At 38.3% G+C, this 144,179-nt stretch overlaps 2 protein-coding genes across 12 annotated transcripts; both read right to left on the bottom strand.

The window, feature by feature from the left end:
- Positions 1–38,216: 38,216 nt before the first annotated feature.
- LOC103999711 (uncharacterized) lies at positions 38,217–87,005 on the bottom strand. The gene is made up of 7 exons (XM_009421536.3): positions 86,506–87,005; positions 80,389–80,586; positions 79,948–80,220; positions 78,148–78,250; positions 40,902–41,020; positions 39,802–39,978; positions 38,217–39,037 (listed from the first exon to the last, which is right to left on the bottom strand). The coding sequence occupies exons 1-7, from the start codon at positions 86,812–86,814 to the stop codon at positions 38,306–38,308; spliced, it is 1,911 nt and encodes a 636-aa protein (XP_009419811.2). The 5' UTR covers positions 86,815–87,005; the 3' UTR covers positions 38,217–38,305.
- A 43,455-nt stretch (positions 87,006–130,460) lies between these two features.
- On the bottom strand, positions 130,461–138,157 carry LOC135585976 (exonuclease DPD1, chloroplastic/mitochondrial-like). 11 transcript variants are annotated; one of them, XM_065130637.1, is made up of 7 exons: positions 137,811–138,157; positions 137,527–137,678; positions 135,667–135,750; positions 135,349–135,501; positions 134,595–135,137; positions 133,450–133,655; positions 130,461–130,915 (listed from the first exon to the last, which is right to left on the bottom strand). In XM_065130637.1, the coding sequence occupies exons 5-7, from the start codon at positions 135,134–135,136 to the stop codon at positions 130,707–130,709; spliced, it is 957 nt and encodes a 318-aa protein (XP_064986709.1). In that variant the 5' UTR covers position 135,137; positions 135,349–135,501; positions 135,667–135,750; positions 137,527–137,678; positions 137,811–138,157; the 3' UTR covers positions 130,461–130,706. The 11 variants fall into 11 exon arrangements, with proteins under 11 accessions (XP_064986709.1, XP_064986704.1, XP_064986703.1 ...); XM_065130632.1 differs by having other exon boundaries at positions 134,595–135,207; positions 137,538–137,678; positions 137,811–138,156; XM_065130631.1 differs by having other exon boundaries at positions 134,595–135,207; positions 137,811–138,156.
- Positions 138,158–144,179: the final 6,022 nt, after the last annotated feature.

Raw genomic sequence — 144,179 nt, forward strand, 5'->3', positions numbered from 1 at the left:
GTATCCCCTAGTCATTCTAGCGTGGAAGAGACTTTTGGATATCTCATATCATTGAATCCTTCCTTGTTCCTCAAACAATTTACAGAGATATAGGAGATTGGATTTGACATTTATCTTTTCAAGCTGTCTTTGTAACTCGAGAGTGATGGAGCCCAACTTATAACACTGAGCAAGAGTGGAGTCATTTATATACTTTACGTAGTGAGCAATCTCATCCTTGCTTGCCCCTTCCTCAGGCATAGGTATTATTGTATCAAGGACATACGTGATCTTCTTCGCCATGAGAATGATTCTCAAGTTGCGGAGCCAATTCATGTAATTTGGACCAATGAGGCAATTGACATCAAGTATGTCATATAAGGGATTTGAAAGCTACATTTTTCAAAAATAAATATATAATAGAAATAAATAACATGAATATTTTATAAAAATAAATAATTAAGTGTTAGGATCGTTTCGACACTAAGAGGGGAGGGAGAAGGGTGAATTAGCATTTAGGTAAAATTATGTCGATTCAAAAAGCTTCATCCGATAGAAACCATATCGAAAAGATATTTAACTTAAAAGCATTTGTAAGCATAGTGAATAAGTAAATCAATTTATAATAAAAATGAAAAGCATAAAGTAAATGCAAATCGATTTATAGTGGTTCGATTATCGTGACCTATGTCTACTCTCGATTCCTCTTCACTCGAGGCTACCGACTTTAACTACCAATCTTCTTTCAATAGGTGAAGATCAATTACCCTCTTACAACTCTTTCTTTTTTTCATAGGCTTAGGAGAGAACTATTACACCACTCTCTTTGACACTTAGACCATACTTCTCCTTTTAGAAGAACTTTCTAAATACTAGGAAGAAGTGACTATACTTTGAGAGAGATTACAATTCTTTTTCACAAGGATTCTTTCTCTATTTCTACTCTTTTTCTTGCTACCTCAAGTAGGAAAGAGGAAATAACAGGTATTTATAGACCCCAAATGGCTTAAAAATAGAGCCAAAAGTGTCATCCTTGGTTTTAAGTGCACTAGCGATACCATCGCCGGTACTAGGCGATACCAACGCCTGCCAGTCGAACATTGGGTGGTACTACTGCCCAATTTGGTGGTACTATCACTAAACACACTGACACTAGGTGGTACCATCGCCTAGTCTGGTGGGACCACTGCCTAACAGCCTTAGAGATTGGGTTTTTAACTTTTCTAGCTCATAGGTAGTGCCACCGTCTGACCCAACTTTTGGGTCACTGAATGGGCCTTCCTCTTGGCCCAAAAGAGTCAATTTAGGCCCAATTGGCCCATAATTGAGTTAGCATGATTACACCAAAAACTAACTCAATTAGTCCCCTAAATTACTTCGATCTAGATAAATGATTACAAGCATGACTCTTATATTATAAGATATGTTATTGGTTCATCCGATGCTTCATCCGCTCCTTCAGTACATTGTCCTCTCTTTCGGTGTATTGTCTAATCGACATCTTGACCATTCACAACATCTGATCTCCTTAGTGCAACGTCCGATCCTTTGGCCCGATGCCCGAACTCATGGTACGAAGTTCTTCTGCCAGTACGTCGAATGATCCTTCGGTACGACGTCCAATCTTCTAACATGTTCACTTCGGCCCGATGTCTGATTCTTCCTGCTTCAATTGATTTACTTTTTCTAATCGAAGATAGTCTTATGTCACTGAAATGTACATTAAAGCATAACTTCATTAATTGATTTTATTGTTAAAATATGAGATTCAACTATCTCCCACCTTTTGATGATGACAACCAATTGATGATGGAGTTTAAACTAAACTCCCCCTATCAATATGACATATTAAAAGAAATTTTGAATTCAAAAAATCATGAGTATTTTATCATTGCATGCATCATAAAATCATGAGTATTTTATGCATAATCATAATTTCAAAATATCAAAGTACACCATGCATGATTCAAATTTTAAATTACCATAACTTCTCCCCCTTTGTCATCAACAAAAAGGAGAAAAGTGCAACTATCAAGTTTTTTAAAACATACAAGTTTTACAACACTTTAGAACATGTAAGCTAGCAAGTTTTAGAGATGTGAAAGTTAGCAATTTTACTTCTCTTGAGATTTGCAAGCTAGCAATCTTTGCTTTGTTGAATCTCAGATTTTGATGATGAAATTTATTGATGAGTTTATGATCTAATCTGCATTTTGAGTGATGTAGGACAAACTTTGATCAAGAAAGATAAATCGATTAAAGCAAGATGAATCAGACGTTGGGCTAGAATGAAATATGTCAAGAGATTAGATGTCGAGCCGGAGGATCGGTCGACGTACCATCAAAAGGTCTTTGTGCCATGAGTTTGAGCATCGAGCCAAAAGATCGGACATTGCGCCAAGGAGATCGGAAGTTACTGGAGTCAACATGTCGATTGGGCAATATACCGAAGGAGAGGATGATGCATCGAAGGATCGGATGAAGCGTCGGATGAACCAATAACATATCGAACAATAAATGCCTGTAATTAATTATGTCTAAATCGAGTTAGTTTAGGTCATAATTGAGTTGGTTTCGGGTGTAACCATGATAACTCAATTAGGAGCCTATTAGGCATAAGTTGGGACTATTTTGGGCTAAGTAGAAGGCTCATTCGGTCACCCAAGATTAGATGAAACCACCTATGAGCTGAAAAAGTCAAGAGCACACTTTTCCATGTTGTCAAGTAGTGGTACCAGCAGGTCAAGCGGTGGTACCACCTAATGTTAGGCGGTGGTACCGCCCAACATAGACGGTGGTACCGCTAGGACCCAGGAAACCTAGGATGAGACTTTTTTTGGGTTCATTTTTAAAGTCATTTGGTGTTTATGAATACCCCACCCTTTCCTGCTTAGTAGAGCACAAAATTGAATAGAAAAGGGGAAACATATACTTAGAAAATAGTGTTATAATCTCTCTAAAGTTAGTGAGTCTCTTCCTCCTAGAGTTAAAATATTTCTAAGAAAGGAGTGAGGTCTAAAAAAGAGAGGTGTAAAGGTTCTCTCATAAGCCTATGAGGTCTAAAGGAGAAAGAGTTGTAAGAGTAGTTGATCTTCGCCTATTGGAAAGAAGATTGTTAGTGAACATTGATGGCCTCGACGGAAGAGGAATTGAGAGTGGTCTCGAAGTAGGTCATGGCCTCGACGGAAGAGCACACTTTTCTATGTTGTCAAGCGGTGGTACCACTAGGTCGGGCGGTGGTACCGCCCAGTGTCAAGCGGTGGTACTACTCAGCATAGGTGGTGGTACCGCTAGGACCTAGGAAACCTAAGATAAGAACTTTTTTGGCTTCATTTTCTAAGCCATTTGGTATCTATGAATACCCTACCCTTTCTTACTTAATAGAGCATGAAATTGAGTAGAAAAGGGGAAAAATATACTTGAGAAAAAAGTGTTGTAATTTCTCTAAAGTTAGTGAGTCTATTTCTTCTAGAGTTAGAAGGTTTCTAAGATAGGAGTGAAGTCTAAAAGAGAGAGGTATAAAGGTTCTCTCTTGAGCCTATGAGGTCTAAAGGAGAAAGAGTTGTAAGAGTAGTTAATCTTTGCCTGTTGGAAAGAAGATCGTTAGTGAACGTTGTGTTAGGACTCTAGCTGGGAGAGTCCTAATTGAGAGGGACATTCTGTTAGGACTCTAGCTAGGAGAGTCCTAATTGAGAGGGACATTCTGTTAGGACTCTAGCTAAGAGAATCCTAATTGAGAGGGACATTCATGTAGGAGGTTGTTTCTTAGAGAAAAATAAGGAGTTGTAAAGAAATAGGAGTCTTGAGTATGAGTCATATTAGGAGTTGGTTAGAAGTAGGAGTCTTGAGTAGGAGTCATATTAGGAGTTAGGGTTTAGAAGTCCTATAAATAGTCATGTATTCCACCTTTTTTCACAAGCAATAGATGAATCTTTTGTGCAGCCTTTGAGCAGCAACTTGGAGGGAGGAACCCCTATAGAGTTCCAAGGAGGCCGATCCCCTAAAGAGATCAACCCCAAGTTTAGAATCTGCAAGGGTTCTAACACCTCGTATCATAGTAGCATTCTTGGCATCTCGCTGCCCTTCCACAACCATCCATCAACCCTCCACAACCGCCCAAAGCTATTCCCACAATTGCTTAAAAGATCGTCACCAAATTCCACCGTCATCTCCACCACCACAGATCATCCTTTGATCTCCCCGTGAATTGCAACAGGTTCTGGTTTCCTACCTTACTACTGCTGCAATTTAGTTATCCCTATTCGAAAATCCAAAAAAAAAAAAAATTTGTTCCTATATTGCTGCAAATTTTTATCGTAAGTTGCTGAAATTTTTCGACGAGAATTCTATTATCGCAACTTACACCAATTTTCTTGCTATTACTACCGAAATTTTCTTGATTAAATTGGACATCCTTGCTGTCATATAAACTGAGATATTGCTGTCAATTCCCTCCTCAAATCTTTCAAATTTTTTGTGGAGATTTCGTCGAGAAACCGCTATTTTTTCGACGATAATTCTGCTCTTACAAGACAACACAATTATGCAGCAAACTTTCACTGATTTCTATCAAACCTATACATGCCTTTAACCCGTCAACAAAAGAGAGATCTTAACATCACAGATTTGGAGTCATATACTATGGCATCTGAGGAGGCAATCAATGCTAAATTTAAAGCCTTTGAGGCACGAATGGAGGATAAGATTCGGACTCTCCTTACCGAATTCAGTTTGGGCCGACCACCAAGCCCAAAGAAATCACATCAAGGAGAGAGCTCTAACCAATCACATCATGCCCAAAGAGATGATTTCCAAGAGAGGGGAGGCTCTATGATCGACCCCAATTATTGGCACATGAGAGTGGACTTCCCTAGATGGGAAGAAGGAGACCCAATTGGTTGGATCTCGCGTGCGGAGCGATATTTTCGATACCATAAAATTGCGGATGCATCCATAGTGGAAATTGCAGCTATACATCTTGAAGGGGATGCCATACAATGGTTTGACTGGTTTGAACATACTTATGGAGTCCTTTTATGGCAACAATTCAAAGAAGGACTACTGATCCGCTTCGGACCAACTTATTACGAGAACATTGACGGACAACTAGCAAAGATCCGACAAACCTCCACCATTCAGGAGTACCAGACCAGGTTTGAAAGGTTATCTAATCAAACTCATGATTGGTCTGAAAAATAGTTATTGGGGACCTTTATTGAGGGCTTAAAGCCGAAGATCCGGGGAGAAGTTAAGGCGCGACAACCTTACACGCTTATGGCAGCCATCTCTTTCGCACGACTTCAAGAGGAGCGATTGAACCATGAAGCCCGGAGGACTAGGATCACTCCATGACCTACAATACTAAAACCCTCAACCCTCCCTACTATCAACCGAGTCCCTGCACCGAAAAGGTTAACAAGAGAAGAACTTCGGGAGCGATATGCGAAGGGGTTATGTTGGCATTGCGACGAGCCATGGAGCCGCGAGCATCGCTGTAAAAAAGGTAGACTTCTTATGATTGAACCAGTAGAAGAAGAGGTCATTGAACATCTAGAAGAGAGTCTTGAACATGAAGAAGAAGATATGGAAGAAGAGCCACAACCGACCGACATTACGGTACACGCACTAGCCGGCTACTCAAATCCGCAAACGATGAAAGTTAGAGGCCTTCTTAAACAACAGCCGATCATTGTTCTTATCGACACGGGTAGCACTAATAACTTCCTGAATAGTAAGGTTGCTCCTCGGATGGCACTGCATATTGAAGGTTGCAGCAAGTTCGATGTAAAGGTTGCCGACGACAGAATCCTAAAGTGCGACCAAAGATGCTCGCTGGTGAAACTATTACTGCAAGACCAAGAAATTATCATCGATTTCTTCCTCCTACCAATCGATGACTATGAGGCAGTGCTTGGTATAGAATGGTTGACTACACTAGGTGATGTCTCTTGGAACTTTTCTAAATTAATTATGAAATTCTACTGTAAGGGCAAACAGATCATCCTACGTGGGAAGCGCGGAAGCAACGTTACCACTGTTTCGACCCAACGAATGGAGAAAGTTTTACACAAGGTAAATGGTGGCTTTTTGATGCACCTCCAGCAGCAACCAGAGGGGAAGAAAATAGAAATTGATGATCAAAATCTTGCCCAATTGCTTACTGAACTTGCCGACATATTTGCTGAACCGCGCGGTCTTCCTCCTTCTCGGCAACATGACCATCGAATTCCAATCCTTCCGGGTAAGCCACCAGCGAACACTCGACCGTACCGATATCCTCATCTCCAGAAAGATGAAATTGAAAAGATTGTAAAGGAGATGCTTGAAACAGGGGTGATTCGGCCAAGTTGCAGCCCCTATTCCTCACCGGTGCTACTTGTACGCAAGAAGGACAGAACTTGGCGGATGTGCATCGACTACCGAGCTTTAAATGGCATCACCGTCAAGGACAAATACCCAATACCAGTGGTGGATGAACTTCTTGATGAATTGAAAGGAGCTCGAGTCTTCACGAAGTTGGACCTCCGATCCGGTTACCACCAAATTCGGGTATGTGACAATGACATTCCAAAAACTGCATTTCGCACACATGATGGCCATTATGAATTCTTGGTAATGCCTTTTGGACTCACTAATGCTCTTTCAACCTTTCAAAGTCTCATGAATGATATATTTCGGAGCTTTCTTCGTAAATTTGTGCTGGTATTTTTCGATGATATTCTCGTTTACAGCCCTTCTCTTGAGACTCACTTTCAGCATTTACGGATTGTTTTGACGATCCTTTGGGAGAATACTCTTTTTGTTAAGCAACCAAAGTGCAACTTTCTCCAGCAAAAAGTAGAGTACCTTAGGCATATAATATCAGAAGAAGGAGTGGCGGTAGACCCAACAAAAATTGAGGCAATGCAAGGCTGGCCGAAACCTACAAACGTGAAATTACTGCGGGGTTTCCTTGGACTAACGGGCTACTACTGAAAATTTGTTAAGGACTATGGGAAGATCAGTGCACCACTCACTTCTTTACTGAAAAAAGATGCTTTCCAATGGTCGGACAAAGCCTCTGCTGCCTTCGACAAACTTAAAGCAACCATGACAACGATGCCGGTGCTTACACTACCAGATTTCAATAGACCCTTCATCATTGAGGCCGACGCATCTGGAGTCGGAATTGGATCTGTTCTCATGCAAAATAGTTGACCACTCGCATACACTAGCAAGACATTATCTCCCTCCCATCAAAACATGTCAGTATATGATAAGGAGATGCTTGCCATTGTACACGCAGTAATGAGGTGGAGACCCTACTTGATCGGCCGGCGATTTCAAATTAAAACTGACCATAAAAGCCTCAAGTACTTTTTGGAGCAAAAGATATCATCCCCTGAGCAGCAAAAATGGGTAACCAAACTTCTTGGATTTGATTATGAAATTATTTACAAAAAGGGGAAAGAAAACGTTGTTGTAGATGCACTCTCACGGCTACCTGAACAAGCTAAGGTTTCAGCCATCTCCCTTCCTACCACCGGTCTCCTCGAGGACATTAGGGAAGAATGGAAGAAGGATCCAGAGATCAGCAACATCATAAAAAAATTGGAGGAGGATCCAAGTGCAATAGCCCACTACACTTGGGATTCGAGGGATCTACGCTACAAAGGTTGCATTGTGCTTATACCTGACTCCCCTTGCATCACAATCATCTTGCATGAAATGCACTCCATACCTTCAGCAGGGCACTCTGGATTCCTAAGAACCTACAAAAGAGTGAAGCAAAATTTTTATTGGAGAGGGATGAAAAAAATTATTGCTAAATATGTGGCACAATGTGATGTATGTCAACATCACAAGGGTGAAACTGTGGCAAATCCAGGGAGGCTACAACCACTACCCATACCAGACTCAGTGTGGACTAACATCTCCATGGACTTCATTGAAGGGCTGCCATCTTCCAAAGGTAAAAGCACGATTCTCGTGGTGGTTGATCGACTTATGAAATATGCTCTTCTGTGAGAAATCCCTATACTGCTGCTAGTATTGCCCAGATTTTCATAGAAAATATTGTTAAACTGCATGGGATGCCAAGGTCCATCGTACGTGATCGTGACAGAATCTTCACTAGTAAATTTTGGACCGAGTTATTTCAGTTATAAGGCACCAAACTCAAGATGAGCACAGCGTATCATCCACAAACTGACGGCCAAACAGAGGTGGTAAATAGGTGCTTAGAGACATACCTCCGGTGTTTCGCTAGCGACCGACCAAAAGAGTGGGCAAAATGGCTTCCCTGGGCCGAATGGTGGTATAATACTACATATCATTCATCTACAAAATGTGACCCTTATGAAGCATTGTATGGTCGACCAGCCCCTGTGATTCCAAAGTATGCAATTGGCTCGACCAGGGTAGATCAGGTTGACCAAGAATTGATTGATAGGGACAAACTCTTACAACTATTAAAAGCTAATCTCTCTACCGCTCAAGCCAGAATAAAGCAGCAAGCCGACAAACGATGAAGTGAAAGAGAATTTTCAGTGGGAGATTGGGTTTATCTTCGCCTACAACCATACAAGCAACTCTCTATCAACACTCGAGCCTCCATGAAGCTATCCCCATGTTTTTATGGGCCCTATCAGATGACATAGCGTATTGGAGCCGTGGTGTACATACTTAAATTACCTGAAGATGCCAAAATTCACCCTGTCTTCCACATATCATGCCTAAAGCCCAAGTTGGGAGAACACGAGTCACCCCAGATCCAACTACCCAACACAACTGAGGATGGAGTTATTCAAGCCCAACCATAAGCCATCCTCGATTGTAGGATCGTGATGCGTCGCCGACATCCATCTACCGAAGTACTAGTGCATTGGAATAATCTACCACTTGAAGACGCCACATGGGAACCATATGAGGAGCTGAAGACCCGGTTCCCCGAGTTCATGGAATCTCAGTCTTGAGGACAAGGCTGATTTGAAGAGGGCGGGTCTGTTAGGACTCTAGCTGGGAGAGTCCTAATTGAGAGGGACATTCTGTTAGGACTCTAGCTAGGAGAATCCTAATTGAGAGGGACATTCTGTTAGGACTCTAGCTAGGAGAGTCATAATTGAGAGGGACATTCATGTAGGAGGTTGTTTCTTAGAGAAAAACAAGGAGTTGTAAAGGAATATGAATCTTGAGTATGAGTCATATTAGGAGTTGGTTAGAAGTAGGAGTCTTGAGTAGGAGTCCTATTAGGAGTTAGGGTTTAGAAGCCCTATAAATAGTCATGTATTCCACCTCTTTTCACAAGCAATAGATGAATCTTTTGTGCAGCCTTTGAGCAGCAACTTGGAGGGAGGAACCCCTATAGAGTTCCAAGGAGGCCGATCCCCTAAAGAGATCAACCCCAAGTTTAGAATCTGCAAGGGTTCTAACACGTTGATAGCCTCGACGAAAATGGTTAGAGTTCTGATTATATAAATTACTTAGCTTGTTGATTTATAAATATTGTTCATGTTTGTTAAGTTGGCTTGGGTTGCCATAAATGTGAATTATCGAGTGATATGATATATGATTATAAATTGCATAGGTTTTATAGATGTGAATTTGATAGTATATTTTTCAGTGTCCTCAAATGTTAGTTTGGATCCTGGATTGATTTGTGATGAAAATTTTAATATCATCGATATTTTTGAGGGGCGTGATAGAGGTGGTATCAGAGCATGGTTTGAGGATCACTAAAATATTTGATATGTTGACGTGCAAAATATATTAAGGTCTAGTGAACTATATTGATTGGTAGAAATTTTCTTTGATGCATTTTAGGAATCTAGGATGATGAGAACATTTGGTCCTCTTATTTCATTTGTTTCTGATTAATTAAGGGGGATGAAAGGGTTGATCGAGGATACTAAATCAGAATAGTGCAATGAAAGCATGCTGAATCTAATTTCATTGGTGGTAGGAAAATGGATAATGCAAATGGATAAGATATTTGATGTTCAAAATTGTTCCGATGATCAAACGATTTTTTTTGCCATCGTATATTGGAAGTAGAGGTTGGTCATTAATGGGAACAATGAAAAGAATTTTTGGAGATCAGTGGAAATAATGATAAGGAGAAGTTTACCAAAAAAATATGATTGAAAATGAATCAGAAAGTAATAACAAGAGGGTCAAGACCTCTGAATTTGAAAAGGGAAGTCATCACAAAAGACTCGATTATGTGTGAATTGCAAGTTAAATTATGAAACAAGTTCATGTTTTCGGGTGACTAGAGCCTATTTTGCTTATGGAAAGTTGGATTATAAAATAAAAAACTACCCTTTGAACAAGAAGAAAGAGTCATTGCCTCATGAATCATTAGCCCATGTCAGAGTATATGCTATCACTGAATATGATTTTGAAACTTCTGAATTAGTGGTCGAAGGTATTATTCATGTTTATGAAAGAATGCAAATATTTGTTTGACCATGGGTCTCATCTATGATTTGATTCAAAATATTTTGCTTACCACTTTGTTATTCATCCAAGACTAATGCATTATGTGCTATCTGTAAATACGATCATCGGAGATTCTTTGATAATGAAATTGAATCTAGTTCTCTTGTCTGATTTTTATTGGAAAACTTAAACTTTTTGCTTATTTAGTTCTCATAGAGATTTGGAGTTTTGATATTATACTTGGTATGGATTGGTTATCTCTTTATCATACCAGTATAGATTGTTATATAACAAATGATCACTTTTTGCATATTAGATCAACCCATCTTTTATTTTGAGAGTATTGGACATGATTTATCTCCTTGCCTAATGTATCCCAAGTTGATTTGCCCGGATTACCTCCAAAACGTAACTTTGCTTTTGATTTGGTCTTTGAGACAATCCCAATATCTAAGCCTCTCTACAGAATGACATCATTTGAGTAAGTGGAATTGAAAAAGCAACTACAAGGACTATTAAATAAGGATTTTATTTGGCTTAATATTTCATCATGGGGTGCTCCGGTATTAGTTAAAAAGATGGATAGAACATTGAGATTTTACATTAATTTTAGACAATTGAATCAGATGACTATAAAAAAAAAAGAGTAATCTTTAAGATTGACCTAAGGTCAGGTTACTATCAGTTAAAGATCAAGGAGGAGGATATTCCAAAAACAGCTTTTAGAACTCGATATGGTCACTATGAATTCTTGGTGATGCCTTTTGGTTTAACTAATGCTCCTGCACCTTTTATGGAACTAATGAATAGGATATTTCAACCGCTCTTGGATGACTATGTAATTGTATTCATTGATGACATATTGGTGTATTCAAGGAGTAATCAGGAGCATGAGGAACACTTAGCAATGTATTGTCTATACTCAGATAAAAGAAGTTGTATGCAAAGTTCAACAAATGTGAATTTTGGTTGAATTGAAGTGGCTTTCTTAAGCCATGTGATTTCAGGAAAGGGTATATCTATTGATCCAAAGAAAGTAGAAGCTGCACTTGAATGGGAAGTACTAATAAATGTAACATAAGTTAGAAGCTTCTTGGGCATAATAGGTTATTACAGGAGATTTATGGAGGGATTTTCTCGAATCGCTCAACCTCTCACCAAACTCACTAAAAAGAATGTGAAATTTGTATAGGGTGATGATTGTGAGCAAAGTTTTCAAGAGTTAAAAAGAAGATTGACTAGTGCCCATATTCTCACTATTCCAAGTGGTAGTGAGGGATTTGTAGTTTATACTGATGCTTCAAGAAAAGGCCTTAGATGTATTTTGATGCAGGAAGGGAGGGTGATTGCTTATGCTTCTAGACAACTAAAAGGTTATGAATTGAATTATCCAACTCATGATTTAGAATTGGTAGTAATTGTTTTTGCTCTAAAGATTCGGAGACATTATTTGTATGGTCGACAATTTAAAATCTTTACTGATCACAAGAGTTTAAAATATATTTTCACTCAGAAAGAGTTAAATATGAGACAGCGAACATGGATAGAACTTCTAAAGAATTATGATTGTGCCATCCGTTATCACCCGAGCAAAGCCAATATTGTAGCTAATGCACTTAGTAGAAAATCTACAAGTTTTATGGCTAGTCTCGTCATGAAGCAATGAAAGTTATTAGAAGAAAATTTGAATTTGAATGTTATGAGGAAAGAGCAAGACTCAATGATATTAATAGCCTCCATTCAAGTGTAATATAATCTTATTCAACAAATTAAAGAATGACAATTATGAGATCCACGTTTAATCTACTTGAGGAATGAAGTAGAAAAGAAATTGAAGCCAAAATTTCAAGTTTCAAAGGATGGCCTATTGAGATTTGGGGATAGAGTATGTGTACCAAATGAACCAGATATCAAGAACCAAATCCTAAAGAAAAGTCATACTTTAAAGTACACCATGCATCCTAGGAGCACTAAAATGTATAGAGATCTCCAAAGTCATTATTGGTGGGAAGGCATGAAGAAAGAAATTGCAAAGTATGTTTCAAAATATTTGACTTGTCAGCAAATCAAAGTAGAACACCAAAGACCTGGAGGGGTGTTGCAATATTTAGATATTCCTGAATAGAAATGGGAATGTGTTACCATGGATTTTGTTTCAAGACTACCCAGAACCTCTAGAAAGCATGATGCCATTTAGGTTATCATTGATAGGTTAACAAAATCTACACATTTCCTACCGATTAATATGACTTATTCGCTTGATAGACTTATAGATTTATATGTCAATGAAATAGTAAGACTTCATGGTATTCCAAAGGAGATCACCTCTGATAGAGACTTCAGATTTCTCTCTAGATTCTAGAGAAGATTACCGGAATCTATGGGCACTAAAGTCAAGTTTAGTACTGCATATCATCCTCAGACTGATGGTCAATCAGAAAGAACAATTCAAACATTTGAGGATTTACTTAGAGCCTATGTTATGGATTGGAAAGGTGAATGAGATAAAGATATTTCACTTATTGAGTTCACTTATAATAATAGTTATCATTCAAGTATTCAGATGGCTCCTTATAAAGCTTTATATAGGCGAAAGTGCATAACACCTATATATTGGGAGGAAGTTGGTGACAAAAAGTTATTAGCACTAGACAAAGTACAAGAAACTACTGAAAAAATTTAAATTATAAGGAAAAGGGTAAAAACTGCTCAAAATCGTCAAAAGAGTTATACTGATAATAGAAGATGAGATATTGAGTTCGAAATCAGAGATTTTATGTTCTTAAAGGTCTCTCCTTCCAAAGGCATTATAAGATTTGGGAAGAAAGGAAAGTTAAGCCCAAGATTTATTGGACCTTTTATGGTCCTTAAGAGGGTTGGTTCTGTCGCTTACATGATTGTCTTGCCACCATCGTTGTGCCATATCCATAATATATTTCATGGTTCGATGATTAGAAAGTATATACCTAATCTTTCTCATATCATTAAGTACGAGCTGATGGAGATCGATAAAGATTTATCTTATGTGGAAGAGCCCACTCAGATTGTTGATAAAAAATAAAAAATCCTAAGGAATCGGGTCATCCCTCTGGTTAAGTAATTTGGAGACATCATTCTAGAGAAGAAACAACCTGGGAGCTAGAGGAAGAAATGAAAAAAGTTTATCCTCAACTTTTCATCGATAGAGGTATGATAAATTTATAGGACTAAATTTTTCTTTAAAAGGGGGGGGGGGGAGAGTATAACATCCCTCATTTCAAAATTTTCGTATAAGTTTCTAGTTGTAATATAAGTATCTATTTTAAATTCGATAAAAGAGCTAAAGTATAAATCTAAGAACTTATTTATAAGATTTGGGGATCTATTAAAAAAAAAAAATCCTGAGGACCTATATGTAAATCCTGAGGACCTAGTCGTAAATATAATAATGCAAGGACTAATCTGCAAAATATATAAAATTACAAGACCCATCGCTTAAGCCTCTCTGCCTTAGTTCTCAAGAAACCTGAGAAGGTAGCTCTGCATGGAAGAAGAGAAGAAGAGAGAAAGAAAAAGGGGGAAGAAGAAGAAGAGAAATTTGGGGCTTTGAGGTTTCTTGCTCAAATCTTCCCATTTGGGGTCATAATTCTCAAAAATAAGTGTTCTAATCCCATCCTATAGAAATATTAGTCTCTGTTCTCATATTGATTCTGAATAATCTGAAAGATTTCTGCTTAGAACATGATCTTTCTCTTGTTAGACACAAAACCATGGATCTGAAATTTTTCGGTAAACTAACCCCTGTAGATTGTTTCAGCCATAATTTTTAGCACCAAACGTGGATTTAGGTAGGACCTTATTCGTTTGAAACTAGACTCTTATACTTTCTTTTAACACTAATATTGAAAATTTTGGACACCGAATACTTATCCAAACTTTTGTTTTAAATGAGTCTATGGATGCTACAAAATAAGGATCAAAATTTCTAACCTTTTGATACTAAAATGCCTATAAGTCCCTATTAAAAATTTTGATTTATACCATACTAACTTCATTTGAAACTAGACTTATAGACCTTTCTTTCTTTATATAGATTGAAAAATTTTGAATTCAAATGCCTATCCTGCTATCTGTTGAATCAGACCCTATAAGTTTTGCAAAATAGTGATTTTGTTTTTGACCTTTGGTTACTAAATCAATGGTAACTCCTTGTTGGAAATTCATACAATACTTATTTCATCAGAAACTAGATTGAAATATCTTTCCAATGATATTTTTTTTTAGTAAATTAGAGCATGACTGATGGTTTAAATCATTTGTTCAGTGTGCTACTCGAATTCTGTCAGAAATCGAGCTTTGGTCGATTTCGCATAATCTGTTTTCATTCGTTTGGAAATAGATTTCATTCAGTTCCCTTTACTCAATTGAGGCTTATATTAATGCTTGAATTCTGGTTTGCTCTTGTCTATAAATTATTTACATTCTTGAAATATATTATGTAACGTTTATGCTATATCACATTGACTCATATAGGCACATGCATATCCCATTGTTCCGCTTTTGCTTTCGATATATACCTATTCCAGTTTTATTCCTTTGGATATTGAATTCATCTAACCTTCTTATTTGAATTGAGCTGTATATGATTGCCTGAAATCCGTGTGTACTCTTGCTTTCATTTCTTTTCAAATCTGAATATAATTGTGAAAGATTATTGCTTACTTCATATTGACTCGTAAAGGTACATGTACGTTTTATTATTCCCCATGTGCTTCCGATATGTGCTATTTATTGTTTATGCTATCCTTTTGTACTCTAGTGTTTATAGGATATTGTGAACCTTTGTCAGAAATGGTGAAGGGAGTTATGCATAGAGCCTATGATGCTCTACCTGCCCTTATGACTTCACTCAGACATGGGTGGATGGAGCTCCCAAACGTGGGAGAGCTCCCTGACGTGAGAGACTTATATTTGGTGGTCATTCAAAAATGGATGTACCATATTATGTTATCGTCCCACTTCACCTTCTGTATGTTTAATATGATATTCAAATCTTTGGTTATATGTTTCTATACATGCTTTGGATAAGAATGATATGAATGTAATGTCAAATTCGATGTTTGAGCTTCTGTTTCGTATTCGTTCTTTGATATACTCCGAAATGGTTCATATGTCATTAATATATTTTGAAATGTTTCACATACCATTGATATATTTCGAAATGTTTCATTTGTTATTGATATGCTCTGAAACATTTCATACCCCATTGATATGCTCCGAAATGTTTCATCTATTATTGTTACGCTTCGAAATATTCCATATGTCATTGATATGCTCTAGAACGTTTCATACACTATTGATATGCTCCGAAATGTTTCATCTATTATTGAGATGCTCCGAAATATTCCATATGCCATTGATATACTTCGGAACATTTCCTACGCTATTGATATGCTCCAATTACTCTATGCTCCATTTGTTATGAACCAAATATGTTTTGAATGACATGACACATATGATTTTATATCTAATGAGATGGTATCCTTGAGAATTCTTGAATTCTGCCTTACATTATGATACCTTACTTATTTGAAATCGTTCCTTTTGTTCTGAATATGCTTTGTCACTTACTGAGCTGTTTTTAGCTCACTCCGTTGTTATATAAAATCTTTCAGATCAGCTTGTCACTCTTTGAGATGTTTGAATTGGGTTGAGGTAGTGGAGAGCTATTCAGAATTATGGGCAAGTTTTGTTGGTTATTATGTTATTGTTGTATAAGTATATTTTGTATCTAATGAAATGTTGTCGATGAACCGAAATGGATATACCTTGTAAAAGTGTTACAAGATCTCTTTTATTTGGAATTTCGGAATGTTAAGTCTAGTTTCGATGATATGAACTTCTGGTAAGTGGTTAGAGTTCTGATTGTATAAATTACTTAGCTTATTGATTTATAAATATTGTTCATGTTTGTTAAGTTGGCTTGGGTTGCCATAAATGTGAATTATCGAGTGATATGATATATGTTTATAAATTGCACAGGTTTTATAGATGTGAATTTGATAAAATATTTTTCAGTATCCTTAAATGTTAGTTTGGATCCTGGATTGGTTTGTGATGAAAATTTTTATATCATCAATATTTTTGAGGGGCGTGACAGGTTTGGGCCAGATTCAAAGCCCAAACAGGACCCAGAAATCCTAGCCGGCGGTGGCAGCGCTTGGGAGACTCGGTCTCCCAAGAATTCTAGGCGGTGGTACCACCCCTGTCAAGCGGTGGTACCGCTGACAGTTATTGTTGCCAATGGTGGTATTGCTAGAGCTCGGCCTCTTAGCTCTGTCAGGTGGTGGTACCGCCCAGTAATGGCGGTAGCACAGCCAGGACCCCGAAAATTCGGGATTAGACTTTTTTGGCTCCATTTTTGAAGTTATTGAAGCCTATAAAAACCTCACCATTTCCTACATGAAAGGGCACGAAAGCATTGAGATAATCTTGAGCTATTGGGGTGTAAAAGTGTTGTAAACAAGTGCTAGAGTTCTCCTCCTCCCTTTTTGAGTTTTGAGATCATTCAAGAGAGGAGTGAGACTTGTAAGGGTTGTCTCCTAAACCCGGCAAAAGGAGAAAAGTTGTAAAAGGTGGTTGGCCTTCACCTATTGAAGGAAGGCCTCTAGTGGATGTCGGTGACCTTGTCGGAGGAGGAATCTAAAAGTGGATGTAGGTCACGTTGACCGAACCACTCTAAAACTCGGTTTGCATTTACTTTGAGCAACTTTCTTTTATAGCAAATTGCCTCTCCTCCTTACTGTGCTTTAACTACGTTTACATATGCTTTCAAGTAAACACCTTCCGAGATCGGCTTTAATCGTACGAAGATTTTATGAAAGCTTTCAAGTTCAAATTCTTTCCGAAACGGATTGAATCGAAACCATTCTCGTCGGAATCATTTTAAATGAAACAAGTCTTTTGAAATAGTAAAAGTTTTCACTCTTGTTTGGTTTAAAACCCAAGAGAGATGACATTTGCCAAAAACCTAGAAGGTCATTCAATTACACGTCTGCCCATATTCAATGGGACGGATTATACATATTAGAAGACTAGAATGAGGATCTTCCTAATTTCAATGGATTTCGAACTATGGAATATTATAGAAAATGGATTTCAAAAGTCTTCTCTTCCGATGAATGATTGGAATGAGTTGGAGAAGAAGACTTTCGCTTTAAACGCAAAGGCTCTGAATGCCTTGTTTTGTGCATTAGATAAAAACGAGTTTAATCGAATATCGATTTGTGAAATGACTTTTGACATTTAGCACACACTTGAAGTGACTTATGAAGGCACTAGTAGAGTGAAAGAGTCAAAAATTAATCTTTTAGTGTATTCTTATGAGTTGTTTCGAATGAAACCGAGTGAAACCATTGGAGAGATGTACACCCGATTTACGAATGTCGTCAATGGTCTAAAAGGACTTGGTAAAGGTTTCTCAGATTTTGAACTCATTACTAAAGTTTTAAGATCCCTTTCAAAGAGTTGGGATCCTAATGTAACAGCCATTCAAGAGGCCAAAGATTTAAATAATTTTCCTCTTGAAGAACTAATTGGGTCACTAATGACCTATGAAATGACATATAAAGCCCATGAAGAGCTTGAGGACACCCTTCCAAACAACAGGAAGGATATAGTACTGAGAACACAAGAAGACCACTTGAAAGAAAACTCAAGTGATGAGGACTTTGATGAAGACTTGGCACTATTAACAAGAAAATTCAAAAAATTTATAAAAAAAATAAATTAAAAAATGATACTAAAAGTAAATTTGAACCAAAGAAAGAACAAGTGATATGCTATGAATGCAAGAAGTTGTGATACTTCAAGAGTGAATGTCCCCAAGCAAAGAGGAGGCAACCAAAGAAGAAGGCGCTCAAAGCTACATGTGATGACTCAAGTGCTTCCGAAGAAGAGGAGCTAACCAACACTGAGCAAGTTGCTCACTATGCAATAATGACCATTGAAGATTAGGTAACAAGTTCATTAGATGCAAATTTAACTTTCGATGAACTTTCAAGTGCTTTTCATGAATTATTTGATGAATGTAGAATTTTGAGGAAAAAGTACAATTATTTGAAAAAGGAACATGCTTCTCTTATTAGCAATTTTGATAAAATAAAAATTAAGCATGAAAATAGCTTAGCTCCCTGCACAAAATACCATGATTTAGAAATACTTCAAAAGGAAAACTTGCTACTCAAAGATACCTTGAAGAAATTTGAGGTTGGTAGCAAGTCCTTGAACATGATCCTTGCCAACAAGAGTCACGTTCATAGGAAAGTCAGAATTGGACTTGTGAGTAGCTCTCATCAAAATCCAACTACATTTATTAAAGGTCCTACCTTGCATGTATCACCTCATACCAAATGCAACTTTTATTACAAACCTGGATATGTTGCATACAAATGATGTCCATTCAAGAAATATAATCCACATAAATTGATTTGGGTTCCTAAAAGAATCCACATACAAATGAGATTCCTAAAAGAATCTCAAATGACTCGATGCAAAATGATAAACTATGTAGATCGATTTTTTATACACCCAAGGTGAAATGGGTATCTAAAAATCATTTTTTTTTTTGTAGAAAAATGTACCATCACAAGCTAGGAGCAAGAGATGATACTTTGATTTTGGATGCTTAAGGCTTATGATCAAAGATCCAAAAATAACTCGTAAAGCTCTCTAGCCAAAATAATAAAAAGGGGATCATAAGAATTAAAACTGTTAGTTACAAAATGATACTTATAAGATCATGATGTAATAATTATTTGAAACCTTGTGTGTTAAACACTTGATCTTGATCTCTCAAACATAAAAACTCTTATGCACAAGTTCCCTTTCTAACTTCTTCTAGATTCCTAAATTTCTAGGAGACATTCCCTCATAAATTCTTTTTTGGATTGAATTCTATCTAACAAGGTCAAGAATCTGTGTTCGGACCTTCTTTGGATCACTCACATGAATCATGATCTTATAGTATGCGTAATGAGCCATATACATTTTTCCATACAAGTTTTTACGATGCTTGCGTATAAATTTTATATGATGAATCATGAACTTATTATAAACATATGAGTTCTATATAATGTTTGAGTATGGTATACATTTTATATGATCAATCATGAATGTACGAATCTTCTCCTCTTATGATGCAAATTTTTACATGATGATATAAATAAGGTTGTGTGCTTCACAAACAAAAATTTCTTTCAAGTTAAAATCACCCATGACAGCCCCACAAAACTATGTGAGTAGTGCTCACTACCTGTAGGCGGTGGCACCGCTCAGCTAGCGATAGCACCACCAGATGTTATGGGTGGCAGGCAATAGCACCGCCCAGCTAGCGGTGCCACCGCCCGCAACCTGCCCCCTTATAAACTTAAGTTAGGGCCGACGGTAGAACCGACCCCAACACATTCTGCACTCCTCCAAACAGCTCCAAACCGATTGCTCTCCCTCCAACTCAAAAATCCTCATTTCCCATTAGATCAAGGATCAATCTCCGACATTCTTTAAAAGATCACTAGAAAGGAGAACTACTAAGGTAATCTCTACACCAAACTGATTCTTCTTTGTATTACTTGTTCTTGCTCCTTATTTGCCTTTATTATTATAGTCTCAATGGCTTCTAAAAGATCCTCTAGGGACAAAGGAAAGAGGAGATTAGATGAAAATTATGACTCCCTATTTTTCTATTCTAATCAACATGTCCTAGAATTTTCTTCCATAGAGTCTAGACATGTTCATAAGGGTAAATATATTGATTTAGATGAGTTAAGTGATTTGGAACCTATTCAATGGTTTGCTAATCTAGACATTCTCCCTATTCTTCAAATTAGTGAACCTATTTACCCTAGACTTGTTAGGATATTTTACAATAATTTACATGTAGATGAAGAAGAAAGGGTATCTACCTATCTATTAGGTCATCAAATACTCATTACGGATATATCAATTTGCAACATCATAGGAATTCTGGTAAAAAAAAGGGGGTATTATTTTAGAGGACAATGGGATGATGAAACAGTTGGGACTACTTACGTTGATGCCTTAGAAACAATTTTTGGTAATCCTAACTTAACGATTCTTCTAAAAAGCTGTGAAATTTTACTACCTTTAAGCACCAAAATACTTCATCACATCTTGATAAGTATCATTCTCCCAAAGCAATATCATCATGATGAAGTAAGCCAAATGGAACTAGGCACCATGTATTGGATCATGAAGGGATATAATAATTGTTTTGGTTACCTAATCCAACAAAACATGATAAAACTATCAAAAAAGGACATGATGCTTCCATATGATGGCTTAATCACAAGACTAATCCATGCCTATGATATTGCTATTCCACCCGACGAAGAAGTTATAAAACTAGACAGATTTAATATCATAAATAAAAATATATTTCGATGGATGAGATGTATATTTAGAAATGGTATATGGACTAGACTACTTGGAAGGACTAATCCCCTCCAACTCGAACCAGAACCTGAAACACCAATTTTTATGGGTAATCTATCTCCTCCAACTGGTCCCTTTGAGGAATCACCTCCAGTAGAGCAAGCACCTCTCACATCTATCGAAGACATAGGGATTCAGATGAATTGTTTTGAACAATGACAAGATTGACTTGAACAATGCCAAAATCAAATCTTAACTGAGTTATAGCAGATTCACCAACAGTTTGATACATTGTTTAGACACTTTAACTTTCCACCACCTGAATAAGCTGAGTATGTATTTGGGAAAAGTAGACACAATTCCTCTTTGTTATGTTGTAATCCTATGTTGTTTACCTTAATATTGTAAACTTAAAATGCTACTTACTTTGATGATCGCAATGTTGTGCTTTGATGCTTAAAATGCTACTTACTTTGATAGTAAAATTCTACGCTAACTAACTTGATGGTTAAATTCTAAGCTTACTTTAATGAATATATCACTCTAAGAATTAGACTTAATATATCTTTTGAATGGATAAATTACATGATATATTTAATTGTTGGTGTATTATTTGATGATCAGTTGTGGAATTAGGAATGTTAAATTTGTCCAAATGCATGAGAAATGTATATATTTTTCAGACCATCTTTACGAATTTCTTGAATGGAGCTTTCATAAGATTATGCCATATTAAATTTACTTCATACTCTTGCTCCATCATTTTTGATACACTCAATCACTTCATGGATTTTATTGACAAATGCATCTCTCGGATTTATCTCTTGTGAATTTTTATTGAGAAATGGATTTGATATGATAATCCTCTCAATATGAAGGTTTATTCATGGAATTTCTTTTATCCTTCGTATGATGATTCTTTCACATAAATTCTTTCTTAAAGAAGGAAGAATTTTTTTTTATGAGATGAACACTTGCAATAGTGAGGATTTGATTTCACATGAATATCTTGATCCTTATGAAAATTGAAGCATGATTTAATGAAACTCTTTTATCATTTTTGACTTGATTCAAATCATTTCACAAAGAAGGTTCTTAATGAATTTCCTCCTTCCTTCCTTTTTCATGCATAGTTTTAATGAAAAAAGGGGAGAAGTTGATGAAAGCTATCTCTTTTAACTATTAAATGTTGAGAACTTTTGAATGATAATATGAATGCTTGAAATATAATTGGTATGAATGTTTACAAATTGAAACGTGGCATGAATTTTTATCACACTTGTATTGTTGAATTGTTCTCCTTTTTGTTAATGATAAAGGGAGAGAAATAATATCAAAATGTGATAAATTGATGACAAATGTATGCAATATATTTCATCATATATACTTGAAATGTTTGCTTGATAAATTTTTTTCATTATGATAAGATATCTAGAGCTTAACTTGTAATTTTATAAATTGATATCTTGCCATAGAATAATGAATTGCTATCTTTGTCATCTTTCATATTTGAAATATCAGATTTGAAAATGGATGTCATGTCTTGACATTATTTTGAGAATGTTAGATCATGATAGGAATCATGATGTGCATATTGATAAGTTTAATAAATTTAACTTATCGATTTGATTCTTGAATTTAAAGGCCTTGAATTCAAGAATATCTTTTCTCAAGTATGACATATAGATAGGGGGAGTTAAGGTTAACTCCGTCATCAATTGATTGTCATCATCAAAAGGGGAGAGATTGTTGAATCTCATATTTTGATGATGAAGTCAATTATAAATTATTTTATCTAATCTATATGTTGAGAAAAATGTGCAGGATTAACTATAATAGCAGTAAGACATTAATTAGGTATTGCCGGAGTTAAGATCGAGATCTCATTGGGAGTTTGAGAGTTCGTCGGAAGTCTAGACGTTCGTCGGAAGTTCTGCCGAAACCAACCGAGAAGTCCAGAAGCTTGCCAAAGAAACTTGTCGAAGCTTGCCAAGAAGATTGTCATGAAGTCCGGGAGCTTGCCAAGGAGTTCACCGAAGTATCGCCGAGAGTTCATCGGATGTTCGCTGGAAGCTCGTCGGAAGAGCAATTGACACACCAGAACATGAAGTGCAGAAGTCATGTCTTAATTATCGTAGTTAGAGTGAAATTAAGTTAAGATTGGGAGGTAATCTCACTAACTTAATTAGGGGCCAACTGGGCCCTAAGTTGGGCTGGTTTGGGCTTGGATTTAAGGCCCAACCAAGACCCAGAAATCCTGGCCGGCGATGGCACCGCCAGGGCCAGCGGTGGCACCGCTTGGGAGACTCGGTCTCCTAGGAATTCTAGGTGGTGGTACCACCAGTAATTATTGTTGCTAGTGGTGGTACTACCCCTGTCAGGCGGTGGTACCGCCAGAGCTTGATCTTTGAGCTTTGTCAAGTGGTGATATAGCCCAGTAATGGCGGTAGTATCGCCAGGACCCCGAAAATCCGGGATTAGAATTTTTTTGGCTCATTTTTGAAGCCATTGGGGCCTATAAAAATCCCATCCTTTCCTACATGAAAGGGCATGAAAGCATTGAAATAATCTTAAGCTATTGTGGTGTAAAAGTATTGTAAATAAGTGCTAGAGTTCTCCTCCTCTCTTTCCAAGTTTTGAGATCATTCAAGAGAGGAGTGAGACTTGTAAGGTTTGTCTCTTAAACCCGGCAAAAGGAGAAAAGCTATAAAAGATGATTGGCCTTCCCCTATTGAAGGAAGGCCTCTAGTGAACCCCGGTGACCTCGTCGGAGGAGGAACCCGAAAGTGGATGTAGGTCACATTGACCGAAACACTCTAAAACTCGGTTTTCATTTACTTTGAGCAACTTTCTTTTATAGCAAACTGCCTCTCCTCCTTACTATGCTTTAACTATGTTTACATACGCTTTCAAGTAAATACCTTCCGAGATCAGCTTTAATCATACGAAGATTTTACGAAAGCATTCAAATTCAAAATTCTTTCCGAAACGGATTGAATCGAAACCATTCTCGTCGGAATCGTTTTAAGCGAAACAAGTATTTTGAAATAGTAAAAGTTTTTCGTTGCACTAATTCACCCCCCCCTTTTAGTGCCGCTCTTGATCCTAACACTCTTTTCCTTAACTGCTTTCTTTTATTGCTTACTTCACTTTGCATTTACTCTAAGTCAAACTTAAACACTTTCTGATACGGGCTTTATCGAAACAGTTTTTCTACATTGAACAAGTTTTCAAATCGACGTAATTTTTACATCAGCACTAATTCACACCCTCTTCCCACCCACCCTCTCTTAATGCCAACCTGGTCTTAACAGTTCCATCTAATCAAAGTGATCATGGCCCGAGGAAATATAGTAGTGGAAAGAGTTCCATCCGAAGATAACATCATAGATCCACTAACAAAGCCATTGTCTTATATTGTCTTTAAGCGGGTCTGATGGGGATCAAATACATAGGTGATTGGCTTGAGGTCAAGTAAGAGATTGTTGGTCATAGGTGCCCTACAAGCCAATCACCAATCACGTGAATGATAGCACATGTGACATGATATGCATTTTTTTTCTTATTATATTTTGATATTTTATCACTTTATATTACTTGTTGCATATATATATAAATATATATATATATATGATATGCATTTTTTTTCTTATTATATTTTGATATTTTATCACTTTATATTACTTGTTACATATATATATATATATATATATATATATATATATATATATATATATATATATATATATATATATATTGTGATGTCCATGGATCTATGCGATGAGAATCAGATCGTGATGAGATCACGATAATGAGACTGATTCACCTTTAAGCACAGATCCTAAACAATCCCAATCATAGGTTACTCAAGAGGAACATCGAGATAACCGGACAGATTGGTGTATTATATACCCGTACATATGATGGAGGCAATTGGTCTCATAGCTGCTCATGTAAGGATACTAGAGCTACAATGCAGGTGCTCATTGAAGAATGAGTTTACTAATTGATCAGTTCACGGAATGTTGGATGGTTAATGATACCTCATTGTAAGACAGTGATTCCATTATCCTAGTAGTGTATTTGATCCTTAAACTTGAGATACCAAGGATGTCCTGTATGAGTACTTTACTATTTGATAGTGGACTTATAGGTCAAAAAGTTCTAGATCTAGCACAATCTATGATCAGGAGTGGTAGCCAACCTTACAAGGGCTATTGACTGTCGATAGAGGATCATCCACTCTCGGTATCATGAGAGAAATATCCCATGTGTTCTTGCTCAAACAAATCCTTGGCTAGGAGAATTCTATTAGAGTGATACTTGAGGAGAAACCGTATGGGCTGTTAGGATCTGAGCGGCACTAAGAGGGGGGGTGAATTAGTGTAGCGGTAAAGTACGATAAACTTTTAATGATTTAAACACTTTCGGAAACTTCGTACGATAAAAGCAACGTTTCGTTTGAAACCGTTTCGATTGCATTTTAACTTAAAGAGATACGTAAGGAGACAAAGAAGTAGGGCATTAAAGTGCAAATAATTTGCAGTAATATAAATGACAATAAGTAAATGCAAACTAGAGATCACGCCGATTTTAAAGTGGCTCGGTCAAATGACCTACATCCACTTGCGAGGCCCCTCTTCGATGAGGCTCCCACCTTCCACTAGCAAATTTCTTGAAAGGGAAGGGTAAATACCCCTCTTACAACTTTTTACAAGCGGCTCACTCTCTTACAGATTTTCAGCAAGAAAGAAGGAGGTGAACACTAGTAAATTGAAAACAAGACTAGCTAAGACTTTTCTAAGACTTTTCTAAAACCTTTCTCTCAATCAATTGCTTCTCAAAAAGTTATAATCTCAGTTGAGATTTGAGGGGTATTGATAGGCCTCAAGAGGATTCAAATTTGGGCTCCAAAATTTGAATCCTCTTTGGTTCCCGATGCTGGTGGTGTCACCGCCTGTCAGTTTCTGATACTGACAGTGGACTGGCGGTGCCACCACCCAGCCAAGCGGTGCCACCACCCAGCTCTCGGGTGCTGGGCGGTGCCACCGCTAGACCCTTCGGTTCACTGGTTGGGCTTTAAATTTAGCCCAAACCAAGTCTAATTTTGGGCCTAGTTGGCCCCTAACCAGGATATAGGATTATCTCTTAATCCTAATCCTAATTACAAGTGAACTACATAACTAAAAATATCCTAAGCAAGTTTTCAACCGCGAACGTCGAGTCTTGTTCCGGCGAGCTTTCCGACGAACTTCTTCCGACGGACTCCCAACAAGCTCCCGATCTTGTGATGACTTTAACGAGTAGCCAAGTCTTCTCGGTGATCTCCGTGAACCTCCGATGATCTCTTCGGCGAACTTACGAAAATTCCGACAGGTTCCCGATTTCTTCTCGGTTGGTTCCGGCAGCATCTCCGACGATTCTTTGGACTCTTAAACGTCCATCGAACTTGACTCCGGTATCCTTGCTTTGTGTTTTCTGGTTATCGTAGTTAATCCTGCACACTTAACTCAATCATATGGATTAGATCAATTAACCCATCAATTTATTTTATCATCAAAATTCGAGATTCAACAATCTCCCCCTTTTTGATGATGACAATCAATTAATGACGAAGTTAAACATAACTCCCCTTATCTATGTGCCATATTATGAGAAGATGAAAACACTTGAATTTTATCCATTGAATTCAAGCATAAACCGATAAGTTCTAACCGTAGAACTTATCGTTATTCCCATTAAGCAATAGTAAATACGAAACTTCGATGAAAATCATAAGTCAAATGATAAGGGACGATTTTTACTACGACAGGAGATAAAGATTTTCAACATGAATTTCATGATATAGATGTAAGGCATGCTTTCAATATGATCAATCAATCTTGTAATATTCTCAAGGATTTTGCAAGGCATTTTGCAAGGTATATAAGACATTCATATCACACAAGCTTTTGCAATTCATATAAGTCATGCTATCAAAATGGTACAAGTCATCACTTTTTTCCCCCTTTGTCATCAACAAAAAGGGAACGAGACTTAGAAGCACATAATTTGTGATTATAACATCAGGAATTCAGCATTGATCATACAAAAATTTTATCATTCAAAATTAAGTATGCTAAAATATTTACGAAGAGTTCATCTTAAAGGAAAATTCAGCATTCATCCATTTTATCAAATCTCTTCTTTCTATAAATAACAAAAATTGTAGATGTACAAGGAAGAGATTGTGATTAAAAAAAAATTTCAAGTAGTAACTCCAATAAGTCAATATCATAATTCGAATACAAATCCATTCAAATTCAATTCGTCAACTTGAAACTCATAATCAAGCCATCAAAATCAATTTCGAGATTCATAAAATATCATAAAATCATTAATCTTGATCAGATGGGAGCAGTGTTTGACTCAAGATAGGATAAGGTAATTTAACGTGTCATTTAGAATCGAAAGAGAAGGATCAAATTCACCGAGGAACGGAGAGAGGATGAAAAACTTTACGAAAAGTCCATTCAAACAAGTTTATTCTTAGGGACAATTTAACATACCTAATTCCCTTCTAATGAATTCAAATTGGTCTTCATTCAAAGCTTTTGTAAATATATCTGCTAATTGATGCTTTGTGTCAATGAATTCTAGAACAACATTATTGTTAAGGACATAATCGCGTATGAAATGATGCCTAACGTCGATGTGCTTAGTTCTAGAGTGCTGAATTGAATTTTTGGTGAGACATATGGCACTAGTATTATCACATTTTATGGGAACATTTTTGAAGTGAATTCCATAGTCTTCTAATGTATTTTTCATCCAAACAACTTATGCACAGCATGCACTTGCAGCAATGTATTCGGCTTCCACCGTAGATAGTGCAACTGAATTTTGTTTCTTGGAAGTTCAAGAAACAAGTGCATGTCCTGAAAATTGGCATGTTCCGGATGCACTTTTTCTATCTATCATGCATCCGCCAAAATCGGCATCTGCATAAGTTATTAAATCAAATTTTTTAGATTTTGGATACCACAATCCTAGATTTGGAGTTCCTTTAAGATACCTGAATATTCTTTTAACACTTTTAAGATGAGATAATTTAGGATTTGATTGAAACCTAGCACAAAGTCCTACACTAAACATAATATCCGGTCTAGTCGCGGTGAGGTAGAGTAGACTATCTATCATTCCCCTATATGTTTTTTGATCAAAATTTTTACTATTTTCATCCATATCTAACTTAGTCGCAGTACTCAAAGGGGTGTTTATTGCTTTTGAATTATCCATGTTAAATCATTTTAATAATTCTAATGTATATTTAGATTAGTTAAGAAATATACCATCCCTAAGTTGTTTGATTTGTAATCCTAAAAAGAAAGTTAATTCACCCATTAAACTCATCTCAAATTTATGACTCATACATTTGGCAAATGATTCACATAGTGATTCATCCGAAGAGCCAAAAATAATATCATCAACATAAATTTGCACAATAAGAAAATTATTTTTAAAATGTTTAATAAACAATGTAGTATCAAACTTACCTTTGGTAAAATTATTTAAAATAAGAAAGGAACTAAGCCTTTCATACCAAGCTCTAGGAGCTTGTTTCAAGCCATAGAGAGCCTTAGTCAATTTGAATACATGATTAGGAAGAAGAGAATTTTCAAATCCGGGAGGTTGTTCGACATATACTTCTTCGGAAATAAAACCATTTAAGAAAGCACTTTTTACATCCATTTGAAATAGTTTAAAATTATTACTACTAGCATAGGCAAGGAGAATCCTTATGGCTTCTAATCGAGCCACGGGAGCGAAAGTTTCTTCGTAATCGATACCTTCTTCTTGGTTGAAACCTTTAGCCACTAATCTAGCCTTGTTTCTAACCACAATACTATTTTCATCTTGCTTATTTCTAAAGACCCATTTAGTACTAATGACTAAATGGTCACTAGGTCTAGGAACATGCTTCCATACCTTATTCCTCTCAAATTGATTCAATTCCTCTTGCATTGCAATAACCCAAAAATCATCTTTTATGGCCTCGTCAATGCATTTAGGTTCGATTTGAGAACGAAAAGCGGCGTTAGCACAAAAATTCTTGAAAGAGGAACGAGTTTGAACCCCTTTTGATGTATCTCCTATAATTAGCTCCTTTGGATGAGCATCTATATACTTCCATTCCTTGGGTAAGGAAATTTCGGAAGAAGGTGCATCCAAGTTGCTATTTTGAGGAGGGGGTTCATTTAAATTCAAATTATCAAAACCAAATCATCATCAAAATCATTTTTCTTTAAATTAGAAATTTCATTAAAAACTACTATATTACTAAGGCTCTTTTGTTAAAAATCCGAAATGCCTTAGAAACGGAAGAGTAACCAAGAAAGATGCCTTCATCGGATTTAGCATCAAATTTTCCTAAGGTATCCCTTTCATTCAAAATAAAGCATTTACAACTAAAAACTTTAAAATAGGAAATATTTGGTTTTTTGTTATTCCATAATTTGTAGGGAGCTTTTGATAGGGATGGTCTTATTAGGACCCTATTCATGATGTAGCAAGCCGTATTTACGGCTTCGGCCCAAAAATACTTGGGTAGACTATGTTCACAAAAATTTTGAAAGTTATGATTTTGAAATTCGCCACCGTGATCACTCCGAATTGATGAAATCGTGAAACCTTTTTTGTTTTGAGTGAGTTTACAAAATTTAGAGAAACACTTGAAGTAATCACTTTTGTGAGCTAAGAAATAGGTCCAAGTGTATCTAGTATAGTCATCCACAATTACAAATGCATATTTGCTTCCTCCTAAACTTGTCGTGTCAATTGGTCCAAATAAGTCCAAATGAATTAATTGTAATGGTTTAGTGGTGCTAATTTGAGATTTTGGTTTGAAACTAGTTTTTATTTGTTTACCTAGTTGACATGCATCGCATACTTTGTCCTTAATAAACTTTATATTTGGAATTCCTCGTACTAATTCTCTAGATGAGATCTTAGATATTAGTTTCATGTTTGCATGGCCTAGTCTCCTATGCCAAAGCCAAACATCATCATTTAAAGCGGAGAAGCACATTTCATTATTTAGTTCATCAAGGTTGATGGTGTAGACATTATTTTGTTTTAATGCAATCATAGTTATGTTATGGTTTGGTTTTTCAATAATACACACATTTGATTCAAATCTAACGATATAACCTTTATCGCATAATTGACTAACACTCAAGAGATTATGTTTCAATCCATCAACTAGTAAGACATCATCAATAGAAATTTTTAATTTATTACCTATGGTTCCCTTGCCAATGATTTTGCCTTGGTTGTTGTCTCCGAAGGTGACGTACCCTTCTTCTTTGCTAGTGAGCATAGAGAAATGAGATGGATCTCCAGTCATATGTCTTGAGCATCCACTATCTAGATACCATCTCTTGCTCCTAGCTTGTGATGGTGTATGTTTCTACAAGAAGGGATTATTTTTAGGTACCCATTTTCTTTTGGGTGCCTTAAAAACTGATTTAACTTGTTCATCATATTGCATAGAATTGATCATGGTTCCTTTAGGAACCCAAATTAGTTTGTTCGGACTAATTTTCTTGAATGGACATTTATAAGTTTTATGTCCATATTTGTAACAAAAGTTGTAATTGCTTTGGTGCCGAACATGTAAGATGGGGCCTTTAATAAAGGTGGTTGGATTTTGGTGAGTACTTCTCACAAATCCGATTCCACTTCTTTTAGGAACGTGACCCTTATTTGTAAGGATCATGTTCAAAGATTTGCTACCATCCTCGAATTTCTTCAAGGTGTCCTTAAGTAGCAAGTTCTCCTTTTGGAGAGATTCTAGATCATGACATTTTATACATGGAGCTAAACTATCATGATATTCAATTTTTAATTTATCGATATCACAAGTGAGACTATCATGCTCCTTTTTTAGCAATTTGTATTTTCTACTAATTGTCTTACATTCATCAAATAACTCATGGAAAGCATTTAATAATTCATGGTAAGGTAAATCTGCATCAATTAAATCTGTTACCTCTTCTCCGATGGCCATTAGGGCGTAATGAGCAACTTGCTCGGTGTTGGACTCCTCTTCTTCGGACGCGCTTGAATCATCCCACGTTGCCTTGAGCGCCTTCTTCTTTGATGTTCTATTTTTGGCTTGAGGACAATCGTTCTTGTAATGTCCCAGTTTTTTGCACTCATAGCAAATCACTTAGTCCTTCTTGTGTTCGAATTTATTTTTTGTATTATTTTTAAATTTATTCTTTCTTAAATATTTTTTAAAATTTTAAGTCAAAAGTGCAATGTCATTGTCACTATCCTCATCACTTGATGTTCCTTTCAAGTGGTCTTCTTATGATGTGAGTGCCATATCCTTCCTGTTCTTTGGAAGGGGGTTCTCGAGCTCGTCATGAGCTTGACATGTCATTTTGTAGGTCATTAGAGACCCAATAAGTTCTTCGAGAGGGAATGTCTTAAGGTCTTTGGCCTCTTGAATTGTCGTAACTTTTGGATCCCAACTTTTAGGGAGGGATCTTAAGATTTTAGTTACTAGTTCAAAGTTAGTAAAATCTTTACCAAGAGCTTTGAGTCCATTGATGACATCCGTGAACCGGGTGTACATGTCTCCGATGGACTCACTTGGTTTCATTCGGAAAAGTTCATAAGAGTGCACAAGGATGTTGATTTTGGACTCTTTCACTCGACTAGTGCCTTCATGAGTGACATCAAGAGTTCTCCAAATATCAAAAGCCGAATCACAAATTGAAACACGATTAAATTCATTTTTGTCTAGTGCACAAAATAAGGCATTCATAGCCTTTGCGTTTAAAGCAAAAACCTTCTTCTCCGATTCATTCCATTCGCTCATCGGAAGAGAAGATTTTTGAAATCCGTTTTCAATAATAGTCCAAAGCTCGAAATCCATGGAAATGAGGAAGATCCTCATACGAGTCTTCCAATAAGTATAATCTGACCCATTAAACAAGGGTAGACGTGTGATAGAATGACCCTCATGTATGCTGGAGAAAGCCATCTCTCTTGGGTATCAAACCAAATATGAGAGTGAGCCTATCTCTGATACCAATTGTTAGGATCTGAGCGGCACTAAGAGGGGGGGTGAATTAGTGCAACGGTAAAGTACGATAAACTTTTAACGATTTAAACACTTTCGGAAACTTCGTACGATAAAAGCAACGTTTCATTTGAAACTGTTTCGATTGCATTTTAACTTGAAGAGATACGTAAGGAGACAAAGAAGTAGAGCATTAAAGTGCAAATGGTTTGCGGTAATATAAATGACAATAAGTAAATGCAAACCAGAGATCACGCCGATTTTAAAGTGGTTCGGTCAAATGACCTACATCCACTTGCGAGGCCCCTCTTCGATGAGGCTCCTACCTTCCACTAGCAAATTTCTTGAAGGGGAAGGGTAAATACCCCTCTTACAACTTTTTACAAGCGGTTCACTCTCTTACATATTTTCAGTAAGAAAGAAGGAGGTGAACACTAGCAAATTGAAAACAAGACTAGCTAAGACTTTTCTAAGACCTTTCTCTCAATCAATTGCTTCTCAAAAAGTTATAATCTCAGCTGAGATTTGAGGGGTATTTATAGGCCTCAAGAGGATTCAAATTTGGGCTCCAAAATTTGAATCCTCTTTGGTTCCCGATGATGGCGGTGCCACCGCCTGTTAGTGGTGGTGCCACCGCCTGTCAGTTTCTGACACTGATAGTGGACTGGCGGTGCCACCGCTCAGCTCTCGGGTGCTGGGCAGTGCCATCGCCCAGCCCAGGTGGTGCCACCGCCCAACTCTCGGGTGCTGAGCGGTGCAACCGCCTAGTCTGGCGGTGCCACCGCCAAACCCTTCGGTTCACTGGTTGGGCTTTAAATTTAGCCCAAACCAAGTCTAATTTTGGGCCCAGTTGGCCCCTAACCAGGATATAGGATTATCTCTTAATCCTAATCCTAATTACAAGTGAACTACATAACTAAAAACATCCTAAGCAAGTTTTCAACCGCGAACGTCGAGTCTTGTTCCGGCGAGCTTTCCGACGAACTTCTTCCGATGGACTCCCAGCAAGCTCCCGATCTTGTGATGACTTTAACGAGTAGCCGAGCCTTCTCGGTGATCTCCGTGAACCTCCGACGATCTCTTCGGCGAACTTCCGAAAATTCCGACAGGTTCCCGATTTCTTCTCGGTTGGTTCCGGCAGCATCTCCGACGATTCTTCGGACTCTTAAACGTCCATCGAACTTGACTCCGGTATTCTTGCTTTGTGTTTTCTGGTTATCGTAGTTAATCCTGCACACTTAACTCAATAATATGGATTAGATCAATTAACCCATCAATTGATTTTATCATCAAAATCCGAGATTCAACATGGGCCTGATAGTACCATGCCCAGTATACGATATTTGGGATATTAAATGGATGAGGAATAATAGATACATGGTAACTGAGGACAGACATGTCCAATGGATTAGATTCTCCTATATCGTTTGGGGAATATGACGTAGTGGCCTAGTACATCCATAGTCGATGAGTCGAGTGAATTAATATGAAGATAATAATTCACTAAGCTAGAAGGAGTTCTGACAAGTATAACTCACGGCCAACTCGATATTGGGCCTAGAGGGTCACACACATATGGTAGATATTGCAACAAGTAGAGGTTCAGGTATGAGATATCCATCGGAGTCCTTATCTTATTTGATATCCAATAAGCCCTTGAATTATTAGATATCCAATAAGCCCCTGAATTATTGGATCATCTGGATGAGATCCAATAAGAGCAAATAAGAGATTATTGGACAAAGATCCACTAATCTAAGAGGATTGGATAATTTGATGGAGATCCAATACCCAATAGGGCAAGATCCACTTGGGTTAAGTGCTAGTCATAGGTGTCCTACAAACCAATCATGTGAGTGATGACACGTATGACTTAACACACAGTCTTTTTAAATTATTATTATTATTTGACATTTTATCATTTTATATTGCTTATTGCATAAATATATAGTGATGTCCATGGATCTATGCAATGCAAATCAGATCGTGATGAGATCACGATAATAAGACTGATTTGTCTTTAAACATAGATCCTAAATAATCTCAATCATAGGTTACTCGAGAGGGACATCGAGGTAACCAAATAGACTAGTGTACTGTATACCCATCCATATGATGGATGCAACTGGTCTCATAGCTGCTCATGTGGGGACACTAGGGATATAATGCAGGTGCTCATTGGAGAATTAGTTCACTGATTAATCCGCTCATGGAATGTTGGATGGTTGATGATACTTTATTATCAAATAGTGATTCCGTTGTCCTAGTGGTATATCTAGTCCTTTGACTTGAAATACCAAGGATGTTCTGTATGAGTACTCCACTCTTTGATACCAAACTTATAGGTTTGGAAGTTTCAGATCTAGCACAACTGATTATCGGGAGTGGTAGCCAACCTTACGAGGGCTATTGAGTGTCGATAGAGGATCATCCGCTCTTGGTGTTATGAAGTACTCATATAGATTATCGTGATGTATCTATAGTCCCTCATCCATCTAATATCCAAGAGATCGTATACCGGGCATAGTGCTGTCAGGCCCATACAGTTTCTACATGAGTCTCAATCTAATTGGATTCTCCCAGAGAACTCTTTTTCTTTCAATCCGAATAACCCTAAACAAGGATTTGTTTAAGTAAGAACATATGGGATATAGATCATAACAATCAAAGAGTGGTATATCTAGTCCTTAGACTTGAGATTCCAAGGATATCCCAGTGGTATATCTTCGCTCATTGAAAGAAGATCATTAGTGGACGCTGGTTGCCTCAATAGAGGAGGAATCAGGAGTAGACATAGATCGCGATAATCGAACTACTATAAATTTGGTGTGTATCTTCTTTCTGTTCTTCATTACTATTATTTTTTCTACTTTAATTGCTTATTACATTTACTCTAAGTTCTGCACACTTCGATATCATTTTCGATACGGTTTTATTGAATCAAGCTTTTTCAAATCATTGAAGTTTTCTGAATCGATATCGTTTTCCGAAAAGCACTAATTCACCCCCTCTTAGTGCTAATTTCAATCCTAACAATACTCACAAAATTGATTCCTTCCTTTTACGTATATGATTTTTATTAGCAAGAATCATGTTTAATGATTTGCTATCAATTTTAAAATTTTATAATGTTTATTATAATAATAAATTTTCTTTTTTTTTAATGAATCTAACTCTTCACATTTAGGAGTTAATATGTAATTGTCATATTCATTTATCAAGTTTACCAAGAGAGAAACATGATCCTTTTTTAGCAATTTATATTTCTTACCAATTAATCTAAATTCACATATATATCATGAAATGCATCAAGTAATTTGTTTCTTATCACCGCTTGACACAGCTTGGGAGACTGTGTTCTAGTAGTACCACCATCAGTTTGGGTGGTACCACCACCTAACTGTGGCGGTACCATCGTCGGGTTTTTTAATAAATTACAATTCATACTTTCTAACTCACAAGTGGTACCATCTCTTGGCTTGATAGTGCCACTGCTTGGCCCAACCTCAGGTCATTGAATTGGCCTTCCAATTGGCCCAATTCAATCTTTATTTAGGCTTAATGGGCTCTTAATCAAGTTAGCATAATTACACCTAAGACCAACTCAATTAAACACTTACACTAATTTGATCAAGACACAACAATTATAATCATAAAGTCTATGTTAGCTAGCATATCATTAGTTCATTTGGCATTTCATCGGAACTTCTGGCATGTCGTCCTTTCCTTCGGTGTATTGCCCGATCCATCGGCATATTGACCTCCCACAACATCCGATCTTCTTGGCGCAATGTCTGATCCTTCTAGCTCGATGCTTGATCTTTGACATGATAAACTCCGACCTAATATTTGATTCTCCTACTTTAATCGATTTGTCTTTCCATAATCGAAGTTTGTCCTGTGTCACTTTTCTCAAACGCTCATTAGTTCATAAACTCATCAATTGATTTCATCATCAAAATCCAGGATTCAATAAGAGAAACTAGAGATTGGTCCCATCGACCTTGAATACTATAAGGAAGATTCACAAATGATGATAGAATAGGTTGAAGCAAAGAAGAACTAAGAGAATTGTTTACTTGATGAGGTAGGAAATTCTGTCCTTCACGTTTCATCACTAAGGCAATAGAAGAAGAGGAACAACATCCCTAAAAGGAGGAAGATCTGCCTTCGTCAGAACATGGTGGAAGGAGTTAGATAATATTGACTCAGACTACTTGAGAAATAAGAGACATTCAACCATCACAATCGTTTATCCAACATGCAAAGGTAAAGGGGAAGGCAGTAATATTAGCTGCACCATGAGAAAGAATCAACTTAGGTGACGAGACACATTGTCAATTACATTTAGTAATCTGCTCACTTGTTGACATGATAGTGACATGGACAATAGTGCCTCGACTAATGATAGTAACGATGCCGAAAAATCGATGATCTCGTATATTAAGTTTGAGGGTCGTGTGTGGACCGAGGAGCAGTATTTTACATATGGCACCCTAGATACAAATCATGGGGCTTGAGGAAGTAGTCATCAAGTTGACACACGAAAGGGAAAAGAGAAGGTAATGGATGATTTTGAGCAAACGCAATAGAGGCTACATGATGTAGATTCATAGCGAAGCTTATTATATTCCCAACCATCATATTATGGAAGATCTTACAGCCAATAATAGTATAATAATCGTTGGTTATTCTTCTCCAAGCAACAATACGATGATCAGTTTTATGATACAAAGCAATAAGTTAGTGGCAAAAGTAGAAGTTTTGACGTTCTCCAACCTCCGCACCAATACATTTCACAATCGTACTTACCATAGAAGCTACCACGTACATGTGTGGTTTACAACAATCAGACTATGACTATCACCACATTGATGCACTAGTGGCATATAGTGTATCAGTATACTAAGTCGTAGGATCAATTTTAGAATTGAGTTCGACAAACATGACATATTGATTATGCAGATATATAGGATCGAGGACCTTGATCTACAACTCATGGAGTCTCATTGTTCTTTTTCTGGTAAAACTAGTATATCCATCAATCGATCTATTTTTTGTTTGATTCATTTGAAACTTAAAAGTTTAACTCGTAATCTAATAATTCAAATTATTTCTTTTTAGATAATTTAACATCAACGAAAGAATAATCCTAAACGTGCCACAAAGCTACTTCTTAAAGCTTGAAAAAGATGTATATTACTATTCCTTCCTAATTTAGAACATTTTAATAAAATTATACTAAATTTATATTTACTTCCAACTTAAAAACCCTAATCTATTTTTTTTTTTAGATAATTTTGGATATCTTTCTGTGTCATCGGCATGCACCACCATGCCAATTATAGATCGGTTGAACCTTCTTTATGATAATATTTTTAATGTTGAATAATAAAAGTTGAAATGAGCTTGAATTCTATATGATCGTTTTGTAACTCTCAGATTAAAAGGAGTATTTTATATTATCGAACTATATATGGTTTAGGATTTAGATAATTGGAAAAGAACACTAAAACAAAAGTAGCTGTTGAGCTGGATATTTGTAACCATTAAAAAAAGAATGGATAGGAAAATATGTTGGTGAATAAATGCACTTTTTTAAGATGAAACTGTTTTATGATAAGTCGTGCCAAGAAAGAGATTTGTCAAATTGCTTTTAGTTTGACTAATGACATTGTTATAGATAGATACCAATAACAAAAAGGACCAAGCAAAAGGGACGAAAAGGCAACCGCTAAAGAGAGCAGTAATGTCCCTCTCAGGTTTATGACTTGTATTCTTTTCAACAAATAAACATGCGTCGTTGTACATTATCGAGTTATAAAACGTTAGGAGTAAGTCAAAAGGGTTTATGTGAGTTCTGAGCCGAGTTTTGGAGTTTCAAGGTGCCATTATTTAGCTTACTTTCCCAGGTGCCGTTGCAGATATGATATTCTTCGACTTATGAGGTAGATGGAGGGCTTCAGTCCTTTGAGTGCTTGGTCTGCCTCTGGAACTCTATGAGGTAGATGGAGGGCTTCAGTCCTTTGAGTACTTGGTCTGCCTCTGGAACTCTACAACTTGCTTGTTTACTTGTTGAATATCATTTGTGTAACATATAATAGCTTAATGTTAATTACTCTCAGATAGTCAAGCCGAAATAATAGAAGCTTTACCGTTTGCAGTTTTCCCGATAAGCCCAAATAATTGGGAGCATATTCTCCCAAGATATGATTGACTACTACAGCTGATGAACAAGCAGTAGCAGACTTCAGATCCATCAGAAAAATAGCCTCCAATTCACAAATTCCCTTGAAACACTAAATGAAAGGAAGCAACAATAATCAATGGCAGATACCAACACAGTAACCACCAAAGAAATGTAATTTCTCAGCTGTTGCAAAAACATCAATTCTATTGTCCTTTTCATATTAGCGTTTTTCTTTGATCATCATCATCATCTTTGGCAAGCTTTTCGATCAGTAGTTCCATCATCATTTTATACATAGGCATATAATGATCATTTATCATAGTTCTCGAAAGCCTAATCTTACTATACAGATATCTTGGGGATTCATAGATCCCAACATTCTTTTCATCCATTATGACATTCTCCGTTGGATCAGACTCTGAAGTTTGCAACACCACCATATGCATGATTCTCCCGGGAGGGTAAAACTGGTGCGTTTCGAATGCAACTGCTGAAATTTGCTGCTTGTTAGCTTGCAGCACTGCATTTTCCTCATCCATTATTTTTTTTACAGCAGCCACTACATCCTCCTGACCGTCACCAACAGTAGAGTCAGATTGCTCATTGATTTCCTTTTCCAATTGAAACCATAAATCACCATCTGTCAATTGATCAACAGCAGAAGCACCACCAACTTGATCTTGTTGTATTAGCTCCTCTTTCTCTGTTTCCTCATCGTCCGAATCTTTGGAACTATCAAATTGTGGTTCATTCACCATCTCATTGTCGCAATAATCAACACTAATTTTCTCTGAATTTCTTTGTGGTGCAGATGGCAGAATAGGTTCCTTCTCTTTAGTGACTGTACCAATAGCACGATGCCGTGCACCCATGCATGTCCAAGAGGAGAATGATGACTGGCTTCTAGCAACTGCTTGTGCAACATATTGTGCACGTTTAACCATAACCTAGTAAGAACCAAGAAAGTCATAACCTCAATAAAACTGATAGTCTAAGACCCCAACTAATGAAGCAGCATGACACAAAATTTAGTCAGATTATAGCAATTCAAATGGTTTAAATAATGCAAGTGCACAATTGCTCAAGATTGAAAGAAGAAACTGCATGAGGTGGTAAATAATTGATCAGTTTGCTGAAAAGATAGTCCAAGAAATGGAAATGGAAGATCGCGTTTTATGACTGAAAGAGAAAGGAAAATGACTAACAAAACACGTGAATAGATAAGTGATATCAGTAATATTTGTTGATAGACAAGTATGAGAAGTGGACTAAAGCTATCATTCATTAGCAAGCAGGTAACAGATTGTCAAGCATAAACCATAGTTGTAAAAAATGTTGTATCAGAGTTACCAAACTCCCAGACCATACAATTCCAAAGTATGCTGCAACATGCATCAATCAAATCACTATTTCTACACATTCTGTGTAACTTGAGCTCTTATTACCTACTTTCACATATTATAAGATGCTTTACAAGCACAAAACCTAAACTTTCTCTGATATATATATTCATCTACCAGCTCAATGTTTAAGTCAACAGATGACATTTAATTCATACAATCTGAGACGACCATCAAACAGTGATTCCAGTCACAAAGTCTATCTACTTTCCATATTGCATGATAAATATGATTCATCACTATGCTCTTGGAAACTTAAGAAACTATAACTTTCTTATATTATAAAACTGCAGTGTTCATATATATCTTACCTGAGTTTTGCTGGATACAGGCCGAAGTAGAGCACCAGCACCTGCAACCTTAGCCCTTGCACTAGAAATGGATGGCAAATGAGATCCTAGGGCAGATGCGGAGCGATAAATAACATTTAAGATTCTAGTACGCTGTATTTGATCTCTCAAATCATTTAACCATGATGATGCCGTCACCTAAATGAAGTTGACAAAATAAATATATAGTTATAAAATAGAAGATCAGCAGGAATAACATCAGTGGTGCTGGAAAGTCCTCACAGCAAATATTCAAAACAAGTAAATTGCAATGTGTGAACCTTGTACATCAATAGGATGGTTTATCTTGAATCACAGTTTTAACATTAGGTTCCATAATCAGCATTGTTCAAGGACAACTTGATTATCTTGTAACTTGAACATTCATTGGCTTGTCTACATGCAAAAAGAAATTAAATATTTGCATGACATGGTATAGATGTAGACAACTCAAAAACAGTGTTGTGCATGAACTTGATGTGATCAGATTGATTTGTGTCAGGCTTCCTTTCAGGCTAGATAGAGAAAATTTTCACATTACTGTCCAGCCATGTACCTAGCTGCTGGTCACTTTCACTTTCCTGTATCAGCGATGTACAACCGAATGAGTTCTAAAGAACATACCTTAATATTGGTGTTAAACAAATAGATGTAAATATACTAGAAAAGCACATGCCTATACTGGAAAAGACTACGTCAACAAGATCTCATGCTAAAAACTTTTACTTTGCCAAAATATAATACAATTCACATATCAAAAAAGCAACATTTAAAGCAGGTATTCCAACAGAATCTGAAGATACTTTCTAGGATTATGGGAGTAATTAGACATTGCTCAACAACAATCATGTCTGAGACTCGGTACAAATTTGCTAAACTAGATAATAAACCAGTAGATAACAAACCAGTGACAAAAGTATGATTGGTCTAGCAGACTAAACAAATACAAAACGCACATGCCATTTTCATCTTATCATCAAGGCCAGAAATATTATATAATAAATAGAAAAACTATGACTACCTCAGAAAACTAGATCACGACTACTAAACTAGATTCGACTAAATAAAGGACTCGATGATACCTCAGACCGAAGATCATCTATGGAAGCAGTTGAAAATGTTGGAACCAGGTCTGAGCCATTGACAACCATAGTAATGAAGTCCTTGCCAGACTCCGCCAACTCCCATGTCATGCAAGCAGCTGGCATATAAAAAAAAAAAGAATTTAACAATGAAACTGCAATTACTAAGCATAATCTTGTATTATTCTCTGATTTTTCACAGGCCAAAATAAATTTATCATATGTTTATATCTTGACATCAAAGAGTCAGCATGGATCAGCTTGGGAGCTAAAGCTCCAGAGAACAGAGATCCATGGATGCTTCGACAAACATTTTGTATACGATTATCAACACAAAATTTCATTCACCAAAATTCTAGCCAAGATAGATTTAAATCCTAGTATGCTGGTGGGTGAAGATAAGCCAAAGTGTCCAATTGATAAAATTTGTTCCATCAACAAGGTGCAACCACAAAAAAATGCAAAGGTCCTAGCAATTTATTTGTAATAAAAATTATCTTTCACTGGAACCTCTACTTTGAAACAAAGATCATAATATGCAAAAATCATTCATGGTTACTAGCAAAGTGATGAGATGCTCTGTCTAGACCTGAATCGGAACCAAACCAGCATGGCAGTTTGCCAGTTCCAAACTGAACAGGAATCGGCCCTAGGGGGTTCGGTTTCGGTTCCTGGTTTTGGAAAATCGGAACTGATGGTTCCTAAACCGACAGTTCAGGTTTTGGATTGAATTGCTGATTCACAATTTTTTAAAAAAACTAAAAAGGCTCGATCAAACGAGCTTAACCGATCGTTGGGCTGACCATTTGAGCCCAAACAGTCCAACGATCGATTGTTAGGGGCAAATGACTAGTTTGCCCCTCCCAAAGTCATATAATGGTTATTTTCAAGGGTATTTTGATCATTTCATAATTAAAAAAATAAAATAAAATGACAAATTTACCCCTTTCAACAGCTAAATAACTAATTTTGGGGGCATTTTAGGGATGAAAAAACTCTAAAACCTATAAATACCACCTAACCTATCATTCTTCCTTACACATTTGATTAAGCATTCATAAGACTCTCTTTAGCTCTTTTACGCTCTCTTACGCTCTTTGATCACACTCTTTAAGCTCTCTCCCTGATTTTGATGGCAAGCGGAAACCATCACTTCACCGAGAAGAGTTTTGGAAGTTTAACTATAGTAATTCAAGAAATCTAGCACATTATCATCAAGATGAAGGAATTCAATATAGGAGCCAAAGTAAAGGCGAACATCTTGAAGCTTCATTTCAAGAAGGTCCGAAATATCGATGGCTCCTTCCATGTCATCTGCAATTACTACGGCCAGATTTTCAAATTCAACTGAAGTGGATATAGAACCTTTCAGAAGCATCTTCAAAAGAAAGAAAAATCCAATAAAAAAAATCAAACACAAATTTCCAAGTACCCCACTAATCCTACTTTTTATTTTTCCGTTGAAAAAATTTGCAAAGAATTATCTAGATTTATTTCTGTCGAACAATGTTTTTTAGTTTTGGTAAAAAAGAGTCGATTTTATTGATTATTGTCAAAACGTTTAGAATCTCGCTGCCAATGTATTTGTTAGGACTCTAGCTTGGAGAGTCCTAATTGAGAGAGACATTCATGTAAAAATGTTAGGACTCTAGCTAGGAGAGTCCTAATTGAGAGGGACATTCTGTTAGGACTCTAGCTAGGAGAGTCCTAATTGTGAGGGGCATTCATGTAGGAGGTTTTTTCTTAGAGAAGAATTAGGAGTTGTAAGGGAATAGGAGTCTTGAGTAGGAGTTCTATTAGGAGTTGGTTAGAAGTAAGAGTCTTAAGTAGGAGTCCTATTAGGAGTTAGGGTTTAGAAGCCCTATAAATAGCCATGTATTCCTTCTCTTTTCTTAAGCAATAGATGAATCTTTTCTACAGCCTTTGAGCAGCAACTTGGAGGGAGGAACCCCTATAGAGTTCCAAGGAGGCCGATCCCCTAAAGAGATCAACCCCAAGTTTAGAATCTGCAAGGGTTCTAACACCTGGTATCAGAGCAGCGTTCTTGGCGTCTCGCTGCCCTTCCATAGCCATCCATCAACCCTCTACAACTATCCAAAGCAATTCTCACAATTGCTTAAAAGATCATCACCGAATTCCGTCATCATCTCCACCACCACGGATCATCCTTTGATCTCCCCGTGAATTGCAACAGGTTCTGGTTTCCTACCTTACTGCTGCTGCAATTTAGTTATCCTTATTCGAAAATCCAAAAAAAAAAAAAAATCGTTCCTATATTGCTGCATAAACTTTTCGTCACAAAGTTTTCATCTCTACGACGAAAGATACATTGCAGAATTCCAGCCGCATAGCACCATCTGTTTGATCTTGCTACTGTGCTTTTTCTATCCAAATTTCTATGAAATTTTTATGACATCTTTGACACTTCTTAACAGTGGATTTCCCTTTGGTTTCATCAAAAAATTCTCAATATAAACTACTGATCTTTTATGTCCAATATGCTGTACTTGAATTGCAGAATTCAAGCCGCATAGCACCATCTGTTTGATCTTGCTACTGTGCTTTTTCTATCCAAATTTCTACGAAATTTTTATGACATCTTTGACACTTCCTAACAGTAGATTTCCCTTTGGTTTCATCGAAAAATTCTCAATATAAACTACTGATCTTTTATGTCCAATCTGCTGCACTTGAAAATCTATGCTGCAGAAAATTTCAGCTGCATATCGTTGCCTTAACTCATCTATTTGCAATCTTTTTGAATAAAATTTCTTATACACTTTATAGATAATCTTGGCTTCCATCTAAGATTGATCTATTAAGAAATTCATCTCTAAAAACGATTTTATGTTGTTGCAAATTTTCATCGTAACCCGCTGAAATTTTTCGACGATAATTCTGCAATTGCAACTTGCACCAATTTCCTTGCTGTTATACTGCCGAAATTTTCTTGATTAAATTAGATATCCTTGCTGTCATATAAACTGTGATTTTGCTATCAATTCCCTCCTCAATTCTCCCAAGTTTTTGGTGGAAATTACGTCGAGAAACTGTTGTTTCTTCGACGACAATTCTACTCTTACAAGACAGCACATACTTGCTGCAACTTCCACGGATTTCTGTCAAACCTTTGCTACCATCTACCACAGATCCAAAACTTTCATCCACAGCCCTAAAACTCTACTAAACCACACCCTCAAACTGCACCCAAAACAGCCACAAAACAAGCCTAAACCGCAGTCTACATCCACCAATCCACCAACACTTTCGACCATCACTTCTCTCAACCTATACATGCCTTTAACCCAACAGCAAAAGAGAGATCTTAACATCATTGATTTGGGGCCATATACTATGGCATCTAAGGAGGCAATCAATGCTAAATTCGAAGCCTTGGAGACGCGAATGGAGGATAAGATTCGGACGCTCTTTACCGAACTCAGATTGGGCTGACCACTAAGCCCGAAAAAATCATATCAAGGAGAGAGCTTTGCCCAATCACACCAAGCCCGAAGAGATGACTTCCAAGGGAGGAGAGGCTCTATGACCGACCCTAACTATCCATGCATGAGAGTGGACTTCCCTAGATGGGAAGAAGGAGACCCGATTGGTTGGATCTCACGCGCGGAGCGATATTTTTGGTACCACAAAATCGCAGATGCATCTATGGTGAAAATTGCAGCTATACATCTTGAAGGGGATGCTATACAATGGTTTAAACAGTTTGAACATACTTATGGAGTCCTTTCATGGCAACAATTCAAAGAAGGATTGCTGATCCGCTTCAGACCAACCGATTACGAGAATATTGACGAACAACTAGCAAAGATCCGACAAACCTCCACCATTCAGGAGTACCAAACCAGGTTTGAAAGGTTATCTAATCAAAATCATGATTGGTCTAAAAAACAGCTATTGAGGACCTTCATTGAGGGCTTGAAGCCGGAGATCCGAGGAGAAGTTAAAGCGCGACAACCGTACACGCTTATGGCAGCCATCTCTTTTGCACGACATCAAGAGGAGCAATTGAACCATGAAGCTCGGAGGACTAGGGTCGCTCCTCAACTAGTAATATTGAAGCCCTCAGCCCCCCCTACTATCGACCAAGTCCCTGCACCAAAGAGGTTAATAGGAGAAGAGCTTCGGGAGCGATATGCGAAGGGGTTATGTTGGCATTGTGACGAGCCGTGGAGCCGTGAGCATCGCTGTAGTAAAGGAGGACTTCTTATGATTGAACCGATAGAAGAAGAGATCATTGAACATTCAGAAGAGAGCCTTGAACATGAAGAAAAAGATGCAGAAGAAGAGCCACAACCGACCGAAGTTACGGTACATACACTAGCTGGCTACTCAAACCCGCAAACGATGAAAGTTGGAGGCCTTCTCAAACAACAACCGATCACTGTTCTCATCGAGACGGGCAGCACTAATAACTTCCTAAACAGTAAGGTTGCTGTCCATATGAACTTACCTATTGAGAATTGCAGCAGGTTTGTCGTTACGGTTGCCAACGGTCGGATTTTGAAGTGTGATCATAGGTGCCCACAGGTGAAACTGTTGCTGCAGGACCAAGAGATAATTGCAGATTTCTTCCTCCTCCCTCTTGATGATCATGAGGCCATATTCAGAATTAAATGGTTGATGACATTAGGTGATATTTCTTGGAATTTTATACAACTATTTATAAAATTTTACAGTAAGGAGAAACAGGTGATACTGCATGGGAAACGTGAGGGCGACGTAACGACGATTTGCACACAACAAATGGAGAAGGTTTTGCATAAAGCATGCAGCGGCTTTTTGGTACAACTTGAGCAGCAAACTAAGGGAGAGCCAACAGAATTTGAGGATCCAAATCTACTTCCTTTGCTTACTGAATTTTCAAATATATTTGACGAACCGCGCAACCTACCTCTTACCTGTCGGCATGATCATTGTATAATGATTCTTCCAGGCAAATCTTCAGCAAATGCTCAGCCATATCAGTATCCACATCTCCAGAAGGATGAAATAGAAAGGATTATAAAAGAGATGCTCGAAACAGGAGTTATTCGGCCAAGTTGCAACCTCTACTCTTCGCCGATGCTACTTGTACGCAAGAAGGACGGAACAAGGCGAATATGTGTTGATTACCGAGCTCTCAATGGCATAATCATCAAGGACAAAAACTTTATTCCAATAGTAGATGAATTGCTAGATGAAAGGGAGCACAAATCTTTACAAAGCTGGACCTTTGATCCGGGTATCATCAAATACGAGCATGCGAAGAAGACATACGGAAAACCACCTTTTGAACACACAACAACCATGAATTTTTGCTTTCTTCAACAAAAGGTGGAATATCTTGGGCATATCATATCAGAGGAAGGTGTGGCAGTGGACCCCTTCAAAATTGGAGTAATGCAAAACTGGCCGACCTTGAGAAACATAAAATTGCTACATGGCTTTTTGGGTTTAACAGGCTACTACCGCAAGTTCGTGAAAAACTATGGAAAGATCAGTGCACCACTTACTTCCTTACTAGAAAAAGATGTCTTCCAATGGTTGGACAGAGCCTCCGCTGCCTTCGACAAACTTAAGGCAGCCATGACGACGACGCCGGTGCTAACACTACCAGATTTCAACCGACCCTTCATTATTGAGGCCGACACATCTGGAGTCAGAATTGGAGTCATTCTCATGCAAGATGGTCGACAACTCGCATACACTAGCAAGGCATTATCTCCCTCCGATCAAAATATGTCAACATATGATAAGGAGATGCTCGCCATTGTGCGCGCAGCAACGAGGTGGAGATTGTACTTGATCAGGCGATACTTTCAAATCAAGACCGACCATAAAAGCCTAAAATATCTCTTGGAGCAGAAGATATCTTCTCCCGAGCAGCAAAAATGGGTAACAAAACTTCTTGGATTTGATTTTGAAATAACTTACAAAAAGGGGAAAGAGAATGTTCTTGCAGATGCGCTTTCGCAGCTACCCGAGCAAGTTGAAGTTTCGATCGTTTCACTTCCGACCAGCGACTTCCTTGAGGATATTAAGATGGAATGACAGGAAGATTCAGATACTAGTAAGATTATAAAAAAAATTGGAGGAAGCACCAAGCCCCATGGCTCATTACAATTGGGACTCAAAAGAATTACACTATAAGGGACGATTGTGCTTGTGACAAATTCTACTTGCATCTTCAATAGCAGATTTTGGACAAAGTTATTATATATGCAGGGTACTAAATTGAAAAGGAGTACGACATATCACCCACAAACCAACAGCCAACCGGAAGTTTTAAACAGGTGCTTGGAGACAGCCCAAAGCCACCCACCAAATATGACTACCCAAAGAGAACTCGAGACCCAGCCAAGTGCCATTATTGATCGACGGATCGTGACTCGACGACGACGACCACTAATGAAGTGCTAATACAGTGGGCGAACCTACCAAAAGAAGATGCCACTTGGGAGAACTATGACGACTTGAAGATCAAATTCCCAGAATTCATGAATCATCAGCCTCGAGGACAAGGCTGATTTGAAGAGGGCGGGTCTGTTAGGACTCTAGCTTGGAGAGTCCTAATTGAGAGGGATATTCATGTAAAAATGTTAGGACTCTAGCTAGGAGAGTCCTAATTGAGAGGGACATTCTGTTAGGACTCTAGCTAGGAGAGTCCTAATTGTGAGGGGCATTCATGTAGAAGGTTTTTTCTTAGAGAAGAATTAGGAGTTGTAAGGGAATAGGAGTCTTGAGTAGGAGTTCTATTAGGAGTTGGTTAGAAGTAAGAGTCTTAAGTAGGAGTCCTATTAGGAGTTCGGGTTTAGAAGCCCTATAAATAGCCATGTATTCCTTCTCTTTTCTTAAGCAATAGATGAATCTTTTCTACAGCCTTTGAGCAGCAACTTGGAGGGAGGAACCCCTATAGAGTTCCAAGGAGGCCGATCCCCTAAAGAGATCAACCCCAAGTTTAGAATCTGCAAGGGTTCTAACAGTATTCCTCGAACTACTCTTACCCACGTTGTATATAATCTTTTTAAAAAAGGAAAAAGAGTTTTACAAAAGTTATTTTGAGCTTTTGACAGTCGTGTTTCTATTTATTCTGATATTTGGAGTAACAAATACACTCCTCTAGGGGTACCACTTATTATTGGATTGATAATCAATTGGATCATGCAAAAATGAATTATTGCTTTTAGAGTTTTTGATGAACGACATACTACCGATATCATCTATAAAATGATAAAAACTATTTTAGAATGAATTTTTTTTTTAATTGGTTTTGACAATGCATTTGCAAATACCGCTTGTATTCCTGAACTAGAAGAAGTGTAACAACCAACTTTTGGTGGTGTTTTTCCTATATTAGGTGTTCTTGCCGTGTTTTACATTTATGTGTACAATATATGATGTCTTGAAAATTTTCTTTCTCCAATTAAGCAAGCAATTTCATACTTGTGAGGTCATCCACAAATAATAAGAGTGGGCTAGATTTTGCAAATTAAATGGAAAAAGACCCAAAAGATTTCCTAAGGACGTTCGTACCCGATTTAATTCTACCTATGAATTCTTTTAATGAATATTTTTTAATATAAAGAATTATTATGTACTTTTATTGCAAATAATGTTAGACAATTTATATCCACAACAATGACAAGTTTGTGTCAAAATTTTACTTATACTTTATGTGGTTTTTATTATCCTACTGCTTATATATTTTTAATTGTTTGTTTTATATGCAGTGCCCGAGATTCACACACACTAATTACAAATAGCAAGCCAATAAAAGTACAAATAATATATATATGTTACCCTCACTTCATAATATAATTTGTGATACCTATACTTAATAAATATAATAAATGATATGCTCATATTTTCAACCTTTAAGATTGAAGTACATGCTTTCCAAAAATATCATTCTCAGTATTCTATATAATGTTAGCTAAGCATGCATAAGCTTTAATGTTTACGTTAAGTATAGTGCAAGAAGCCAAAGTGTGCTAGCGAACTTGAATATGAGGTTCAATTATGGTAATAAGCGTACATATAGTGACTAGAAGTGACGATTGAATTGTAATCGATGTTAAGTGAATCTTAAGACCTGAATAAGTTTTAACCAAGGATTGAAATATAGTACCATACCGGAGTTTCGACATTCGCTCGATACAGTACGGTACTGTATACCGAGCGGTATACCGTTTGGTATGCCGAAGCGACGTTGCCTCTCTTCTCCCCAAGTGGGGCGACGTCGCCTCTATATATATATATATATATATATATATATATATATATATATATAAGTAAAAAAAATCATATATATATTTATATTTATATATAAAAGTAAAAACATTGATAATGTTGTCGAGGCGACGTGACGTCGCCTTTTTCGGCAACACTACCGAGGCGATGCGACGTCGCTTTTTCTCGCTTAGGGAGAAAGAGGCGACGTTGTATATTTATATTATATTATATTATATATATATATATATATATATATAATACTGCTCGATAGTGGGCGTTCCGTGTACCGATCTGCTAACGGACCGGTACATACCGCCCAATACGAGCGGTATTATTCGAAATTGTAATCCTTAGTTTTAACATAATTAAAATAAGAAAGTTTAGGTTTTAAACCTCATGTATATGGAGGATCATAAGCTACTTACTCATGGATGATGTAATGAAAAATCAAATACGGATGCAAAACAAAGAGAAGTGTTGCACTATATGTTGAGATATTTAAGTGAGATTGAAGGATAAGTTTAGATCAAAAATGTTATATTTGTCCAAACCAAATTAAACTCAATTAGAATTGTTGTAACATTAAAATTATATTACTAAAAAAAATAAGAAAATAAACAAAAAGTTAAACTTAAAATGAGGCCTAATGGGATTAAACCATAGACCTCAAGGCAACCTCCTAAGCACCTCTACATTAATGTTGGCCTCATCCTCTTTACCGAGCTAATAACCCACAATCCTTCCTCTCCTTCTTCAGCCATTCTCTCCTCTTCTCTTAGGGAGGCCAAGAAACTCCAGCTCTAAGGAAGATTAAGGTAAGAAAAACTCAACTCTTCCCTTGTCCTAGGGTTTCAGTTTTACAGATTATATGCTGATATTTCTAGCTGCTTTTGAGTAACCTAGACTTCAAATTTATCTGTGATGTTTGGATATGTTTTGGATGATTCTCTTATGGTTCTAAGGCCACTAATATGACCTTAATCTAAGATCGATGCATAAAGTTATTATGGTCCCAATCTATGGTACTCAGAATCCTCTGTTCTCTAAGAAGAGATTCTATTCAAACTAAATTAACCCCCTTAAGGATATGATTAGGATCTAGCCTTTTGATATGTTTTAAAAAATTCTCTTTTCTGTGAGATTTGGAATCGAGTTAATACCACCTCTATACACTAAAACATGAGGTTTATAAGTTCAGACAGTCCGAACACAATTTCAGCAGAGTAAAATAGGTGTTGGTATTTGAATTAGAAGGGTAGTTTAAACTCCAAATGATTTGGTTTTAAATTGAATTTTGGTGTGTACTTAGTTTTATATGTTCTTTAGTTTTCTACAAAATTTCATGATAATTCAAGATCATTTGATCAGCTAGAATAGTAAAGTAAAATTTCTCCAGAGAATTGTGCGATGGTTTGATTGATGCTAGCTAGTTCATTTGATTATAGAGTGACTTGTTAGAAAATTTGGTGATGGAATCTATATAAATTTTTAGGTTAAGTATAGCATATTTTGTGAGGGATTTTATCAAATTTTTCTATCGATTATTGCAATGAATTGTTATAAATCGATAATTCAAAAGGTAAGGTTCTTAATTAACGTATCTCATGACCATATGCTGCCAATTTGATAGGTGTATCACTCCCTAGCACACTCAATCGTTAAGGAACGTAATCTTTCCTTAACATATTTATTTTTAAGTTCAATTAGATAACTATAAATTCAATTGACTACAAAATAGTGATCGTATAAATTATCATATCCATAATATATTTTGGAAAACATGTTTCGACTGATATGATCGTCATGAGCTAAATGTAAATATATATATTTTGTAAACATAAAAATATATTAATTACAATAAGAATGTCTTATATGCATGGATATCTGATGACGTGCAATGTGGGAGCGCACGTGTATTCTATGACATATGGTGTGAGAGTGCACAGATATGTTACGACATGCAATGTACGTATGTGTTATCAGATGCGGTGTAGGAGTGTATATATATATTATGACGTGGTGTGGGAATGCACGTATATATGATGGCATGCAGCGTGGGAGTGCACGTATATATAATGATATAGGGCGTAGAAGTTAAGGAATTTGGTACATTTCCTATACGTGCATATAAATATTCTGAATTATTTCGACATAGAATTTTACCTCTTTATTTTGCATATGTTATGTTCTAGGGTTATGCTTACGAAAAAAGTCATAGGATGAGGTGTTTATTGTTAAGTATCTTATGACGATGATTTTAAAATATGATATACATGACATGATGCATGCTCACTTGAATAAAACCATAAAGGCTTATACTTATTAAGTGATTACTCACTATAGATCATATTTTGTAAGTAAGGATACAAGTACTCCACCCAAGTGATTCGAAAGAGAAGTGAGCACGTGTAAGCCCATGCCAACGCAGATATGGACGTTGACCTATGGGCATTTAATGTGTATAAATTTTAGACATGTTATGTTTGGGTTTTCTTTCAGTTAGATGTTATAATTATGTCCAGGTGTCAAAAACATTATGTATTAGGGGAAACCCTATCAATTTTTAGTAAGTTAGCATATTTTAATTTTTAGATTACCTACTTTCCGTTGCATTAGTATCGATAGCAGCAATGAAAAATTAAAATGTGACATCCTACTTTAGTCATACATAGTTAGCACTAATGCCTCGAGGGTAAATCAATTTCTATAAGGACTCGGAGTAGAAATTTATCAGGATGTAAAGATGATGATGAATGCCGTAGATATTCTTTATTCCCTAGTAGTAGAAAAGGCATTAGAGGCAACGGAGGTTGAATAAAGAATTCTCCAAGCCTAACAGATGCGTCGCAGCCAAGATATGCCAAGGAAGGGTAGGCCCCCACAATAGATTTTTGGCAACAAAAGAAAATGGCACCTAGGTCAAGGACAACAATAGAGGCAACCCAAATGCCCTACAAAAGGAAAAGTAGGCCAAACCAGGGTCTGCCATACTGCTCGATACGGGCGGTACGTACCGGTCCGACAGGTTTTCGGTACACAGACCGACTGTTACCGTTCCGAGTACTGTAGCACTGTAGCAGTACTGTAGCACTGCTACAGTACGCGGTACACCTGGGTGTACCGCTCGGTATACCGTACCGTACCGGTACCGAGCCCAGGTCGAAATACCGGTACGGTACGGTATTGTGAACCTTGGGCCAAACGTCTTAATCTTCTCAACTAGTTCAAGCATAAAGACCCACTTGCCCTGAATGTGAGAAGCATCATATAGGGGAATATTTTAAAGGTAAAGGGCTATGTTCTCGATGTAGAAAGCCAGGACATTTAGTAAGGAACTGCATAACAATTTCATCATAATAGAGAAGAGTACTAGACAAAGTCTTTGTGATGACCAAGAAAGAAGTAGAGGCTAACTTATCAATAATCTCAAGTGAGATTTTTATTTATGACATTTCCTTACATGTATTAATTGATTCTGGCGCCACACATTCTTTTGCATCACTAGCTTGTGTGAAGAAACTAGACAAACCATCTAAAACACTAAATGTGATATATTGCATAGTTGTCCATCAAGGGATATAATGTATTCAGGTCAGGGATTGGGATCATGTCCAATTCAGATTCCCAACAAAGAATTAATTGCAAACCTGATAATATTGAACATACAAGATTTTAATGTTATACTGGGCATGGACTAGTTGTCCAAGCATCATGCTTTCATTGATCGCAATACGAAGATGGTAGTATTTCAACCTCCAGGTTCAGTAAAGTTTGTATTTGCTAGTTTTAAAGAAAAGACATCAATCCCTTTTATCTCGACAATGAAAGCAAGGAGACTTTTAAATGGTGGTTGCATAGGATATCTAGCAAATGTGATTAACACTGGGGCGGAACCGAAGTTCAAGCCAAAGGATATGCCAGTTGTGAGCGAATTCCTTCAGGTGTTTCCAAAGGATCTCCTTGGATTGCAGAGATTGAATTCGTCATAGACTTAATGCCAAGCACTGAACCTATTTCCAAAGCACCTTATAGACTTGCTCCAATAGAACTGAAGGAATTAAATATGCAATTACAGGAGCTCCTTAATAAAGGGTTCATTCGCCTTAGCTTTTCACCATGGGGAGCACTAATCCTATTTATAAAGAAAGGATGGGACGATGCGATTGTACATAGACTATTAGGAGTTGAATAAAGTAACTATTGAGAAAAAATACGCACTCCTCAAAATTTATGATTTGTTAGATCAATTGCAAGGTGCATCAATGTTTTCCAAAATTGATTTGAGATCAGGGTATCATCAATTGAAAATCAAAGACATTCTCAAGATAGCCTTTAGGACTAGATATAAGCACCTTAAATTTCTTATAATATCATTTGGTTTAACTAATACATTAATAACTTTATGGACTTAATGAAAAGGGTATTCAGGGAGCATCCAAACAAATTTTTGATTATTTTTATTGATGATATTTTGATATATTCACACTCTAAGGAGAAACATGCAAAACATTTAAGAATAACTTTGAGTACCTTTAAGGAAAACCAATTATATACAAAGTTTAAGAAGTATGAATTTTGGCTAGAGAAGATAATATTCCTTAAGCATAATGTATCCAATAAAGGGATATCGATGGATCCAGCTAAGGTAGAAGCAATTAGTAACTAACCCAGGTCGACAATTGTAATGGAGGTAAGGAGTTTTCTTGAGATGGTAGGTTATTATCGATGTTTTGTAGAAGGATTCACAAAGATGGCATCACCTCTCACCCAACGGACAAGAATAAATATTAAACTTAAATGGACTGATGTTTGTGAAAATAATTTTCAAGAACTTAAAAGGAGATTGATTTCAACCTCAATTCTTGTTGTACCATCAAAGATAGGAAGATTTATAGTGTATAGTGATGCATCCAAAAATGATCTAGGATGTGTTTTGGTGCAGAATGATAGAGTCATAACTTATACCTCAAGACAACTAAAACATTATAAGAACTATCTAACCCATGATATAGAATTGGCAGCAGTGGCGTTTGCCCTAAAAATTTGATGACATTATCTTTATGGTGAGAAATACGAAATATACACTAATCATAATAGTTTGAGATATTTCTTTATTCAAAAGGATCTAAAAACGAGGCAGAGGAGATGGTTAAAGTTAGCAAAAAATTATGATTGTGTGATCAATTATCATCCTAGGAAAGCAAATGTAATTGCAGATGCATTGAGCAAAAAGTCAACCAATTTAGCTACTTTATCGACGGTTCAAAGACTTCTCTATATAGAATTGCAAAAATTTGAATATGAGATGATCCTTAAAATTTTAATTAGGAGATTAGCAACTCCGTCACTGCAGCTCAGTGATTTAAAAAGCGTTCGGCGCCAAAGTCCCAAAACGCCCGAGGCGCTAGGTGATACTCGAGTAAGCAAGGCGCTCTAAAATATTAAAATAAAAAATATATAATATATTTAAAAATATAATTTATTTAAATAAAAATATAATATTAAATTCAAAATATACTATTAACAATATATTACATAAGATAGAAGAGGAGAAAAAAATATTCTCTAAAATATTAAAATATAAAAATAAATAATATAATTAAAAATATAATTATTTAAATTAAAATATAATATTAAATTAAAAATATACTGTTAGTAGTATATTACTTAAAGGGGAGGGAGAAAAAATTATTAACAAAGAGAAATAGCAACAGCAACGATTTAATATATTGTTAATAGCAAGGTTCGCAATACCGTACCGTACTGGAGTTTCGATCTGGGCTCGGTACCGGTACGGTACGGTATACCGCTCGGTACACCGAGCGGTATATTCAGGCGTGCCGAGCACTGTAGCAGTTCTACAGTACTGCTACAGTGTCGGAACGGTTAACATATGGTCCGTGTACCGAAAGTCTGTCGGACCGGTACGTACCGGGCGGTACGGACCGGTACTGCAAACCATGTTTAATAGTATATTACATAAAGTTAGAGGGGGGAGAAAAAAATGTTAATAGTAACAGAGATAGCAGCAGTGCTACGAACGACACCAACGGTAGCGACGGAAGCTGCGGACAGTAGCAGTGACAGCGGTGAAAGTTGCGGATAGCAACAGTTACAACGACAGAAGATGCGGACAGCAGCAGCAACAACGACGAAAGCTACGGATAGCAGCAGTGACAATGGCGAAAGCTGCGGACAATACCAGCGGCAACGACGGAAGCTCCAAAGGGTGTCCGTCGGTGGCGAAGGAACCTGTGGTCCTCTCCCTCGATAGTGGAAGTTCGCAACAGCAGAAGGAAGATATGGGGGCCGTCGGACTCGTCCGTCGACAATAGAGGAAGGCTTGGTCCGCTGTGTCTGCAACGAAGGCAGAAGGAACGCTAGGGTTCCTCGAGGTCGCGCAGGCGTGAAGCGTGGTTTTGAGGTAAGAAACTACAAACTGAACCAGCCTTAAACCGGTTCGGTTTACCTAATAGAGTCGAGCGCTCGCCCGAAGCGCCCAGCACTTGCGTTCGGGCGAGCGCCCAAGCGATGCCTCATTGAAGCATGCTGCTTGGTGCACACACGAGCGCTTAGGCGAGTGCCTATTTAAATAACTACTACAGCCAACCCTTTTGGGAAAAATTAAAGAGTTACAAGTTAACAACCTTTATTTGAACCGATTGAAGTATGATATTAAGATAGAAAAAAGAAAATATTTTCACATTGATGAAGGGGTAATCAGATTTCGGGATAGATTATGTGTACTAGAGGAGCTTGGACTAAAGCAAGAAATTTTAACAAAGCACATTCATCTCTATACTCGGTGCACCCTACAACAACCAAGATGTACAGGAATATAAAAAAGCACTACTGGTGGCCAAGAATAAAGAGAGATGTGATCCAATTTGTTGAGAAATATCTTACGTCAACAAATTAAAATCAAACATCAGATGCCAGTAGGTGCCTTGAGACTATTGCAAATACCCTAATGAAAATGTGAAAAGGTCAGTATGGATTTTGTCATGGGTTTGCCAAGACCAACAAGAGACATTATGGAATTTGGGTCATTATAGATAGATTAACCAAGACAACCTACTCCGTTAACTATTAGATGGATCAATATGCTCAATTATATACCCAAGAGATAATTAGACTCCATAATGTGTTGGTGTCCATTATGTTAGATAAAGACTCTAGATTCACATCAGGATTTACTAAGAGGATATACTAAGAGCTTGTGTCATGGACTTTAAAGGATCATTGAACAAATATTTACCTTTAATAGAGTTTGCCTACAATAACAGTTACTAGACAACCATTGGGATGACACCATTTAAAGCACTATATGACAAAAAGTGCAAATCACCTGTTCATTAGGATAAGATGGGTGAAAGAAAATATTTGAGATTAGATTTGGTGAGAGAAACAACAAAAGTAGTAAACAAGATTCGCCAAAAGATGAAGGTAGCACAAAGCAGACAGAAATGTTATGCCGATAACAAGAGACCTTTGAAATTTAAAATAAATGATAAAGTATTCTTAAAGAGTCATGAGGTTTGGGAAGAAATGCAAGCTAAGTCCTCAATATATAGGACCATATGAAATTCTTGATAAAATTGGTGATGTGGCTTACAAACTAGCCTTACCTCCTGCATTAGCAAAGGAGCATAATATATTCCAAATATCAATGTTAAGGAAGTCCATTTTAGATCCTTCACATGTCCTAGAAGAACAACTAATATATTTGGGTGAAAATTTAATGTACAAATTCTTGATAGTAAGGATAAAGAACTTTATAATAAGGATTATAATTTCGAATAATATCGCCCGTACCGAGCGGTACGTACCAGTCCGTCAGTTGACCGTTATACGGATCGCCCGTTACCGGATGAAATATATATATATATATATATATAAACGAGGCGACGTCGCCTTTTTCGACGACGTCACTAAGGCGATGTGACATCACCTTTTATAAATAAATAAATAAATAAATAAATAAATATATATATATATATATATATATATATATATATACTGAGCGGTATACAGTATCGTACCGTACCGAGCGAATATCAAAACTCTTGTACAGTACAATATTTCAATCCTTGCTTTATAATAAGAAGATTAATTTAGTCAAAGTGCTATAGAGGAATCAGGCAATGGATGATTTACTTGGGAAAGGGAAGAAGAGATATGCGAGAAATATCCAGCGCTATTTAGGTACGAAATTTTACGGACAAAATTTTTATTAGGAGGGGAGGATTGTAGTGCCCGAGTCTCACACATACTAAATTACAACTAGTATGCCAATAGAAGCACAAATAATATGTATATGTACCCTCACTTCATGATATGATTTGTGATGTCTATGCTTCATAAATATGATAAATAATATGCTCATATTTTTTACTTTTAAGATTGAAGTACATACTCTCCAAAAATATCATTCTCAGTGTTCTATGAAATGTTGGCTAAGCATACATAAGCTTTAATGTTTACTATAAGCATAGTGCAAGAAGCCAAAGTGTGCTAGTGGACTTGAATATGAGGTTAAGTTATGGTAATAAGCGTAAATATAATGCCTAGAAGCAAGGATTGAAATTTCATACCATATCAAAATTTTGAGACTTATTCGATACGGTACGATACTGTATACCGAGCGGTATATTTCGATATACCGCTTGGTATATATATATATATATATATATATATATATATATATATATATTACATATATTTTGGTAAACCTCTCAGTTTACCTCTATGCGAGGCAACGCCGCCTCTCTTCTCGAGCGACGTCGCAAATAAAAAAAAATTACGATGTCGTAGATTAAAAAAAAAATTACGACATCGCCTCCCTTCTCGAGTGGCGTCGCCAAGGAGACATCACCTAAGAAGTGAAGAAAAAAAAATCTTCGCCTTTCTTCGTCCCACGATGCTGATGCCTCTTCTTCGGCACACGGATGAGAAGTCGTCGACAAACGAGGAGAAGAGTAATCTCCAAGTTCTCCCTTTTTTTTCTTATTTCTTTCTTCCCCTTCTCCCTCTTCTTTCTTCTCCCTCGGTCACTGTCGACGATAACGCCTCAATCGACAGTACCGCTTGGTAGCAGGCGGTCTGTGTACCAGTCTGCTGACAGAGTAGCGAGTGGTATCATTCGGTATTGTAGACCTTGCCTAGAAGTGACGATTGAATTGTAATCGACCTTAAGAAAAAGGTCAAAAATATTAAGTATATGGAGGATCATAAGCTACTTAGTCATGGATTGAGTAATGAAAAATTAAATGGGAGTGCAAATCAAAAAGGAATGTTGCACTAAATATTGAGATACTTAAGTGAGATTGAAGGATGAGTATAGATCAAAATTTTCATCTTTGTCAAAGCCAAATTAAACTCAATTAAAGTTGTTGCAACATTAAAATTATACTAGTAAAAGAAGAAAAGAAAAGAAAAAATTGAAATGAGACTTAATAAGATGGAACCCTAGACCTCAAGGCAACCTCTTAAGCATCGCTACCTTAATTTTGGCCTTATCCTCTTTACCCAATTGAAACCTATGATCCTTTCTCTCCTTCTTTAACTATTCTCTCAGGGAGGCTACAAAACCCAACTCTTAAGGAAGATTAGGGTAAGAAAAACTCAACTCTTCCCTTGCTATACATAGGGTTTCAATTTTACATATTATAGGCTGATTTTTCTAACTACTTTTAAGTAACCTAGACTTTAAATTTATTTTTGGTATTTTTAGATATGTTTTGGATAATTCTCTTATGGTTCTAAGGCCACTAGTATGACCTTAATCTAAGATCGATGCATAAAGTTATTATAGTCCCAATCTAAGGTACTCAAAATCCCTTGTTTTCTAGGAAGGGGTTCTATTCGAGCTGAATTAATCCCCTAAGGAATATGATTAGGCTCTAACTTTTTGATATGTTTTAAAAGATTCCCTTAGGGTTCTGTGAGATTTGGAATTAAGTAAATACCACCTCTGTACACCAAGATATGAGGTTTATAAATTCAGACAGTCCCAACATAGTTTCAGCAAAACAAAATAGGTGTTAATAATTGAATTAGGAGGGTAGTTAGACCTCTAAATGATTTGATTTTAAGCTGAATTTTGGTATGTCCTTAGTTTTATATGTTTCTTAATTTTCTACAAAATTTCGTGATAATTCAAAATTCCGTAGAATTGTGATGGTTTAATTGATGCTAGCTAGTTCATTTGATTATAGAGTGAATTGTTAGTCGATAATTCAAGAGATATGGTTCTTAATTAACATATCTCATGACATTATGCTCCCAATTTGATGGGTGTATCACTCCCTAGCATACTCAATCATTAAGGAATGTGATCTTTGCATGACATTTTCATTTTTAAGTTCGATCAAGTTTAATTCACTATAAAATAGTGGTCATATAAATTATCATATGCATAATATATTTCAAAAAGCATGTTTCAACTGATATGATAATGGGCTAAATGTAAGTGTATGTATTTTTTAAAAATAACAATATATGAATTACGATAAAAATATCTTACATGCATGCATATATGATAACGTGCAGTGTGGGAGTATATGTGTTTTCTATGACGTGCGGTGTGGGAGTGCACGGATATGTTATGACATGCAATGCACGTATATATTATGAAGTACGGTGTGGGAATGCACATATATATGATGACATGTTATCACAAACCATCGTCGCGCACCCGCAACAACTTCATTCAATGAACCATTCGTCGCTTTTGCATGCTTGTATAGAGACATGGCAGCATGTTTTGCCTTGGTTTTGTGTGTTTTTGCTTAGAAAATGTAAGCAATGACAGTTCGCAGCGCTGTAGTGCGACCGCTCGCCGCGCTGGGCCGAACTGCCCCAAAATGGCTCCGTTCTCGCGTGCCACGGCTTGATTTCTGTACGCCGCAGCTGCACGCGAAACATCAACCATCTCAGCACCTTGGAACCCCCTGGGTGGCACAAGGCTGGATGGGGCTTCGCTATATTGTCAGGCGTTGAACAATCTTCACAAGTTCGCACGTTAACTTGACGGAAACTTGCCTTTACGCCCGGCACCCGGTGAGCAGTTGTTTATGGACTTGCAACTGTTCGTTCTACCTTCTAAATTCCTAGTTTTCTCCTTCCTCTCTTTTCTCTGTTGCACTTAAGGTGCTTGCTGAATTTCTTGTAAAGCTTCCCTCTTTACGAGACGTCGAGAGTTGTCCGTCACTCATTTTCAATTTAATCAACTTTCTATTTTATAAGTCCTTCGGGACCTGTACGAGGTTGCACCTAGGTTGAACATTTGCGAACGCATATGTCGCAAGGGCGCCTCATGACTTAGGTGTTGAATCTCGGATTTTGATGATGAAGTCAGCTGTAATTTGTTTGATCTAATCTATATGTTGAGAAAAGTGTGCAGGATTAACCACAATAGCAGTAAGACATAAAGCAGGTGTTGTGCCGGACTCAAGATCGAGATCACGTTGGGAGTTCGAGAGTTCGTCGGAAGTCCGGACATTCGTTAGAAGTTCTACCGGAACCAACAGATAAGTCCAGGAGCTTGCCAAAGAAGCTCGTCGGAACTTGTTAAGAAGATCGTCGTAAAGTCCAGGAGCTTGCCGGGAGTCCGCCGGAGCATTGCCGAGAGTTCATTAGATATTCGCCGGAAGTACGTCAGAAGCTCGCCGGAAGAGCAATTGACGCATCGGAACAAGAAGTGTTGTGATCATGTCTTAATTATCATAGTTATAGCGTAAATTAAGTTAGGATTAGGAGGTAATCCCACTAACTTAATTAGGGGCCAACTGGGCCCTTAACAATGCTGATTTGGGTCGGATTGAACAGCCCAATCAGCCATTGAAAACATGGCCGGCGGTGGCACCGCCCAGAAGACCCAGTCTCCCAGGTGGTCTGGGTGGTGGTACTGCCGGTAGTTATTACTGCCAACGGTGGTACCACCCCTGTCAGGCGATGGTACCGCTAGAGCTCGATCTTCGAGCTCTGTCAAGCGGTGGTACCGCCGACAGTTATTGTTGCTAGTGGTGGTACCGGAGCTGTCAGGCGATGGTACCGCCAGAGCTCGGTCTCCGAGCTCTGTAACGCGGTGGTACCGCCCAGTATCAGACTGCAGGCGATAGTACCGCCCAATAATGGCGGTCGTACCGCCAGTATCCCAGAAATCTGGGATGAGACACTTTTTGGATCCATTTTTGAAGTCATTGGGCCTATAAAAACCACACCCGTTTCTGCATGAAAGGGCACGAAAAGTATTGAGATAATCTTGAGTTATTGGGGTGTAAAAGTGTTGTAAACAAGTGCTAGAGTCCTCCTCCTCCCTTTCTAAGTTTTGAGATCATTCAAGAGAGGTGTAAGACTTGTAAGGGTTCTCTCCTAAACTCGTGAAAAGGAGAAAGCGTTGTAAAAGGTGATTGGTCTTCACTTATTGAAGGAAGGCCTTTAGTGGACGCCGGTGACCTTGTCGAAGGAGGAATCCGAAAGTGGATGTAGGTCACATTGACCGAACCACTCTAAAACTCGGTTTGCATTTACTTTGAGCAATTTACTTTTATAGCAAACTGCCTCTCCTCCTTACTGTGCTTTTACTACGCCTACGTCTCACATACGCTTTCAAGTAAACACCTTCCGAGATCGGTTTTAATCGTACGAAGATTTTACGAAACCGACGCTTTTCATTTGTGCAATTTACATTACTGCAAATCTCCTTAATCTTCTCTTACACTTTTACGAAAAGCTTTCAAGTTCAAATTCTCTCCGAAACGGATTGAATCAAAACCATTTTCGTCGGAATCGGTTTTAATCGAAACAAAGTCTTTCGAAATCGGAAAGTTTTCCGCTGTACTAATTCACCCCCCTCTTAGTGCCACTCTTGATCGTAACAATTGGTACCGAAGCAAGGTTCACTCTCATTCGGTTTTAAATCCAAGAGAGATGACATTTGCCGGCAACCTAAAGGGTCATTCAATTACACGTCCACCCATGTTCAATGGGACGGATTACACATATTAGAAGACTAGAATGAGGATCTTCCAAATTTCAATGGATTTCGAATTATGGAATATTGTAGAAAATGGGTTTCAAAAGTCTTCTCTTCCAATGAACAATTGGAATGAGTTGGAGAAGAAGACTTTCACTTTAAATGCCAAGGCTATGAATGTCTTGTTTTGTGCATAAGATAAAAAACGAGTTTAATCGACGATCGATTTGTGAAACAGCTTTTGACATTTGGCACACACTCGAAGTAACTCATGAAGGCACCAGTAGAGTGAAGGAGTCAAAAATTAATCTTTTGGTGGATTTTTATGAATTGTTTCGAATAAAACCGAGTGAGACCATTGGAGACATATACACCCGATTTACGGATGTCGTCAATGGTCTAAAAGGACTTGGTAAAAGTTTTTCGGATTTTGAACTTATTAATAAGATTTTAAGATCCCTTTTAAAAAATTGGGACCCTAAAGTAACGGTAATTCAAGAGGCCAAAGATCTAAATAATTTTCCTCTTAAAGAACTAATTGGGTCACTAATAACCTATGAAATGACATGTAAAGCTCATGAAGAGCTCGAGGACACCCTTCCAAAGAACAGAAAGGATATGGCACTGAGAATACAAGAAGACTACTTGAAAGAAAACTCAAGTGATGAGGACTTTGATGATAACGTGGCACTCTTAACAAAGAAGTTCAAAAGAATCATAAAAAGAAATAAATTTAAAAATGATACTAAAAGTAAATTTGAACCTAAGAAAGAACAAGTGATATATTATGAATGCAAAAAGCCGGGACACTTCAAGAGTGAATGTCCCCAAGCAAAGATGAGGCAACCAAAGAAGAAGGCTCTCAAAGCTATATGGGACGACTCAAGTGCTTCCGAAGAAGAGGAGCCAACCAACATCGAGCAAGTTGCTCACTATGTGCTAATGGCTATTAGAGATGAGGTAACAAGTTCATTAGATGCAAATTTAACTTTCGATGAGCTTTCAAATGCTTTTCATGATTTATTTGATGAATGCAAATTAATTAGTAAAAAATATAAATTGTTAAAAAAGGAGTATGCTTCTCTTGTTAGTGATTTCGATAGATTAAAAGTTGAGCACAATGATAGTTTAGCTCCATGTACGAAATGTAATAAACTAGAAATACTTCAAAAGAAAACTTGCTACTAAAAGAAACCTTGAAAAAATTTGAGGTTGGTAGCAAGTCCTTGATCATGATCCTTGCCAACAAGGGCCACGTTCATAGAAAAGGCGGAATTGGATTTATAAGTAGCTCTTATCAAAATCCAACCACCTTTATTAAAGGCCCTACTTTGCATGTCTCCCCGAAACAAATGCAACTTTTGTTGCAAATTTGGGTATGTAGCTTATCATTATCCATTCAAGAAATGTAGTCCACATAAATTGATTTGGATTCCTAAAAGAACCTCAAATGACTCAATGCAACATAATAAGCTATGTAGATCGATTTTTTTAGCACCCAAGGTCAAATGGGTACCTAAAAATCATCTCTTTTTGTAGAAAAATATACCTTGATAGTGGATACTCAAGGCATATGAAGGATACATCTCATTTCTCTAAGCTCACTAGCCTAAATGAAGGATACATCACCTTCGGAGATAACAACAAGGATAAAATCATTGGCAAAGGAACCATAGGTAACAAATCCAACCTTCTTATTGAAAATGTATTGTTAGTTGATGGTTTAAAGCATAACCTTTTGAGTATTAGTCAATTATGTGATAAAGGATATATCGTTAGATTTGAATCTAATGCTTGCATTATTGAAAAACCATACAAAAACACATCTATGATTGCCCTAAAACAAAATAATGTATACACTATCGAGATTGATGATCTTTGTAATGAAATGTGCTTTTCGGTTTTAAATGACGATGTTTGGCTTTGCCATAGGAGATTAGGTCATGCTAGCATGAAACTAATCTCTTAAATTTCATCTAAAGAACTTGTAAGAGGAATTCCTCATATCAGGTTCGTCAAAAATAATGTGTGTAATGCATATCAACTAGAAAAACAAATAAAAGGTACCTTCAAACCTAAGAACCAAATAAACATCTCTAGACCTTTACAATTGATCTATATGGACTTATTCGGACCAATTGCTACATCAAGCCTAGGAGGTAGCAAATATGCATTTGTCATCGTGGATGATTATAGTAGATACACATGGACTTATTTTTTGACACACAAAAGTGAATGCTTTAGGTATTTCTCTAAGTTTTTTAAACTTGTTCAAAATGAAAAGGGTTTTATGATTTCGTCAATTCGAAGTGATCACGGTGGTGAATTTCAAAACCGTGATTTCCAAGAATTTTGTGAATCTAATTGATACAACCACAACTTCTCTACTCCAAGAAATCCTCAATAAAATGGAGTAGTAGAAAGAAAAAAAAGAAACTTATAAGAAATGACAAGAACCATATTAAACGAACATAACCTACCCAAATATTTTTGAGCCGAAGTCGTAAATACGACATGCTATGTTATGAATAGGGTTCTAGTAAGACCATTACTTTCCAAGACTCCTTATGAGTTGTGGAACAACAAAAAACCCAACGTTTCATAGTTTAAAGTTTTCGGATGTAAATAATTTATTTTGAATAAAAAATATGCCTTAGGTAAATTTGATGCAAAATCCAATGAAGGAATTTTTCATGACTATTCTTTTGTTTCTAAAGCATTTCATATCTTTAACAAAAGAACTTTGATTATAAAAGAATATATTCATGTTGTTTTTAATGAAGTTTTCGAAGTTAAGAAAAATGATTTTGATGAAGATGTTAATTTTGATGCTTTGAATTTAAATGAAACCCTTTCTCCATCTAGCAACTTGGATGCATCTTCTTCCGAAACATCCTTACCCAAGGATTGAAAGTTTGTAGATGTTAATCCTAAGAAGCTAATCATAGGAAAAACATCAAAAGGGGTTGAAACTCGTTATTCTCCTAAAAAATTTTGTGCCAACGCCGCTTTTCTCTCCTAAATTAAACCTAAAAGCATTGACGAGGCTTTAAAAGATGATTCATAGGTCATTGCAATACAAGAAGAGTTGAATCAATTTAAGAGAAATGAGGTGTGAAAGCTTGTTCCTAGACCAAATGACCATTTAATTATTTGTACTAAATGGGTCTTTAGAAACAAGCAAGATGAATTTGGTATCGTGGTTCGAAACAAGGTTAGATTAGTGGCCAAAGATTTCAACCAAGAAGAAGGCATCGATTATAAAGAGACCTTCGCTCCTATGGCTCGATTAGAAGCCACAAGGATGCTCCTTGCTTATGCTAATAGTAATAATTTTAAGTTGTTTCAAATGGATGTTAAAAGTGCTTTTCTTAATGGCTTTATTTCCGAAGAAGTTTATGTTGAATAACCTCCCGGATTTGAGAATGATAATCTCCCTAATCATGTGTTTAAATTGACTAAAGCTCTTTATAGATTGAAACAAGCCCCAAGGGCTTGGTATGAGAGACTTAACTCATTTCTTATGAAAAATAATTTCTCTAAAGGCAAGGTCGATACTACATTGTTTATCAAAAATTTTGAAAATAATTTTCTTATTGTTCAAATTTATGTTGATAATATTATTTTCGGTTCCACGAATGAATCTTTACATGAATCATTTGCTAAAAGTACGAGTCTTGAATTTGAAATGAGTTTAATGGGAGAATTAACCTTCTTTTTAGGCTTACAAATCAAACAACTAAGTAATGACATTTTTCTTAGTTAAACAAAATATGCTTTAGATTTGCTAAAAAGGTTTAATATGGATAGCTTAAAAGCTATCAAATATCAATACTCCCATAAATACCTCCACTAAGTTAGACATTGATGAAAGTGAAGAAAGTTTTTATCAAAAAGCTTATACGGGTATGATAGGAAGTTTACTATACCTCACCGCAACTAGACCGGATATCATGTTTAGTGTAGGTCTTTGTGCTAGGTTTCAATCTAATCCTAAGATATCTCATCTTAAAACAATTAAGAGAATTCTTAGATATCTTAAAGGTACCACTAATCTAGGATTATGGTATCCAAAATCCGAGAACTTTGAACTAATTGCGTATGCTGATGCGGATTTTGCTGGATGTAGATTAGATAGAAAAAAAGCACATTGGGAACATATCAATTTTTAGGACTCGCACTTGTTTCTTGGTCTTCCAAGAAACAAAACTCGGTTGGCACTATCTACAACCGAAGCTGAGTACATTGCAGCTAGTGTATGTTGTGCACAAGTTGTGTGGATGAAAAACACTTTAGAGAATTATAAGATTCATCTTAAAAACATTCTTATAAAATGTGATAACACAAGTACAATATGTTTAACAAAAAATCTCATTCAACACTCTAGAACTAAACATATTGATATTAGGCATCACTTTATATGAGATCATGTTAATAATCATGATGTAATCTTAGAGTTTATTGATACGAAACATCAATTAGCCGATATTTTTACAAAGTCTTTAAGTGAAGAACAATTTGATTTTATTAGAAAAGAATTATGAATGTTAATTTGTTCGAATGCATGAATTTAATGTATTTTATGAATCGAGCTTTCATAAGTCTATTTCGTTTTTTTTTTAATCTTCCTTGGTATCAAGTTTACTTCATGTCCTTGCTCCATCATGTAATAATGTTGGATACATGGAATTCATTGACAAATGCATCTCTCACGAATTTCACTCTTATGAATTTTTTTTTTATGAGAAATGGATTTGATGTGATTATTTATGAAATTTCTTTTATTCTTTCACACGAATTCTTTATTAATGAAAGAAAATTTTATATTAATTTTTTAGTATGAGATGAACACTTACAAGAGTGAGGATTGATTTCACATAAATATCTTAATCCTTGTGAAAATTAAAGAATGATTTAATTAAACTCTTTTATCGTTTTTTAGTTGACTCAAATCATTTCACAAAGTTGGTTTTTAATGGATTTCCTCCTTTCTTTCCTTCTTCATGTAAAGTCATGATGAAAAAAAAAGGGGAGAAGTTGATGGAAGCTATCGCTTTAATGTTGAGAACTTTTGAATGATACCATGTCATGAATGCTAGAAATATGATTGGTATTGTCAAATACAAATTGAAATGTGCCATGAATCTTTACCACACTTGCATTGTTGAATTGTTCTCCTTTTTGTTGATGACAAAGGGGGAGAAATGATACCAAAATGTGGTAAATTGATGACAATATATGCAATTTATCTTATTATAAATGCTTATATGCTTATCATTTGAAACATATTAAAATATAGAAAAAACATATCTTATAAAATTGATAAATGTCTTTCATATAAGATATCATGAGTTGAAATATGGCAAAAACATATCTTATCGTATCAAATTGATAAATGTCTTTCATATAAGATATCTAGAGCTTAACTTTCAATTTTATAAATGATATCTTGCCATAGAATGATGAATTGCTATCTTTGTCATCTTTCATATTTGAAATATCTTACTTGAAAATGGATGTCATGACTTACATCATACTTATCACGGTATCTTGAGAATGTTAGATTATGATAGTAATCATGATGTGCATGTTGATAAGTTTAAATGATACTAACTTATCAGTTTGATACTTGAATTCAAAGGCTTTGAATTCAAGAGTGTCTTTTCTCAAGTATAGCATATAGATTGGGGGAGTTAAGGTTAACTCCGTCATCAATTGATTGTCATCATCAAAAAGGGGGAGATTGATGAATCAGATTTTGATTATGAAGTCAATTGTAATTTGTTTGATATAATCTATATGTTGAGAAAAGTGTGCAGACTTAACTACGATAGTAGTAAGACATAAAACAGGTGTTGTGCCGGAGTCAAGATCGAGATCACGTTGAGAGTTCGAGGGTTCGTCGGAAGTCCGGACGTTCTGTCACGGACTTAGCTGGTTTTGCCTAAGTCGTGCGGCACCCTTGCGTGTCCGTCCGTAAAGGTCAGCCTCCCCGAAGCCTCCCATGGTCTCTTAGGACCCACAAAAGAGAGAACGAGTTAGAGAAAACGCCTCACTCGGGATCCACAAGCAAACATCTCTGAAAAACACTTTATAAACAATGCAAATTACAAACAGACTTTACAAGCTCTGAACAGTTGCACAACAAAAGGTAAAATAGTCCATTACAAACCGAAAATCTCTCGCACGTGTCCACATGACACAACCTTTATTTACAAGCCTAAAGCGGCCACCAACCTAACTAAAATGGGACTATTAAGCCTTCGGCCGTCCCTCTACATGCTGTGCAGAGCATGAACATACCAAAAGACACGGACATACATAAGCATTACATCAAACATCCTGTTTAGAAGTTTGTCCGTGACATTCTCCCCCACTTATTCCTTCAACGTCCTCGTCGAAGCCTTTGTCGACACTGCAACTCATCGCCTTTGCTGAGTCTTCAATCTTCTGCTCTAGTTGCAATGCGCCTCTTGGCTCCCAACTGCTCTCCGCTGCTGTTTTTGAGTAGTCGAACCTTTGATCCGTCATGCTGCTTCAACTCGCCAATGACTCTGACTCTAGTGTGGGGTTAGCTGAGTTGTGTTGATCCCTGTTAGTTCCTGCGAATCCTCCAGATGAAGGAAAAGACCATCCTTACTACGCTAGTCTCTCAAATGCCTCATGCTGCTTGAACTGGGTGGATGCTTGTTGGAGCTTTAACGAGCATCGTCTCGCAAACTTCTAAAGTATTGGGTCTTTCCTCCACAGAATTTGCTCATTGACTCTTCTTTCACTTAGTTGTCACATCCGAGTAGGTTCGCATCACTTCCTCTTTCGATTGGCATTTCGTTGGGAAATGAAGCGGACAATCTACTCTCAGTAACACTGATCACCGTTGGTGAGGATTTGACAACTATTGTCTTCCATTATCTTCGAAGGGTCTTTGAACATATGCAGAGCTCCTCTGCTGGATAGATAAGAGAATTGGGGTACTCGGTTTCGCCCATTCTCTTAAGAGTTGAGAAGGCAAAGGTTACTTGACTTCGCCCGCCTCCTCGAGGTTGTACTCCATGCATCGAGCTGGTTACTAGCCTTCGCCTGCTCTTTGCTCACACTTCTAAAGCACTTGAAGTGTTTGCACTCCTTGCGTTGAGTTAGTTACTGTGATTCACCTTCTCAATGCCATCGAACTTCTGGAATGCAGGAAGTTTTCACCCCAACTTGGAGTAATTCTCTAATAGATTTGGTCGCCTCTGGGATTGTACTGTCTTCTCCATCAACCCTGCCGCCTACTCCCTTGAGTAGCGAAGGTACAGCACCGTGTACTGCCTGCTTCGTTCCTTGGTCGTGCACTCTTGCATGACCCGAAGTCCTTCACTTTCGGCTATCTTGATGAGAAACTCGTTGACACCGGTCTTACGAAGTTCCTTGGCCTCTGCCCTTCAGCCTTGTCACGGTACTTGGAGTTTGCCTCTGCATGCTCCACCTCCTCGACCCCTTTCACGACCAAGCGCTCTCCCTCCATGAGAGCAAGGGATCAATGACTTTCACGGAAGTCCCGCTACTATGGCGCTGCCATGCCCAAGGCACTACTATCCGTCGTCTCGCATCTGTATCCCTTTTCTTCACATTCAGTAGATATGCCTTTGTGGCACTCCTCCGAGTCCACCTTCATTCTAACTGATGCTTGATTTTGGGTAGCTAAGTCCCTCTGGACTCGTCGTCGCTTCCTCGTCCCTTTCGACCCCCTGCTTCAACACCTCTGTGTTCTCCAAGCAGCTCCCTTTGGTCGATGGAAAGACAGACTGCAACTCCCATGCATGGCCTCTACCATCATGTTACAGGGTTTGCACCGATTCTGTTCTCCTTAGCTTCCTTGGTAGCAACGTTCGCTTACTCGACCTTGTCCTCTGACTTGTCGGGCACCCTTAAGCGAATATGGGCTCTTGAGCAATCCAACTCTCCAGCTGCTTCGATCATACCACTGCATGATCAAGTCCCTCCCATGGGACTCACTAGTACTTGCATTCGAACTTTTCCCTTGGTGGAACCCAACCCCCATATGCTGATGACCAAGGTTTTCATCCGATGCACGCACGGAAGACCCGCCTCTGCGGTACCATGGCCTTCACTCCTTAAATCCATAGACCTTCTTGTCGTCGTGTTGTTCACCGAAGTGGAGCTTCCAGTAGCTCTCGATTATACCTCCATATGATCTAGTCCCTCACGGGACTAGGTTATGTGTATCGCATTGTCACGAACTGTTCCACCACGATCCGCTGCACCATGTCGCCTCCTGGTGACATCTCTATTGCATTCTGATCCTTGTGGGATGAACTCGAATTGTGAAACCTTCATGTGTGGCCTCTGCCAATACATCGCAGGGTATCTTCCACCTTCGATTTTGTTCGCTCCTTTGGCAATCGACCTTCATCCACCCACTCTTGGGTCACACCTAGATGAAGCACCGCTCTAAGACAGTCCGTCGCCTAGCAACATGCTGAACTCGTTGCACACTTCAGCCTCCTACGGACATATCCTTCACATGCCGAAGAGAAAGTTTCAATGCTCCATGGCGCCGAGTTTCGGTCACCTTAGGATGGCCGCGAACATTCCATCGTCCGCATATAAGCCCATGCATGAGTACTGAATTCTTTGAGTTAGCAATTCCCCTCACCTCTGTGAGCTTTGCACAACTCTTTCGGTCGCTGAGCAACTCATTCCACCTTGGATGGTCTCATCATTTACCAAGCGCCTCGCTTGCCTTGAGCACCATCAAGTATGGTTGTCAACGTTGAGCCATAGCTCAAACTCAGCCATCCCAACCTTTGTGCGCTCCGCATTCTTCTAAGCTTGTTTGTTCTCGTGGTGCCTCTTGCGCGAAGGGTTGGCCATTCCTCTGAATGCCAATCTCAGATGCCCGCTCCTCCGAGTGACTCCTTTTCCCTACATCTCCATGCCCGTTTTCCCCCAAACGGTAGCGCATGTGCTGACTGCCCTCAACGCAGCCCCGCTAGGTCCCCCACGTTTGCATGGTAAGTGTTTTTATAAGTGCTTGTCCTGCTCTGATACCATCTGTCACGGACTTAGTTGGTTTTGCCTAAGTCATGCGGCACCCTTACGTGTCCGTCCGCAAAGGTCAGCCTCCCCGAAGCCTCCCATGGTCCCTTAGGACCCACAAAAGAGAGAACGAGATAGAGAAAACGCCTCACTCGGGATCCATAAGCAAACATCTCTGAAAAACACTTTATAGACAATGCAAATTACAAACAGACTTTACAAGCTCTGAACAGTTGCACAACAAAGGGTAAAATGGTCAATTACAGACCGAAAATCTCTCGCACGTGTCCACATGACACAACCTTTATTTACAAGCCTAAAGCGACCACCAACCTAACTAAAATAGGACTATTAAGCCTTCGGTCGTCCCTCTACATGCTGTGCAGAGCATGAACATACCAAAAGACACGGACATACATAAGCATTACATCAAACATCCTGTTTAGAAGTTTGTCCGTGACATTTCGTCGGAAGTTCTTGCGGAACCAACCGAGAAGTCCAGGAGCTTGCCAAAGAAGCTCGTCGGAACTTGCCAAGAAGATCGTCGTAAAATCCAGGAGCTTGCTGGGAGTCCGCCGGAGCATTGCCGAGAGTTCATCGGATGTTCGCCGGAAGTACGTCGGAATCTCGCCGGAAGAGCAATTGACGCACCGGAACAAGAAGTGTTGTGATCATGTTTTAATTATCGTAGTTAGAGCATAAATTAAGTTAGGATTGGGAGGTAATCCTACTAACTTATTTAGGGGCCAACTGGGCCCTTAACAAGGCTGATTTGGGTCGGATTGAATAGCCCAATCAGCCCCTAAAAACATGGCCGGCAGTGGTACCGCCAAGGCCGACGGTGGCACCGCCCAGAAGACTCAGTCTCCCAAGTGGTTTGGGCGGTGGTACTGCCGACAGTTATTGCTGCCAGCGATGGTATCGCCCCTGTCAAGCGATGGTACCGCCAAAGCTCGGTCTCCGAGCTTTGTCAGGCGGTGATACCGCCTAGACTGGGCGATGGTACCACCCAGTATCAGACCGCAGGGGGTAGTACCGCCCAGTAATGGCGGTGGTACCGCCAGTACCCCGGAAATCCAGGATGAGACACTTTTTTGCTCCATTTTTGAAGTCATTGGGGCCTATAAAAACCCCACCCTTTTCTGCATGAAAGGACACGAAAAGTATTGAGATAATCTTGAGTTATTGGGGTGTAAAAGTGTTGTAAACAAGTGCTAGAGTTCTCCTCCCTTTCTAAGTTTTGAGATCATTCAAGAGAGGTGTGAGACTTATAAGGGTTCTCTCCTAAACCCATGAAAAGAAGAAAGCACTGTAAAAGGTGTTTGGTCTTCACCTATTGAAGGAAGGCCTTTAGTGGACGCCGGTGACCTCGTCGGAGGAGGAATCCGAAAGTGGATGTAGGTCACATTGACCGAACCACTCTAAAACTCAGTTTGCATTTACTTTGTGCAATTTACTTTTATAGCAAATTGCCTCTCCTCCTTACTATGCTTTTACTACGCCTATGTCTTACATACGATTTCAAGTAAACACCTTCCGAGATCGATTTTAATCGTACGAAGATTTTACGAAACCGACGCTTTTCATTTGTGCAATTTACATTACTGCAAATCTCCTTAATCTTCTCTTACACTTTTACGAAAAGCTTTCAAGTTCAAATTCTCTCTGAAACGGATTGAATCAAAACCATTTTCGTCGGAATCGATTTTAATCGAAACAAAGTCTTTCGAAATCGGAAAGTTTTCCGCTGCACTAATTCACCCCCCCTCTTAGTGCCGCTCTTGATCCTAACATTAGGTAATCCCAGCTAAGTCCGAGGAGTTGGCGCAAGGGTGCTTCACGACTTAGGCAATTTCAACTAAGTTCATGACTTTGCCGTAAAGGTGCCTCACAACTTAAGCAATTACAGCTAAGTCTATGACAGTGCAGTGTGAGAGTGCACATATATGTTATGACGTACGATGTGGGAGTGCACGTATATATTACAATGATGTGGGATGTGGGAGTCTATGTATATTATAATATGGGGCGTAGATCTTCATGAATTTGTTATGTTTCATACATGTGTATATAAGAGTCCTGAATTATTTTGACGTAGAATTTTACCTCTTTATTTTGCATATACTATGTTGTAGGGTTATGCTTGCGAAAGAAATCATAGGATGAGGTGTTTAATGGTAATTGTCTTATGACGATGATTTTAATTTATTGTTTTTATAATAATAATTTCTCTCCCTTAAATATTTAACTAATCCTTTTAACTTGATCCATAGATGAAAAAGTTTTGGAGGTGGTCCGTTTACTAATGATTAGTTTTTTTATTTCTCTAATTTTATCATCCATACCAACTTCTATTCCTAAACTTTCATTTTAAATAGTTAAATAATCACTTAAACCATCTATTCTAGTTTGACAATAAAAAACACAAGCAACAAGATAAGTTCACGGAATATCAAGAAAATAATTTGTCCATTTTGATTTTGTTGTCATGATAGTCATATTTAAATCATGATTATTTTAATATGCTTTCAAAGCACCAACAATATATAACATCCTACTCCTAGTTCCACCTATACCCTATATGCATGACTAAAGTAGGATGTCATATTTTAATTTTTCATTATTACTATCAATAGGAATGTGACGGAAAGTTGGCAATCTAAAAATTAAAATATGTTAACTTACTAAACAAAATTGACAAGGTTTTCCCCGGTACACAATGTTTTTGACACTTGTACATAATTATAACATCTAACTAAAAGAAAATCCAAACATAACATATCTAAAATTTATACACATAAAATGCTTATAGGTCATTGTCCATATCTACGCTAGCATGGGCTTGCACATGCTCACATCCCTTCCCAATCACTTAGGTGGAGTACTAGTATCCTTACTTGCAAAATAGGGTGTATAGTGAGTAATCACTTAGTTATAAGCCTTTGTAGTTTTATTTAGGTGAGCATGCATTTATCAAGCTCGAAATCCGAGCTCGAAATTTATTTGACTTCTTTTAAGTTTGGTGTCAGCACTACAGTATAAATTTTCGATTCTTGAATGGTCGATGTGATATATAACAACCTTTCTTATTTTAGTGATGATTGCAGAGCAAATACCAATAGCTCCAATGTCAATAGTACAAGCCTTTAGTGTGGGGGAGTGCATCTTGGATGAAACCCATTCGAGTATGATCCCCGAATCAGATGAAACTCAAACATGCATTAACAACTAGACAAAGACAGAGAAATGGAACTAAGAGATCATCCGTGAAGAGAACGACTGCTTATTCGGTTTAATGGGATAATTGAAACATTCAACATCGAAAGCTATTGAAATTTTATAATTTTACTTTTTTTTATATCTTTTTTGTCATTACACATTATACATTTATTTTCAAATTGTAAAAATAAAATTATGAATTTTTTTCATGTTTTAAATTATTTTTAATTAAAATTTAAAAAAAGTTGGTGATTCAAACTAGAACCGCCGATGGTTCCAATTCAGAACCGGACTATCTGTTTCGAAACTAAGGTCAAGGCTAGGTCTATCACCTACTTAGATTCATCAAGGAGATGATACCCAATAAAGCAAGGTGGTGATCCTCTACTCTCACAATCACAAAGCAAGACAATGTCTATTGCTTTTTTTTTTAATTAACAAGCTTTAATAACTTATAGGTAAAAGACTTGTACCATATTGCACTCAAAAATTTGCTTCCCTAATTTAAATATTATATCAATAACACCACATCAATAATTAAAATAAATGTCCCTTTGTGATTATAAAAAAGTAATCTAAGGTAATTTAATTATTGTATCTTCTGCAAGTAAATTAATGTACAGAGACAATAGATCAACAATAGAAGTTATTTATCTAATAAAACAATTAATGAAAAAGAATAGAGAAAAAAAGATTTACATATGATTTTTATTGATTTTGAGAAAGCCTATAATAGAGTTCCTAGAGATTTATAATAGTGGTTTTAAAAAAAAAATGTATTCACTAATTATATTGATGTTATTAAGGATATATATAATAATGCAACAGAAGAGATTGAGTCTTAATAGATTTAATAATTGGATAGGAGTCTGTTGGAGTACAGTTAATTGGTTCACTATACTAGCTTCTTCAGATATTAAAAAAGCACAACTATTAGTAAATCATCACATTTTACTCAAACAATAAAATGATAAATATAGATATATTAAGCCTTAACAGCTTTAATATTTAGGTAGGAGTATGTAGGAAAGAGTTAATTGGTTCACTAGCCTTACTTTTGGTTTGTAGGGGAAGGTTAGTTTGAAGGGATGCGGTAAGCATCAAATCACTTATTTTGATCATTGAGGACAAAATAAAATGTTTGACCTTTCTAAGTAAATTTGCTTTAAAGTCATGTGGTAAGCATTGAATCACTTACCTTGATCACAGAAGACAAAATAAAATGTTTGACCTTAGCATGTGAATTAGCTATTGTATTTAACTGAACCTGAATGATAACAAAAATTAACTATGAACTCATTGTTTTTTTTTTTAAGTTTGCAATGAAAATATTTTAGAACTTTTCTTGAAATGGATTCGAGAATAGCATGCCTTAATTTTTATTTGTATTTAGTTTCTCATTTTGTCAAAAAACCTGTTTTGTTATTACCCATCAATAAATCCAAATAGTATACACGCTTCTAAAATGGAAGACGATACCTTTTGGTAAGTTCTGAAATCTAAGCATTCAACAATAACAAAGAAGCTGTGAGACCCCAGCTATTTGGGGTCAGAAATATGACATTTTTCCACCACTTGGTTCTGTTGAGAAAATTAACACTCTCCAAACTAAGAACCATTGGATTATTGTTCCTTACAATGATTTTGTCTTCCTCAGTCTCTTCTGATACCGCTAATCTCTTTGAAATCAGACATACTAGTTATTTTTCTTCATATATACACCTATAGAGGATGTACATGATAACAGACACATTTTATATGGTATTACACATACTGTTTAATTTCAATGGAAAAAGTAACTAACAACAAACTTCCGTAAGATAGAGGATATTACCAATTATTTCTATCTATGTATACCAGTTGCATGTTTATAATAGATAAAGATTTAAAATTTTGGTCCAGTCCCAATACCAGTCAATGGCTGGATCAGCAAGGTACCAAAATGATCAGCACATTGACACTCAATGAGTCAGATACTGATTGTAGGTAGGAGTGAGAGATTGTGTGCTAAAACAGAGGAGAGTAGGACAATAAGGTGGATGTGGAAGAGGAAGAGGAGAAAGAGGAAAAGTAGAAGAGGTCGAGAGGGAGGAGGTCTACTGACAAGAAGTGAAAATGGAGGCAGAGTGGTAGGGAGGGGGCAGCTGCGATAAAACAGAGAGAAGTCCATGAAGGAGGGGAGAAAGAGAGAAAGAGAAAAGAAAATAAGAAGGTTAAAAGAGATTTGTGACAGGTATAAAAATTGAAAAAAAAAAAAGATAATGATATTGGACAATAAGCTTATAACGTAGAATATTTTGATATTGTTTTGCTTACCACTTGATAAAATCCATAAGGTGAACTTACCAAGTTGAGGATCAAACCCAACAAAATCATCTGATCCACATTTCGGTTGGAGCGGTAAAAACCAGTCCCATACCAACTAAGACAGATGATATTCTAAACTATGTAGTGGGTAGTTATAGATCCAATAAGAGTGTTACCAATATATAGGAAGAATGTTTGTAGAAAATTGCTAACGAAACATATTTCAGAAAATATATTGAAACCATATAACACTGACGTGCATGACGAAGTAACAAATGTATTTGTGAGAAAGTTATGTTGGTTATGTCATGTATCAACTTTCTAGGAAGTCTCTTGCTACTTTCATTCAAATTTATGCACAAATCTGACACATGATGGTGCATACTGCATAGAGCTAGCTTTTCCAAGAAGTATGTTAAAATATTCTAGTGGGTTATGTGGTCATCAAGTAAAAAAAAAAATCATGACTTCTTTTTCACCATCTTTGAACTATATTAATACATTTTTTGATTCAGAAAGTAAAAAATATTGGATACTTGTAGGATTTCATTTATGCTTGTTAAACCACAGAAAAAAGTAAGAAATCACATTTCAAAACTGGAGTTCCTATAGGGTTTTTGTTATTCCAGCTTCAAGTCAAATCTAAAAGTGACGACCAATTATGTAAAAACACTTCCAAATTCCAATCATACAAGGAAAATGAGAGATCACTAACTGAAAGAACATCATCAGTCCATTTATCATGGTTTATAACCTAGTTAAATGCATAGCTACTAAAGAACCCACATGATAAGGTTAAGTGGTATACACTATCACTGCCCTCATATCACAAACAAAAGCATTCCACATTTCAGATAGTTATGGTAGAAATATGTACATTGAAGTCAGCAACTTAAGACCATGAAACAAGGAGCACCTATGTAAAGTCCTGTAACAATAAGGGAAATGACATTTTGCAATTTGGAGAAATATTCACGAAAAATAAATCAATAGACGAGTGAGAGAAAACCACAAACCAAATCTGCCATTTATTGGAAATTGTTAAGGCAGTTTTTCTTACTACCTAAAAGATGTTTTAACCGATTGTAAAAGATATTGGAAATTATTAGGTTCTCCATGTGACAAGTATTTCAAAGGTTTCCATTGGACTTGCTGGAAATCTAATCAATTGGTGATGAGATATTGGTATCACTATCATCATTTTCTTCACATGCCATAGTGGGTCGATAAATCAGATATCAGATTCTGAACTAGTGGGTTACATTGCTGGGGAATATGAAGATATGATGACAAAACAGATATATGGAACAAGGTAAAATGGGACTTAGTGAAATTAATTATTATAAGTTACATCTTCAATAGAATTTATGATCATATGCAATGGATGAGATATGTAGGTACATGCTTTATGCATTTATATGTGTTGCATAACAAACAATATGCAAACTAAAGATAGAATATACACACCCGGAGCAAATGCCACACAAGTGCTTGAAAAGAATTCTTTCCGCTCCCGAAGAATATATGTTAACAGTGCAGCAGTGCCACCTCCCAATGAGTGCCCAACAATCTAATAATAAAGAAGTAAATATTATGCTACATACCCATTACTCACAGGGCAGAGAATTATATGAAGCTACAAATGTGATAGAATAGCACCTAACAGGTGATACACAAGACAATTATTTTTAATTATTGACAAAGTTTTCTAGGTCAAAAGGCTCCATTTGCTAATTAGAATAATACATATACTTAATGACACAAGAAAATCTCTGAAATACACAATATGAAGTTTCCTGTCATGTTCATGTTGGTGTTAGTTGTGGAATATGTTCAACACATGTAAGATCTACTTATAAAAATATATACACATACAAAAACGCTGATGAGACTTGCAAAATGGCAAGACATGATGAACAAGTCATCTCATTTTAACACATTTATGTCAATGACAAAAATTATCTTGGACTGGAGATCACATAAAATTATTTACAGTAATGAATTAGTTGATGTACAACTACTAGTAGGACAAATGTTTATCATCCAAACAAGGCACCTAGACAAATTATAAAGTTTGGAAGTTTTGACTTACTATGGACATGGATCATCTAGATAGATGTCATAAACCTGTTTGGGTGATTGTTACGGCTATACTGAATTATAAATCATGTACAAGTATTATTTAAACATCGTAATGAATTTGTTGATATAAGAAATACTAGTAGGACAAGGGTACATCATCCACATAAGGGCTTCTAATATATTTTATACCTTTGATTCTTTGACTCACTATCAATATGAATGATCTGTGTATTTTCCATATACCTATGTTCTTGAAATAAGTGTATTTGGGTGATTGTTATGGCTCCAAGTTAACATTATAGTGATCACAGATTGTTGAAATTGTACAATGACATAGAAACTTATAAAATCTGTGAAAAAGTGTATTAATAAATTTTAATGTCCATGTCCTATTTTTACAAGAATTTCCATATTAAATGTATCTATCTCATGTAGTTCACTGTCCATGCCTTGTAGCATAAAATTCACAACATGTATGTAACACCCTAGTTTAGTCTCATATCAAAAGTGGACAAATACTAAAATTGACTTATTGGATATATTATTATTAACCTAAGCTTAAGTATTTTAGACTAGTGGTTTAGGTTCAGCGAAATTAATGGGTTAGTTATCCCATCAGATCAAGTCGTAACAATTGGTGCCCCAATGGTAAGAGGCTTTAGTAGGAAAGAATCTTAGGATGAGGCCAAAGGACATGTCATAGCAAAGAGCCACCATTATAACACCTGATTTTAGTCCTACATTGGAAATTGACAAAGATTAGAATTGATTTATAAAGGTCTAATGGGTGAATAAGTCAATTATCCCATCAAGTTGGGTTAGTGGTCCAGGATCAATGAAGCTAACAGGGATTACTGTCCCATCAAGTTGAGTTGTGACAATGTGAATGTCAACAATGTTGTTCATGCATTCAGTAGTTAAAATTGACTATACATCAATTTTAACTACTGAATGCATCATCAAAAAGTTGATAAGCTATTTTGAGTAAATCAGGAAAATGTATCATCAAAAAGTGAAAATTAGTCGAAGGTTGATGAGATGTGAACATTCCAAATAATCTATCTGGCAAAAACCAATGAACTCAAATTTTTCTGTGTTGTCTCTTGAACATAATAAGAGAAGCATATAAACTTGTCATATGCATTAGTGCCTAGGATGCAAAGTAGGGGTCATAAAAGATTATACCTTGATCTTGAAATCTGGATGCTGATTGACTGCTTTCAGAAGGCATGGGGTAGTACATTTTGCAATCCAACGAGCAGCAGCAACCATCCCACAATGAGCATATCCTAGGACTAATTTTTTCACACCACCTTCATCTAAAACGGAGTGGTGAAAAGGAACCACTGCACCAGTTGCAGCTGTCAAAGTGTCTTTAATGCTATGGGTTCCTCGTATCAGCAGAAGAAAGCATTTGGTTTCCTTGTCATCTAAGATTGTGAAAGCTGGTTTCAAAAGCTACATAAAGGAAGCAACCAAGAGAACATTCCATAAATTCCAATTAGGCAATTTTACAGATGTTCTGAAATCCATATAATTTTATCAATAATATCTTCCCACCATCTTCACGGAACAAAGAAAGGATAGTTGTAGGTGCAGTGACTAATGATATATGCTAATCCTTACCCCTGCCTTAGGCTCTTGAAGAAGTACATCTTCTGGTGAATAGCCAGCAGACTCCAGAAAAATTGGAAATGGTCTCTTTGAGAAAAGATAGCAGAGGTTCAGCAATCTTAATAAACGAATCAATTCAGCCAGTACCTCAGGCCCCTTGAGTTCTACACAATCACTACCAGCATACACACTTGCGACATGCAGATTACCCTGAAATTGCATGCAACATTGAATTGATCATTGATAAAAAAACAAACAAAACTATATGTAATATTCCATAAAAACTAAATCAACCAAAAATTTGATGACATCCATTAATTGTAATTTCATACGGTTGATTTTTTTAATAAAAAAATTTTGATTTCACATTCTTCATCGACTGTTTATTCTTCATATACTGGGTAAACATTGGTGGGAGCCTCGGGTATATTCTTTTTTAATTCTCCATGGACCATTTTGCTCAGTTTCATCAAAAATGATGGTCGACTAGAACACAATTGTTGGTAAACATAGCAATAATAACAAAATTAATTTAATCGAGCAATCTCCTTGATTGGTACTCCACTGCAACAAAACTTCTACAAATATAAACATCCTTTTTCTATAGATAAGAATCAAAACTGAGGGCAGTCACCTAAAACAGTTTTGGCCTTCCAAAAGATGAAAGGTAACTTCTGCAAAGATAAAGCATGTAAATAAACATCATAAAAAACTAAAAGTAATTGTATGCAAATGTTAGGATCCCTTGAATTTTTGGGTCCTAAACTTGATGTAAATACATGTCTCTTTAGAGTTTCCTAGTCTTAGTAGGAGTCAGCTAGGGTTCTTATTTAGGAATTGCTCTTTTTTAGGACTCCTTGTCCTAGTGGACTAAGGATTAGAACTCAATAATATATGGGTGTAATGCCTTTGGCTAGTTTTTCTCTCTCAAGTAATGAAATATCATTTAGCCTTTAGCTAACAAGGAGGCCAATCCCCTTGAAGTGATCAAAGGAGGCCGATCCCCTTGAAGCGATCTTATCACCTTTCTCTTTTTTCTCTACGATAAAACCCTAGGGTCTTATCATCTGATATCAGAGTAGCGTTCCTTGGAGTGTTCGCAGCGATCCCTCACATTGCCCTCGGCACTTTCCAATGGTGTTCCTCGGTGTTTTCACAGCGATCCCTCATGCTGCCCTTAGTGCTTCCCAGTGGTGTTCCTCGGCATTTTCGCAGCGATCCCCCACGCTGCCCTTAGCACCCTCTAGCCATGCCCCTTGGCGATTTCCTTGGCACTCGCTCGTGGTGTGCCCTTGGTGTTTCCTTGCGGTGTGTCGTCATCGACGCTGCCATAAACCGGTCCTCTCCAACACTACCATGCCTCTTCGACGCTGCCATAAGCAAGACGCTACCTTAAGGCCAACGCCATGCTACCAACAGCCACACCAAATAGGGCAGTGCTCATGCCCTTGACTCGAAATCAAAAATAAGAGTTAGGGATTACAGATCCTATAATCGTACGCAATGGCTACCGACAACTCAATGAAAGCCCAATTGGAAGCTTTGGAAGTCAGAATTGAGAACCGGCTGCAAGAGACTCTTAATGACTTCAGAAAGAGTTTATTTGAGAATTTCAACAAGTTTCAACAAAATGAAAGTTTGACTCCTGTAAGTAAACAATCGAACCGATCTGGAGATATAGGAAAAGGGTACCAAGAGCATGATAAAAGCTATCCACGCATGAAGATAGAATTTCCATAATGGGAAGATACAGATCCGACCAATTGGATTTCTAGGATAGAAAAAAATTTTCGCTTTCATAAAACTCCAGAAGACTCCAAAGTGGAAATAGCTTCAATCTAATTAGATGGAGACGCTATCCAATGGTATGAAACATATCATGGAGTTCCCTCATAGGAGCAATTCAAGAAAGGACTTCTTGTTCGCTTTGGATCCTCCGAATATGAGAATGTAGATGGGCAACTCGCAAAAATTCGTCAGACTTCTACGGTACTAGAGTATCAAAGCCGATTTGAACGACTATCAAATCAAGCTAAAGACTAGTCCGAACGGCAATTGGTGGGTACATTCATTGAAGGACCTAATCCAAATATCCGATGTAAAGTTAAGGCTCCCCAACCTCACACCATGACCGCTGCGATTTCTTCTGCACGATCGCATGAGGAAAAAATCAATACGGAGAATCGCCGAAACCGAAGTGTCAATAAATAGGTGATCAGTAAGCCGAATGTCATAACTGTTCCGGTCCAAAACCCTAACACCCGAAGACTAACCCGAGAAGGAACTTAAGGAAAGATCCGCGAAGGGTTTGTGCTAGCATTGTGATGAAAAGTAGAGTAGGGAGCACTGATGCAAACAAGGGAAGCTTTTGATGATTGAACCAATCAAGGAGGAACCTGAAGCTAAGGCTATAGACTCCGATCATGAAGGTACGGATAGTGATGAGGATATTGAACCAATCACACATAATGTTTATGCACTAGCTGGCTACTCTAATCCACAAACTATAAAAGTTGAAGGAACTTTGAAACATCAACCTATTACTGTTTTAATTGATACCGGTAGCACTAACAATTTTATGAATAATAAGGTTGCTACACGATTGTCCTATCACATTGAATGTTGTGATAAATTCGAAGTAAATGTCGTTGATGAACGGATTCTAACTTGTGATAGCAAGTGTTCCAAGATAAAATTGGTTATGCAGGGCCAAGAATTGCTTATGGATTTTTTCTTAGTACCATTGGAAGATTACGAAGTTGTGCTCCGAATTGATGGTTATCAACCCTAGGTGATGTCTCTTGGAACTTTTCTAAACTAATCATGAAGTTCTTTATCAATGGAAAGCAGGTAATCCTAAAGGGAAGGCATGGTAGTAAGGTCACAACTATTACCAGCCACCGAATGGAGAGGGTTCTTCAAAAGACACACCATGGATTTTTGGTATAGCTACAAAGCATTGAAGAGGAAGCTACAGTACACGAACAAAACGAAGATATTCAATTATTACTCCGAGAATTTACAGATGTATCCGCAAAGCCGCAGGGACTTCCACCTCTTCGACCTCATGATTACCAAATTCCAATACTACCTAGGAGGGCACCAACTAACGTTCGGCCCTACCGATATCCACACCTCCAAAAAACCGGAATAGAGAAAATTGTTAAAGAAATGGTTTAAGGGTCATAAGAGCTAGTGTTAGTCCATACTCTTCTCCAGTCCTATTAGTAAAGAAGAAAGATGGCTTGTGGCGAATGTGTGTGGATTACCGAGCACCTAACAACATGACAGTGAAAGACAAATATCCTATTCTGATGGTAGATGAGCTGCTAGATGAATTGGGAGAAGTACAAGTTTTTACTAAACTGGACTTACGATTTGGCTATCACTAAATGCGAGTACATGAAGGCAACATTCAGAAAACTGTCTTCAGAATACATAATGGTCACTATGAATTTCTAGTAATGCCTTTTGGGTTAACCAACGCGCCCTCTACTTTTCAGAGTTTAATGAATGATATATTTCGAGCTCCCCTTCACAAGTTTGTTCTAGTTTTCTTTGATGATACTCTGATATATAGCACATCCTTAGAAAGTCATTTATTACATTTACGGGCTATTTTTACTATTCTTCGTGAGCATTGTCTTTTTGTCAAGAAATCAAAGTGCAGCTTTATGCAATCTAAGGTTGAGTATCTCGACCATGTTATCTCTCGAAAGGGCATTGTAGTTGACCCTTCTAAAATCTAAGCAATGAAAGATTGGCTAATTCCAAGATAAATTAAAGCTCTAAGGGGATTCTTGGGGCTCAGGATTATTACCAAAAGTTTGTGAAAAAGTATGGCAAAATCAACGCTCTCTTGACATTACTTCTGAAGAAGGATACATTTAGATGGATAAAAGGGGCAACTCAAGCTTTTAACTCTCTGAAGACTGCAATGACTACTACACCAATACTTGCTCTACTTGATTTTAACAAGTTATTTGTGATTGAGTCTAATGCTTCTAAAGTAGGTGTTGCAGCTGAATTAATGCAGGAAGGCCGTCCCATTGCTTATACTAGTAACGCACTTTCCCCCTCTCATTTGAATTTATTCGTTTATGATAAGGAAATGTTAGTCATTGTTCATGCAATCACTAAGTGGAGACCCTACTTAATTGGCCGATGGTTTCAAATGCATACTGATCACAAAAGCTTGAAATATTTCCTTAGAGCAAAAGGTTTCTTCTTTGGAGCAACAAAAATGGGTCACCAAGCTATTTGGATTTGACTATGTGATTATTATACGAAGGGGAGTGAGAATTTAGTTGCAGATGCACTTTCCCGCCTTCCAAAACAAGCTGACCTAGTGGCTATTTCTATTCCTACTTTTGAGACCTTAGGAATTATCAAGAAGGAATGGTTAGATGATCCTGAGATCCAGGATATTATTAAAAGGCTAGAAGAAGATCCGATTTCTATTCCTAATTACAATTGGGATTCCGTGTACTTACGCTATAAGGTCGAATTGTTTTAGCTCCACATTCTTCTTGCCAAGATATAATTTTGAAGGAGTTTCATTCATCATCAATTGCAGGTCATTCTGGATTTCTTCGTACATACAAACGTGTTCGTCAACTTTTCTATTGGAAGGGTATGAAAAAAATAATCAAGAAATTTGTTGTCGAATGTGATATTTGCCAATGTCATAAAAGTGAGACAGTTGCTACCCTAGGTTTGCTTCACCCCATCCCTAATTATGCTCGGACTGACATATCCATGGACTTCATTGACGGACTTCCATCATCACAAGGGAAAACTACCATCTTTGTAGTTATGGATCAGCTTACGAAATACACTCATTTCTATGCTATACGACACCCTTATACAGCCGCAAGTGTTACCAGCACTTTTATTGAGAACATAGTAAAATTGCATGGAGTTTCACATTCCAATGTTAGTGACCGCGATAAAGTTTTTATTAACGCCTTTTGGACAGAGCTTTTTCGCTTGCAGGGTACCCAGCTGAATATGAGTACTGCTTATCACCCGCAAACAGATGTGCAAACCAAACTATTTCAAATGTTTTACCAGTGATAAACCGAAGGAATAGACCAAATGGCTTCCTTGGGTAGAATGATGGTATAATACCTCTTATCATTCTTCTACTTAAATGACTCCTTTTGAAGCAGTTTATAATCGAACCCCTCCCACAATTACAAAATACATGCTCGGCTCTTCTAAAGTTGATCAAGTGGACAAGGAATTACTTGACAGGGACAAAATTATTCAGCTTTTAAAGGATAACCTCATAGCCTCACAAGCAAGAATGAAGCAGCAAGCTGATAAATACCGAAGTGAACGAGAATTTGCAGTGGGTGATTGGGTTTTTCTTTGTCTTCATCCCTACAAGCAGACTTCTATAAAGTGTTGAAACGCATTGGTCCAATTGCCTATCGCTTTTACTTGCCTTCAAGCTCTAAGATACATCCAGTTTTTCATGTTTCCTGCCTTAAAAAGAAGCCAGGTGAGGATGAGGTGGTGCAACACCATTTGTCAGACATTTCTTCCACTAGTGAGGTTTAAATTATATCGCAAACCATACTTGATCGACGGATTGTGATGCATCGCTGATATCCTATGACTGAAGTACTAGTGCAGTGGACCAACTTACCAATTGAAGATGCCACCTGGGAGTCCTATAAGGTGCTGAAAGAGAAATTTTTATAGTTTGTTGCTGCTTGAGGACAAAGCTGATTTGAAGAGAGGAGAAATGTTAGGATCCCTTGAATTTTTTGGTCCTAAACTTGATGTAAATACATGTCTCTTTAGAGTTTCCTAGTCTTAGTAGAGGTCGGCGAGGATTCTCATTTAGGATTTGCTATTTTTTAGGACTCCTAGTCCTAGTGGACTAAGGATTAAAACTTTGTATATGGGTGAAATGCCTTTTGCTAGTTTTTCTCTCTCAAGTAATGAAGTATCATTCACGGAGGCCTATCCCCTCAAAGTGACGAAAGGAGGCCGATCCCTCGAAGCGATCTTATCACTTTTCTAAATATCGTATAAAAAGAATAATCAACGCTTGCATACGAATAGAGATGTTAGAAGAGAGAGCGAACAGATAGTCCACAGCGATCCAAATGCACTTACCTGCCGCCTCATCAGATATTTAATCCCGAAGGCCAAATCCCCGATCGGCCACTTCCCCAGCGTCTCCGAGTACGTGAAACGAAGAGTCTCAACCAGCGTCGCCACAGCCTCCCGCCACGTCGCCGGCGGCTGAGCCGGCCTACGCGCGATCCTCCTCCTCCCGGCCGCCAGTCTCTCCACCTTGTGCACACTCCCTCCACCGCCATGATCCTCCTCCCCGTCCGTCCTCGCTGCAGCAATCCTCCAGCTAAGCAGGAAGTACAGCACCACCGCCATCCCCGCCGCCGTCGCGACCGTCGCCGTCGCCATCGCCGATTCTCCCGATAGACACCTCCAATCCGCACACTAAACCCTAAAACTCTCCATCTATGAAGACCAGATAGATCCCTCATTCGCCATTAGAGGCGCTCTCGAGATTTCTCGGAATCTTAGAAGGGCAGTCTGATTTAGAGGGAAGCCCGTCCTAGTCACAACCAACATATTGGTATTCCTAAACGACCCTCATCCAACTTCGTACCTTCGCCTTCAAATTTAGTAAATCTTCGAACTACCCATGAGGGTATTTAAGTCGATTAGATGCATCGTTATCGGTAAGGTGGCGCCTGTACGCGTTTGCACCGACACGATACGCAATTGCTGCGTGGGGCCCATTGCGCCGCGTCGCTTTATAGAAGAATTTAACCTAACCTGGCCAACGCCCTGCGGCTTCCGGGACCCAAAGCTGCACCGAGGGTGTGTCGACGGATGGAAACAGAGTCGGTGAATTTTTCTTTCCTCTCGTCTTCTTGTATGTGTTTTGGCTGGTAGATGAATCGGAAAAACTGGTAGATGAATCGAATCGGATCCACCTAAGATCAGAATTTGAATATGATGAATCGGTGATCCAAGTTTCTAAACTCCTCAATAGAATTCACATAAAAAATACAATCCCACTAATAGGATCCGAAACGATGATCCAAATCACAAAATTTTGAATTGGGAAAACACTTCCAATTTTGGTCCACATCGGGATGCTACTTTGTACGTCCACTAAGAAATTATCGGGAGACATTTGCTATATTTGTATTCAAGAGTTGGTGGGCGTGGAATGTCACCCACACTTGTCTCCATCTTAACGAAAAAAACATTTTTTTTTTGGGGTCAACGAATAAAACAATTACAATATAAGAACATGATGGGTTTGACAGCATGGTTAGAATTATTCATTTAAGGATATATGGTGCATCAAAAAAGATGTCATCATGAAACATCAGAATTTTAAACAACGTAACATAATTAATTGGAGAGGAAATGGTGGGTCAACCATTGGCTTTGGATAAGGTGAAGATAATGACGTATTTTGAATGGTGCAATGTTTTTCCAGTGGTGTGTAAAAGGAATCTTTAAATAGATTATTGTTAGTGCACAAGGGAGGTTGGATTCCCGGTAATCTCTCTTGTCATACATATCTTATGTTTGGAAAAAAAAAATAATAATTAATTCAAAAGCAAAGCAAAAGAGGTAATCTACTATTCGTTATATTCTTTAGTAACAAAAATTATGTTATTCGATCTCAAACTTATAAGCTAGAATAAAATTTTAAGTCTTGAATGGGTCATTGAATCTCGTATTTTGATGATGAAACCACTTGATATATGTTTATGATTTAATCTGCGTTTGGAGTGACGCAGGATGCTTCGATCAGGATGAGACAATTAAAGCAGGAAAATCATGTTGTGCCGAAGGAACATGTTAGAAGATTGGACGTCGGGCCGGTGGATCGGTCGACGTATCGACAGAAGGCATCGGGCCGTGGACTCGGGCATCAGGCCAAGAAGAGCGGGTATTGTGCCAAGGATATCGGAGTTGCGGAGTCAACTGACCGATTGGGCAATAGGCTGCAGAAGAGGACGATACGCCGAAGAATCGGACGAAGCGTCGAGAGATCAATGACATGTCGGACAACTTGGTTAATTGCTTAGGATTAATTGTCTCGATCGAAGTTTTGTTTTGGTGTGCAGGATTAACTACGATGAGAGTAAGACAAGCAGCAGGTGTTGCGCCGGAGTCAAGATCATGATCACGTTGGGAGTTCGAGAGTTCGACGGAAGTTCGGACGGTCGTCGGAGGTTCAGCGAGAACAGATCCGAGAAGTCCAGAAGCTTGCCAAGCGAAGCTCGTCGGAACTCGCCAAGTGGATCGTCGCAAAGTCCAGGAGTATGCCGGATGTCCGCAGAAGGATCACCGAGGGTTTATCGGATGATCGACGGAAGTTCGCCGGAAACTCGCCGGAAGAAGCGATTGACGCATCGGAGCAAAGCTGCAGAAGTTGTCTTAGAGTTAATCGTAGTTAGCACGATGATTAAGCTTGAAAATGGGAGGTGATCCCATTAGCTTAATCTTGGGGCAATTGGGCCCCTGAAAAGATTCAAATTGGGCCGAATGGTGCGAACCATTCGGACCCTGATTGCACCAGGAGGTGCAACCGCCCCAGCCAGGAGGTGCAACCGCCAGGGCTGTGGGGTTGGGAGGTGCAACCGCCCCAGCCAGGAGGTGCAACCGCCAGGGCTGTGGGGTTGGGAGGTGCAACCGCCCCAGCCAGGAGGTGCAACCGCCAGGGCTGCGAGGCTGGGAGGTGCAACCGCCCCAGCCAAGAGGTGCAACCGCCCAGAGCTCAGTCTTCGAGCTAGACTGGGCGGTGCAACCTCCTCTGTCAAGAGGTAGCACCGCCAGAGCTCAAGTTTCGAGCTCTGTCAGGCGATGCAACCACCGAGCTCAGTCTTCGAGCTCTGGCAGAGAGGTGCATCAGCCTGAGCTCAGTCTCGAGCTCTGCCAGGTGATGCAACCACCGAGCTCAGTCTTCGAGCTCTGGCAGAGAGGTGCATCAGCCTGAGCTCAGTTTCGAGCTCTGCCAGGTGATGCAACCACCGAGCTCAGACTTCGAGCTCTGCCAGGCGGTGCAACCACCGAGCTCAGTCTTCGAGCTCTGCCAGGTGATGCAACCATCGAGCTCAGTCTTCGAGCTCTGGCAGAGAGGAGCAATCGCCTGAGCTCAGTCTTCGAGCTCTGCCAGGCGGTGCCACCTCTCCAGTCAAGAGGTGCAACCGCCTGATCCCAGAATTCTGGGATTTGATCGATTTGATCGTTTTGAGCTCCAAATTTGAACTGGGTTGGGGCCTATAAATACCCCACCCATTCAGCACTGAAAAGATACAGATCCACACCGAATTCTTGATCTTTTCAGTGATTCTAAGAGCTCAAATTTGTGTAAAGTCCTAAAGTTCTCCTCCTTCTGTTCTTCAAGTCTTGAGTTGTAAAGAGAGGAGAGAAAGGATCTGTAAAGGTTGTCTCCTGAGCCTGTCAAAAGGAGAGAAACTGTAAAAGGGCAGTTAGCCTTCGCCCATTGAAGGAAGGCAGCTAGTTGACGTCGGTGACCTCGTCGGAGGAGGAAGCCAAAAGTGGAGTAGGTCAAGACTGACCGAACCACTCTAAATCTCTGGTTTGCTTTTACCTTGAGCACTTTATCATTACTGCAAACCTCCTACATTGCTACTGCCCTCTACGCCTTTACGAACGAGTTTCTAAGCTCTGATCTTTCAAAATCTGCATTCAAACGTAAATAGTGTTTTCGTACGATCTTCACACTGCGGTTTACACTTACATTCGGATTCCATTTATAACTGCAAATTGCTTTCTACGTAAAACGCTTTTCAAGGTTCAAAACTACTTTTAGACGCAAAACTACATTTAGACGCAAAATTACGTTTAGACGTAAAACTGCGTTTAGACGCAAAACTGCGTTTAGACGCAAAACTGCGTTTAGACGTAAAACTGCGTTTAGACGTAAAACTGCGTTTAGACGCAAAACTGCGTTTAGACGCAAAACTGCGTTTAGACGTAAAACTGCGTTTAGACGTAAAACTGCGTTTTGACGTAAAACTGCGTTTGAACGTAAAACTGCGTTTAGACGTAAAACTGCGTTTAGACGCAAACTGCGCTTAGACGCAAACTGTGCTTAGACGCAAACTGCGCTTAGACGCAAACTGTGTTTAGACGCAAACTGCGCTTAGACGCAAAACTGCGCTTAGACGCAAACTGCACTGTGATTCTGCTTTTATATCGAAATCATTTTTTATCGGTCGAACGCAGCTTTCATTTTTAAATTGCTGTAAGATTTCCGCTGCACTAATTCACCCCCCCCCCTCTTAGTGCTCTCGATCCTAACAATTGGTATCAGAGCCAGGTTATTTCTCATTTCGGATTTACACCCGAGAGAAATGACTCTTCAAGAGGGCTTTTCGGTCTTTCGTCCACCGTTCTTTAACGGATTGGACTACACTTATTGGAAAACTCGAATGAGAGTTTTCTTGATTTCTCTAAATCTGGATTTATGGAGTATCATTGAAAATGGTTTTCAACTTCCCTCCAAACCGATGAACGAATGGTCGGATTTGGAGAAAAAGTATTTTTCTTTAAACGCAAAGGCTATGAATGCCTTGTTTTGCGCTTTGGACAAAAATGAGTTCAATCGGGTTTCTTTGTGCGAAACGGCTTTCGACATTTGGCGCACTCTTGAAATCACGCACGAGGGAACTAGTAGAGTCAAAGACTCGAAAGTTAATATTTTACTGCTTGATTTCGAGCTTTTTCATATGAAACCAAGCGAAACCATTGTTGACATGTACACCCGTTTTACGGATGTCGTCAATGGTTTAAAATCACTTGGTAAAATCTTTTCGGATTTTGAACTCGTTAACAAAGTTTTGCGCTCACTTTCTAAAACTTGGGATTCAAAAGTAACTGCTATTCAAGAATCGAAAAACTTGAACCAATTTCCACTTGAAGAACTAATTGGTTCATTGATCACATATGAAATGACGTGCAATGCACGTGAAGAACTTGAGAACCACCTTCCAACGAACAGGAAGGATTTGGGACATAGAACATTTGAAGACCACTCGAGCATAAGCTCAAGTGATGGTGAACTTAAACTACAAATGAAACGAAAATTAAAAAGCAAAAAGAATGGAACTACTTGCTTTAAACGCAAGAAGAAGAACAAAAATTGGGATGAATCGAGCTCATCTGAAGACGAGAAAGTCAACAAAAGCGAGGCGGCAAACTACGCCTTACTAGCCTACGACATTGAGGTAATTAAAATGCCTTTGGTTTATTTTAAAATTACTTGATGCTTTCATGATATATTTTCTTTTTTAGTTTAGAATTAATTTTCTTGAAAATTACATGTTTAAAAATAAAAATACAAAAATTATGATCATGCTGATAATTTCAAAAATGATAATATTGCATGATAAACAAATAAAATGATTTTGATCATGGTTAAGAAGTAATAATGTGTATCATAACATTGTTGAATGAAATCACGTTTGATTTAAAGTAATGCATAAAGATGTAATATTAAATGGTTATTAACAATTTTATGCATGAGATTTTAAGTTATCCATGATCATGAGCTTGTTTGATCTTCTTGATTTAATTTCAAGATCTGTAGCAAAAATCATGTCTGAATATATGAAAATGTTAATTTCATTTTCGGATTCACTTAACAATTGATATCCTAACAATCAGATTTTCTCATACACTTATAAAAAATATTTTTCGAAAATAGATTTGATGAAATGATTCCTGCTTATAAATTCCATCTTGAAATATGAATGATAGTGTTTTTGCTTGCAAAGATTTGTTTCACATTCATATCTCCTATGATTCATGTGCAGAAAAAGAATTTATAAATCATAATACAATGAGATTTCTTATGTAAAAATAAAGTGCTTTTGTGATTCTTTGCTAAAAGAGAATAATCATAATCATGATCTTGATAATTATAACATGAAGCTCTTTATAAATCAAGATCGTTCATTATGCTCCCTACATTTATCAAAAAGGGTTTCTTCAAATGAAATGCAATTCAATGAAGTGTCATATTGATATCTTGAAACTTGGAATATTTTAAAATGTGATCTTTGATAAGAATGTTTCAAGTTGCTCTTTGTACTATATCTTTTCAAATGAATCATGAGCCTTGATATCATATATCTCATAATACAAGATTTCTTTGCCTTATGCTTATCTTAATTTGGCATATAAAGACTAAGGCATGCTTAGATGAAAAAGAATCTCTTAAAAAATGCTTTTCCCATTTGATCGAGATTAATGATTTCATGATATTTTATGAATCTCGAAATTAATTTTAATGACTTGATTATGAACTTCAAGTTAATGATTTAATTTGAATAAGTTTTATCTAAATCATAATCTTGATCTTGCAAAATTGAAGTCACAAATAATATCTTGTGGTAGTCATGAATCGATACTCACAATATGAAAACTTTGATATTCATGACTTAAATTGGATTGAAACATTGTATGCTTAAATTAATCATTCTCCTATGTTTCAAAAATTCCTTGAATGCCTTATGTGATGATTGAAAACTAACTTGCTTTATGATGAATCACGAATCATGACTTGATCTATGATGTAAATGCCTTGAAATGATTGAAATATTTAACACTTTTATGCTCTTCCCCCTACTTTCTTCTTGTTTTCAATGATAAAATGGGGAGAAGTTTTGATCATGCATGGTAGGATATAATTTGACAAAATTGATACCATCATGATATGAAACATTAATGTAATTATGAATGGTGATATGATATCATGCATGTAATACTTCAACTTATGATAATGATGCATGCAATGATAAAATATTCATGATGAAAAATTGTCTTGACATTCATAACTTGATTATTCATCATTTGTCATGATTTTGAAATCGTTCTAAAAGGAAAAGAGAACTACAAAACTGTATTCTCTCTTTCTTTTTTACAATGACAAAGGGGGAGATAGCTAGCTTGTACAAATCAAGAAGATGCAAAAACTTGATTGCTAGCTTACCTATCTTAAGTAGCAAAGACTGCTAACTTGCTTATTTCAAGAAAAAAAATTGTCTTCTTGAACATCACTATCTTGAATATCTCAAGAAGCAAAACTTGCAATTTGCACATTGCAATAGGAAGCAAGAATCATGAGCTTACACAAGAAAGCTATCTTGCATTTGCTTTCGAAATTTTTGCTAGCTTATATATTGTGAAACTTGTATATCGTAAAAATTGCTAGCTTGTTGGTCTAAAGAGAAGCAAAAAGTTGCTATCTCAAAAGAAGCAAATGTACTATCTTGCCTATCTCAAGAGGCAAAAATGCTAACTTGCGCATCTAGCAAAGTGAGCAAAATTTTCAAGAAGCAAGAGTTGCCTTCTTGAACATCTCTAAATTGCTAGCTTGCATGATGTAGAACTTGCTATCTTGAACATTACCAAAAGTGATATCTTATATGCTATAAAACGTGCATATCTAAAACTTGATAGCATGAATGTTCTAAGCATGATGTAACACTTGCTAAATCTTCTAGCTACAAGATTGCATGATGATAAAACTTGATATTATGATTTTCATGCAATAAGTTGAACCAATATAACACACACTTGATTGTGGTACTTCTCATTTTTGTTGATGACAAAGGGGGAGAAGTATGTTGATGACATGACATGTGATGCATAAGTTTATGCACATGTTCATGTTGACGTGTTGCAAGTATTCATGATGAATATTGCAATGACTTGAATTCAGTTTGAATTCAAGGTTCTATCAATATGACATATTGATAGGGGGAGTTTGTTTAAACTCTGGGAGTTAAGGTTAACTCCGTTTATGATGACATGTTGCTTAGATTTTTGAATCTAAGAGTTTCTATCAATATGGCATATTGATAGGGGGAGTTTATTTAAACTCTGGGAGTTAAGTTTAACTCCGTTATCAAGTGGTTGTCATCATCAAAAAGGGGGAGATTGTTGAATCTCGTATTTTGATGATGAAACCACTTGATATATGTTTATGATTTAATCTGCGTTTGGAGTGACGCAGGATGCTTCGATCAGGATGAGACAATTAAAGCAGGAAAATCATGTTGTGCCGAAGGAACATGTCAGAAGATTGGACATCGGGCCGGTGGATCGGTCGACGTATCGACAGAAGGCATCGAGCCGTGGACTCGGGCATCGGGCCAAGAAGAGCGGGTATTGTGCCAAGGATATCGGAGTTGCGGAGTCAACTGACCGATTGGGCAATAGGCTGCAGAAGAGGACGATGCGTCGAAGAATCGGACAAAGCGTCGAGAGATCAATGACATGTCGGACAACTTGGTTAATTGCTTAGGATTAATTGTCTCGATCGAAGTTTTGTTTTGGTGTGCAGGATTAACTACGATGAGAGTAAGACAAGCAGCAGGTGTTGCGCCGGAGTCAAGATCATGATCACGTTGGGAGTTCGAGAGTTCGACGGAAGTTCGGACGGTCGTCGGAGGTTCAGCGAGAACAGATCCGAGAAGTCCAGAAGCTTGCCAAGCGAAGCTCGTCGGAACTCGCCAAGTGGATCGTCGCAAAGTCCAGGAGTATGCCGGATGTCCGCAGAAGGATCACCGAGGGTTTATCGGATGATCGACGGAAGTTCGCCGGAAACTCGCCGGAAGAAGCGATTGACGCATCGGAGCAAAGCTGCAGAAGTTGTCTTAGAGTTAATCGTAGTTAGCACGATGATTAAGCTTGAAAATGGGAGGTGATCCCATTAGCTTAATCTTGGGGCAATTGGGCCCCTGAAAAGATTCAAATTGGGCCGAATGGTGCGAACCATTCGGACCCTGATTGCACCAGGAGGTGCAACCGCCCCAGCCAGGAGGTGCAACCGCCAGGGCTGTGGGGTTGGGAGGTGCAACCGCCCCAGCCAGGAGGTGCAACCGCCAGGGCTGTGGGGTTGGGAGGTGCAACCGCCCCAGCCAGGAGGTGCAACCGCCAGGGCTGCGAGGCTGGGAGGTGCAACCGCCCCAGCCAAGAGGTGCAACCGCCCAGAGCTCAGTCTTCGAGCTAGACTGGGCGGTGCAACCTCCTCTGTCAAGAGGTAGCACCGCCAGAGCTCAAGTTTCGAGCTCTGCCAGGCGATGCAACCACCGAGCTCAGTCTTCGAGCTCTGGCAGAGAGGTGCATCAGCCTGAGCTCAGTCTCGAGCTCTGCCAGGTGATGCAACCACCGAGCTCAGTCTTCGAGCTCTGGCAGAGAGGTGCATCAGCCTGAGCTCAGTTTCGAGCTCTGCCAGGTGATGCAACCACCGAGCTCAGACTTCGAGCTCTGCCAGGCGGTGCAACCACCGAGCTCAGTCTTCGAGCTCTGCCAGGTGATGCAACCATCGAGCTCAGTCTTCGAGCTCTGGCAGAGAGGAGCAATCGCCTGAGCTCAGTCTTCGAGCTCTGCCAGGCGGTGCCACCTCTCCAGTCAAGAGGTGCAACCGCCTGATCCCAGAATTCTGGGATTTGATCGATTTGATCGTTTTGAGCTCCAAATTTGAACTGGGTTGGGGCCTATAAATACCCCACCCATTCAGCACTGAAAAGATACAGATCCACACCGAATTCTTGATCTTTTCAGTGATTCTAAGAGCTCAAATTTGTGTAAAGTCCTAAAGTTCTCCTCCTTCTGTTCTTCAAGTCTTGAGTTGTAAAGAGAGGAGAGAAAGGATCTGTAAAGGTTGTCTCCTGAGCCTGTCAAAAGGAGAGAAACTGTAAAAGGGCAGTTAGCCTTCGCCCATTGAAGGAAGGCAGCTAGTTGACGTCGGTGACCTCGTCGGAGGAGGAAGCCAAAAGTGGAGTAGGTCAAGACTGACCGAACCACTCTAAATCTCTGGTTTGCTTTTACCTTGAGCACTTTATCATTACTGCAAACCTCCTACATTGCTACTGCCCTCTACGCCTTTACGAACGAGTTTCTAAGCTCTGATCTTTCAAAATCTGCATTCAAACGTAAATAGTGTTTTCGTACGATCTTCACACTGCGGTTTACACTTACATTCGGATTCCATTTATAACTGCAAATTGCTTTCTACGTAAAACGCTTTTCAAGGTTCAAAACTACTTTTAGACGCAAAACTACATTTAGACGCAAAATTACGTTTAGACGTAAAACTGCGTTTAGACGCAAAACTGCGTTTAGACGCAAAACTGCGTTTAGACGTAAAACTGCGTTTAGACGTAAAACTGCGTTTAGACGCAAAACTGCGTTTAGACGCAAAACTGCGTTTAGACGTAAAACTGCGTTTAGACGTAAAACTGCGTTTTGACGTAAAACTGCGTTTGAACGTAAAACTGCGTTTAGACGTAAAACTGCGTTTAGACGCAAACTGCGCTTAGACGCAAACTGTGCTTAGACGCAAACTGCGCTTAGACGCAAACTGTGTTTAGACGCAAACTGCGCTTAGACGCAAAACTGCGCTTAGACGCAAACTGCACTGTGATTCTGCTTTTATATCGAAATCATTTTTTATCGGTCGAACGCAGCTTTCATTTTTAAATTGCTGTAAGATTTCCGCTGCACTAATTCACCCCCCCCCCTCTTAGTGCTCTCGATCCTAACAATTGGTATCAGAGCCAGGTTATTTCTCATTTCGGATTTACACCCGAGAGAAATGACTCTTCAAGAGGGCTTTTCGGTCTTTCGTCCACCGTTCTTTAACGGATTGGACTACACTTATTGGAAAACTCGAATGAGAGTTTTCTTGATTTCTCTAAATCTGGATTTATGGAGTATCATTGAAAATGGTTTTCAACTTCCCTCCAAACCGATGAACGAATGGTCGGATTTGGAGAAAAAGTATTTTTCTTTAAACGCAAAGGCTATGAATGCCTTGTTTTGCGCTTTGGACAAAAATGAGTTCAATCGGGTTTCTTTGTGCGAAACGGCTTTCGACATTTGGCGCACTCTTGAAATCACGCACGAGGGAACTAGTAGAGTCAAAGACTCGAAAGTTAATATTTTACTGCTTGATTTCGAGCTTTTTCATATGAAACCAAGCGAAACCATTGTTGACATGTACACCCGTTTTACGGATGTCGTCAATGGTTTAAAATCACTTGGTAAAATCTTTTCGGATTTTGAACTCGTTAACAAAGTTTTGCGCTCACTTTCTAAAACTTGGGATTCAAAAGTAACTGCTATTCAAGAATCGAAAAACTTGAACCAATTTCCACTTGAAGAACTAATTGGTTCATTGATCACATATGAAATGACGTGCAATGCACGTGAAGAACTTGAGAACCACCTTCCAACGAACAGGAAGGATTTGGGACATAGAACATTTGAAGACCACTCGAGCATAAGCTCAAGTGATGGTGAACTTAAACTACAAATGAAACGAAAATTAAAAAGCAAAAAGAATGGAACTACTTGCTTTAAACGCAAGAAGAAGAACAAAAATTGGGATGAATCGAGCTCATCTGAAGACGAGAAAGTCAACAAAAGCGAGGCGGCAAACTACGCCTTACTAGCCTACGACATTGAGGTAATTAAAATGCCTTTGGTTTATTTTAAAATTACTTGATGCTTTCATGATATATTTTCTTTTTTAGTTTAGAATTAATTTTCTTGAAAATTACATGTTTAAAAATAAAAATACAAAAATTATGATCATGCTGATAATTTCAAAAATGATAATATTGCATGATAAACAAATAAAATGATTTTGATCATGGTTAAGAAGTAATAATGTGTATCATAACATTGTTGAATGAAATCACGTTTGATTTAAAGTAATGCATAAAGATGTAATATTAAATGGTTATTAACAATTTTATGCATGAGATTTTAAGTTATCCATGATCATGAGCTTGTTTGATCTTCTTGATTTAATTTCAAGATCTGTAGCAAAAATCATGTCTGAATATATGAAAATGTTAATTTCATTTTCGGATTCACTTAACAATTGATATCCTAACAATCAGATTTTCTCATACACTTATAAAAAATATTTTTCGAAAATAGATTTGATGAAATGATTCCTGCTTATAAATTCCATCTTGAAATATGAATGATAGTGTTTTTGCTTGCAAAGATTTGTTTCACATTCATATCTCCTATGATTCATGTGCAGAAAAAGAATTTATAAATCATAATACAATGAGATTTCTTATGTAAAAATAAAGTGCTTTTGTGATTCTTTGCTAAAAGAGAATAATCATAATCATGATCTTGATAATTATAACATGAAGCTCTTTATAAATCAAGATCGTTCATTATGCTCCCTACATTTATCAAAAAGGGTTTCTTCAAATGAAATGCAATTCAATGAAGTGTCATATTGATATCTTGAAACTTGGAATATTTTAAAATGTGATCTTTGATAAGAATGTTTCAAGTTGCTCTTTGTACTATATCTTTTCAAATGAATCATGAGCCTTGATATCATATATCTCATAATACAAGATTTCTTTGCCTTATGCTTATCTTAATTTGGCATATAAAGACTAAGGCATGCTTAGATGAAAAAGAATCTCTTAAAAAATGCTTTTCCCATTTGATCGAGATTAATGATTTCATGATATTTTATGAATCTCGAAATTAATTTTAATGACTTGATTATGAACTTCAAGTTAATGATTTAATTTGAATAAGTTTTATCTAAATCATAATCTTGATCTTGCAAAATTGAAGTCACAAATAATATCTTGTGGTAGTCATGAATCGATACTCACAATATGAAAACTTTGATATTCATGACTTAAATTGGATTGAAACATTGTATGCTTAAATTAATCATTCTCCTATGTTTCAAAAATTCCTTGAATGCCTTATGTGATGATTGAAAACTAACTTGCTTTATGATGAATCACGAATCATGACTTGATCTATGATGTAAATGCCTTGAAATGATTGAAATATTTAACACTTTTATGCTCTTCCCCCTACTTTCTTCTTGTTTTCAATGATAAAATGGGGAGAAGTTTTGATCATGCATGGTAGGATATAATTTGACAAAATTGATACCATCATGATATGAAACATTAATGTAATTATGAATGGTGATATGATATCATGCATGTAATACTTCAACTTATGATAATGATGCATGCAATGATAAAATATTCATGATGAAAAATTGTCTTGACATTCATAACTTGATTATTCATCATTTGTCATGATTTTGAAATCGTTCTAAAAGGAAAAGAGAACTACAAAACTGTATTCTCTCTTTCTTTTTTACAATGACAAAGGGGGAGATAGCTAGCTTGTACAAGTCAAGAAGATGCAAAAACTTGATTGCTAGCTTACCTATCTTAAGTAGCAAAGACTGCTAACTTGCTTATTTCAAGAAAAAAAATTGTCTTCTTGAACATCACTATCTTGAATATCTCAAGAAGCAAAACTTGCAATTTGCACATTGCAATAGGAAGCAAGAATCATGAGCTTACACAAGAAAGCTATCTTGCATTTGCTTTCGAAATTTTTGCTAGCTTATATATTGTGAAACTTGTATATCGTAAAAATTGCTAGCTTGTTGGTCTAAAGAGAAGCAAAAAGTTGCTATCTCAAAAGAAGCAAATGTACTATCTTGCCTATCTCAAGAGGCAAAAATGCTAACTTGCGCATCTAGCAAAGTGAGCAAAATTTTCAAGAAGCAAGAGTTGCCTTCTTGAACATCTCTAAATTGCTAGCTTGCATGATGTAGAACTTGCTATCTTGAACATTACCAAAAGTGATATCTTATATGCTATAAAACGTGCATATCTAAAACTTGATAGCATGAATGTTCTAAGCATGATGTAACACTTGCTAAATCTTCTAGCTACAAGATTGCATGATGATAAAACTTGATATTATGATTTTCATGCAATAAGTTGAACCAATATAACACACACTTGATTGTGGTACTTCTCATTTTTGTTGATGACAAAGGGGGAGAAGTATGTTGATGACATGACATGTGATGCATAAGTTTATGCACATGTTCATGTTGACGTGTTGCAAGTATTCATGATGAATATTGCAATGACTTGAATTCAGTTTGAATTCAAGGTTCTATCAATATGACATATTGATAGGGGGAGTTTGTTTAAACTCTGGGAGTTAAGGTTAACTCCGTTTATGATGACATGTTGCTTAGATTTTTGAATCTAAGAGTTTCTATCAATATGGCATATTGATAGGGGGAGTTTATTTAAACTCTGGGAGTTAAGTTTAACTCCGTTATCAAGTGGTTGTCATCATAAAAAAGGGGGAGATTGTTGAATCTCGTATTTTGATGATGAAACCACTTGATATATGTTTATGATTTAATCTGCGTTTGGAGTGACGCAGGATGCTTCGATCAGGATGAGACAATTAAAGCAGGAAAATCATGTTGTGCCGAAGGAACATGTCAGAAGATTGGACATCGGGCCGGTGGATCGGTCGACGTATCGACAGAAGGCATCGAGCCGTGGACTCGGGCATCGGGCCAAGAAGAGCGGGTATTGTGCCAAGGATATCGGAGTTGCGGAGTCAACTGACCGATTGGGCAATAGGCTGCAGAAGAGGACGATGCGTCGAAGAATCGGACAAAGCGTCGAGAGATCAATGACATGTCGGACAACTTGGTTAATTGCTTAGGATTAATTGTCTCGATCGAAGTTTTGTTTTGGTGTGCAGGATTAACTACGATGAGAGTAAGACAAGCAGCAGGTGTTGCGCCGGAGTCAAGATCATGATCACGTTGGGAGTTCGAGAGTTCGACGGAAGTTCGGACGGTCGTCGGAGGTTCAGCGAGAACAGATCCGAGAAGTCCAGAAGCTTGCCAAGCGAAGCTCGTCGGAACTCGCCAAGTGGATCGTCGCAAAGTCCAGGAGTATGCCGGATGTCCGCAGAAGGATCACCGAGGGTTTATCGGATGATCGACGGAAGTTCGCCGGAAACTCGCCGGAAGAAGCGATTGACGCATCGGAGCAAAGCTGCAGAAGTTGTCTTAGAGTTAATCGTAGTTAGCACGATGATTAAGCTTGAAAATGGGAGGTGATCCCATTAGCTTAATCTTGGGGCAATTGGGCCCCTGAAAAGATTCAAATTGGGCCGAATGGTGCGAACCATTCGGACCCTGATTGCACCAGGAGGTGCAACCGCCCCAGCCAGGAGGTGCAACCGCCAGGGCTGTGGGGTTGGGAGGTGCAACCGCCCCAGCCAGGAGGTGCAACCGCCAGGGCTGTGGGGTTGGGAGGTGCAACCGCCCCAGCCAGGAGGTGCAACCGCCAGGGCTGCGAGGCTGGGAGGTGCAACCGCCCCAGCCAAGAGGTGCAACCGCCCAGAGCTCAGTCTTCGAGCTAGACTGGGCGGTGCAACCTCCTCTGTCAAGAGGTAGCACCGCCAGAGCTCAAGTTTCGAGCTCTGCCAGGCGATGCAACCACCGAGCTCAGTCTTCGAGCTCTGGCAGAGAGGTGCATCAGCCTGAGCTCAGTCTCGAGCTCTGCCAGGTGATGCAACCACCGAGCTCAGTCTTCGAGCTCTGGCAGAGAGGTGCATCAGCCTGAGCTCAGTTTCGAGCTCTGCCAGGTGATGCAACCACCGAGCTCAGACTTCGAGCTCTGCCAGGCGGTGCAACCACCGAGCTCAGTCTTCGAGCTCTGCCAGGTGATGCAACCATCGAGCTCAGTCTTCGAGCTCTGGCAGAGAGGAGCAATCGCCTGAGCTCAGTCTTCGAGCTCTGCCAGGCGGTGCCACCTCTCCAGTCAAGAGGTGCAACCGCCTGATCCCAGAATTCTGGGATTTGATCGATTTGATCGTTTTGAGCTCCAAATTTGAACTGGGTTGGGGCCTATAAATACCCCACCCATTCAGCACTGAAAAGATACAGATCCACACCGAATTCTTGATCTTTTCAGTGATTCTAAGAGCTCAAATTTGTGTAAAGTCCTAAAGTTCTCCTCCTTCTGTTCTTCAAGTCTTGAGTTGTAAAGAGAGGAGAGAAAGGATCTGTAAAGGTTGTCTCCTGAGCCTGTCAAAAGGAGAGAAACTGTAAAAGGGCAGTTAGCCTTCGCCCATTGAAGGAAGGCAGCTAGTTGACGTCGGTGACCTCGTCGGAGGAGGAAGCCAAAAGTGGAGTAGGTCAAGACTGACCGAACCACTCTAAATCTCTGGTTTGCTTTTACCTTGAGCACTTTATCATTACTGCAAACCTCCTACATTGCTACTGCCCTCTACGCCTTTACGAACGAGTTTCTAAGCTCTGATCTTTCAAAATCTGCATTCAAACGTAAATAGTGTTTTCGTACGATCTTCACACTGCGGTTTACACTTACATTCGGATTCCATTTATAACTGCAAATTGCTTTCTACGTAAAACGCTTTTCAAGGTTCAAAACTACTTTTAGACGCAAAACTACATTTAGACGCAAAATTACGTTTAGACGTAAAACTGCGTTTAGACGCAAAACTGCGTTTAGACGCAAAACTGCGTTTAGACGTAAAACTGCGTTTAGACGTAAAACTGCGTTTAGACGCAAAACTGCGTTTAGACGCAAAACTGCGTTTAGACGTAAAACTGCGTTTAGACGTAAAACTGCGTTTTGACGTAAAACTGCGTTTGAACGTAAAACTGCGTTTAGACGTAAAACTGCGTTTAGACGCAAACTGCGCTTAGACGCAAACTGTGCTTAGACGCAAACTGCGCTTAGACGCAAACTGTGTTTAGACGCAAACTGCGCTTAGACGCAAAACTGCGCTTAGACGCAAACTGCACTGTGATTCTGCTTTTATATCGAAATCATTTTTTATCGGTCGAACGCAGCTTTCATTTTTAAATTGCTGTAAGATTTCCGCTGCACTAATTCACCCCCCCCCTCTTAGTGCTCTCGATCCTAACAATTGGTATCAGAGCCAGGTTATTTCTCATTTCGGATTTACACCCGAGAGAAATGACTCTTCAAGAGGGCTTTTCGGTCTTTCGTCCACCGTTCTTTAACGGATTGGACTACACTTATTGGAAAACTCGAATGAGAGTTTTCTTGATTTCTCTAAATCTGGATTTATGGAGTATCATTGAAAATGGTTTTCAACTTCCCTCCAAACCGATGAACGAATGGTCGGATTTGGAGAAAAAGTATTTTTCTTTAAACGCAAAGGCTATGAATGCCTTGTTTTGCGCTTTGGACAAAAATGAGTTCAATCGGGTTTCTTTGTGCGAAACGGCTTTCGACATTTGGCGCACTCTTGAAATCACGCACGAGGGAACTAGTAGAGTCAAAGACTCGAAAGTTAATATTTTACTGCTTGATTTCGAGCTTTTTCATATGAAACCAAGCGAAACCATTGTTGACATGTACACCCGTTTTACGGATGTCGTCAATGGTTTAAAATCACTTGGTAAAATCTTTTCGGATTTTGAACTCGTTAACAAAGTTTTGCGCTCACTTTCTAAAACTTGGGATTCAAAAGTAACTGCTATTCAAGAATCGAAAAACTTGAACCAATTTCCACTTGAAGAACTAATTGGTTCATTGATCACATATGAAATGACGTGCAATGCACGTGAAGAACTTGAGAACCACCTTCCAACGAACAGGAAGGATTTGGGACATAGAACATTTGAAGACCACTCGAGCATAAGCTCAAGTGATGGTGAACTTAAACTACAAATGAAACGAAAATTAAAAAGCAAAAAGAATGGAACTACTTGCTTTAAACGCAAGAAGAAGAACAAAAATTGGGATGAATCGAGCTCATCTGAAGACGAGAAAGTCAACAAAAGCGAGGCGGCAAACTACGCCTTACTAGCCTACGACATTGAGGTAATTAAAATGCCTTTGGTTTATTTTAAAATTACTTGATGCTTTCATGATATATTTTCTTTTTTAGTTTAGAATTAATTTTCTTGAAAATTACATGTTTAAAAATAAAAATACAAAAATTATGATCATGCTGATAATTTCAAAAATGATAATATTGCATGATAAACAAATAAAATGATTTTGATCATGGTTAAGAAGTAATAATGTGTATCATAACATTGTTGAATGAAATCACGTTTGATTTAAAGTAATGCATAAAGATGTAATATTAAATGGTTATTAACAATTTTATGCATGAGATTTTAAGTTATCCATGATCATGAGCTTGTTTGATCTTCTTGATTTAATTTCAAGATCTGTAGCAAAAATCATGTCTGAATATATGAAAATGTTAATTTCATTTTCGGATTCACTTAACAATTGATATCCTAACAATCAGATTTTCTCATACACTTATAAAAAATATTTTTCGAAAATAGATTTGATGAAATGATTCCTGCTTATAAATTCCATCTTGAAATATGAATGATAGTGTTTTTGCTTGCAAAGATTTGTTTCACATTCATATCTCCTATGATTCATGTGCAGAAAAAGAATTTATAAATCATAATACAATGAGATTTCTTATGTAAAAATAAAGTGCTTTTGTGATTCTTTGCTAAAAGAGAATAATCATAATCATGATCTTGATAATTATAACATGAAGCTCTTTATAAATCAAGATCGTTCATTATGCTCCCTACATTTATCAAAAAGGGTTTCTTCAAATGAAATGCAATTCAATGAAGTGTCATATTGATATCTTGAAACTTGGAATATTTTAAAATGTGATCTTTGATAAGAATGTTTCAAGTTGCTCTTTGTACTATATCTTTTCAAATGAATCATGAGCCTTGATATCATATATCTCATAATACAAGATTTCTTTGCCTTATGCTTATCTTAATTTGGCATATAAAGACTAAGGCATGCTTAGATGAAAAAGAATCTCTTAAAAAATGCTTTTCCCATTTGATCGAGATTAATGATTTCATGATATTTTATGAATCTCGAAATTAATTTTAATGACTTGATTATGAACTTCAAGTTAATGATTTAATTTGAATAAGTTTTATCTAAATCATAATCTTGATCTTGCAAAATTGAAGTCACAAATAATATCTTGTGGTAGTCATGAATCGATACTCACAATATGAAAACTTTGATATTCATGACTTAAATTGGATTGAAACATTGTATGCTTAAATTAATCATTCTCCTATGTTTCAAAAATTCCTTGAATGCCTTATGTGATGATTGAAAACTAACTTGCTTTATGATGAATCACGAATCATGACTTGATCTATGATGTAAATGCCTTGAAATGATTGAAATATTTAACACTTTTATGCTCTTCCCCCTACTTTCTTCTTGTTTTCAATGATAAAATGGGGAGAAGTTTTGATCATGCATGGTAGGATATAATTTGACAAAATTGATACCATCATGATATGAAACATTAATGTAATTATGAATGGTGATATGATATCATGCATGTAATACTTCAACTTATGATAATGATGCATGCAATGATAAAATATTCATGATGAAAAATTGTCTTGACATTCATAACTTGATTATTCATCATTTGTCATGATTTTGAAATCGTTCTAAAAGGAAAAGAGAACTACAAAACTGTATTCTCTCTTTCTTTTTTACAATGACAAAGGGGGAGATAGCTAGCTTGTACAAGTCAAGAAGATGCAAAAACTTGATTGCTAGCTTACCTATCTTAAGTAGCAAAGACTGCTAACTTGCTTATTTCAAGAAAAAAAATTGTCTTCTTGAACATCACTATCTTGAATATCTCAAGAAGCAAAACTTGCAATTTGCACATTGCAATAGGAAGCAAGAATCATGAGCTTACACAAGAAAGCTATCTTGCATTTGCTTTCGAAATTTTTGCTAGCTTATATATTGTGAAACTTGTATATCGTAAAAATTGCTAGCTTGTTGGTCTAAAGAGAAGCAAAAAGTTGCTATCTCAAAAGAAGCAAATGTACTATCTTGCCTATCTCAAGAGGCAAAAATGCTAACTTGCGCATCTAGCAAAGTGAGCAAAATTTTCAAGAAGCAAGAGTTGCCTTCTTGAACATCTCTAAATTGCTAGCTTGCATGATGTAGAACTTGCTATCTTGAACATTACCAAAAGTGATATCTTATATGCTATAAAACGTGCATATCTAAAACTTGATAGCATGAATGTTCTAAGCATGATGTAACACTTGCTAAATCTTCTAGCTACAAGATTGCATGATGATAAAACTTGATATTATGATTTTCATGCAATAAGTTGAACCAATATAACACACACTTGATTGTGGTACTTCTCATTTTTGTTGATGACAAAGGGGGAGAAGTATGTTGATGACATGACATGTGATGCATAAGTTTATGCACATGTTCATGTTGACGTGTTGCAAGTATTCATGATGAATATTGCAATGACTTGAATTCAGTTTGAATTCAAGGTTCTATCAATATGACATATTGATAGGGGGAGTTTGTTTAAACTCTGGGAGTTAAGGTTAACTCCGTTTATGATGACATGTTGCTTAGATTTTTGAATCTAAGAGTTTCTATCAATATGGCATATTGATAGGGGGAGTTTATTTAAACTCTGGGAGTTAAGTTTAACTCCGTTATCAAGTGGTTGTCATCATCAAAAAGGGGGAGATTGTTGAATCTCGTATTTTGATGATGAAACCACTTGATATATGTTTATGATTTAATCTGCGTTTGGAGTGACGCAGGATGCTTCGATCAGGATGAGACAATTAAAGCAGGAAAATCATGTTGTGCCGAAGGAACATGTCAGAAGATTGGACATCGGGCCGGTGGATCGGTCGACGTATCGACAGAAGGCATCGAGCCGTGGACTCGGGCATCGGGCCAAGAAGAGCGGGTATTGTGCCAAGGATATCGGAGTTGCGGAGTCAACTGACCGATTGGGCAATAGGCTGCAGAAGAGGACGATGCGTCGAAGAATCGGACAAAGCGTCGAGAGATCAATGACATGTCGGATAACTTGGTTAATTGCTTAGGATTAATTGTCTCGATCGAAGTTTTGTTTTGGTGTGCAGGATTAACTACGATGAGAGTAAGACAAGCAGCAGGTGTTGCGCCGGAGTCAAGATCATGATCACGTTGGGAGTTCGAGAGTTCGACGGAAGTTCGGACGGTCGTCGGAGGTTCAGCGAGAACAGATCCGAGAAGTCCAGAAGCTTGCCAAGCGAAGCTCGTCGGAACTCGCCAAGTGGATCGTCGCAAAGTCCAGGAGTATGCCGGATGTCCGCAGAAGGATCACCGAGGGTTTATCGGATGATCGACGGAAGTTCGCCGGAAACTCGCCGGAAGAAGCGATTGACGCATCGGAGCAAAGCTGCAGAAGTTGTCTTAGAGTTAATCGTAGTTAGCACGATGATTAAGCTTGAAAATGGGAGGTGATCCCATTAGCTTAATCTTGGGGCAATTGGGCCCCTGAAAAGATTCAAATTGGGCCGAATGGTGCGAACCATTCGGACCCTGATTGCACCAGGAGGTGCAACCGCCCCAGCCAGGAGGTGCAACCGCCAGGGCTGTGGGGTTGGGAGGTGCAACCGCCCCAGCCAGGAGGTGCAACCGCCAGGGCTGTGGGGTTGGGAGGTGCAACCGCCCCAGCCAGGAGGTGCAACCGCCAGGGCTGCGAGGCTGGGAGGTGCAACCGCCCCAGCCAAGAGGTGCAACCGCCCAGAGCTCAGTCTTCGAGCTAGACTGGGCGGTGCAACCTCCTCTGTCAAGAGGTAGCACCGCCAGAGCTCAAGTTTCGAGCTCTGCCAGGCGATGCAACCACCGAGCTCAGTCTTCGAGCTCTGGCAGAGAGGTGCATCAGCCTGAGCTCAGTCTCGAGCTCTGCCAGGTGATGCAACCACCGAGCTCAGTCTTCGAGCTCTGGCAGAGAGGTGCATCAGCCTGAGCTCAGTTTCGAGCTCTGCCAGGTGATGCAACCACCGAGCTCAGACTTCGAGCTCTGCCAGGCGGTGCAACCACCGAGCTCAGTCTTCGAGCTCTGCCAGGTGATGCAACCATCGAGCTCAGTCTTCGAGCTCTGGCAGAGAGGAGCAATCGCCTGAGCTCAGTCTTCGAGCTCTGCCAGGCGGTGCCACCTCTCCAGTCAAGAGATGCAACCGCCTGATCCCAGAATTCTGGGATTTGATCGATTTGATCGTTTTGAGCTCCAAATTTGAACTGGGTTGGGGCCTATAAATACCCCACCCATTCAGCACTGAAAAGATACAGATCCACACCGAATTCTTGATCTTTTCAGTGATTCTAAGAGCTCAAATTTGTGTAAAGTCCTAAAGTTCTCCTCCTTCTGTTCTTCAAGTCTTGAGTTGTAAAGAGAGGAGAGAAAGGATCTGTAAAGGTTGTCTCCTGAGCCTGTCAAAAGGAGAGAAACTGTAAAAGGGCAGTTAGCCTTAGCCCATTGAAGGAAGGCAGCTAGTTGACGTCGGTGACCTCGTCGGAGGAGGAAGCCAAAAGTGGAGTAGGTCAAGACTGACCGAACCACTCTAAATCTCTGGTTTGCTTTTACCTTGAGCACTTTATCATTACTGCAAACCTCCTACATTGCTACTGCCCTCTGCGCCTTTACGAACGAGTTTCTAAGCTCTGATCTTTCAAAATCTGCATTCAAACGTAAATAGTGTTTTCGTACGATCTTCACACTGCGGTTTACACTTACATTCGGATTCCATTTATAACTGCAAATTGCTTTCTACGTAAAACGCTTTTCAAGGTTCAAAACTACTTTTAGACGCAAAACTACATTTAGACGCAAAATTACGTTTAGACGTAAAACTGCGTTTAGACGCAAAACTGCGTTTAGACGCAAAACTGCGTTTAGACGCAAAACTGCGTTTAGACGCAAAACTGCGTTTAGACGCAAAACTGCGTTTAGACGTAAAACTGCGCTTTGACGTAAAACTGCGTTTGAACGTAAAACTGCGTTTAGACGTAAAACTGCGTTTAGACGCAAACTGCGCTTAGACGCAAACTGTGCTTAGACGCAAACTGCGCTTAGACGCAAACTGTGTTTAGACGCAAACTGCGCTTAGACGCAAAACTGCGCTTAGACGCAAACTGCACTGTGATTCTGCTTTTATATCGAAATCATTTTTTATCGGTCGAACGCAGCTTTCATTTTTAAATTGCTGTAAGATTTCCGCTGCACTAATTCACCCCCCCCCCCTCTTAGTGCTCTCGATCCTAACAAGTTCAACCAACAAATATGTTACAATTTAATCATCATCTTTGATCATTGATTGTAACATCATATCAACCAAACCAACGTATCTAAGATCCATTCAACTTATATAATAATGTTTGAAAAACTTTACTATTCATTAGGATTAGGATTGATAAGTAATAGAAAATATAAAGTCAATCGGTCAATCATTCCTGATGTCAACGCCATGTTAGGTCAACACCCTTCTTCCAGTAATATGCTATGACAAATACATCGATGTCCGGAAGAAATATGTTATGATTTTCACCGATCCAAGGGTAAGAGATAGATTTACTAGTTATAGGTGTCTTGCAAGTTAATCACATGAGTGATAACACATGTGATATAATAAATAGTTTTTTTACTTATTATTATTATTATATTTTCTCACTTTATATTACTAGATGAATAAATATATTATGATGTCTATGGATCTATGTAATGGGAATTAGATCATGATGAGATCACGATAATGAGATCGATTCACCTCTAAACACATATCATAAATAATCATTGTCATAGGTTACTCGAGAGGGACATCGAGATAACTGGACAAACTAGTGGAACATGTTAGAAGATTAGACGTCGAGCTGGAGGATCGGTCGACGTATCGGCAGAAGGCTTCGGGCCAAGAAGAGAGGAAATTATGCTAAAGAAATTTGAGTTGTGGAGGTCAACTAGTCGATTGGGCAATAGGGTACAAGAGAGGATGATACACCAAAGAATAAGACGAAGCACCGATGAACCAATGAAATGCCAGACAATATTTGATTTAGCTTTGTAATAATTATCTAGATTGAAGTAGGTTTTAGGTATAATTGGGTTGGAATTGGACCAACTCAATTAGGGGTAAATTGGGCCCAAGTTTGAGCTATGTTAGGCCAAGTGAAAGGCTCAAACTATGCCACTGACCCAACAGGTGGAACCGTCGGTGGCATAGTCTCCGAGACTATGTTAGGTGATGGTACCACCCAGACATAGTCTCCTAGGCAGTGGTACTACTAGACTGGATGGTGGTATCACCTAGTGTTAGTGTTGTAGGCGGTGGTATCGCTAGTACCCCGAAAACTGATGATGAGATATTTTTAAGCTCTAAGTTTGAATCCACTTAAGGCCTATAAATACCCCCTCTCAGTTAACATGCACAAGAATTGAGAGCAAAAAAGGAAGAAAACGTTGTTATAATCTTGTGAGAACTCCTCTCAAACTCTAAGCATTAGTATAGTTTAAGAGAAGCGGTAGTGGAGGTATTAAGGTTCTCTCTTGAGCCTGTCAAAAGGAGAATCGAGTATAAAAGGATAGTTGATCTTCGCCTGTTGAAAGAAAATTAGTAGTGGAAGCCGGTGGCCTCGAGTAAAGAGAAAACAAGAGTGGATGTAGGTCACGATGACCGAACCACTATAAATTGGTGTGCATTTATATTATTATCATTTACTTACTTTGCAACTGCTTCACTTCCTCCTTACTTTGCTTTTACTACACTTACAAATAAGCATTCAATTTCATGTTATCCTCCGAGAATGGTTTTTATCGTACAAAGAAATTTCAAACCGATGTATTTATCTTGTGCACTAATTTAAACCAACACCCCCCCCCTCTCCCTCTGAATGCCTCTCTTGATCCTAACAGTTGGTATCAGAGCGACGTTTTTTTTCAATTTGGTTTAACACCTAAAAGAAATGGCTATTTTCAGTTGTCAAGAGAGTCACTCTATCATTCGTCCTCATATGTTCAATGGGACGGATTACACATATTGAAAAACTCAGATAAAAGTTTTCTTACTTTCTATGAGCTTCGATTTATGGAATATTGTTGAACTTGGTTTTCAAACATCTTCTAAATCTATGAATGAATGGAGTAATTTTGAGAAAAATAATTTTCTTTGAATGCAAAAGCTATGAATGTTTTGTGCCTTAGACAAAAATGAATTTAATCGTGTTTCTATTTGCGAAACTGTTTTCAATATTTAGCACGCTCTTGAAACGACACACAAAGGTACTAGTAGAGTAAAAGATTCTAAGATAAATCTTTTGATGCGTGATTTTGAATTGTTTCATTTGAAACCAAGCGAAACCATTGGAGACATATACACCCATTTTATGAATGTCATCAATGGTTTAAAAGCACTTGGTAAAAGTTTTTCGAATCTTGAACTTGTTAATAAAGTTTTATGATCTCTTTCTAAAAATTAGGATTCGAAAGTAATAGTAATACAAGAATCAAAGGACTTGAACCATTTTTCGATTGAAGAACTTATCAGGTCTTTGATGCCCTATGAACTTATCAGATCTTTGTCTTGTATTGAACATGAGAACTACCTTCCAAAGAATAAGAAGGATTTTACACTTCGAACAATAGAATACCACTTGAGTGATGACTCAAGTGATGATGATGATGACCTTGAACTCCTCACAATAAAACTTAAAAATTCTTAAAACAAGAATCAATGAACAAAATTGAACCTAAAAAAAAGAAGTTACAAAAGAAGAAGAAAACACTAAATGTGGCTTGGGACGAATCAAGTTCATCTAAAGATGAAAAACAAACAAACAAAAGCGAGGTGGTAAACTATGTCTTAACGATTTTCGATAATGAGGTAACCAAAACCCCTTTACTTTATTTTGAAATTACTTGATGCATTTCATGAGTTTTTTTAAATTAGTTTAGAAAAATTATATATAAATTATTAAAAAAATGAGATCATGCTTATCTTTCTTTGATTTTGAAACTGATTATGAAAATTACATGTTTTATGATAAAGGAACAAAATGTTAGATCTAATGCTTGTACATCTAATAAGATTAATCTTATATATGTTTTTAAGAAGTAATAATGTGTATCTTAATGATTTCCATATTGCTTTTTCGTTTAAAAATATTTTATGTTTAATGAAATCATACTTGATAATTTAATGATGCATAATGATTTGAAATGTTATGTTTTGAAATTAGGTGTTACACTTTTGATCTTATATCTTTCCTGACATGATTCCTTTGTATTTATGATTTGTATATCTCATGATATGATTGAATCATTGATGTAAAGAAGGAAAATATATTACTACAACAAACAAAATGATTTTGATTAAAAATGCTTTATGAAATCATGCTTCATGAAATAATGTTATGATGATTTGAAATCATGCTTAATAAGTTTATATTTTAAAATTATGCATGATGATCTTTGTGATGATGAACTTTGATTTTAATCAATGATGCATGTTTTCATTTGGCATAAAAACTTGGGCATGCTTGTAAGAAATCAAATCACTTAAAATGAAACAACTAAAATGAGGAAAGCATTTTTCTTGAAAATTTCTTTTTCTCTATTTTATCAAATTTTTAAAAAGAGATTAATGAATCTATTTATGTTATTTTATGAATCTCTTGAACTATTAAAGTAATTTTGATGTGACAATTTGAATGAGTTTTATCTATATCATGATCCAACTTGAATTCTTGGAATCAAAACTTGATAGTTTCTTTATATGAATCAAGATCCCTCACTTTTTATTCTCGAATGATAGTTTCTTTATATGAATCAAAACTTGATAGTTTCTTTATATGATTCATGTCATTTGGTATTCATATGATCTTATCTTTCGAATGATTCATGTCATTTTTACTATGCAAGTTCTCATCACCAAACTTTTCTTGTTATCCTTTACGTGATGATTTGAAAATTGATAAAAAGGGAAATGAATTGCACTATTATATTGTTATTCTCCTCTTTTTTCCAATGACAAAGGGGGAGAAAGAAAGAATTGCTAGTATGCACATCTCAAAGAGAACCTAAATTTGCTACCTAGCATAATTCAAGAATAAGCAAATCATGCTAGTGTGCACATCGCAAAAAGAGGCGAACTTGCTAGCTTGCTCATCTCAAGAGAGAAGCAAGAAGTACTATCTTGCAAATCTCAAGAGAAACAATGTTTACTAAGTTACATATTTCAAGAAGATGCAAAAACATGCTATCTTGTGCATTTCAAAAATTACTAGCTCAAGATGCAAAATTTAGAAACTTGCACATTGCAAAAAAAAAGAAAAACTTGCTAGCTTGCACACTTTAAGAAAATGCAAAAACAAGCTATCTTGCACTTCTCAAAAGAGAAGAAAGAAACTCACTAGCTTGAATGTTCTAAAGTGATGAAAATTTTGCTAAATAGCTAAGCCTTCATATCTCTAAAACTTGATAGTTGCACTTTTCCTTTTTGTTGATGACAAAGGGGGAGAAGATGTGATGATATGAGAATTATACATGGTAGGATTTAATATACTTTAATATTTTGATACCATGATTATTTGAAATATTTATGATGATGCATGTAATATTATGATTAGTTCTTTCAATATTCATGAAGCATGCAATGATGAAATATTCATGATTAAATTTGCTTTGACTTGAATTTAATTTTAATTCAAGGTTCTATTAATATGACATATTGATAAGGGGAGTTAAGGTTAACTTCGTCATCAATTGGTTATTATCATCAAAAGGGGGAGATTAGTGAATCTCGAATTTTGATGATGAAACTAATTGATACTATTTATGATTTGATCTATGTTTTGAGTGACATAGGAAGCTTCTATCAGGGAGAGACAATTAAAGAAGGAAGAATCATGTTGGGCCGGAGTGGAACATGTCAGAAGATTAGACGTCGAGCCGGATGATCGGTTGATGTATCGGCGGAAGGCTACGAGCCATGAGTTCGGACATTGGGCCAAGAAGAGCAGAAATTGTGCTAAGGAAATTAGAGTTGCAAAGGTCAACTAGCTGATTGGGCAATAGGCCGTAAGAGAGGATGATGCGCCGAAGAATCGGATGAAGCGTCGATGAACCAATGACATGCTGGACAACATTTGATTAGCTTTATAATAATTATCTAGATCGAAGTAGGTTTTAGGCATAATTGGGTTGGAATTGGCCAAACTCAATTAGGAGCCAGTTGGGCCCAAGTTTGGGCTGTGTTAGGCCAAGTAAAAGGCCCAAACAATGACTCAATAGATGGAATCATTGGTGGCACAATCTCCGAGACTATGTCAGGCGGTGGTACTATCCAGACTAGTCTCCGATACTATCAAGCAATAGTACCGTCTAGACATAGTCTCCCAAACGATGGTACCACTAGATTTGGAGATGGTACCGCCCAGTGTTAGTGCTGTAGGTGGTGGTACCGCTAGTACCCCGAAAACCGGGGATGAGACAATTTTCGGCTCCAAGTTTGAATCCATTTGAGGCCTAAAAATATCCCTCTTATCCTTAGTTAACATGCATAAGAATTGAGAGCAAAAAAGGAAGAAAACGCTGTTGTAATCTTGTGAGAACTCCTCTCAAACTCTAAGTGTTAGTAAAGTTTAAGAGATGAGGTAGTGGAGGTGTTAAGGTTCTCTCTTAAACTTGTCAAAAGGAGAATGAGTGTAAAAGGATAGTTGATCTTCGCCCATTAAAAGAAGATCAGTAGTGGAAGCCGATGGCCTTGAGTGAAGAGGAATCGGGAGTGGATGTAGGTCACGATGACCGAACCACTATAAATCGGTGTATATTTCTATTATTGTCATTTACTTACTTTGCAATTGCTTCACTTCCTCCTTACTTTGGTTTCACTATGCTTACGAACAAGCATTCAATTTCAAGTTATCTTCCGAGATTAATTTTTATCATACGAAGAAATTTCAAACTAATGTTTTTATCTACTGCACTAATTCACCCCCCCCCCCCCCCCTCTTAGTGCCACTCTTGATCCAAACAAGGATGATTCTAGACTGAGCTATTCAAATTGTTGGAGTTTAAGTTATACTTCTCCACAAGTCTCAAACCCCAAATGGATGACCAAATTGAAAGAATAAACTCACTCCTCAAGCAATATCCTTGGCACTATGTGAGTGCCAACCAACGAGATAGGGTGAAGCGATTGGACATAGCCCAATTCTCCTACAACTTGTAATGAAGTTATGCGTCCAACAAGAGCCCCTTCGAGATCATTATAGGACAACAACCGTCGACTCCTCACACCTGTTGAATCTCAGATTTTGATGATGAAGTCAATTGTAATTTGTTTGATCTAATCTATATATTGAGAAAAGTGTGCATGATTAACTACGATGGCAGTAAGACAGAAAGTAGGTGTTATGCCGGAGTCAAGATCGAGATCACGTTGGGAGTTCGAAAGTTCGTCGGAAGTCCGAACTTTCGTCGGAAGTTCTACATGAACCAACTGAGAAGTCCAAGAGCTTGCTATAGAAGCTCATCGGAACTCACCAAGAAGATCGTCGTAAAGTCCAGGAGCTTGCCAAGAGTCCTCCGGAGCATTGCCGAGAGTTCGTGGGATGTTTGTCGGAAGTACGCCGGAAGAGCGATTGATGCATCGGAACAAGAAGTGCAGTAAATGTTGGGAAATCATGGGGGGCGACATCATATGCGCAGCAGAAGAACATGAAAACAAAAATCCCCGATTCCCAAAAAGATGTTCGTCGTCGTGCGAAGATTGGTGCGCAAAAATCCGTAAAACACAAAACTGCGTATAGAGATTGTGTTACCTAGGGAGATCGTATATCCCTATTTCCTTGCAGATCCTTAGGAGAGGGTGAAGGAGGTCAAGCATCCTCCTCTCTAGCGGTGATCCACACAGCAGGGTTGCGACGACCCTCCTCAAAACTCCAGGCCTACTCTGAGGTGGAGAGGGAGAGGAGAATAGGAAAGGCAAGCAAAGACTCTAGCCTATGAGGCTGTGAATCCCTCCTATTTATAGAGATCCTGTGTCAAACCCTAATGGGTCCTTCCCTAGTGGGTATTGGATCTGCATCCAATAAGACAAGGGCTACGTCGGATATCTCATATCCGAACCTCTACTCATCGCAATTCCTACCATATGTGTGTGACCCTCTAGGCCCAATATCGAGCTGGCCGTGAGTCATACATTTCAGAACTCCTTCTAACTCAGTGAATTATTATCTCTGTAATAATTCACTCGACTCATCGACTACGGACGTACTAGGCCACTACGCCGTAGTCCCCAAACGATACAGGGGAATCCAATCCATTGGACCTGTCTGTTCTCAGTTACCATGTACCTATAGTCCCTTATCCATCTAATATCCCATAGACCGTATATCGAGCATGGTGCTGTCAAACCCATACGGTTTCTACTCAAGTCTCGCTCTAATCGGATTCTCCCGGAGAACTCTTTCTCTCTCAACCCGAATGACCCTGGCCAGGGATTTGTCTGAGCAAGAACACATGGTATATTCCTCTCATGACGCCGAGAGTGGATGATCCTCTGTCGACACTCAATAGCCCTCGTAAGGTCGACTACCACTCCCAATGACCAGTTGTACTAGATCTGGGACAGCCAAACCTATAAGTCTGGTATCAAAGAGTGGAGCACTCATACAGGACATCCTTGGTGTCTCAAGTCTAAGGACCAGATACACCACTAGGACTACGGAATCGCTGTCTGACAATAAGGCATCATCAACCATCCAGCATTCCATAAGCGGATCAATCAGTGAACTCATTCTCCAATGAGCACCTGTACTGTATCCCTAGTGTCCCTAAACGAGCAGCTATGAGACCAACTGCATCCATCATATGGAAGGGTATACAGCACACCAGTCTATCCGGTTATCACGATGTCCCTCTCGAGTAACCTATGATCGGGATTATTTAGGATATGTGTTTAAAGGTGAATCGATCTCATTATCGTGATCTCATCACGATCCGATTCCCATTGCACAAATTCAAGGACATCACAATATATATATGCATTTATGCAATAGTTATAAAGTGATATACGCCAAAATATAATAAGCAAAAAGATTCTGTATCAAGTCACACGTGCCATCACTCACGTGATTGGCTTGCTGGGCACCTATGACTAGCAATCTCCCACTTAACCTAAAGCCAATCACCGATGTGTCTGATCCCCATCAGACTCCTGTGACGCTCAAAGACAATCTGAGACAACGGCTTTGTCAGTGGATATGCAATGTTATCTTCGGATGGAACTCTTTCCACTGCTACATCTCCTCGGGTTACGATCTCTCTGATAAGCTGGAACCTCCTCAGAACACTTCTGATGAGACTCGGGTTCCCTTATTTGAGTAATCGCCCCATAGTTGTCGCAATATAAGGAAGTCGACTTCTCACTATTCGGAACGACTCCCAAATCTGTGATGAACTTCTTCAACCAAACTCCCTCCTTTGTTGCATCTGATGCAGCAATGTACTTCGCCTCTGTGGTCGAGTCAGCAGTGGTATTTTGCTTGGAACTCTTCCAGCACACTGCTCCTCCATTCAAGGTGTACACATACCCTGAATTCGACTTGCTATCATTGACATCAGATTGAAAACTTGAGTCAGTGTAGCCTTCAACCTTAAGGCTATTACCTCCATATATAAGTAAAAGATCCTTAGTCCTTCTCAAGTACTTAAGGATACACTTTACTGCTTTCCAGTGCTCCAAGCCTGGATCCGCCTGATACCTGCTCGTGACACTCAGAGCATGCGCTATATCAGGCCTAGTACATAGCATGACATACATGATAGACCCTATTGCTGAGGCATAAGGTATCATATCCATGTTCGCCCTTTCTTCTGGAGTCTTTGGGGACATACTTGTAGAAAGCGATATCCCATGTCTCATCGGTATGAGACCTCTCTTGGAATTTTCCATGCCAAACCTTTTGACAATGGTTTCTATGTACTTGGACTGGGACAAGCCAAGCATCCTCTTGGATCTATCTCTATAGATTCTAATCCCCAAGATATAGGATGCTTCCCCTAAGTCCTTTATGGAGAAGTGTCTAGATAACCAAGTCTTTACTGTGGATAACATTCATATGTCATTCCCAATGATGAGGATGTCATCCACATATAACACCAAAAGGTGATAGTGCTCCCACTTACCTTTCTGTATACACAAGGCTCATCTTCGTTCTTAACGAAGTCATAAGATCTGATTGCCTCATCAAATCTTATGTTCCAACTTCGGGAAGCTTGCTTTAGTCCATAAATGGATCCAAGCAACCTACAAACTTTATCTGGGCAGTTCTTGGACACGAATCCCTCAGGTTGCATCATATACACCTCCTCCTCGAGGTTCCCATTGAGGAATGCGGTTTTCACATCCATCTGTCAGATCTCATAATCATAGTGTGCTGCAATAGACAATAGAATTCTGATGGATTTTAGCATTGCTACGGGTGAGAAAGTTGTTGGGAAATCATTGGGGGGCGACATCATATGCGCAGCGGAAGATCAAGAAAACAAAAATCCCCGATTCCCAAAAAGATGTTCGTCGTCGTGCGAAGATTGGTGCGCAAAAATCCGCAAAACACAAAACTGCGTATAGAGATTGTGTTACATAGGGAGATCGTATATCCCTGTTTCCTTGCAGATCCTTAGGAGAGGGTTAAGGAGGTCAAGCGTCCTCCTCTCTAGCGGTGATCCACACAGCAGGGTTGCGACGACGCTCCTCAAAACTCCAGGCCTACTCTAAGGTGGAGAGGGAGAGGAGAATAGGAAAGGGACGCAAAGACTCTAGCCTATGAGGCTGTGAATCCCTCATATTTATAGAGATCCCGTGTCAAACCCTAATGGGTCCTTCCCTAGTGGGTATTGGATCTGCATCCAATAAGACAAGGGCTCCGTCGAATATCTCATATCCGAACCTCTACTCATCGCAATTCCTACCATATGTGTGTGACCCTCTAGGCCCAATATCGAGCTGGTCATGAGTCATACATTTCAGAACTCCTTCTAACTCAGTGAATTATTATCTCTGTAATAATTCACTCGACTCATCGACTACGGACGTACTAGGCCACTACGCCATAGTCCCCAGACGATACAGGGGAATCCAATCCATTGGACATGTCTGTCCTCAGTTACCATGTACCTATAGTCCCGCATCCATCTAATATCCTAGAGACCGTATATCGAGCATGGTGCTGTCAGACCCATACGGTTTCTACTCAAGTCTCGCTCTAATCGGATTCTCCCGGAGAACTCTTTCTCTCTCAACCCGAATGACCCTGGCTAGGGATTTGTCTGAGCAAGAACACATGGGATATTCCTCTCATGACTCCGAGAGTGGATGATCCTCTGTCGACACTCAATAGCCCTCGTAAGGTCGACTACCACTCCCAATGACCAGCTGTACTAGATCTGGGACAGCCAAACCTATACGTTTGGTATCAAAGAGTGGAGCACTCATACAGGACATCCTTGGTGTCTCAAGTCTAAGGACCAGATACACCACTAGGACTACGGAATCGCTGTCTGACAATAAGGCATCATCAACCATCTAGCATTCCGTAAGCGGATCAATCAGTGAACTCATTCTCCAATGAGCACCTGTACTGTATCCCTAGTGTCCCTAAACGAGCAGCTATAAGACCAGCTGCATCCATCATATGGACGGGTATACAGTACACCAATCTATCCGGTTATCACGATGTCCCTCTCGAGTAACCTATGACCGGGATTATTTAGAATATGTGTTTGAAGGTGAATCGATCTCATTATCGTGATCTCATCACGATCCGATTCCCATTGCACTCTCGGCGTCATGAGAGGAATATCCTATGTGTTCTTGCTCAGACAAATCCTTGGCCAGGGTCATTCGGGTTAAGAGAGAAAGAGTTCTCCGGGAGAATCCGATTAGAGCGAGACTTGAGTAGAAACCGTATGGGTCTGACAGCACCATGCTCGATATACGGTCTCTAGGATATTAGATGGATGAGGGACTATAGGTATATGGTAACTGAGGACAGACAGGTCCAATGGATTGGATTCCCCTGTATCGTCTGGGGACTACGGCGTAGTGGCCTAGTACGCCCGTAGTCGATGAGTCGTGTGAATTATTACAGAGATAATAATTCACTGAGTTAGAAGGAGTTCTGACTGGTATGACTCACGGCCAGCTCGATATTGGGCCTAGAGGGTCACACACATATGGTAGACATTGCGATGAGTAGAGGTTCGGATATGAGATATCCGATGGAGCCCTTGTCTTATTGGATGCAGATCCAATACCCACTAGGGAAGGACCCATTAGGGTTTGACACGGGATCTCTATATGTAGGAGGGATTCACAGCCTCATAGGCTAGAGTCTTTGCTTGCCTTTCCTATTCTCCTCTCCCTCTCCACCTCAGAGTAGGCCTGGAGTTTTGAGGAGCGTCGTCGCAACCCTGCTTTGTGGATCACCGCTAGAGAGGAGGACGCTTGACCTCCTTCACCCTCTCCTAAGGATCTGCAAGGAAACAGGGATATATGACCTCCCGGATTTGAGAATGATAATTTCCCTAATCATGTGTTTAAATTGACTAAAGCTCTCTATGGTTTAAAACAAGCCCCAAGGGCTTGGTATGAGAGACTTAGTTCATTTCTTATTGAAAATAATTTCTCTAAAGCCAAGGTTGATATTACATTATTTCTCAAAAATTTTAAAAATAATTTTCTTGTTGCTCAAATTTATGTTGATGATATCATTTTCGGTTCTACGAAAGAATCTCTATGTAAGTCATTTGCTAAAAGTATGAGTCTTGAATTTGAAATGAGTTTAATGGGGGAATTAACTTTCTTTGTGGGCTTACAAATCAAACAACTAAGTAATAGTATATTTCTTAGTCAAACAAAATATGTCTTAGATTTGCTAAAAATGTTTAATATGGATAGCTCAAAGGCTATCAACACTCCTATGAGTACCTCCACTAAGTTAGAAATTGATGAAAGTGGAGAAAGCTTTGATAAAAAACCTTATAGGGGTATGATAGGAAGTTTCCTTTACCTCACCACAACTAGACTAGATATCATATTTAGTGTAGAACTTTGTACTAGGTTTCAATCTAATCCTAAGATATCTCATCTTAAAGTAGTTAAGAGAATACTTAGATATCTTAATGGAACCATAAATCTAGGATTATGGTATCCAAAATCTGAAAACTTTGAGCTAATTGCTTATGTTGATGCGGATTTTGCTGGATGTAGATTAGATAGGAAAAGCACTTCAGGAACATGTCAATTTTTAGGACACACACTTGTTTCTTGAACTTCCAAGAAACAAAATTCGGTTGCACTATCTACAGCCGAAGCTGAGTACATTGTAGTTAGTGTATGCTATGCACAAGTTGTGTGGATGAAAAATACTTTAGAGGATTATAAGATTCATCTTAAAAATATCCCTATAAAATATGATAACACAAGTGCAATATGTTTAACAAAGAATCTCATTCGACACTCTAGAACAAAACATATTGACATTAGGCGTCACTTTATATGAGATCATATCACTAATCATGATGTAATCCTAGAGTTTATTGATACAAAATCAATTAGCCGATATTTTTACAATGCCTTTAAGTGAGGAACAATTTGATTTTATTAGATAAGAGTTAGGTATGTTAATATGTCCGAATGCATGAATTTGTTAAATTTAAGACTTTCTTAATTCTTTGATCACTCTCTTAAATTCTATGCTGAAAATTTTATGATACAAATTCTACATGATGATAAGGTTGTGTGCCTCAATAACATGTTTACTTTGATATTGGAAATTTTATGCTTTGATGTTAAAAATTTCTATGATGATGAGCATGATGCAATATCATATTTACTTTCATGGTCATGATTTCTATTGAATATTGAGAAGTTTTAATCATACATCGGATTCTTAATCTTTGAGTACTACAAAGCACTAATGATTTTGCCTCATGCAAGTAGTGATGAAAAGCTATGACAAAACATTTTACGAATGCATGAATTGAATGTATATCTTTTCCTGATTATCTTTCACTTAATGGATTTCTTAAATAGAGCTTTCATGAGTCTATGCCATATCAAGTTTATTTCATATCCATGCTCCATCACTTAATGATTTTTGATACATAGAAGTCATTGACAAATGCATCTCTCTCAGATTTATCCATTGTGAATTTTTATTGAGAAATGGATTTAATATGATGATTCTTTCACATGAATTCTTTCTTAATGAAGGAAGAATTTTTTTTGAGATGAACACTTGCAAGAATGAGGATTTGATTTCACATGAATATTTTGATCCTTGTGAAAATTGAAGCATGATTTAATGAAACTCTTTTATCATTTTTAACTACATTCAAAGTTGGTTCTCAATGGATTTTCCTCCTTTCTTTCCTTCTTCATGCAATGTTTTGATGATAAATAAAAGGGAAGAAGTTAATGAAAGCTATCTCCTTAATGTTTGAATTATACTATGTCATGAATGCTTGAAATATGATTGGTATGATTTTTTTTTACATGAATTTTCACCACACTTGCATTATTATATTGTTCTCCTTTCTTTCTGTTGATGACAAAGGGGGATAAATAATATCAAAATATGGTAAATTGATGATAAATGTATGTAATTTTACACTTAAAATGTTTGCATGTTAACTTTTCTTCATTATAATTAGATATCTAGAGCTTAACATTAATTTTATAAATTGATATCTTTCCATAGAATGATGAATTGTTATGTTTGTCATCCTTCATATTTGAAATATCAGACTTGAAAATGGATGTCATGCCTTGACATCATTTTGAAAATGTTAGATCATGATAGGAATCATGATGTGTGTATTGATAAGATTAAATGAACTTAACTTATCAATATGTCTCTTGAATTCAAAGGCCTTGAATTCAAGAATGACTTTTCTCAAGTATGGCATATAGATAGAGGGAGTTAAGGTTAACTCCGTCATCAATTGATTGTCATTATAAAAAAGGGGGAGATTGTTGAATCTCGGATTTTGATGATGAAATCAATTATAATTTGTTTGATCTAATCTATATGTTAAGAAAAGTGTGCAGGATTAACTACAATGGTAGTAAGACAGAAAGCAGGTGTTGTGCCGGAGTCAAGATCGAGATCACGTTGGGAGTTCGAGAGTTCGTTGGAAGTTCTGCGGGAACCAACCGAGAAGTCCAGGAGCTTGCCATAGAAGCTCATCAGAACTCGCCAAGAAGATTGTCGTAAAGTCCAAGAGCTTGCCAAGAGTCCGGCAGAGCATTGCCGAGAGTTCATCGGATGTTCACCAGAAGTACGCCGGAAGCTCGTTGGAAGAGCGATTGACGCATCAAAACAAGAAGTGCAGTAAACATGTCTAAGTTGTCATTGTTAGAGTGTAAATTAAGTTAAGATTGGGAGGTAATTCCACTAACTTAATTAGGGGCCAACTAGACCCTTTACAGGCCTAAATTGGGCCAAATGGAGCAGCCCATTCGCCCCCTGAATTCCTGGTTGATGGTGGCATCGCTTGGGAGACTCGGTCTCCCAGGAATTCTGGGTGGTGGGACCGCCCCTATCAGGCGGTAGTACCGCCAGCAGTTATTGCTACCAATGGTGGTACCGCCCCTGTCAGGCGGTGGTATCACTAGAGCTCGGTCTTCGAGCTCTATTAAGCGGTGGTACAGCCCAGATTGAGCGGTAGTATCGCCCAATGTCAGATGTCAAGTGGTAGTGTTGCCTAATAATGACGATGGTACCACCAGGACCCCGGAAATATAGGATTATACACTTTTAGGCTCCATTTTTGAAGCCATCGGGGCCTATAAAAATCCTATCCTTTCCTACATGAAAGGGCATGAAACCTATTGGCAAAATCTTGAGTTCTTGAGCCTTAAAGTGTTGTAAAAGTTAGAGTTCTCCTTCATCTCTTAGCCTTGTAACCATCCAAGAAAGAGGAGTGAGACTTGTAAGGGTTGTCTCCTAAACCCGATAAAAGGATAAAAGCTGTAAAAGATGGTTGGCCTTCGCCTATTGAAGGAAGGCCTCTAGTGGACGCCGGTGACCTTGTTCGAGGAGGAAGCCGAAAATGGATGTAGGTCATGTTGACCGAACCACTCTAAAACTCGGTTTGCATTTACTTTGAGCAACTTTCTTTTATAGCAAACTGCTTCTCCTCCTTTTTGTGCTTTAACTACGTCTACACATGCTTTAACGTAAACATCTTCCGAGATCGGCTTTAATCATACGAAGACTTTATGAAACCGACGCTTTTCATTTGTTCAAATTACATTGCTACAAATCACCTTAATTTTCTCTAGCACTTTCACAAAAGGTTTCAAGTTCAAATTCTTTCCGAAATGGATTGAATTGAAACCATTCTCGTTGGAATCGGTTTTAATCGAAGTAAGTTTTTTGAAATAGAGAAAGTTTTCCACTGCACTAATTCACCCCCCCCTCTTAGTGCCGCTCTTGATCCTAATAATACCTTAGCTATCGATTATATAGGGAGTAGTCCATCAGTATATCACTTTGCAAAAGAATGACACCAAAATGCAGATATTGCGTGGGCTTATTTGGAGAAGGCAACTAAAAAGATAAAGTGGGCAGACTTGGGAAAGCAACTGTAAGAGTTCAAAGTCGGCGACTTGGTGTTGGTGACATCACTCCAGTTCTTTAGGCACAAAGTGCACAAAGGATTGGTGTGCAAGTATGAAGGGTCCTTCCTAATTATTAGTTGGGTGAGCAATGTCTCCTACAAGTTGCAACTACTGCGTGGCTCAAAATTCATAATATTTTTCATGCCAGCAACTTAAAGGCCTACCACTTAGATCCACAAGATACTTCTCATAGCTTTGGTTTGGTGAAAGCTTCCCCAAACCAAAGCTAGTTGGGAGCTTGAAGATGCCTTACGACATGAAGAAGTAGCTATCAAAGCCTTCCAATATGCAACAATGAGGACATCGATAGCTTAAGTGGAGGAGAATGTCATGAACAGTCGTCGCACACTTGCAATAACTTTGAAAAATATAAGCAATGATAGTTCATAACACTACAGTGCGATCGCTTACCACGTCGAACCAAATTGGCTCAAAATGGCTCGGTTTTCGTGTGCCACAGCTTATTTTGCTGCAAACCGTAGCCTCACACGAAATGTTGACCATCTCAGCATCCTAGAATCCCCTAGGTGGCACCAGGAGAGATAGGGCTTTAGGGTTATGTCGGGCGTTGAACAATCTTCACAAGTTTGTGATGGGATAAAAAGAGAGAAACTTTTGTATCTGAACAAATAATAGCAGGCCGTAATACGCAGCAAAATTAAATGGAAATCATAATAAAATAAAACACCAAGATTTACGTGAAAAACCCCTATAATGTGAAAGATAAAAACCATGGGGCAAGCTAGAGAAAATCCACTGTAAAAATAATAAATGTACAAATCTCAAAGTCTCTTGCCCAAAACACAAGCAAAAATCACAAGAGAATAACTGTGATATAAGGATTATGTCACTGTGTACAATATCCAAAATCTCCCTAAGTAATTATAGCAAGAATCTACTATAGATCTAATCTAACCTGAGACGAGAATACTCCTGGATGATTGAGAATAGTCTCTTTGCATTGTCCTTGTCTTCTTCCCTTTCCTTCTCCTATTTTTCTGTTCTTTTCTCTGCACTTTTAGAATCATGTAGTTGCAGTATTCTGGCCCTATTTGCAGCCACCATAGCCCTATTTTACCTTTCCTAGCCGTCACCATCTTTTGTTAAAATGGTTAGGATTTTTAGGTTAAAGTGAGGTGGGCTATGAGCTATTAAAGCCCACTATGGGCTGAACTGATAGGCTGTCAGCCTAACAACCTCCCCCTTCAACCCATAAGGGAGGTTGTCCTATGACTCCTCAATATGAAACCATGTCGACCAACTATTAGCACATCTCCTGCCTTTCTTTCAGTAAGGTCTTTGTCAATATGTCTGCTCCATTATCATCTATATGAATTTTCTAAAGTTACAACTATTAGGATCAAGAGGGCACTAAGAGGGGGGGGGGGGGGGGGGGTTGAATTAGTGCAGCAGAAAAATGACCCATTTCAAAAGTCTTCATTTCGATTAAACTTGATTCCGATGAAAATCGTTTCATAAAGATTTTAACTTGAAAGTGTATGAGAGCATAGAGAATGTTAGGATCAAGAGCGGCACTAAGAGGGGGGGGGGGCGGGGGGGTGAATTAGTGCAGCAAATTTTTTTTTGATTTTGTAAAATATTTCGTACGTTCGATGGAAATCGATTTAGAAAGATAGTAACTTAAAACGTAAGAGAGCGTAAGCATAGTGAAAGCAAGATGATGAGGAGAAGCAGTTTGCTATAAAATGATTTGCAGTTAAAGTAAATTGCTCAAAATGAAATGCAAACCAGAATTTAGAGTGGTTCGATCAATGTGACCTACATCCACTTTCGGATTCCTCTTCTGTCGAGGTCACTGATGTCCACTAAAGGCCTTCTTTCAATAAGTGAAGACCAATCACCTTTTACAGCTCTTTCTCCTTTTGTCGGGTTTAGGAGAGAAACCTTACAAGCCTTACTCCTCTTTCTTGAATGGTTACAAAACTAAGAGAGGGAGGAGGAAAACTCTAGCACTTTTACACCCCAAAGATTCAAGATTATAATCACACTTCGGTGCCTTTTCATGCAAAAAAGGGTGGGGTATTTATAGGCCCCAATGGCTTTAAAAAATGGAGCCAAAAAGTGTATCATCTTGGATTTCCGGGGTACTAGAGGTACCACCGCCATTACTGGGCGGTACTATCACCTGTAGTCTGACACTGGGCGGTACCACCACCTAACAGAGCTCGGAGACCGAGCTCTGGCGGTACCACCGCTAGCAGCATTAACTGCCAGTGGTACCACTGCCTAGTCTAGGCAATTCCACCACCCAGACCACCTAGGAGACTGGGTCTTCGAGGCGGTGCCACTGCTGGTCAGAGTCCAACAACCTGGTTGGGCCTTGTATTCGGTCCAAACCATCCTAGCTTTGAGCCCAGTTGGCCCCTAACATAGATGATGGGATTACCTCCCAAATCAACTCTAATTATCGTTCTAACTACGATTAAGGAAAGCATGGTCTGGTACGTCGATTTTTCACTCGGCGATCCTCCGACGAACTTCTCGGTGAGTCTTCTGGCGAGCTTCCAGCGAACTCCCAACCAACTCTTAGCTAGTCTTCTGGTGTGCTTCTGGCGATCTCTCGACGAGCTTTCGGTGAGTCTTCCAGCGTGCTTCCGGTGATCTCACGATGAACTCTCGGCGAGCTCCCGGTATATCGTCCGAGTCTTCGACTCCGGCCCATCATCTGCTTTATGCCTTACTGTTATTATAGTTAATCCTGCACACTTATCTCAACACATGGATTAGATCAAATAATTTACCAATTGATTTCATTATCAAAATTAAAGATTCAACAATCTCCCCCTTTTTGATGATGACAACCAATTGGTGATGGAGTTAATCTTAACTCCCCCTATCTATATGTCATAATTGAGAAAAGACACTATTAAATTCAACGCCTTTCAATTCAAGCATCAAATTGATAATTTAGACTTATTATCATCATACACTTCATGATTTACCAAATCTAAAGATGATACCACATATTCGTTGATAGAAATGATGTCAAGGCATGACATCCATTTTCAAGTCAAAATTACAGAAATTTTCAGCATCAAAGTAAGCACGATATTGCATTATCATACTCATCATTTGAAGAGATAACATGGAAATCAAAGCACATAATTGCAATCATAAAAGTAAATAGCATTTTAAGTTTACAACATCAAGGTAAACAACATAGGATTACAACATCAAAGTAAGCAGAATAAAAGAAAGGGATTCATTCATTTCTCCTCCTTTATCATCAGCAAAAAGTAATAATTAATTATTCAGGTGGTGGCCAGTCAAAATGTCTAAACATGGTATTGAGTTGTTGATGAATCTGCTGTAACTCAATCAAAATTTGATCTTGGCATTGTTCAAGTCGATCTTGACATTGTTCAAACCGAGCCATCCGAGTCCCTATGTCGTCGATAGATGAGGGAGGTGCTTGCTCTACTGGAGGTGATTCCTCATGGACCAGTTGGAGGAGATAGATTACCCTTAAAAATTGGTGTTTCAGGTTTTGGTTCAAGTTGGAGGGGATCAGTCATTCTAGGAAGTCTAGTTCATATACCATTTCTGAATGTACATCTCATTCGTCGAAGTAGATTTCTATTTATGATACTGAATCTATATAGTTTTATGTCTTCTTCGTCGGGTGGAATGGCAATATCATTGGCATGGAGTAGTCTTGTGATTAAGCCACCATATGGAAGCATCATGTCCTTTTTTGATAGTTTAATCATGTTTTATTGGATTAGGTAATCAAAACAATTGTTATGTCCCTTCATAATCTAATACATGATACCTAGTTCCATTTGGCTTACTTCATCACGATATTGTTTTGGGAGAATGATACTTATCAAGATGTGATGAAATATTTTGGTGCTTAAAGGTAGTAAATGTTCGCAGCTTTTTGGAAGAATCATTAAGTTAGGATTGCCAAAAATTATTCCTAAGGCATCAACGTAAGTAGTCCCAACTATTTCTTCATCCCATTATCCTCTAAAATAACACTCTCTGTCTTTTATCGAAATTCCTATGATGTTGCAAATGGTTCTATCCGTAATGGGTATATGATGTCCTAATAGATAATTAGATACCCTTTCATCTTCATCTATATGTAAATTATTATAAAATAGCCTAACAAGTTTAGGGTAGATAGGTTCACTCATTTGAAGGATTGGGAGAATATCTAGATTAGCAAACCATTGAATAGGTTCCAAATCACTTATTTCGTCTAAATGAACATATTTACCCGAACATGTCTAGACTCTATGGATGAAAATTTTAGGGCATGTTAATTAGAATCGAAAAGTAGGGAGTCATAATTTTTATCTAATCTCCTCTTCCCTTTATTCCTAGAGGCTCTTCTAGAACCCATTGAGACTACAATAATAAAGGCAAAAAAGGAGCAAGAACAAGTAATACAAAGGAGAATCAATTTGGTGTAAAGATTACTTTAGTAGTTTTTCCTTCTAGTGATCTTCAAAAGGATGTCGGAGATTGATCCCTGATTTAGTAGGAGATGGGTATTTTGGAGTAGCTAGAGGGAGAGCAAGAGATTTGGTACTGTTTAGAGGAGTGTAGAATGTGTTAGGGTTGGTTCTACCGCCGACCCTAACTTGGGGTTTATAAGGGGTAGGTTGCGGGCTGTGGCACCGCTAGCTGGGCAGTGCTACTGCCTGCCACCCATGACAACTGGCGGTGCTATTGCTAGCTGGGTGGTGCCACTGCCTACAGGTAGTGAGCACTACTCACACTTTATAGGTATGTTTTTTAGGTCAATTCCATAGTCCTTTAAAGTATTTTTCATCCATATAACTTGAGCACAGCATGCACTTGCAGTACTTAGCTTCAGTTGTAGATAATGCAATTGAGTTTTATTTCTTGGATGACCAAGAAACGAGTGCATGTCCTAAAACTTGACATATTCCGAATATGTTTTTTCTATCTAAACTACATCCAGCAAAATCCGCATCAGCATAACCAAGTTCTTATGATTTGTACATGATTCCGGGGTGATTCATGGACGCCTCTGTTCCTACTAGTTGATAACTTACATATTTATTATTGATTATGCTTATTTTTTACCACCACGGTGTTCTCAATCTTTCCACTGATTTGTAACCCCTCCTGTATATTTGGCGCTCACTAAATCTACTCCTTAATGATTATAATAGCTAATTCTGAGTTAACGTGGGATGATTTAAAAAGAGCAAGATAGCTAGAGCAATCATAGACAGAACGGGATGGTGGATATAGAGTTTTGTAACTAATCTTTTGTTGCATAAGTGTGTAAAATATCTAAAAAATTATATTGAAAAATAGTATACAATATGCATGGTAGATCATTGAAAAGAGGTTCATTGACAGTAAGTATAGTTTTCTCCACGTACAAGTTAGTTCGTACCAGAAATGGATAAAATAAGGGTTAATAAAAAGGGTTTACTTCTTTGACATGTTTCTGTCACGAGTTCGTCTTTACGTGCAAAACGAGGGAAAGAAAATAAGACTAAATTAATTCATCCTTTGGTCAAACCAAAGGGCAAAAAACCAGCTGACTTGCCAATTTTATCAATACTTATTGAAATTCCTTTCAACAAGAAAATTGAGCACACAAATAATATCGAGTAAAAATAATTTAGGATTAACATTCTCACAATATTTTTAGCATTTAAGACAACTAGAATTCTCATTCAATCATGGAGGTATACTAAATGAAATGATAAATAAATTCATTACCATAATGGTAACGAGGAAAATTACCAGAAACCACCTATTGAATGGTGACAGATACAACAATGATTCCAGAGTTAAGGTTAATAACTAACGCATGTTTTTTAGTTTTGCTTTTGAGTTGGACACCTCCATCTTATTTCTCAAGAGGAAGTTTCACAAAGTCCGAAGCCCGGAAAGCTCTATCCATGAGCTCAGGAATAGACAGTTTTAGATCGAAAGTAATTTTCTGGAGCACGTAGCAGAGTGTCGTGACATCCTGCATTGCTCTGTGTGCTGGTCCAACCAAAGGAATTTGGTAGTGCTCACGTAGTGCCTTTAATGAGGAGGAAGTAAGCTTTGTTCCTGCAAAATTAAAGAAGAAACAAAACAGATTCAATTAAATCACATAAGTTACTGATTAACCTTGACATATATTTGGCTATTTCCCGATTCCCCATCAAGTATTTAGATCTTGATATGATATTGATTTCAAATTTTCAATGACCTATTATCTCAGTATGATATGGATATATCAGATTACCAATTCATACCGCCTGATATCAACAAAAAAAATATAGTAAACACTTACTGACCAACACCATCCTATATGGTCCTGAATGATCCTTGGTTTGTAGCAGTCCAATTAGTATTTGATTCCTTGTTTCCCATAACCAGTAAAAGATACTGAAGTACAGTAGAAGCACAAACATCACTGGTGTTTATATAGAGCTAAGAGTTGCACGTGATTTATTGAGAGTGTTCCAAATTCAACTAATCCTAAACTAGTGCTAGGCTCAAATTTGGCAAAATCAGGTCAGATCTAGGGGTGTCAACAGGTCACTTCAGGTTAACTTAAGTATACCATGCCTTAACCTGATCTATCAATCATATGTCAAAGAGCAAACTAGAACTCAGTTCAGTCAATGTGAATCACATAAAGGATAACATGATTAACCCATTCTTAACAAGATTTGAAATACTTGCATACCTAAACTTGACACAGACAATAATCAATCCAGTAAGACCTATTTATAATAATAACATTCACAAACTTATCTAAAAATGGCATGTTTAACACATATAACAAGACAATCAATTGGTTGATTCAGGTCAGTTGTGCCAATTCCTAAATTTTTTTACCACTTGGGCTTATTGTGTCTAATCTGTTTGTGACCCTAACCCATATAAGCCTAAAAGATACCCGCTAGTCGTGTTGGGTTCTTATAGATTTGAAGTCAAGTATTGATGTCCCTGGTCAAATCAAAAGCATCCTGAATGAGTTTAACCTAGCAAGATTTCCTGAATTACCACATGATAGGGTCATATCCACAAGGGTGATTAAGGATGAATAACAGAATCAAGATCGAGATGACATACTGCACTTGGAGTTATTTCTGAAATTCAAAATATTCATTACCGTCTCAATGGTCATGTTTTAATTTCCCAACTATTTTCTGTTCCTCTGTAGGCCTTACTCATGATTTACCAGCCAATTACATTCACAAAGCAAATCTGAACAAGATTTGATTGTATAAGGTTGTAGAACAGAACCTGCTGAATAAATTTTCACTCAGGGACTATTGCGTCTAACCTATTTATGATCCAAACCCATATAAGCCTAATCCAAACCTCCTGATTCTGTCTAACCCTGGTCAAATCCAAAGCATCCTAAATACGTTTAACCTATCAAGATTTCCTGAATAACTATGCGATAGAGGCATATCCACCAGGGGGATTAAAGGTGTAAGAGAATCAAGATCGAGATAACATATTGAACTTGAAGTTATTTCTGAAATTTGAAGTATCGTCTCAATTCTCATGGATTATCAGCCAATTACATTCACAAAGCAAATCTAACAAATTTTGACTGCACAAGACGGTAGAAACGGTAGAATAGAAATGCTATACAGATTATAAAAATGCAATATAGACTTTCAAGATAACCCTAAATTGACATATATCAAGATAAAAAAAAATTTAACCTAAAATAATACACTAAAATCCAAGAATTGCCAAAACTCTTTCTAGATTTTACAGTTATTGCAATCTGCATGACACTAACTAATCAAGAAACTCAATTGATAGTTATGGCTTGTGACCTACACCGCCATATGTTTCTAGTAACTTACTTGTAAAATGAAGAACTAAATGTGACCTAATTAAATAAGACAAAAACTATGGCATGTCTATTTAAGAGCTAATTGTTTTAATAATGACCACAACAATAGTTAGACATCGGAACATATTCTTGAAGCTATAGGTTCTAGGAGTTATCAAATAGAAGGGAGTATATTATTTCTGTTGAAATACTCTTTTATTCTGGTTAGTGTAATAAACCAAGGTTCACAATTTTGATCTGTACTTATATACCGAGTGTTGATCAGTACAATACGTACCGAGGCATACTGACGGTATGCCAAGGCGTACCGAATGGTACACCTAAAATAGCTGAAAACTCTAATACATATTGTATTAGTGTTTTCAGCTATTTTAGCTAAAATAGCTAAAAGGTCAGTAACGGTCGATTTCGACCGTTACCGCCTGGTATAGGTTGGTAATGGTTGAAATTGATCAGTAATGCTCGGTATAGGTCAGTAATAGTCAAAATTTTGACAGTACCACCCGATACAGCCCCATATCACCCGCTACGAGGGCAAAGATTTGGTACCACTCGGTAGCAGGCGGTCAGCATGCCGAGGGCAAAGATTTGGTACCACTCGGTAGCAGGCGGTCAGCATGCCGAGAGGCTCTTGGACCGGTACACCACCTATACCGAGCAGTACATATTGAAATTAAAAACCGTGCAATGTACATTGGCATTAAAATACAATCAACAAATTTTAAACTGGAAAGAGATTTACCATAGAAGAAATAAAATAGATAAAACAATGACCTACCATCTGGCTTCATCAATTGGCGTGCAAGAGGAAGAGTGTCAACAAACATCCAATCTGCTGGAATCTCCACCAAACAGCGCTGGAATTCTTTGATGATGAAAGGTACATCAAACTTACGTCCATTGTGAGCAACCCACAAAACCGGCCTTCCTGCCACTTGGCGGCTCCGAACATATTGAAGTAGGACAGGAAGCAACTCCCTAAATCTATGTTAACATAATGAAAGCAAGATACAGGAATTAAAAAATTTATTAAAGAAGCTCTTCAAAGCACCAGCATAGACATGAAATATCAAAAGTTCAGAAAAAGTTATATAAAGCAAATGTTTCTTCAAAAGCATTTTTCACATGTATTACACATGCTGGATATCAGCAGCCAATCATCTTTCAAAAAAACAATAACAGCAATGATTGCCCTCAAAATAAATGCAGTACCTTAGTTAATACAACAATTTTTGTTCCCATCACAACTTCCAATATGCTGTAACATAATATCACAAAGCAAAATTACAGTCTTATAGTAATTGCTTCATATTTCTATTGCAAGATACCATGATTTTATGTATCATGCCATCAATAAGGACCTCCTTGACTGATGAACGACAACAAAAAATTGCCTGTGATCAGATAACTAAACTAAAATCCAAAGGAAAGTGCAATACCCACTACATAATGCATATTTCAAAAAGAAAAATCAAACAGAGCCTTAACATACAATATGAAGCCTTAAGATACAACATCACTTAAAACAAATATAAACTTTTCCAAATCATGCACATGGCTTACAACTATGAAGATCAAAACAAATATTCCAAACTGTTGAACAGTATTGTCTGCATACGCCTGATAAATTGTGCATGTGCATGCATATCTGATTTCATGTGACTGAAAATAATTGAGACAATATGATTACTAATTCTAGCACAATAAAAAAAAATGAAAGCAATTAATTAAAAAAATCATGTTGTTAAAAATTCTTTGTCTAGTTAATAACACTCAACAGCAACATTAATTTTTAACTTGCTAGATAAAAGCAGCTTCCAGAGGTCCACATTTGAGAATTCTGTAAATTGATTTGTTTGCTCCAACATAAATACTGGCAAGAAGATAAGCAAATCTGAATCCTTCAAGATTAGAGATACATACGTTGGGACATCACGCCTGTTGACCATAGATGTGTCAATTCCATGAACAAATGCATTCAGTACATCTTTTTCAGGATTTACAAGGGTTTGGAATGTACTGTTCTTGCCACCAATAAGATCACGAAGTGCAAACTCAATAATCCTTTCATTTTGATGACTGAACCCAGTGGTTTCAATATAAAAAACGAGGATAGTTGCAGGACGGTCAACAGATTTCTTGAGAGTACTTTCTTGGATATTGTAACACTGAACAGCTTTAAGTTCATGAATTTCTTGCTGATGGGTATTCAAATTTGTTGTTGACGCAATTGTCACTTTCTCAAGTCTCCAGTCATGGCAGCCACATGATGCAATAAAACTCTGTGGCTCCTGTCTCAGTTCTTCTACTACATTTGTCAACTGTCGTAGTGGGCATCTCCTAGCATCAAATGATTTGTCAGGGACACATTTAGTACTTAACCTGAGAAACTTGATGGTTGAATTGCTTCCAAGACTGCTCCACAATTGATGAAAATTTCCTGACCAGATAGAAGCTAAGGACATTCTGCAAGGGGTGTCAATTCAGCATCAAGGATCTCCCAATGGAAAAAAGGTCATATGCAAATCATGAACATCTGAAATTTTGTAGATCAATGAGCATCAGTACACAATTACAAGATAGCACAGATATATGCTTTTAAATCCTGAATACAAACACAAGTAGATCAAATCAGCATGAGACTTATAAAACATATGTGACCCATTTAGTACTAAACCTGAAACTTGATAGTTGAATTGCCTCTGAGACTGCTCCACAATTGATGAAAATTTCCTGACCAGATAGCAGCTAAGGACACTCTGTAAGGGGTGTCAATTTGGCATCAAGGATCTCCCAATGGAAAAAAGGTCATATTGCAAATCATGAACATCTGGAATTTTGCAGATCAACAAGCATCAGTACACAATTACAAGATAGCACAGATATATGCTTTTGAATCCTGAATACAAACACAAGTAGATCAAAGCAACATGAGATTTATTTAAGCAAACATATTGTTTAGAACAAAACATATATGACCCATTCAGTACTAAACCTGAGAAACTTGATAGTTGAATTACTTCCGAGACTGCTCCACAATTGATGAAAATTTCCTGACCAGATAGCAGCTAAGGACACTCTGTAAGGGGTGTCAATTCAGCATCAAGGATCTCCCAATGGAAAAAAAGGTCATATGCAAATCATGAATATCAGGAATTTTGCAGATCAATGAGAATCAGTACACAATTACAAGATAGCACAGATAGATGCTTTTAAATCCTGAATACAAACACGAGTAGATCAAATCGACCTGATATTTATTTGGGCACACATATTGTGTAGAACAAAACATATGTGATATATTCTATTTAATTTCTATTCACAAAATAGTTCATTAACCTCTCAACCAAGGTTTGCAGTTTTGCATACTGGTATCGTACTCATCAGAGCTCAGACCAGCACGATATCGGTCCATGCCAATGTCGTACCAAGTGTCAGGAGGCTGTTACTTGACGAGTCTTGAAAAAAGCCTAAAAAGGCTTACAAAATAAAAAAGGAAACTACTTGGTTCAGAGCCTATACCGCTCTACACCAGGCAGTACGATCCTATATTGGGTGATACAGGGATTGTACCGCCCGGTAAAGGTCCAATATCGGATGTACCACACGGTTTACACAGGTCTGTGTACTGGTAAGCTGTCAGACTGGAAAATAGTGCTTGTAACATACCATTCCGGATTGTCACGGACAGTTTAAGGGGAAGGTGTTCAATGTAATGTCTATGGATGTCCTTGCCCTTTGGTTTTGTTCATGCATTAAACAGTCTACAAGGGGATAATAGGCTTAGCAGCTCCATTTTGGTTGGATTTTATGGCTTTTTCAGGTTTGTAAACACAGCATATTTGTGGTCGTTGCGCAAAGGTAAAACTGCCCAAAAACAAGGCCTCCAACCAGTCATTTTAGATGTTTTCCATGAGTAGATAGTGGCCAAAAATGGTAGCTATCTCAACCCCTTGGGGCTACCTAGGTGGCACATGACTAGATGGGCCTCTGGGGTAGTGTCTTGGGTTGGTTCGTCCCTTGGTTCCGTCATTGTGTCATATGGGCACTTGTTCATGCGGACTTTTGGGCACGGCAGACTGTCTTAGACCCTTTGTTATATGATCATTCAGAGCTTACGAAGTTCATCTTCATATTTTGCATTTTCTATCAAATGTTTGTTGAAATGTTTACTTGTTGGGTCCCGAGTTTAACACTTCTACTAACCCGTCTTCTCTTTTGTAAACTACAAGGTTATGAGGAAGCTGAGCCTTTACGACGGACAAATAAAAATATTGCACGACTTAGGCAAAACCAACTATGTCTATGATATGATGGCATTGCAAACCTTACTCCACTACTGAAAAACACATAAGGTCCGCTTCATAGTAGGAAAACTATATTTCTTTTATGTCCATGGTTTTGAACATCATCCAAGCACCAAAGTGTTAAAGGGCATCTTCAGATAAAGAGTCACTATCAATTCACAAAAAATATTAACTTAAGTCTCACCTAAATTAGAAACACAAATAGAGTCAGATCAACTTACTGATACTGCCGTAAATAATAAAGTCTAGCACCATGTATAAATCAATTATCCCTCATTGGACAATGAAATAAACTTTAATACAGATATTACAAGGAAATGGACTTGTTGACACAGTAAAAAAATTACTCTACTCGAAGTACAGTTATAGGGTGTATCCGCACAGCAATATTATAACAGGTTGCGTGGCAAAGTGACCAATAAAGCTTCTTTCACAGTATCACCACAATTGCTAGTGACGACAACCATAATCTTAGTTCACAGAAAGAAGAAAACAACAAATCCATCTTAGAAAAAGCAATGCCACTTCATGCTCGACGAAATGCTTACACGAGAATTACCGCACGAGTGGATCTATCCACGAAAACCGCTATATACATATGGTTACAGCTTATGTAGAACATTAAAAAACAAGCAACATGAGCACCCAATCAAGAACCACGAAGATCATAATCCAAACGACGACCTGCTTGACGATATTCCTAAAAGAAAACAGAAACGAGATATTACCAACAAACCCAATCGAATAAAATGAGGAATCACACGGGGCAAATCTAAGAGAAAGAGGCTACAAATTAGTAAGACGAGCGTGAGGAATGTGAAAGGAGGAGCACCTGAGATAGCTGCTTTGGTCTCTGGCAGGGGAAGAAGTGACAAGAATACAATCGGAACAGTGTCTGGGGAGGCTGAGGGTGGAGGGGGAGGAAGGAATAGAGAACGATGAAGACAATAGGGGATAGTGGTGATTATAAAAGGTTTGCTTGGGGTGCGGTAGGAGGTAACGATTAAGACAATAGGGGATTGTGACCTTCCAAGCTTTTCTCGGATTGAGACTGCTACTTTCGGCTTAGAACCACTTGACATGGCACGTGCCACCGGCTACGAGACCTGCGGCTAGAGGTGATCGGATTGGGAAAAGGTCGAAGAGGGAGGGACATGGTGATCCGCCGTCCGCGGAGGTGTAAATGGGTCGGAGGTGGTTTATCCCGAACTCGATCCAATTAGAACTCATGGTTCACATCCAACTAAAACTTTAGTTCTGCTCGGCCTCCAAAATCAAGCCCAAATTCAAAATCCTATTCTATGTCTGTTACGGCTCATCGTATTGTTGTGTCGAAGAAAAACTTAGCACGTTCATTATAGATTAAATCATTAGGATTTAATCATTAGTCATCGAAACTGAAAGTCTTAAATCATTGGGTGTTTTTTGTGCTGCAGCAACTGATGAGGATAATAATGGCGATAAGACTCGGGTTGACGTCAGCTGCCCCAGATGACGTCTCGGTTGACCTGACATCACCTGGTCAAACGGATCGAAACGTCGACCGAGGCACATTAAACATCCTGCTCAGGCTCGGTCCTTCACGCCATACCAACACCAGTGTCAGATGCTACCAGGAGTACAAGCTTGCCCCCTACAAGTGGGCACATCAGGAAACAGTAAGCTTCCCTATAAATACCCTTGCATTCTAAACAGAAAGAGGGAGAGGAGATAACTTAGCTAAAGAAACCCCCTTTACCATCCATTGACTTGATCGTCGGAGGGGTCGGGCTGAGCTCCCCGACCCGACCTTTGTGCAGGTGCGAAGCCGAAGGTCCCCAATGGACACGCAGGCGAGGAGTTCTTGCCCGGAAGAAACGACGACCCCGTCCCGATTGGACCACCGTAATCGGCCACCTCAATAGTCTCGAGGAACGTCCCAGGGAGATCCCCGTCATCCGGACCCGAACCAAGCCACGTCGATCCTGAGGCCATGGCTTAAGGTTGTTTACACTAACATTTTGGCGCTAGAAGGAGGGCCGGGATGTCGAGGGATCACCCAATTGGCTCGGACGAACCTGCGGTTGAGGGGTCACATCCGATTGGAGCTTCAAGGGAACATCCCCCGCACGGAGATCTTCGTGATGAACACCCAGCCACGACCTCAGAGCACTATTGGCGGGTATTCAACGACCCGGGCTGGTCGCCGCCCAAAGGTGCCCCAGCCGACCCGTCGCCCGTGTCGTCCGAAGCCTTTCTAGACCTCGCCCATCAAGTCCGAGCTCTGACAAGTATTGTGCAAACTGTTATCCCGCTCGTTTCTCATCCAGCACACCCGCTTGCGATTCAACCACTGCGGCAACAAGAGCCGCCCGCTCGGGCCCACACGCCACTTCCGGAGTTCCCTACTTCGCCTCGGGTCCGATCGGCCCCACTCGGGGATCGAGTGATGGAAAACCCGAGCGGCCGCCCGGAACTTGAGGCATTATCTTCCGATTCAACGGACTCCCTGCGAGCCCAGCTACGCTTTGTTAGTCAGCGGCTCGACGTAGTGGAGAAGGAGGTTCGCAGGTCAAAAGGAGAGCTCGGGGAGGATGCACACCAAGGGTCTCCATTCACACCGAGATACAGGATCAGATAGTCCCCTCGAACTTCCAACTCCCCTCCCTGGACGCTTACGACGACTCCACCGACCCAATAGACCATGTAGCTGCTTTCCGTGCCTAGATGGCACTGTATGGAACTTCTGATGCTTTGATGTGCAGGGCTTTTCCCACCACCCTGAGGGGGCCGGCCCACACATGGTACAGCGGCTTGAAGACCGGGACTATCACCTCCTTTGATCAGCTCGTCGAAGACTTCGAGCTTAATTTCTTAGCCTACTCCCAGCCAAAGCCGTCCGTTGCACTGCTCCTCGGACTCAACCAAAGGGAGGACAAGCCCCTCTCCCATTTTGTGAATTGTTAGGATCGAGAGCACTAAGAGGGGGGGGGGGGTGAATTAGTGTAGCGGAAATCTTACAGCGATTAAAAACCAAAAGCTGCGTTCGTTCAAAAACTGTTATGATGCAAAAGCAAATTCTCAGTTTGTATCTAAGTGCAGTTTGCGTCTAAGCGCAGATTGCGTCTAAGCGCAGTTTTGCGTCTAAGCGCAGTTTACGTCTAAACTCAGATTTACGTCTAAACGCTGTTTTACGTCTAAACGCAGATTTACGTCTAAACGCAGATTTACGTCTAAACGCAGACTTACGTCTAAACGCAGTTTTACGTCTAAACGCAGATTTACGTCTAAACTCAGATTTACGTCTTAAACTCAGATTTACGTCTAAACGCAGATTTACGTCTAAACGCAATTTTACGTCTAGACGCAGATTTACGTCTAAACTTTGAAACTTGTTTGTATACTCGCAGAAGGCAGTATGCAGTTGGAATCAAGACGTAAACGTGAACTGAGATCTGATGATTGAGCAAGGAAAGCCGATTTACGTCTGAATGCAGTTTTACGTCTAAATGCTGAAACTCGTTCGTAAAATCGTAGAGGAAAGTTTGCAGTTATCAATAGGATCAAAATGTAAGTATAAACTGCAAAGAAGCTCATTCGTAAAAGCACGGAAGACAGTTCTGCAGAATCAAATGTAAACGTAAACAGTAACGTATGAAAATACGAATTTACGTCTGAATGCAGATTCGGAAGAACAGCACTTAGAACTTGTTCGTGAAAGCGCAGAGAGCAGTAGTAATGAGGGAGGTTTGCAGTAATGATAAAGTGCTCGAAAATAAACGCAAACCAGAGATTTAGAGTGGTTCGGTCAGCCTTGACCTACTCCACTTTTGGCTTCCTCCACCGACGAGGTTGCCGACGTCAACTAGGTGCCTTCCTTCAATGGGCGAAGGCCAAACTGCCCTTTTACAATTTCTCTCCTTTTGACAGGCTCAGGAGACAACCTTTACAGACCTTTCTCTCCTCACTTTACAACTGAAAACTTGAAGAACAGAAGGAGGAGACTTAAAGGCTTTACAACACTTTTGAGCTCTTAGAATCACAGAAAAGATCAAGATTTCGGTGTAGGTCTGTATCTTTTCAGTGCTGAATGGGTGGGGTATTTATAGGCCCCAACCCAATTCAAAATTCGAGCTCAAAACGATCAAATCGATCAAATCCTAGAATTCTGGGATCAGGCGGTTGCACCTCTTGACTGGAGAGGTGGCACCGCCTGGTAGAGCTCGAAGACTGAGCTCAGGCGATTGCTTCTCTCTGCCAGAGCTCGAAGACTGAGCTCGATGGTTCCATCACCTGGCAGAGCTCGAAGACTGAGCTTGGTGGTTGCATCACCTGGCAGAGCTCGAAACTGAGCTCGGTGGTTGCATCACCTGGCAGAGCTCGAAACTGAGCTCAGGCTGATGCACCTCTCTGCCAGAGCTCGAAGACTGAGCTTGGTGATTGCATCACCTGGCAGAGCTCGAGACTGAGCTCAGGCTGATGCACCTCTCTGCCAGAGCTCGAAGACTGAGCTCGATGGTTGCATCGCCTGGCAGAGCTCGAAACTTGAGCTCTGGCGGTGCTACCTCTTGGCAGAGGAGGTTGCACCGCCCAGTCTAGCTCGAAGACTGAGCTCTGGGCGGTTGCACCTCTCGGCTGGGGCGGTTGCACCTCCCAGCCTCGCAACCCTAGCGGTTGCACCTCCTGGTTGGGGCGGTTGCACCTCCCAACCCCACAGCCCAGGCGGTTGCACCCCCTGGCTGGGGCGGTTGCACCTCCTGGTGCAATCAGGGTCCGAATGGTTCACTCCATTCGGCCCAATTTGAATCTTTTCAGGGGCCCAATTGCCCCAAGATTAAGCTAATGGGATCACCTCCCATTTTCATGCTTAATCATCATGCTAACTACGATTAACTCTAAGACAACTTCTGCAGCTTTGCTCCGATGCGTCAATCGCTTCTTCCGGCGAGTTTCCGGCCAACTTCCGTCGATCATCCGATAACCCTCGGTGATCCTTCTACGGACATCCGGCATACTCCTGGACTTTGCGACGATCCACTTGGCGAGTTCCGACGAGCTTCGCTTGGCAAGCTTCTGGACTTCTCGGATCTGTTCTCGCTGAACCTCCGACGACCGTCCGAACTTCCGTCGAACTCTCGAACTCCCAACGTGATCATGATCTTGACTCCGGCGCAACACCTGCTGCTTGTCTTACTCTCATCGTAGTTAATCCTGCACACTTATCTCAACACATAGATTAGATAACAAATGACAATTGACTTCATCATCAAAATCCGAGATTCAACAATCTCCCCCTTTTTGATGATGACAATCAATTGATAAAGGAGTTGTCCTTAACTCCCCCTATCTATATGCCATAGTTGAGATAAGTCAACCTTGAATTCAGGACTTAAGAATTCAAGTGACGTATTGATAAGTTAGATCAGTTAAACTTATCAATGCTCCCATCATGATGCCCATCATGATGTATCTCTTCAAGAACGATGTCAAGGCATGACATACATTATCAAGTTTGTATGATAGTGTTTGTAACTATTCATCATGTAATAATATAAAGCTACGAAGGACTTTTTACATGATGCACACATTTGAGATTTTCTAGCAAGTTTGCATTTTCTATAGAATATCAAATCAAGATATGATGCAAACTATAGCACATGTTCACATATCTCTTGGTGATGCAAGGATGGCATAACATTGTTTATAGCATCACTCAAGTATTTGCAACTATGACATAGACATGATTATGGCAGTTCAGCTATGACATAGTGTTTATCAATTCATATATTTCTCCCCCTTTGTCATCAACAAAAAGCATGATAGCATTATTAAGCATATAAAGGAAGTCATGACACATATAACTCTTTATTGTTTGTTGCTTGACGGAGGAAAGTCATTTTTCAAAGAGTTTTCATAAGAGTGTACAGGAACATCCCATTTTAGCATACAAACCGAAAAATGAACTTCTTACATGCATTTGGTTAAAAATATTTGTCACATAATTTGCAACATGTTATTTGATCAAGCGTTGTCAAGGCATGTAATAGTAATAACATCCGAAAAATAATTTTAACTAGTTTAAGTATTCGGACACATCAACATTCCTAATTCTCTTCTTATGTAATCAAATTGTTCTTCACATAGGGGTTTTGTGAAGATATCAGCCAGTTGATGTTTGGTATCAATAAACTCTATGGTTACATCATGATTAGTGACATGATCTCGTATAAAGTGATGTCTAATATCAATGTGTTTTGTTCTTGAGTGTTGTATAGGATTTTTAGTTAAGCATATTGCACTCGTGTTATCACATTTAATGGGAATATCTTTAAGATTCACTTTGTAATCTTCTAAAGTGTTTTTCATCCATACAACTTGTGCACAGCATGCACTTGCTGCAATGTATTCAGCTTCGGTTGTTGATAGGGCAACCGAGTTTTGTTTCTTAGATGACCAGGATACAAGGGCATGTCCTAAAAATTGACATGATCCTGATGTGCTTTTTCTGTCTAGTTTACAACCAGCGAAGTCCGCATCAGCATAAGCTGTTAATTCAAAATTTTCTGATTTTGGGTACCATAATCCTAGATTGGTAGTTCCATTAAGATATCTGAGTATTCTTTTGACTACTTTGAGATGAGATATCTTAGGGTCTGATTGAAATCTAGCACAAAGTCCTACACTGAACATGATGTCTGGTCTGGTGGCAGTGAGGTAAAGTAAACTTCCTATCATACCCCTATAGGTTTTTTGATCGAAGCTTTCTCCATTCTCATCAATTTCTAACTTAGTGGAGGTGCTCATAGGAGTGTCAATGGCTTTTGAATTATTCATTTTGAACTTCTTTAGCAAACTCACAGCATATTTGGTTTGACTAATAAAGATGCCATTGCTTAGTTGTTTGATTTGTAGGCCTAAGAAGAATGTTAACTCTCCCATTAGACTCATTTCGAATTCATGACTCATAGTTTTCGCAAAGGATTCACAAAGAGATTCATTTGTAGAACCAAAGATAATATCATCAACATAAATCTGAACAATGAGAAAATCATTTTCAAAATTCTTGATAAACAATGTAGTATCAACCTTGCCTTTTATGAAATTATTTTCAATGAGAAAAGAGCTAAGTCTCTCATACCAAGCCCTTGGGGCTTGTTTTAAACCATAGAGAGCTTTAGTTAATCTAAACACATGATTAGGGTAGCCATTATTTTCAAATCCA

The sequence above is a fragment of the Musa acuminata genome, chromosome BXJ2-10, assembly GCF_036884655.1.
Source record: "Musa acuminata AAA Group cultivar baxijiao chromosome BXJ2-10, Cavendish_Baxijiao_AAA, whole genome shotgun sequence".
NCBI classification, from domain to species: domain Eukaryota; kingdom Viridiplantae; phylum Streptophyta; class Magnoliopsida; order Zingiberales; family Musaceae; genus Musa; species Musa acuminata.

What these genes read in the sequence shown, in the direction of transcription:
- LOC103999711 (XM_009421536.3), bottom strand. Translation starts at nt 86,814, where the DNA reads ATGGCGACGGCGACGGTCGCGACGGCGGCGGGGATGGCGGTGGTGCTG. An exon ending in TTCAAGAGCCTAAGGCAGGG is followed by an intron (nt 80,221 to 80,388) that starts GTAAGGATTAGC and finishes TCCTTTATGTAG; the next exon opens with CTTTTGAAACCAGCTTTCAC. An exon ending in ATCCAGATTTCAAGATCAAG is followed by an intron (nt 78,251 to 79,947) that starts GTATAATCTTTT and finishes CTTTATTATTAG; the next exon opens with ATTGTTGGGCACTCATTGGG.
- LOC135585976 (XM_065130637.1), bottom strand. Translation starts at nt 135,136, where the DNA reads ATGTCCTTAGCTTCTATCTGGTCAGGAAATTTTCATCAATTGTGGAGC. An exon ending in AACAGGCGTGATGTCCCAAC is followed by an intron (nt 133,656 to 134,594) that starts GTATGTATCTCT and finishes ATGTTAACATAG; the next exon opens with ATTTAGGGAGTTGCTTCCTG. An exon ending in CCAATTGATGAAGCCAGATG is followed by an intron (nt 130,916 to 133,449) that starts GTAGGTCATTGT and finishes TTAATTTTGCAG; the next exon opens with GAACAAAGCTTACTTCCTCC.